The sequence below is a fragment of the Medicago sativa genome, chromosome 8, assembly GCF_051527215.1.
Source record: "Medicago sativa cultivar Bolivia chromosome 8, Bolivia_mono, whole genome shotgun sequence".
NCBI lineage: Eukaryota > Viridiplantae > Streptophyta > Magnoliopsida > Fabales > Fabaceae > Medicago > Medicago sativa.
Genome location: NC_140756.1, coordinates 8540454 through 8659271, shown reverse-complemented (window position 1 = coordinate 8659271; position 118818 = coordinate 8540454). Strand labels below are relative to the sequence as shown.

At 34.1% G+C, this 118818-nt stretch overlaps 1 protein-coding gene, 3 long non-coding RNA genes and 4 pseudogenes across 5 annotated transcripts; 5 read left to right on the top strand and 3 right to left on the bottom strand.

Moving 5' to 3' along the window:
• Nucleotides 1–10409: 10409 nt before the first annotated feature.
• On the bottom strand, nucleotides 10410–18906 carry LOC146896692 (uncharacterized). The gene is made up of 2 exons (XR_015021862.1): nucleotides 12016–18906; nucleotides 10410–11967 (listed from the first exon to the last, which is right to left on the bottom strand). It is a non-coding gene; the product is annotated as an uncharacterized LOC146896692 (long non-coding RNA).
• A 5155-nt stretch (nucleotides 18907–24061) lies between these two features.
• On the bottom strand, nucleotides 24062–75783 carry LOC146896689 (putative polygalacturonase At3g15720; annotated as a pseudogene).
• Nucleotides 53005–55146, top strand: LOC146896691 (uncharacterized). Its single transcript, XR_015022945.1, has 3 exons — nucleotides 53005–53245; nucleotides 54060–54120; nucleotides 54902–55146. It is a non-coding gene; the product is annotated as an uncharacterized LOC146896691 (long non-coding RNA).
• LOC146896690 (protein FAR1-RELATED SEQUENCE 5-like) lies at nucleotides 64495–66958 on the bottom strand (annotated as a pseudogene).
• Nucleotides 75784–81913: 6130 nt separating the features above from the next.
• On the top strand, nucleotides 81914–84273 carry LOC146896688 (uncharacterized; annotated as a pseudogene).
• A 2858-nt stretch (nucleotides 84274–87131) lies between these two features.
• On the top strand, nucleotides 87132–91322 carry LOC146896687 (2-alkenal reductase (NADP(+)-dependent)-like). Its single transcript, XM_085733906.1, has 5 exons — nucleotides 87132–87624; nucleotides 88971–89148; nucleotides 89635–89801; nucleotides 90379–90461; nucleotides 90593–91322. Exons 1-5 carry the CDS (start codon nucleotides 87397–87399, stop codon nucleotides 90969–90971), a joined length of 1035 nt encoding a protein of 344 aa, XP_085590032.1. The 5' UTR covers nucleotides 87132–87396; the 3' UTR covers nucleotides 90972–91322.
• A 2117-nt stretch (nucleotides 91323–93439) lies between these two features.
• On the top strand, nucleotides 93440–96833 carry LOC146896686 (NADPH-dependent oxidoreductase 2-alkenal reductase-like; annotated as a pseudogene). Its single transcript, XR_015022195.1, has 5 exons — nucleotides 93440–93775; nucleotides 94628–94805; nucleotides 95385–95551; nucleotides 96091–96173; nucleotides 96322–96833. The product of XR_015022195.1 is annotated as an NADPH-dependent oxidoreductase 2-alkenal reductase-like (transcript).
• Nucleotides 96834–116507: 19674 nt separating this feature from the next.
• On the top strand, nucleotides 116508–118490 carry LOC146896685 (uncharacterized). Its single transcript, XR_015022293.1, has 4 exons — nucleotides 116508–116828; nucleotides 116927–117002; nucleotides 117268–117384; nucleotides 117470–118490. It is a non-coding gene; the product is annotated as an uncharacterized LOC146896685 (long non-coding RNA).
• Nucleotides 118491–118818: the final 328 nt, after the last annotated feature.

Genomic DNA, 118818 nt, shown 5'->3' with positions numbered 1-118818 from the left:
ATTCCACGAGGTTTGTTATCATTAAAACATTCATCAAAAAGATTTTTGCTTCCCTTTTTGATGATGACAAACCTTTTGAATAAATATTAAGTTTTATGATGGATATAATAATAAATGTAAGAATGTTCATGGATATGCAATTAAACTCCCCCTAAACACATACAAGAGTTTAATTCTTATCAAACTAATTAAACTCCCCCTCAACATATGGAAAAGGTTAATTCATAACATTCTTCATTAATTAAATCCATTTTAGATTTTTCTCTCCCATAATACATATGTCTCCCCATCCTAGGTTTTTCTCCCATCATATATATCTATCCCCCTTTTGTCATCTATCAAAAAGTAGTAGGGGTGATGTGAAGGAAAAGTGACATAATTTTGGAAGGTAAGAATCACAAGACATTGCATGTAATTCACAAGTGCATTCATATATTAAACTCATGGTCTAATTAAAACACAATGCAAGGATCATGATCAATCATTATTTCAATCAGTTGTGTAAACAAGACATGAAAAATGATAACATATGCAACCATTTCAACATATTCAAAATATGAGAAATTTTTCTCAAGATTTAAGAAAATGTGTTTGTCCTTGGTTTCAATGTTTTCGAAAAGATTGATATTTTCAAGTATAGAAAACTCCCCTAAGTTTTAGAGATGAATATCCTATTACATTTCAAATCTTTTGATTTTCTAAGAAAATAATTATTTTCTTTTACTTATTGTCATAGCAGATAAGTTTTTCATTTTGACAAAGTCATGCTCATAATTTAGAAGATGATTATCTAATCTAAATTGAGTCTTTAAAAGAGAAAAGATCAATTGATCTTTTTTAGCAATTTTTGAAATTGAGAGAAAATGAAGTATTTGTGGAAGCGGTGAAATCGAGTTTAGAAAAGATCTTTCTCTCTTTACAATATTCTCATGTTGGAAAATATTGCTGAGTTTTTTCAAAAGCCGAAATGCTTCAAAGTATCATTTGATGCAAGATAGTTTCTTTAAAAGAAAACAATTACAAGCAACAATTTTTGACACAATTTGTGGAAAACACACATGTTTACAATCAAGTATATGCAGCAAATTTATGCACAAACACATATTGATATGCCATTGATGTTTGCAACTCTCTCTTTGTCTTCAATTTTTGCAATTAAAGTAAGATAATTATTCAACAATGCTTAAAACAAATTCTTATGCTCAAAGCAAGTCCAATATAAGTTTAAGAACAAAATATGCAAACCTTAGAGCAATATTTGAAGATTATAACAAGATCATACACAACATCAACATGAAGATCAAGAATATAAAAAATCTTCTAATGCTAATTCAAACATAAGATTCATTTAAAATCATGTTTGAGGAATGATATTTTCATAAACTAAGTCATCAAATTTATTAGTGCAAATAAATGTGTACCTTATGCGATGATATCCCTCACTTTGAGATTCAATGAAGAGAGCATGTTTCTCTTTCTTTGAAATACTTTCTCATCTGAATGGAGAAGTCCAAGCATCAATAAGCATAACCTTCGAAGCGGCTTAATCATCGGTAGCTTTCTCTTCTTCTTAGTCTTTCCATCTTTACGATCTGAGTGTCTTTTAACATATCCGGATGTTTCGGATCTGCGGACATATGATCAGGCGATGGAATGCTTTGTTCATGAAGAATGTTTCTTTGAACATTCTGAACTTGAGTTGAAGGAATTGTTCCATCATTTTCCATCTTAGAATCCTCAAAGACACTTGCATTGAAGTCTGTCTTGAATTCCTCCATATTCGGATCAAAACCAGACTTGATTTCCGGCTAGCTCATCCTCATCGATTCCTTTGTGGTAATGTTTTCACTAAGCATGTGTGTGGCTAGTGCTTTAGCAACATCATGCATATCCGACACGGGATCATTTCCCATATCGGATTCTAGAACAATTTCTTGTTCATCAAACCGGAGTTCACTCATGATGTTTGTAACATCACTTCGGATTTTGAAATTGTTTCGGCGGTAGAAGATTTAAAGGATCCTTCTCCAATAAAAGCTTACGGCTTTGTTAGCTTTACGAGGTATTTTTTCGAAGCTTCTTCAATTTCATTAACATTCGAAGTTGTTATGCGGGAACTTCATCAACTTTACGAGTTCCATCTTTTAGTAGTTGCATCAACTTTTCGAATTAATGTTTCGGTAGTTGCATCGGCTTCTGAACCTTATTGGTTGCAATAGGTATTACTTCAACTTGCCGACTTTCATTCTCGGCAACATCAACTTCCTTTTGAAGTTCTTCAACATTCGAGCTTTATCAACTTTACGAACGGCTACTTTAGCAATGTACGCAACTTCTTGGAAGTTTCTTTAGGGATGTCTTGATCCATTGTTGGAGGATCCTCATTGTTGTCAAATTCTTTATGTCAAAGATTTGGCAATCCTCTCATACACTTCACTTTTTCGAGAGGCATCTTAAAATGCTTGAATATGAGTGTGAAAGTCAATTCATATAGAATATGAGAAGTCTTCTTGTTCTTCAATCATATGTTGGAAAAACATGTAGTTGAGATTGAAAGACAATATGTTGAGAACATGGTATATGATCAACATTAATGACATACTCAAACACTTTCACTTATTGTAGCAAGTGAATGCGGAGATTGTTTAGACAAGTCTTTTGATCAATTCAATCTTGAGCTTGCAAAAATAATTCTCTTATTTGCATCATATGAGTGCAGTTCTTATGACCCGGTAAGGTCCATGATGTTTGATCCAACATTCTCTAACCTTCCAAAGTTATTGAATGTTCTTTGAGTAATAGCTCTTGCTGACCAATTTTCTCAAAGTATAAGATTTCTACCTTGCTTGAAAACGAGAGGGATGAACTTTGAAGCTTTCAATTTTTTGGATTGAGTAGCTTCGGCATCGAGCATTTTCTGAACATTTTGATCTGCAGACACACTGAACATTCGAACTTCAATTTCGGATGTTTCTTGAACATTCTGAATTGCGGTCACTTTGAACATTACGATCATCGGTTTCGGATGTTTCTTGAACAATCTGGATTGTATCTGAGCATCTTGAAGTATGAGTTTAGATCTTCTATGTTGAGATCAAAACCAGATGAAAATTTCATGTGTTCATCTTTTTATACTTGCGCATTTCCATGACTCATTATTTGTGAAGCCAAGATTTCGCATCTTCCCGAGTGTCTTTATCAACTTTGTTAGAAGCTTGCTCGGTATTTTCTTCAACTTTCGATCTTGGTCGAAGGGTTTTCTTAAACATTCGAGGTGTGTCAACCTTCGATGTTCTTCTTCGACGGCATTCACCGGAGTTTCTACGCAATTTCATCTTTCTTACGAAGAGATACATCATCAACCTTCGAGTATCATCTTCGTGATTGAAGCAGCCATATGAGCTTCTTGAGGTATCTCATCATCTTTTATTCGAGATACAACCTCATCTTGCACATTTTCTTCTTTAACAACTTCATCTTCTTTCGAAGATGTTCTTCATTCTCACCGGCGGCAATACGAATCGCTTTTCTTGGAAGATCGGCAACTTGTTGAAACAACTCCGGGGATGAAGGAGAAAGAGCTTCATTATCTTTCATAGGAGATCCATCTCCTTCTTCCTTCGTATGCCTTTGGATAGGTTTCTAACCTTCTTCTTTTCTTCCTAGTTCTGCGAACTTTCGATCGCATCCTCTGAACATTCGATCGGTGTTGTTTTGAACATTCGATCATCTTCTTGAATGTCTTTTCCCCGAGTATCTTGAAAGATCTCATTGTAGAGATCATTTGTAGTGTCTTCAATGTTGAGATCAAAGTCGAATGAGCTCCAACATTATCTTGTTCCAACCGAATTCCTTCATCAACTTCCATATGATGATGCTCACTTCCAAGAGTGCTTGATACCGGGATTTCAACAACTTCCCGTGTATCATTATCAACTTTCGAGCATATTGCTTAGTATTTTCTTCAACTCTTATATCTTCGAGAGGGTGCTTCAACACCTTGACTCAAAGTTGTTTCAACTTTCGATGACCATCGATAGTTTCTCCAACTTTATCAACGGATCTCGTAGCCATCATAGCTTCAAAATGTTGAATGCTTGCCTCAACCAGCTCTCTTGCATGTTCGGCAACATGAGCAAAGACTTCGGGAGCTGGAGTAGGTTTGCCTTTCTCGGCTTTGTGAGAGCTTGATCCAATCTCCTTCTTGGCGGACTTGTCGGCTTCCTGTTTCTCTCTTACTTCTGAACTTTCGATCGAAAGTATCTTCACCGATCCGGTCTTTTGAGGAGTAGGCATGTTGGTGGTTGTGATGTGAAGTTGTCCTAAGGATTCGTTGTGAATCTCATGAAGGTGTATTTGCTTTCTTCACCTTCTAGGGATACTTGTGCAACCTTAAAGATGGGAGTCATATGAATACCATATGGTAACTTAACAACTTTTTGTTTGACGACCAAACAAGAATCAATCATGTATTGAAGGATTATGAAGCGAGAGGTTGAGTTTTGTTTTGATCATGAGATGATACAAAAATTAGTATCGGCATCAAAGGTTCCATATCTAGGGAGTAAAGTGTGCCTAATTATGTTATGGAAGATTTTAGGGACATCTTTAAGATTTGTGGAATCATGATCGGGTTTGGTGTATTCTAGGATATGTTATGGTTCATGTTTAGGTGATGACAAATGATAGCTTCTTAGAGGAGTGCAAGTAAATGAAGTTTTGGTTTTTTGACTTGAACTCATTTTAAATTGTTCCATTGTTCTAGAACAACTCGGCACCATCTTGAGAAGTTTCGGAATCTCCACATATTTCTTGAACATAATTTGTAAATGAATCAAGTTTTTCCTAGAAATTTAGAAGACATTCCCTGCATCACAAATTGGTAAAGCTCTTGGTACCCGTATTACTTTGGGTCCTTGGAGGTTAGTGTTTCTCTTCTTGAGAGATTCTTTCTTATGACCACATTCGAATTAGGATGATCAGATTTGTTGAAACAAGAAAACTATATTTTACCAATCTCAACCTTTTGAGCTCATTCTAATTTAGGATAAAATGTCTTTTTGAAATAAGTATTTTTCTCCAAAAAAAAAAAAAATGCGGAGTTCATAATGTTGAATTCTTTTTCAAAATGAACATTTTTCATTTACCTTCTCACTTTTGTTTGTGATAGGTTATGAATCCTAAACCAGCTTTTTGAAAGGTCTTAACGGACTTTAGAAAGTTGAATATGTCATTTTTCAAAGTTTTACTTTCCTTTTCAAAATAACATATTGTTTCAAAAATTCAGACTTTTCTAAATCTTACAAATTTTTTATCATTGAGAATCTTATGTTTCTCAAATATTTAAAAATGATAGTACTACAATTTTTGAATGGTTTTAAGATATATATCATTCGGGATTAGTAGTTTCACATTTTCTTTCTTTATACAAGAAAAGTTATTATTTTAAAAGTTCATACTTTTAAGATAAAATGCATGAGTCAAATGAGATATTATTAAACACTTTATATAAAAGATAAGGATTAGAATTTCTTACCTTTTCACTTCTTGTGTTTGTCTTTACTCATGTGTTGACTTCAAAATCATCTCTGGTTGCCAACTTTGCATCTTCTTCTTCAGAGGGCATTTAGTTTTGAAGTATCCCACATTGTTGCATATGTGACATGCACTTTGATTTGCAGGCTTTGACATCACTTTCTTGGATCTTTTCCTCAAACACTGTTAAGTGCTCAAACCATAGAGGCGAGGCTCGATGCCAATTGAAGTGGATAAAATAGTCACAAGAAGGGGGGGTTTGAATTGTGACCCTTTAAAAGTGATTCTCAAGTAGTTTACTTGGAATGGTTAAGTTATTGACGGACTTCGAACGTTCGACGTCCGAGTGCGAAAACAGTTAACACGTTAAATGTGTATGTGTGTGTTTGTGTATACCGAAATTAAAAGAGTAAAGGGAAGAGAAAGAACACACAGAAGTTTATAGTGGTTCACCCAATGTGGGCTAGTCCACTCCTCACAATCTTGTGAGAGTTTCCACTATGATGCTTGAGATAACCTCTCAAATCCTGCACCTTACAATCTGTGTTCACCTGAACACTTACAATCCCGTATTCTCTAAGCCTCGGCAGGCTTGCACCTTGTTGCTAAGTTACCCACTTAGACTTTTACAACCTTTGCTCAAGCTAACACTTTAGTACCCCTAAAGCTAGATGAGACTTTTTCTTCTTGCTAAGTTACCCACTTAGACTTTTACACCTTTTGCCCAAACTAACACTTTAGTAAAGCTAGATGAGACTTTACAAGATGTTTGGAGGTTGAATGTTTGAGGAACCAAACAGACAAGAAGAAAAGAGAGGAAGGAAGAAGTTATTTGTGACTAAGATAACGAGAGAGGGAGAAAGAAAATTGATTTACACTATAAAGAAGGTAAGAAGAAAGCCTTCGGTGATGATCAATTGAAGTTTGCAAAAGCTTCAAACAAACTTTGTTGTTTTCTTGTATGCTTTGCAATTTGTGTGGAGTTTGAATGTTTGAGAATCAAACAGAAAAGGGGAAGAGAAAGTTATCTTGGCACGAGATAACGTAAAGTATTGATGTGCACTAAGGAAACAAAAGCCTTAGCCATTGATCAATTTCTATTGCAAGAGCTTTTAAACAATCTTCAAGTTGTTTATTTGAATGCTTTTGCAAGGTGCAAGTTTTCTGAGCCTTAGATCTGTATTTATAGAGTCTTTGGGCTCAAATAGCCGTTGTAGGGTGTCCAATGGTGTTATGCCACGTTTCCTGGGCCCCACAAGCTTTTACTTGAAAATTCGGGTGAACATTCGACCATCGAATGTTGTTGCGTTCCCAAGATGAACATCGAATGTTCTTTGTGTTCTTCATCGGAATGTTGGATATTCATGATGTTCTTCATCCGGGTTCATCATGGATGAATGTTGAATGAATTTCGGGCTTGCCCGGCACGTGATGTGAGATTTGTTTGAGTTTTATCCTCCAAAAAGTAGCTTCTCCATATGCTTCAAAAGTTGCTTTGGAAAAGTAGGATAAAGCTTGATTCAAATCGGCCTTGGATATTGTGCGGGAAAGAGAGGATAGTGGTCTGCGGCTTCGGGCCCATGCTTCTAGGAGATTTGCTTGATTTTGTTCGAGTACAAGTTATCTACTGATGCAAGATCTCCTTTTGCTACCTTTTTCTTCTTTCTACCAACTACACCGTTCATGGCCGGAAGCATGTGCATGAGTGAACATTCGACCATCGAATGTTTCATTTGCTCTTACTTTAGGATGATTTGTAAGACTACTTTTGATGTAATCAATCCTAATAGTAGAGATACGGCTGAAGTGCGATGAATGCATCATCTAGGATAATATTCTCATTGGAATAATCCTAGTACTTTAATGTTCATAGTCTTAGATGAACATTAAAGACCTTTTTGACATAGTTCCTTGTTCATGCCTTTATTGTTGATAGATCCGTGCGGATGTACTTTTCTGGACCTTTTATTCATGTCAAGTGTGCTTGCATGTTCTTCACGTTCTTGATGAATGCAGGTTTGCTTATGAACAACCTTATGAACTCTCATCGAACGTTACGATCAACTCAGCGATCAACATTCGAACAACATTACGAACTAACTTTACGAACTCGAGTTAGTTCATGAATGCAAATGTTCTTTGATTTCTCGTATCTTGGTATGTTTTAACTTTGTTTGTGTCTTGGTTAATCACTCAAGAACGCACAAATACCAAGAACTATCAAAGTCCATTAATCCTTTAATCACCATAGATGTCTTTAATGATTTCTTGACACAAAGTCAAAATCATTGTACGCATAAGATATGTTTATATCACATCTGTTCTTGCATGTTCTTGGTGTGGATATTGATTTATGGGTTTGCTCTAATGAACCTTCGAGCAACCTTCGAACTCCTTCGGTTCAAACATATGAACTTCGAATGTTTCTTCGGGCTCCTTCCTTTTTGACGGTTGTACTTTGTCTTGAACATTCGATGTCCTTCAACACTTTGAACCTTATGAAGGTTGTTTATTTATTTCCTTCAAGAACTTCTTGAAGCATATAAATGAGAGATCATTTGTCTTGACAAACAAGATGATTCTTTCTTTGAAGTCCAAAAGAATATTTCTTTGCATCTAGTTCATCATTGCATGTAACCGATGACTTTAAATATTCTTGTTTACCCATGAAGCAATCCTTTAATATTTCGGATATATTTAGGGTTAATGTTCATGATTGTTATGAACTCCATTCACATGAACATTCTGATCTCTGTTCATATGAACATTCGAACTACGAACTTCATATCTTCGAAGCTTTGGAAGTGTGATACTTTGAGGAGGTTCGAGAATCTTCCTAGCTTGTATGCATATTTCCTTTTATCTTCATGGTGGATCTTCACATAAAACTCAATGTGAGTTTTGTCACATAACTTCAAGCACATTCTTGTGCGGCTTGTGATGTATGTTCTTCCATCATGATTCAAGTTCTTCCATCATGATTCTTGAGCTATGAATCTTCATGGAGATATGATCTTGTTGTTTCAACTCTGATGATATACTCATTCTTTCATTGTTGAGTAGATATGATGCACTTATCAATGTGGGTGGCTTCTAGCTTATCCACTTATGTGATTCCTGTTCTTTTAACAAAAACTCAAGTGCAACCATCGGTAGATCACCATTCATAAAACTTATTATTTATTCCACGAGGTTTGTTATCATTAAAACATTCATCAAAAAGATTTTTGCTTCAACGGAGGGATGTCTACACTCCAAATTCTCCTAGCCCAGTGCAATTTCTCGCCCAATGGGAGATTTGTGGAGGTAAGCTTCTTTAAGGGTGAGGTTACCTGTCTTAGCATTAGTCCACACGAGGTTATCTTCAAGAGGAACCTTAGGGATAGTTATGTGGTTAACAAGGCTCAACGGATGGGGGAAAACATGGTGACCGAAGGAGGGATGCACCATTGAAAATTTACAATAAAATCACTAACACATGCGATCGGGTGAGATTCATTATTAGGAGGCAAATTGAGAGAGTATGATATAGCGGGACCACACCAAGAATCGGTCAAAAGCGAATTTTTTCACCTGAACCTAATATCCATTCGGAATTATCAAGAATACTCGATATTCGGCTTTCACCGAGCTCCGGATAGAAGAGAATATATGATAGTTAACCGGCTTTCTATTTTTAATAGCTCTCTTTCTAAGAATGATGGCCCATGATTGAGAAGAAGTAATCGGCTCCCGACAAGTTTTAGATTAGATGCTTCATTCAAAGAAGTGAGACTTCTAAGACCAAGACCACCCTCAACATAGGGTTTGCGGACTTTCTTCCAAGAAACGGTGACAATTTTCCTTTTAGAAATATCCCCACTTCGTATGAAATTCCTAATCCACTTTTCAATATCTTTCAAAAGAGAAACCGGCCAAGAGTAAATTGAAATGCTATGAGTCAACATAGAGTGAATGATAGATTTAACCGGCTCTACCCTACCGGCAATGGACAGCAGAAGCTTTCCAAGAGGCTAGTTTAAATTTGATTTTGTCGGCTAGAGGTTGAAGATAAGAAGCTTTAGGTCTCCCTTTGAAAATAGGGACTCCTAAGTAGTCAAATGGGAGAGTTCCAATGTTAAAACCAAGCAAATTCACAATCGTATCTAATCTACCTCTAGACATGGAGCCGGAGAAGATAGTAGATTTTGAAGGATTGATGTCTTGACCCGATATAGCAGCATACTCAAGAAAAAGATCTTTAAGGGCGATTATGCAAGAAAGCTTACCTATGCGTAAAATTAGCACATCATCGGCATATAAGATATGAGAGGGAACATGTTGATTTCTAGAGCTAGTCAATAAGTTCACTTTTCCTTGCTCCACTAGCTTAGAAATGGCCCGACTAAGAAGATCTTCCGCAATGCAAAATAGGAGGGGAGAGAGAGGGTCGCCTTGTCTAACCCCTCTTACCGCATTGAAAGTAACCGTGTAGGGCACCATTAATAGAGATGGAGATGTGAGCGAGACTTTAAAATCACTTCAATCCACTTGCAAAATCTGGAGTTAAAACCAAAAGTGTGAAGGACTTTGAGGAGAAAAGACCATTCGATGGAATCAAACGCCTTAGCAATATCAACTTTAAAAGCAAGGTTGCCCCCAAAGGATTTTTTGTGAATTTGGTTCATTGCTTCCGAAGCCGGACGGATGCGGTCTTTAATTTGTCTCCCTTTAATGAAACCTTTCTCGCTCCGAGAGATAATGTTGGGCATAATAGCGGACAACCTGTCGGCTAAGATTTTGGAAATGATTTTATATTTGAAATTTGCGAGAGCAATTGGCCGTCTTGAGATACCGAATCGGCGTTTGGAGATTTAGGGATCAACACAAGAGTATTGGCATTGTAATTGGGTAACATCCAACTTTTATTGAAAAATTCTAACACGGCATTCTCCACATCAGTCTTAACAATGCTCCGGTAAGTTTGAAAGAACAACGCTCCAAAACCATTCGGTCCGGTGCACCATTGCTATTGAGAGCAAAAACAGCGTTGTGAATTTCCTCTTTGGAGGGAAAAGTTTTCAACATGGTATTAGTAGGTTCATCAATAACTTTAGGGATCACATCATCCACCAAGTTGTTTACCCGCAAAACAGAAGAAGCACAAAAATATCTTTAAAATGGTTAGTAATATGGGTGGATATTTGCTCTGGGTCACCGACAAGCCGATCACCAATTCTTAAGGAAGTGATTTGATTTGTTTTGGCTTTGATTTTGGCTATTACGTGAAAGTAACCGGTGTTTCGTCTCCTTCCACATGCCATCCTGACATTTGCTTTTTCTTTCCAAAAATTCTTCCTTAGCTAGAGCTTGATCAAGGGCAAGTTGGGCTTGTTTTTGTTGGTCAAGTAACTCATACGAATGGCCATCGGTATCAATTTGAAGCTTAATCGAGATGAAGGTTATTTTCAGCAAGACTAACCGGTTCATGAACATTTCCAAACACTTCTTTGTTCCATAACTTGAGTTTCACTTTGAGATTCTTGAGCTTTTGGCTGAGCACATACATTGGGCAACCAATAATAGATTGATTCTGTAACACCCCGTTTTCCCGACATAAAAATTTCATAAATAAAATCGAGTTTAACGACTTAAACGGAATGTCACATTCTTTTCTTAAAAATCATAAACTGAATAAATAAATAAATATTTATCCTTCAAAATTATTCAACTTAATCTTTAAAACTTCGCGGCGGAATTAGTTCAACAACATAAAAGTCTTTGGCACGCAGGCCTCATCATAAAAGTCTCATAAATCTTAGTTCAAAAATAATTCTTGAGAACTTCCAAAATAATACGTAAAGGAATAGAAAACAACAACTAAAATCCCATCCCGTTACGTATCGAGCACCTAAGACATACACTTGTGAGGAGTCTACTCACGAACACGGCTAGTCTTTATTACCCGCACATTACCCACGGTCGAGGCAACATATACGCGAAGGGGTGAGATTTCTCAAACAATAATATTAAGCATATAAATCATAAACTACACTTAACAACATAGACGTCATATAATTCAATAATTATATCTAACATCTTAAACTTCATTAACTAGCATCATTAATCTTCCTACATTAGTCATATACTTCATCTTATATCATCTTAATCATAGCATCATATATCATCTTAATCATAGACATAAACATCATCATATAACATTATTTACTAATCATAAACATCATCATACATCATCAAATAATAATCATAAACATCATAGCATTATCAAACATAGCATTATCATAACAACTTCATAATCAAATTCATGAGCGGCTTCATAATCAATCATCAACATCAACCTCATATTCAACTTATAAATCAATCTTAACAACTCGACATCTTAACCTCTTAACAACTTGACATCTTAACCTCTTAACAACTCGACATCTTCACCTCTTAACAACTCAACATCTTAACCTCTTAACAACTCAACATCTTAACCTCTTAACAACTCGACTCTACTATGCAACTTCAACTTCTTAAAATCATCTTAAATCATCTTGATATGCAAATGCATGTGGTACCAATCAGGGCATCAAGCCTCCAACATATATGAGCGTAAATAGGCTCTTGAGCAAAAGCTCCATCGTCGTGTTGAGCAAAAGCTCCATCGTCGTGGTTGAGCAAAAGCTCCATCGTCGTGGTTGAGCAAAAGCTCCATCGTCGTGGTTGAGCAAAAGCTCCGGGGCATGAGCCCTCATCTTTAAATGAATATGCATGGACTCAACATCTTACGTCTTAGAACTTCATGAACATCTATGACATCTTAACACTTCTCAACATCATAACATCTTATAAGACTCCTCAACTTAGACTGGCCTTTGCATATTAAATAAGGTTCAATAACGGCATACATAACACATAAGCAATTCATATCATAACAACATCTTAATACAATAGCATCAATGATAATCAACATCTTAAACATCGCATCAACATAAACATCATAATTAACACATATAAATAACAATATCACATCTTTAAATAACACATCCTTAAATCACACATCCTTAAATAACTTTAATTATTTTATTATTTACACATCGTCAAATAATTCATCTTTGCTCATTATATAATATAATATATCATTATTTCAATTAATCATTAAGAATATATTGACATACACTCACCATCACTCTCGACACTACGCTCATCTCAAACACTAATTCTCATAATCTTACAAAACTCATCCTAAAACATGTTAGATGCAATTTAATGATCTACGAGACTTAATATTAGTGAAAGATAGTCTCACCCTTACCTTGAAAGCTTTTCTTCCTAACAAGTTAACTCTAAGTCCACGCACACTTGTTTTTGTTCCGTTAAGTTTAGCCACGCAAAGAATTAGAGAAGAGTGGAGTGGCTTGTGTAATCGAATGAGTAAGAGACCGACTGATTGTGAGAGAATTGAAATATATATCTAATAATGTCTTGCATGTTGGGAATTGAATTCTTTTATCTAGAGAACAAAATGGCATCTTGAGAGAATGAGATATGCACGTTGATAAGTATGTACGGAGAGAAAAGGATGACAACAATTAAGTATTCATGACTCCACAATTTTAAGGCAACTACCAAATGACATGAGAATATATAGATATATAATCACAAGGGAGAGTGTCACCAACACAACTTGTTTTTATTTAAAGACAACTACTAATATTCTATATGCCATGATAGGTTTCTTAATACTATTTTATTACAACAATCACTTAAAGGATCGGTCCATTGAACAAGGATAGAAGGAGCATACTTTGAGAGAGATTTAACAAATCTTTTGGATGGACCAAGTGGGGAAGACATATGAATTTAAATGGTATAAACAATGTGTAAACTCAATAAAAGAGTAATGTCATGCGCTTGCAATAAGGGGAAAAGATTAAATATATAAATAGCATTAAGGAGAGCCATATGCGCATGATTTCCCATAAAATAACCATATTGGTTTAATTAGGTCTTGGTTGAATTTGATATGAGTGCATGAATAAATTAAATAGGGAAAAAGAATGGTGCATGATAAATGACAAAACACAATGAATGATAGAGATATAGTGGCACGTAAGAGTAGGAAAATGGGAGGAAGGTAGTTTCTAATCATGTAGGACAAGTCATGGTACTATCTAGATAATGTGCTAGAAAATATAATAGTTGAAATTGATAGGCATCCATTGCTTTGATTCTTGGCCTTTCATTTCACACAAGCATGCTCCAAAAAATATTAATAGGAGAGTAATTAATTAAAAGAACAATACTCCACCTAGCTGACACCAAACGTGGTTATAGAAAAAGCAATAAGTCTCACTAACTACTCTTGACCATTAGAAATTATCAACATAAGAAATTATAGCATCATGCACATGTCTAAGTTATGTAAACTACAATTATATTACCGAGACCGAATTCTAATAATCCCAACCAAAAATACGGACACGTACAATTAATCACATATGAACACATATAACACATAACATATATTCAAATAAATTATACAAAAAGACACCAAACTTGATAAAATAATAATTAATAAAATAGGGCGTTACAATTCCAGCAAGATTCAATCACTTCTTTACAAGTATCATTTATGGACCACATTTTAAGAAACTTGAATTGGCTAGGGATTTTAATTTCATCAAACTTGCAGTCCGGGAGGATAGGGAAATGATCTGAGTTGACCTTGATTAAAGAAGAAACAGATAAAGAGGAACATGCATCTAACCAAGCTTGGTTGCACAGAGCCCTATCTAATCTTCTCTCGGTGTGCCTTATACCACCTCTATTATTAGACCAAGTGAAAAGAGCGCCCCTAGTAGGGAGGTGAAGCATATTACTAGCATCGGACCAATTTACAACCTCGTTCATAGGGAGGTGGCGGGGGAGGTCGCACCTCTATGCTCATGAGCACCACAAATTGCATTGAAATCTCCAATACAACACCAAGGAATGGAGTGAAGGTTGTGAAGGTTAGATAGCTGATTCCAAAGAACTCTTCTATGTAAGTAGCTAGTAGAGGCATATATAGCCGACACACCAAAAACGCGGTGATTGTGAGAAAAGGTGAAGGAGACATGTTGATCGGATGATTGAAGAATGGTAGGAGTAATGGAGGTTTTGCATATGCACCAGAGGTTAGGAGTGTTATTGTTTCGTTATTAACCGCAAACAGCTTCAAGTCAAGGTTAAGAAGCCGGAGTTTGAGGAAAGTTTGCGAAGTCAATCCAAGGTTCGGATATAAGGATAATGTCGGGTTTGTAGGTAGTAGTAAGTCTTTTGAGGGCCACTCTAGAGGATTCATTGGCCATTACTCTAATGTTCCAAAAAGGATCTTCATCAAAAAGGTTTAGGAGCACTAGGTTTAGGCCTAGTTACATAATTGCTTTTTATTGAAGTACCTTTTTTTGTTGAGTTTTCTTTCCGTTTGTCACCAATTGAAAGTCGGCTTGTTGAATGTCATCCCGTCGATGGCATCATCAATATTTTGCATTGCTTGTTTGCTATGATCGAAGTAGCACCGGCCTCACATGTAACATCAAGAGCGGCTGTTCGTTTGCAATAAACACAGTTTTCTCTTAATCCGCTAAGTTAGCCCATGAAGTGCGCAGAAAATGCATATCTTTTTGGATTCGATCGGGGGTTGGGGTGAGTTTAGAAGGACTATGGGTAGTTGATTTAGCTTCCTCCTCATCTAGCTGTGTTGCATCAACAAATTCGAATTATGAGAATTTATGTCATCGAATCTGCACATACCTCTTCTTCGAGTTAACGCCGTGTCGAATTGTTTTTTCCAAAATTCTCCTTTTCTTGTTGTGTTTTGTTTCCTTCAATATCAGCCACATTTAAGTTTGCATTGTCTTCTTCAATAGAAACCCCTTTCCTAGTGTTAGAATCATTTTCGGGAACTTTCAAATCAACCTTATCAAGGTCCACAATCTCGGTGGCCTCAACTCGTTTGTTTTTTTCTACAACGGGAGCTTTGTTCTTAGTGATTTTTTCTCTCCTGTTTTCCTCATCGGCAATGTGCGCACGCCTTCTACAATGATTAACATGATGGCCAACCACTTTACGGTAAGAACGAAATCTGTAAATTTTCGTATTCAAAATCCACATACATAGCAAAGCCCTGTCTTTCCACAAGCACCCTTTGCTTTAGTTCGGTTGCTAGGTCCACATCAACTTGAACCCTTGCAAAATGAGCGAAACTCCCGTCCATCCCGTTTTTACCGGTATTTTCATCAATGCAAATGGGGCTACCCACACTACCGGCAATTGCGAACAAAATTTTGGGTCTCCAATATTCTTGAGCCAACCCATGCATTCGTAACCATACAGGCGAAGTGTTCTTTTGTGTACTAGAGCTAAACTCTTTAGTCCAAGCAAACAACTTGAGCGGAACTGGATTAAGGTTCCAAGTCCCAACGTATCCGACGCTTCTTGCGTCTTCAATTGAAGAAAAACGAATTCGTAATAACCCTTACCTAGTGAAGAGACTCCCCATCGTCCTAAGCTTTTCCGGATGCTCTTTAGTTTCTCACGCAAAGCATAGACGATCAAAGGGGTAGCACCCTTGGGCAGATACTCGAGCGTGTAAATTATTTTTACATTCATTCAATCCGTGCCGGTACTCGTCTTCGGGAATTGGAATCACGAAATCATCCCCTTTGAGGCTAGGTTTGGGGAATTGGTTGTTAGGGATGTTGCAAACATTGGCTAAGGCTTCGAGCGAAGGTCTTTTGGATTGGGGGTGTAACGCCCTCCCTTTTATTTAATTATTTTTATTAAGTTAGAATTTATTTATGTGATTTAATTATTTATAAGAGGTGTTAGTATTTTATTATGTGGCATTATTATATTATTTATTAGAATATGAGAATTATTAGTGTAGGTAGAATTGGAGGTTAGAATAGAAATAAGAATAAGTTATTGGGCCTAAATAGATTTAGGAAGAGTGATTAATATTATAAATAAGGAAGCTTATGTTAGAAAGAGTTTTTACGTTAAACCGCTTTTTGGAGAAAGAGGAGAAAGAGGAGAACTCGTAGAGAGAGAGAACCTAGGAACGAAGAACGCCTGCTTTTGATTTCGGAAAAACAATCTAAGGTAAGGGTGAGACTATCTTGCGGTAATAATAAATCAGAATCATTAGATTACAATTAACATGATTTAGGATGAGTTTGTAAGCGGGTTAGATACTTATTCTCATAATCACTTTTCTTTTTGTTCTAGCTTGTGATTAATTGTTAAATTGATGAATTCATGATGGGTGTTCTTGCTATGTTAATGGGTTATAAATTCATACGTTCCTTGTAGTTTATTTTGATGAACCCTTATTGAATATGGAGCTTCGGGTTTTCTTCGAAGAATCCGTAGATCAAAGATTTTGATTTTTTAATGTTATCCCGTTTCGATACATGAGTGTTTTTGTTCTCAACAACTTTAGACCACCGGTGCTTTAGATTCCAATTGGTTACCTCATACATAAGTTGTTGTCTTTTGGTTTTAGAATACCTCTTACGTGAGTGTATTTGGGTTCTCATAAATTTCAATCGTGAATAATTATCCTAGTATTGGTCCTTTTTCTTTATTCGTGTAAATCTATGTTCACTCACCATCCGAGTTATCCCATGTGATTGTTGCTTTCATAATTGCTACATGTCCCGTTGGAAGATAAATTAGATGAGATATCTCTAGTCTTCGGTTTTTGTCTTTGTTATGTATTGGACCTGTGACATCTTCATGAGGACTAATATTCTACTAGATTTTCAATAAATCATTGATGTGTTTGTTTTGTGAATAGATGCACATTGTTTAACAGAGACCTTTGAGAATGAGAAATTGAATTAAATTCCAATCATGTATATCCCATAAATTTTTGGAACCGTAACACTATTGTGAGGGAATAATTATATGCAATTTTTTTATAGAGTACTTGTTTTCATATTTTGAATTCTTTTGCTATATTTGTGTGCATAGTCATAAATTTTGGGCATATGAATCTTATACCTTCTTAATAGTAATTATGAGCTATTATTATTGCTCCCTGCTATGTAAGAACTTCTTTCCACTAGTTAACAAGTGCATATATATAAATTTGAGTTTATATGATATAGGAACCCATTGGACTTGCGTACAATGCTTAGTTTCTAGAGTGCCTAAAATTGTTTTATTTATTGTCTTATCTAAACCTTAGCTAAGATATGCCATGCCTACTTTGAATTATAATATTCTTATATTTGACTTGTTGAACCTTGATTAAGATGACTAAGAATATTAGTGATGTGTAATTGTTGTATATGCACTATATGTGTTATTTATGATGCTTATGTTGATGTGATGTTTAAGATGTTGATGTTTATCGTTTGATGTTGTTGTACCATGATGCCGATATGATATGAATTAATATGTGCCGCATATTTCTTTGTTGATCTTATTTAAGATAATAATGTCGGTCTAAGTCAAAGAGTTGTAAGATGTTCATGAAGTTTTCTAAGACGTAAGACGTTGAGTCCATTTGCATACTCATTAAAGATGGGGGCTTGATGCCCTGGAGCTTTTGCTCAACCACGACGATGGAGCTTTTGCTCAACCACGACGATGGAGCTTTTGCTCAACCACGACGATGAGAGCTTATGCTCAACCACGACGATGAGAGCTTATGCTCAACCACGACGATGAGGGCTTATGCCCTAGATTGTTACCACATGCATTTGCATTTCATGATGATTCGAGATGGTTTAAGACGTTAAGAGTTGCATAGTCGAGTCTAGATGCATTGTCAAGTCAAGTTGTTAAGTTGTGATGTTTTAACGAATTACTTGTGATGCCTTTTAGTATGATGATATGTGACGATGATTGTATTTGCTATATGATGATATATTGCTAAGATGAAATGATGACGTCTATGTATTTGATTATAATTGTTAAATTATAAGATGTTTATATTGTTAAATGTAATTTATGATTAATGAGCTTAATATTATTGTTTGAGAAATCTCACCCCTTCGCTTGAAAATGTTGCTCTTCGTATGGGTAACTTGCGGGTAACCAAGATTAGTTGCTTTGTCGTGAGTGGACTCCTCACAAGTGTGTGTCTTTAGGTGCTCGATACGTAACGGGATGGGAGTTTTGACTTTATTTTCTATTCCTTACGTATTGTTTATGAGATTTTATAATAAAGATGTTGGATTGAACCGGTTATTATGTTTTAGACTTTTATGATGATGAGGTCTTAGTGCCAAAGACTATTTATGATATTGAAATATTTCCGCCGCGAGATTTTAAAGATTAAGTTGTTATATTTTTAAGAATAAATTGTTATTTATTCGGTTTATGAATTTTTAAGAAGTGTAGCATTCCGTTTAAAGTTGTTAAGCTCGATCTATATTTAAGAAATTTTCTTGTTGGGAAAACGGGGTGTTACAGGGGGTTTGGGATTTGAGGCGATCTTGGGTTCGGATGAATCGATGAGACAACCCCATGGAATTAGGATCGGATTTTGTGTTGGTCGGTGGCTTTTTAGTGTTGACGGTGGTCATGGTTGTTGAGAAGGATGAAGACGGTGAACGGTATCGGTGTCGCCGAGCAAATACATTTTTTCCTTCGGTTTGGAGGGTTAACGAGTTTCACAATACTCGGTTTATCTTTGGTATCACGGTAGATATGTAAAAATCACGACGATCTACCGTGATTTTCCAAAAATTATACTTGCAACTTCTTCAAAATAACGGTGATACTTAGTGTGATAACAAACATTCACTCACTATCATTAAAGGGTAAAGATAGTATGCATAGAAAATATTAAACAGTAACAAAATGTGAGACACATTGAAGGGAAGAGATGCACATGGACCCAAAACAATATGACAAAATGAAATGTTGGATTTTCAAATTAAAGTTCATGCAAACCGGAATACGTGAGAATGACCACATCACATCTTATGATTTCCGTGACATCACTCCTCACCATCTAACTCTTGTCTCTTAATTCAAAGCATAGACAATGAAGGACGTACAATGATACAATATAGGAGAAATATTAATTTTGTAGATTCTAAACAATTTCCTTAACCATTTGGTCGGAAGATTGTTTTCTTACAAATCATGTAAGAAAAATATGTAAAATAGACTTTGGTTAATCTTGTTGAAGAATTAAGCATAAGTAGTCAAAAAGACGCAACGGAATGAAGGGGAATTAAACGAACGTACAACAAATTAAAAATGACAGCATGCATGCACAAGAGGCACACAAACACTTGCTTATCTAAACAAAATACTTACTCAATATCAGAGATAAATAAATTATATCATAATTATTTTAAAAACGATAAACACCTTTAAACTATTTAAAGGATCCATATTAGACACACTCTTATTTTAGATTTGAATCAAAAAATTACAATAACTTTCACATACAAATAAGGCCAAAGAGGGAGTACCTGGATGAGAATTTTGGCGCTGCAAGGACCACTAAAATTTATTTTTGACGCCATGAATGTTTTACCTGCTGGTATAACTAGTGTTGACGTCCCTACTGCTTTACATGCACTACTCCATGCACTAAAAAATGGCTACAATTCAACATGCACAAGATAATATATATTTTAGGAATAGAAAGAAAAAAATAGCACAGAAAAGTTTCTCATGAAATATAAATATTAATTTAAAATTATAAAGAAAAAGCTCATAGAAACATGTACTTTTGAGTCATCAGATTTTCCATCGCCACGTGCACCATATTGCATCACGTTATAGATACCATTTGTGGTTCGAACATTCAGCCTCGTACACAAACAAGGTAAAATAAAAGCAAGAATAGAAACAAAAGTAACTGAGCTAAGATCCTCTCAATTTGGTATTCTCTTCATTTCATCCATTTAGAGAGATGTAGACACAAAAAAATTTCGAAAAACTAAAAAGTAATTAATGATGGTGGGACTCACTTAATAGTGAGACCCACTATCTATTTTATGTGTCTATCTCTCTCCAAATTGCATATTCTATTTATTATACAAAATGGAGAGGTTCTTTACCCAAAGTAACGAACCCTTGCATGTTGAATAGAGTGAACTAAAAAAGAAGGAAGATTAAGAGATATGAGATACTATGATGATGAGGATTTGTGAAGGGTGGTGTGGGGCTTAAATAGAAAATTGCATGGAAGATAATTTATTAGGAATATAGAACGGACTAGTGGAAAAAAAGTAAACGGTCAATATATATTATAAATGTCCTAATGATAAAAATATTCATGTATTTAAAATAAATACATTAAATATTTGAAATGTTATATTTTTCTTTCAATGAATGAATAAACCATCGGATACATAGTTTTAAAAATCGGACCGGACCGGCCGGTCGAACCGGTCCGACCGTGAACCGGCGGTATGGCCGGTTCGAGCTACACAATGGATCGGTCATGCATTTGAACCGGTGAGAACCGGTGTGACTCGGTCAAAACCGGTCAAACTCGGTGACTCGACCGGTTTAGTGAACCGGACCGGGTTAATGCTTCGGTCTTTATTTTAAAAAAAAAATGCGAAAAAATGAAAGAAAGTGAGACGAGTGAAGATGTTGTGCGGCGCAATAGTAGATACGAAGAAGGGAAAAAACAAAGGTATGAACTTGTTTGATAACATCGAAGTTTAATGGAAGGAACTTAATCCAAAATATTCAAGAAGTAGTGAGATGAGTTAGAAATTTAATGAGAGAAACTTCAAAAATGAGTATCAAGCAAGTGAGATAGGAGATGGGAGGAAGAGAGGGACGAAGGCACTGCAAGCGGGGAGGCGAGGGTTTTCTCAATTTGTTTTGCCGTTTTTACATTTTAGAAGACCTAATCCTGGTTGTTTTCGGGTCGGCATAATCCATGGGTCAAAAGCCCATTGCTTTTACTAGCCCGCACACATGCATGTATCTTCCTTTTCTTTGTATAATATTCACGTGCCACTAGCATATAATCCCTTACAAAATAACTAATTAACATATAATAATAATAATAATAATAATAATAATAATAATAATAATAATAATAATAATAATAATAATAATAATAATAATAATATTCTCTCAAAAAACTTGTACAAAAAAAATTCTTTCAAAAACATAATAATAATAATAATAATAATAATAATAATAATAATAATAATAATAATAATAATAATAATAATAATAATACACTACCGAGTCATCTGAACGAGTCATCCGATTTAATCCGATTCGGTCATGCGGTTTAACCGGTGACCCGGTGGTTCGACCAATGAACCGGTGACCCAATGACATTACCGAGTCGATGACCGGTCCGGTTTTTAAAACTATGATCAGATATGTAAACTTCATATAATTTGAATAAACTTTTCTTAAGTATGAATTTAAGTATTTAGGCGTTTTTTGGAACAAAGTATTGTTTTGCTAAAAAAGTTAGGTTTTGTTCGATAAAACCAAACTAGCATTACGCTCTAAATCACACTTCTTAATGGCAAATTATATAATAATTCCATTATAAGTAAGAGTAATTAGATCTTCTATAATAACTAATGAAAATGAAAGAGGTGCACATGACCTTTAACCTCTCACCCGTTTCTTTTTTGAATAAGCTATTGTTCTTTCACCTTTCATTGCACATAATTAGAAGACTAATGCTAATTCGTGCATGACCTTTTATTTTTCACCGGTTTCTTTTTACAATAAGTTATTGTTCTTTCACCTTTCATTATACATATTAGCAAGACTAAAGTTTGGTTGAAATATATGTAAAATCAATGAGAAATTAAGCTAGAATTGGAAGTTACATATAATAATGGAAGAATAGGAGTTTATAGTTTTTGCAAGGTAAAAAATGGAGAATTTTATCGAAAATGATATTGAAGCAAAGATACTTTAGAAGTAAATAAATTAGAAAAATGCTAAATTGTGCCATTAGGACACAAAATAATGACCTAAAAATAGAATAAAAAATAAATGTTGCATAGAAAAGACAAGTTTTTAAACTTTTAAGATTTTAAATTTACAATTTTCAATATTAAATTTCTACATTTAGATTTTTATTTTGTAACCTTAGGGCATATATAGTAGGGCTCGATTTAGCAGGTTTTTGGTCTATTGATTTGAAGCTAGCTACCTCATGTTTCCTGTATGTTGAGCGGTTTTGGAAATGTAGGGTCTAATTTTCTTACAGGAAGTAGTTTTTCTCTTTGGTACGGTGTTGACCATGATGTTTATGTATGTCTTAGTGACGTGAATACAAGAATTGATCAATGCATGCACATGCACTTTTCTGCTCCAAGCATTAAGTATTTCAAAATCTTCAACAAGTGAATATGTTGAACATAAATAAAATAATCTTCAAGTCAAAACCTTAGTACACTCAATCAAGGACAGTAACAAATGTATTAGAGCAACTCCAACGCTCTGTTCTTCAAAGGCAAGAACATAATTTGTTTTGTTTTTAGCATTGGAGCAGTTTTACGTGGCAGCCGGGGTGGAGAACTGTTCTACGGCAAGAACAAGTTCCAGCTTTGCTTTTTCTAACACACATAAACAATAGAGCACAACATACAATTTAAAAAGTAAACATAAGGCCCACTTAAAATAAAACAAGAACATTAGGTTGTTTTTTTCCATTGGAGTGAAAATGATGAAAGTTCTTGCATTCTATGTGGCGGTTAATTGGCCCACAAAAATTACCTTGAGAACATCAATATTGTTCTACCGCTGGAGATGCTCTTAGTGTCTATAGATTGCAGCAGGCAGATACCACAAATTTGTAGTTTAAAAAACAATAGTAGCATGAATAACACAATGGTCCCATAACTAATTGTCACTAACTCTTTCATCATCCAACATGTATTAATAGTAGTTCAATATTCTTTTAACTTTGAAACTAAACATTCAGATTCTTTTTTGATATTTTTATGTTAGCTTGTTCACGATGAGAAATATTTGGTTTTAGATCATGAGGTACTATGATGTCTTGATTAATGTCAACAAGATGTTGCAGTTTAAATTAAGAAAATGTTATCCCTTTAACCGTACAAGATGTGCATTTTTGTTCTTAAATTTTAAAATGTATAAGCTGGTTATGAAGATCAAAATTTTATCATACGTGAAAAGATTTTATTCAAAGATTTGGTGAAATATATGGTGCAACAATGCATGTGAAAATGATGTCTTCGTGAGCTTAATTTGGACAATGCATAATATATGCAAGATCCGAGTTTTAAACCCCGGCCACCACCAAAAATGCATGTGAAAATGAAGCGTGTATAACCAAATCATTTCATAATGAGCATCACATGTTTCAGGCATTTATCAATCACCAACTAACAAATAGAGTGTGCATAGAAAATCCCTTCTAGAATAAACTAGCAATTGTTGAGTGATTATTCTTTTAGCCTCTCTAAGATCTTATTAAGGAGTTTCTCAATCGTATTGCAACTTATTAATAATACACTTTTTTAATTGTTTTTTTTCATGCATGGAAGCAAAAAAAAAACAATTACTTTGATAAGCAAGGGACATTTGGAACAGTATTTCTAGCAGTTCCATGGGCATTTGTACAAATAGAAGAAGCCTTATTTCCTGGTTGAGCAGAAACAATGTTGTTTTGATCTAATAAAATGTCGAAACAACCAGAGGAACTACAATTTAACTGAATAGCTAAGCCGCTAGCAGAAGTTCCTGTAAATTCTCGAAATTTCACCGAACTCACCGACACATTTGCACCCTAATAATTTCAACACAATTCAACACATATAAATATTATATATAAAACCAGCCAACACTGTTGAAATGACAAGATTGAAATGACAAGATTGAAATAATGTAGAATGAAATATTTTACCTTCCGACCAATACCATAATCCTGATCTATAATTATTGGGTTGTTAACATTCACAAGGATGATTTGCTCAAATGTAATCTGTTTTGCATAACCTGATCCACCCTGCAAAAAAATTGACGATCGAATTGGAACTAATATGGTTTGCAATATATTTTCAATCATTATAGCCTAAAGTTTCAATCATGCTGATTACCAAAAATAACAATTCAACGTGTTTCTTTATACATCAAGATCAATAAAGATGAATATGAGAAGGGGTTGAAGAATGCAAGAAACACCTCGACGAATGTCTTGCATTGCAGGAAGGGGATAAACCAAAAAGTATTTTTTATATGAGTAGGTTAGTATATTTTATGATTAGCTACCTCAATAATATATATATATATATATATATAGTTATAAAAAATGAATTATTTGTCAAAAACTAGTAAAAATAAGTAAGTCAAAAGACATTATCTTGTTTGATAGATGTATTATGTATTATTTTGACACTTCTAAAAGTTTAAACAACTTCCTAAAAAAAAGTTTAAACAACTACGAACAAAGTTTTATTAACATTAAAATTGTCGAAACAACACTCAAAATATGTTTCATTTTATTTATTTATATTTGGCCCCTTCGCAAAAGAATGTGTGCCTTGTAGAAGAAGCTTTCCATTCTTTTGAAAGATATAGGAAATTGGAAGCTAATCTCTCTAGGACTGGGTTTATTTGAGTTTTGGTTTTCATCGATTGATGACATGCAAAGAGTGTGGTCCATCGGAACGTACAATTTGAAGCTTGGAGCAAACTCATGCCCTAGTCGGGATTAGATTGATGGACTTGACACATAAATATTGGTGTCCAAGAACGCTCTTTGAAATTGCCTCAGGTGTTTGTACACCCTTAACTCTTGATGAAGCTACCAAGAATCGAGTTCGGGGACTACACTTAGATCTTGGTGTATATTGACCTATGAAGTACGAACACTTATCGAATTAGACGTGTTCCGGTGTCGGATACGACGTCGACACAACACCGATACATATAATTACATTAGATTATGTGATTTTCTCAAATTATTAGCGGCGTCGGCGTGTACGTGTCCGTGTTCGTATCCGTGCTTCATAGATATTGATTTATCGAGAAAAGGTGTTTGCTGAGAATTTGGTCGAATGGGATAGATACATATTCTATGTCGAGGTTCTTTGTGAAAAAATATCCAATGCTTTCCCTAAATGCAAAAACATTGGCCATTTGATTCATTAATGTACTAAAATTTATGATGAAGTTAAGGACCAACATATATAACAAACCTATAGATGATAAAGGTAAAACTCCACATCATATCAAAAAATTGAAGGTTAATGATCAGCCTAATCTGAGAGAGATGATAAAGGAAAGAAACCACAACAGTTCAATCCAACTAAGGCTTGTACAAGGAAAACTTACAATAATATTTGTCTATACAATTATAATTAGTAAAGTATATGTGAAAAACCATTACTTCTCACGCATACATGATACATATATTATAGGTAGTATTGAATATGTTTATTAATTTTTTTTTTTGAAGAAAAATATGTTTATGAATAAAGATGACACTTTAAAATCCATATTTTTTTACGTAGTATAAACATATTTAATCTTGTTAGATATACTCACAGGAATTGTCTTGATTCGTGCTCAGGGGCGTAGCCCTTCACATGGGAGGGGTAGCCTTGGCTACCCCAAAAAAAATATTATTCTTGAGTAGGTTGGTATGTATATATATATCCGGCTACCCCAAATAATAAACATTGAGCTACCCCAAACAAAGTTCAGTTGCAAAAAATTAGCATAAATAATAAAGTAAAAAGATTACTACATGATTGATAGATTTATTTGTGATGGTTTCATGCTTCTGGTCTCAAATAACAACTATAGATAAACTTTTTTCAACAATAGAAATTATCAAGACAATAGTCATAGACAAGTTAAATAGACATAATTTCTTGCAAATAACCTATTTATTTACATTTGAAAAGACGTCATTAATCTATTTATTAAACAGTCAATTATAGATGAAATTGGTTTCTTGAAACGCATTTTGGCTAACGTTTCTAAATAGCGATTTTTATGTTAATTGTTTCTAAGACTTTTTAGTCCTTAATTTCTTGTTAGAGATTAAATGCAACACTAAAAACATTTTTTTTTTGTAAATTTTAAAAAATTGTAAAAAAAAATTGAATAATTTTTTGAGGACTAAATCTAGAAAATTATAATTTATGTATGTCTTAAAAAAAATTATAGTTGGCCCCTCGCGTAAATATTTTGCGAGCTTCGCCGCTGTTCGTGCTCCATTTTGAGTTGCATTGAATGTGCAATTCTGCACATGAATATCAGAAACTTTATCCTCAGATCCGTTTTTACCAAGGCTTCCAACACTGATTATTCATAGGATACATATTTCTATGAGAATCGTGAAAAAATAGAAATAGATAATATGAAATTTAACACTACTAACACGCCAAAAGAAATTTGAGGAGGTCAAGAATTCAAACTTTGGCTACTAGTATATCATACTAACAATAAATATTTATCTATAAAAAATTATAATAAGGTTATAAATAGGATTTAAATATTAATATATATGAAATTGAACTTTAGAGACAAAATTTTATAAACTTTATTCCATGGCCAGGTCCACAAGTAATCCTTGTAGCATTGACAAAAGAGGGTACCACCATTGACGGCAATACAATCATCACCTGTTTATTAAAAACAACGTAACTCAAATTAAATCTATGCAATATTTAAATCTTTTAAGCGTAATAATCTTTGGTAAAAAATATTTTTTATCGTTTATTTAGATTGATGTTTAGTTCTACTTTATTTAAAAAAACAAAAAATTATCTCCTATTTCATAACAAATTATGTTTGACTCTCTTTTTTAAAATGACGTATTTTTTTAAGACAAAGTAAAAGTTTAAAATATCTTAAGATAACATAAACATGACGTACCAGATTTTATGTTGGAATCTTGTATCAAAATATTAGTGGATGAAGCAATGTCAAACCCATCAGTATTAGGGCTAGTACCAGGTGAATTAATAGATATATTAGAGAATGTTGCACCATTGCACGAATCAACGGCTACATGGGAACGTGGGCTATTATTGATACTCAGGTTACGAACATTGAGACCCTTGCAGGCATGAAACAACAAGATCTGTAGCATCAAGAAAAATATTAATTTGGTGGTTCAATCACCTTTTTTTGGTGTATGTAGGGGGGTCAATTGTTTAAGATGATACATACCCCAGGTCGATCACATTTGCATTGCCACCAAGTCGAACCATCTCCATCGACTACTCCTCGACCATTACCATCAATTGTGAGTCCGTCTACAGATTGCACGTTAATCCAATAAGACTGAGCTTTCCAATTTACTTTGGAAGGTGCAACTATTTTCCCTTCAAGCTGCAAAAAAGAAAGATGGCAAAATACAAAACAAATACAGTTTATTTAAACATTTTAAAAGCTGCAATTAAAAACACAATTAAAACTTATACATATAATTATAAGTTTTTAAATTTGAAGCTGATAGAAGGTATCCAACCTAATAATATATTATGGATATTGACCATTGAACTAGGTCTTAAAAGTGAATGTTAGATATACTAAATACCTTAATAAGAATATTTTTGTTGGTGCAAGGACCGGTAAAACTTAGTTTCGACACCATAAATGTTTTTCTTGCTGGTATAACGAGTGTTGGCATCACGCACTACTCCATATGCCCTAACAAATGCCTACAATTCAACATATGCATGTAATTAAGAATAATAAGGGGCAGTACACAATTATAGCCATATATCTATAAAAAACCATAATATTCTCATAAAGTGAGTTAAAAATATATATTTTCAATAGAGTTGTCATTGTTTTAAAATAGCACAATGGCTAGAAATTCACCTTTTTAAGGTAAATAAGTGAGGTGTTAGGGGGTTTGAACTCCGGTATTTGCATATATTACGTAATATCTCTACCAACTAAGTCAAGCTCACGGAGACAAGTTATGCAAGAGAAACCATAATATTCTCATAAAGTGCAAGAAGAGAAAAAAATCAAATAATGAAAATGACACAACTTGTTCTCGTAAGCTTAGTTAAGTTGGTGAGGATATTGCATTCAATAGTCATGGTCTATCAAAACCATAAACTTTTCATAAAAATACTGAATGCAATATACCCTCAGATATAGAAAACTTTTTTTGTTCTAGAGAGAAATAAATTGAAATTTAAGTGTTAGTTTTCCAAAAAAAAAAAATCCGGTCAACATATGATTTTTAGCTCTTGCCATTGAAAAAAAATATGGTTGAATGAGAGAATCCAACCTTATATATCGCACGGGTTCCTCGATGAAACTTAATCACTATTATATGACGGTGAAAACTTTGCACCAATATCATGGTCACTAGAAATAAAACCAAGCTACCATAGCTTACGGTTGGGATCGGGAAACAAAGAGATTAGTCACTGCAGATAGCCGAGCTTTTATTCTAGCAATGCGCAAACTATGAAAATTATATAAATAAAAAATTGAAAGAAAATTAATACAAAATTTTATAATTCCTTTTTTTAAGAGGAAAATTTTCTAAATTTATTTTTTAAAACATTGATTACGTTATTAAGATTTTTTGAAAGGATAAATTTATTAAGATTAAAAACGTCTCCTTCAACATGTTACGATTTTTTTGTGTCAATCTTCATATTTCTAAAAAAAAAAGACCATAGTAATTCAGTAGTTCGGCGAGAGATAAATAATTTACAAAATAACATTAATTAAATCTACACTAAACTTTTCAGCAAACTTTTCAATTGAGTCATTAAAAAAGAAAACTTTTCAATTTAGTAGTCGGTCGGACAAACACTTATTTTCCTACTCTTTTTTATTTTTTTGACAAATTCTTACCTCTGCTATAAAGTATAGTATTGATCGTATTGATGAATGAAAAATATTTTTCCATAGTCAAGACTTATATTTTTCAACTGTATTGATGAATGAAAAATATATTTCCATCAAGACTTATATTTTTCAACAAATATTTTAAAAATATATTGTAAAAAAGTTAATGAAAAATATCTTTCTAATTTTTATTGTCGAAATATACGGACTTATGTTTAAAAAAGGCTTTAACTCTTCGTCGGATCAAATTGTCCTTCGTCGGTAATTGATTGCATAACAAACACCAAACAAGCAAGGAAACTTTTAAAGGGGTTACTTTGTGCCAAATAATATTGGGAGCTTCTATGAGGAAGTCGGACAAATGACTTCATCGGTGCGGTCGTGTGAATGGGCCAATCGGATTTCAAGTGATGACACGTCGAAACCCTAATCATGTTCCAAAGGCAATGCGGTCTACAAGAAGGAAACTTTTAAATATTGCAATCTAGTCCCTATATATATTTTAATTATTTAATTAATAAAAGTTATTTAATTTATTTTATTAAAAAAAAGTTATTAAATTTATTATATTGAATAATTAAAATGAATATTTAGTTTTAGAAAATTCCCTCCATCGTTTTTTTGAATCACCATCTTCTTCAACTCTTCTTCCTCGAAATCACCATCTTCTTCATACCACGAAATCCAACGTCTTCATCATCCAGTCCTCTGCAATCATCATCTTCTTCGTCATCCAAAATGATTTAATGTTTTCAAAATCCATCATCTTCTTCGTATGGTTCACCTCCGTGTTTGATTCTTCTGTCGAATCGTTTTCTTCATATGAGGTTCATTTGTTGTTCGTCGTCGTGGATCGGTTTGTCGAAGTTGTTGCGGTTCGAAGTTGCTTGTTACCCAAAAAAAAAAGTTAAGGTGATTCTTATTAGCTATTTTTATCGTTTTTGAATTTTGAATATTCTCAATTAGGGTTTCGATTTTCCCAATTCTGGAAAGTGAACTAGTGGATTAACGTGTTATGTGTTAATTGAAATTTCGATTATGAAGCAACTCTTGTGTATGAATTTTGAATTTTGGCAATTAGGGTTTCAATTTTCCCAATTACGGAATGTGTTTTAAGCCTCAACGATGTATGAAATTGGAATATTAGGGTTTCAATTTTCCCAATGCTGGTCTCGGGTACTTGGTGGATTAACGTTTTAAGTCGTAACCGTGGTTTCTATTTTCTAGCAATCCCGATTGGGATTTTAACCGTTGTATGAAGTTTTGTTCCTAAAGATCATATTGCCTGATACCTAACGGAAAATTACGAAAGAAAGGAATTGTCAAAAGTAAAAGTATGTACTCAAATGGCATAATCTACTTTCATTCATTCACCAAGTAATTAAGAAGTATGCAAGACTAAAAACTATGAGAGAAAAATGCATAAAGAAATTCAATATTCAAAATCAATATCAAATTAACAAAATCTATCAAAAAGTTAACTTCAAGACCAAAACTTGGTTCGTTTTTCTCCTTGACATTGGTTGTCTATGGTCATTGTGCTGAACACTTTTCTTGCAACAATGAACTCGGTGAAGTAACTTTGAGTTCATTTAATTACTACATTTTCTATGTTGATTTTCCCTTGTTGTGGGGTTGTGTGGCGTCCAATGTTTGTCTAACAACTTACTTTTCTCGGCATGATCCGTTGACAAGGTCCAATATGAGTAGCTTTCTTGCTTAGCGCTTTGTGTGGTTATTAGTGCTATAAACAAAGAGTGTGAGTTGAGTACCTCATTGTCAAGTTATACTAATCTTTAACCAGTTACGATATCTTCAAGACTCACATGTTGTTCAAGATAATCTTTGAGCGTGAGTTGAGTACCTCATTGTCAAGTTATATTAATATATGGTCTTTGATTCTTGACTCGCCGATTAAAAAAAACAACTTGTTGATCACCCTTATGTTATGATGTGAAAATTGAATCAAATAGAAGCATTTTTTGTTGGCAAAGATAGGTTTTATTACTACTAACTTTGTGATTGGTTCAAAAATATGGTTATATAATGGATACATTCACGATGCATTGATAATCTAATGTTTGTTATACACTCATACAGCTCATATCAACAATATGAAGATGAGATGGTCAAGTCAAGGAACATAAAAAGGAAGTAAAAGGGTTCGGACATCAAATCGGCATAAACGACATTGGTAGAGGTATGTAAATAGAATGCTAAAGCAATTACCATAGTTATAATTATAGAATTCAACAAAATACTCAAAAGACCATGATTGCATCGCATGTCGTCACCGAAACAATGTCAAATATGGACCTAAAATGACCATAAGTTACAACCAAAACATAAATAAAGTCTTAAAACTCCAATCAATGGACCTAAAAAGACCATAAGTTACAACCAAAACATAAATAAAGTCTTAAAACTCCAATCAAACAAGACAATAACTTTAAGATTGCATATCCATTCAAACTTTCAAACTTTGACCAACGCCTTTCTTTTTGATTCCCGATAAGTCCAATAGTCCGTAGCCTTTGATAACGCCTCTTGTGACAACACATTGTTTTTACTTTGCACCAATTGAAGTGCAAGTTTCATTCTTGAAGCGATCCACAACTCGAAACAATATAACCAATCGGGACCATTCATGATCTAATTCAATGATACAATCATACTTATGTTTTAGTGACCACAACTTAACTTACCGTGATTTTGTCGTAATCAGTTCTATATGCACCTTCGGTAAGCCACTTAGCCACAAACACTACACGGTCATTTCTATAACAAGAGATTATCATCGAACACAACACAATCAAAATAGTTGTTACATATCAATCATAACTAGTTAGAAGTTTGATAATTACGATCCAGTTCGTTGACGTGGAAAACATCTTGGTTCAATCGGACAAAAGCTTGAAATTGGTGTTGTTGAAGAGAGTGTGCTGATTCCATTGAAATATTCGTGAGTAAACATTTCCTCAAGAAATAAACCCTGCAATAAATTAGAATATTTATGAACCGAACCGAAAAAAACATACGGTACGTGATCAATACCAAATCACATACCAACTTAAGCACTTCACGGCGTCTATGACTTTGTCTTTACGGACATGGTAAAGAGTCCAGCAAAAGTACTTTGTTCTCCACGAAATCAACAATCATTAGATACCAATGAACCCCCTATCATTAATGGGAATAAAAATGCGAAAAAAATTGAAAAACAAGTAATAAATAGGTTATCGTTATGATGGGGTGAATCGGTTTTAATGCAAAGCTACGCATAAATTACCTTGGCCACGAAGTTGCGCGAGACATGAAGCTAGATTGATATCTCTTCCTTATTTCGTCGGGGTTATGATGTCGGTCCAAAGCACATTGCTTTGCATTGAATATAATTTGTTAATTGTCTTTAGTTTTTCAAATAATCGAAGCTATGAGGTATTATATCTCATTATAGTCGAAGCTATTACCGAAAACGACGTAGGTAGATACCACACTCTGGTCTCATTGCCAAGTGCGAGGCTTCAACCATTTCGTCTTGCCACAACATTTATAACACCGCAAATGATGACAATCACATTTCACTCGAGATAGTTCATCTTTCATTTGTAGATGTTAAACAATGTTAAACAATAATCCCCTCCGGTCAACGGGACATCTAGGCATCGGTGTTTTTAGAGCCTTCCTATCCCCATATACGCCACATGTTGTTCGATCAAAACCTCGTCCCTACAAAACGAATGCAATGCAACCACATGTGATCGGCCACATTATACTACATGAATCTTTAGATATTATATTAACAATGATATATATGAATTCCTAACCTAGTTGAATCTTCCTTGTCTAACATGAAAATGTATGCGGTTTGTGTAAGCACATATATCATTAATTGCCATATTTGATGGTGGTCCGAAAGCTATTGGCATCCACTACATAATTAAACCGTTTTGAAACATTCATTAAACTCAATTAGGGAGTATGAAAACATTTAGATGTTTATAGCTTATAGATAATATAACTTACTTCGGGAATATCGAAATCACCATATAAGCCGTCGTATCCGACAGAGTCCAAGGTTGGTAGTTCAAGTAAAAGTCTTGATCATCGTCGTCTTGGTTTTAAGAACAATTTCTTCTTAATTTTGTTGTATTGTAAGTCATCAAGTAACCCTTTTCCTTTACTTAGATTGAGAACCGGAGGAGCCGACTTTGTTTGATTGTCCAAAATAAGCTTAGTATTGGACTTTGAGGCTTTTTTCTCTGTATGAGCAAACTTCTTGATGACCTTTCCACGGTCGGCGATTGGTGTCGATGCTTTGTTGAGTCGTACTTGTCCGCCTCCTCCTCACCACTATTGTTAGGGGTAGTTTGGTGACTAATCAATAAAATACCAAAACAGATGTAGAACAATATTAGTAGCTTGTCCGGAACAACTCAAAGGACGACACGTTAACACATATTCCATACAACTATACCGAGGTGTGAGAACATAGATTTTAGGACATGTCTATTTTCCTAGCCTTACAAAGATCTGTCTAGCCTTACCATCTAAACACCTATGTTCCGTAAAACTTGAATGGCATGTAAACACATGTAGTTTTCGCATTTATTCAATTAAACTCTAAGGAAAATGTAAGCACATACAAGGATTTATTCCATCCAACTCCACCGACATGTGAGCACATAGATTTTTTAAAACATGTTCCGAAACATTTGAATGTCATGTAAACATATATATTTGACAGATTTATTCCATTAAACCGTAAGGAAACGTGTTCATGGTCATTTTAAACTATTGAATATAAGTCATTTTAAACAAAAAACTCTAAGGTCATGTGAAACTCGTAAATAACAAAGCCAAAAACCATATTGGATAAGTACCTTGATGAAATCACAATAATATATGATTTGAATTCCTTACTCTTGCTCTTGGTTTCTGTTACCTTCTCTTTCATAACAACCGTAGTTTTTTGGAAATCTGGATTTGTATGCGTAGGATTTGTAGTTTTCTCCCTTCTTGTTGATTTTCTTCGTTATTTCTATCTGGTGTTGTCTTACGTTTTCTTGGAGTTCCTTTTCCAGCCATTTTTTTTTCGTTGTGAAGAGTTTCTAAGGTCGAAATAGAGAAGAAGAGTTGGGAGTAATGCTTTTCTATAATGGTTTATACGTTGGAATGTCTAAGGTCACGGTAATAATAGTTAAGAATTAGTGAATTAAGTTTCTTTTGATGTAAATTCCAATGACTTAAGGCACTATATCGTTATTTGCAACCCAAGTATAGGACATTAAATGCGCTCATATAATAGGAAAACGCATCAGTTTTCAATGCATATAACATTTAGTTTCATTTATCATTCATTTTTTCCTATGTAAATAAACTATTGTAATTTGTGTAAAAAAAATTTAACTAATGTGCTTTTACGATGATATAGTGTAGGAAATTTGTTGTTATCAATACAATGTCCGGTGGTGGATCGGCTTCAAGGACTCATAGGGATAATGGAGAAATACTTACCGCTTATATCATCAATGAGGTTAGAACTTCCTATTATTTTATGTTGAGCAATTGAATATTGTTTAGTGAATTATCTAAACTATATATCTCATTTACAGCCGTATGGAGTGATTAGACCTTCCTTTTTGAGCATTTTATCCACAAACTTGGAAGAGAATTTATATTGATTGATGCAAAATCCAATAGACACAAAGTTAAGTTCAATCAAAACATTGAACATCCACTTCGACCGAGGGATGGATCAACTTAAGGGAGTTTTATGGTTGGAATGAAGATAAAATGATCTTTATGAAGTTCTTGGGGAATGATTGTTTCCAATTCACCGCATTTGAATGTCAACTCATTTGAATGTCAACTCATTGCCATCATGGCACACTTACAAGCAAGGAATTGAGGATCTCAACCATTATGAAATGATCTTAACTCCTTATATGGCTGCAGGTTATCAATTGGTAAGTACCAACAACTCCTTCTAAAATGATACATCTCTATAAAGTTGAAAGCTATTCTAATTGTCATTTTTTTCGGACACCGAACATTGACTTTGGTGATTACATTAGAAGCTCGTGCTACTCTGCTATTAATATGTATGGACCTACGGGCACCGAGTACAAATGTGATGTACTAATAAGGGATGGAAAAAAGAAGGCAACAAAGATTGGCAGTGGGTGGAACAAATTTTGTAAAGACAATGGATTCCATGGTGGGGATAAGCTTAAGTTTAAGTTTGTGGATATAAGTACATCAAATGTAATGAAGGTTTCTAGGATTTAAGTAGTGTGTTGGACTTTGGTTGTATTTTGTGTGTTTTGTGCCAATGTTGGTAAGTTACTTGCACTAGAATTTAACAAAAGCTGTACATTGTTTTGGTAGTCTATTATAAAACTCATATGTTTTGTAGTCTATTATAACACTCCTGTGTTTTGTGCCAATGTTGGTAAGTTACTTGCACTAAAATTTAACGATTATGAGTAACCTACGATTATTCTTCCAAGAACAGTCAAACACATGTATGTGGAGGTATACCTTACATATGCTATAATGGTCATTTACGTAGGTGCTTCTTTTTGATTTATCGCTCAATTAGATAAATCAATTAAATTTAGTTGATTATATTCCTCTTAGAAAATAACATACCAACAGTTCCTAATAAATCAAACTTTATTCAACAACACAAATATTTTTTGAGGTTGAGCATGTGTTTTGAATTTGGATAGACCTTTTTCAAAGCCCTATAGAATAAATATGATAATATCTACATGTTCCTTGCATTATGATTTATGGCTTTTAGTAATAATGCGAAAGTGATACGAAGTAAACTCAATGAACCCGAGATTAGCAAAAAAAGGCAAGGTTAAAGATTGTGCAAGGTTAAAGAAGATGAAAACCCACCGGTCATATATATATATATACATACATACCAGGAAATAAAAAAAAAAGGCAAGGTTAAAGATTGTGCAATTAGTGGTAGGAACACCTACACACTAATTATATGTCTTTGGCATAAAGCCATTAATTACATACCACCAAAATATGAAAGGCAAAAGGTTAATTTCAAAACACAAGGCACGAGCATATCACCACCATCTTCCTACTCAAAGAAGGAACCGGGATCCTCTTCAAAGAGGTAGCTTTATTTCATAACCTTAATCTCATTGTTAAAATGAATATTAACAATGTTGAAGATGATCCGGTCTCCTATCACAAAATTGCTTGCTGCAGTGAATTCCTTCCATCCATATTTAATCTTCACATGCCATGGATAATCTTCATACCACATAAGACGGCTCTCCTTCTCCCCTGCTCGGTCCACGAAGAATCACATCATGACAAACGGTTTCCCTCATATTGTCACCCATCGCTTGAGGCACAATCTATGTGAAACAAACAAACAAACCAACACGATCGAGTAAAACCAATAGATAACTGTTACAAATCAAATAACCTACAAACAATTAAGGAATATTAAACATGGATATGATACTTACAATTTCTAAGGCCTGTGTGGGATCCTCGGTCAATTCCATGATGAATGCAACAGCTTTGCGAAGGCCTAAGGTCCCACCATGCCATGTCGGGAAAGACGGAGGGTAGATCTTATATGGCGGATGATCAACGTGAAACACGCCGTGTCCCCGATAACTTAGGAAGATGTAGTGGTTCCCTTGCAATCCATAAACCTCCCTTAAACGCAACCGGCCATCGTTTAAACATGGGTCGTCATAATCCCGGTTGCACCGGACCACAAAGGTGTTTCCATCCTTGTCAATCAACGTCCGTAACTCACCCAAGTATCTACGGTACTCTCGATAGAACCGTGGTTCAATCTCTCCGTAATCCTATCAACATTTATACATAGTCAATAAAACAAATTCCTCTACCATTCTAAACATTCCTTCAAAGACAAAGTCCTATTCTAAGCATGGTCTTTTAGAAACAAAGTAACTCCTTCATTTCAAGAGTCCAATAGTTTCAAAGCATTCCTTCAAAATTAAGTCAAAGACACGGTGCTATAGTTTCAATACATTCCTTCAAATGAAGTCGAAATGAGTCATATAGTTTCAAAACATTCCTTCAAAGTAATTCAAAGACACGGTCATATAGTTTCAAAACATTTCTTCAAATCAATTCGGATACGAGTCATATAGTTTCAAAGCATTCCTTCAAATCAATTCAAAGACAGAGTCATATAGTTTCAAAGCATTCCTTCAAAATAATTCAAAGACAGATTCCTATAGTTTCAAAACATTCCTTCAAATTAATTCAAAGACACAAGTCCTATACTAAACATTCCTTCAAATCAATTCAAAGACAGAGTCACATAGTTTCTAAACATTCATTCAAAGTAATTCCTTCAAAACAATCAGTTTTACTCTAAACATTCTTATTATGCAAAGTTGCATTTCATAATAAAGCGAGAACACGTATTCGTTTTACTTAATTCTATAAATTAGCAACATACAAACATGATTTTTTAAAACAGATTCTTATACAATCAAGGAATTTACCGCAAACAATGTCTTACACTATATAGATACGAAACTTAATCTATTCTTAGTTTATTAAAACCAGATCCCTTTGTGGTTTAGAATCATATTGCGTGAAAAAGGAGTCATTTTTCCACACAAACTAACTCTACACAGAAAAATCATATTGAAACTAGTCAAAGTCATCATGCATGAAAAAGGAATCATGAGAAACGTTAATGAGAAATGAAAAAGGACTCGGCTAACCCGATTCTTCACATGGACGGTCATGAAGTGTGACAGCCTCTCGTATGACGCAAACATCTTTCTTCGTCGTCTTTACCATCGCCATATCCATAGACATCTTCAGATGAAGCTTGAGGAGAAGTACGGAAAAGGAAAGGTTACTAAAAGAAGAACCTTGAAACTTATCAAAGAAGGTGAAGGGAAAAGATGTGAGTGAACTTATGATGTGGTTTCGTAGACATTAATGAAAAGGTGTAAACCGATCGTAATATGTTGACGTTTGGAGGGTTAGATGAAATGAGCTGAGTGTTGTGGGAGGTGATATGACTTCTCTGTAGGCACTTTGAAAACCTTGAAATGTGATATGTTCGATGTGTCATCATTAGTACCCAAAATATGTATTATTTTAACAATTGTTTATGGATTGCTACCCAAAATATGTATTATTTTAAGGAAAATAATGTGGTAAAAAACATTATTGTTACTTAAATTATGTCTTTTTTTAAATAAAAAACTTAACACATTGAATAAAATTATATAACCCTAAGACTTGAAGTTGTCAAAGTCATTTATAACCCTAGTCCTTAACTACACAAGTGATATACGTCATTTATGCACATGCAATTTTTTTTCCAAGTTTATGTAATTCACAATGCATAGGTTAATCACCAACAAATGCACAATTTTTATCAACATAAATTGGCTCATTAACTTTTTATTTGTTATTATTAAACTTTACGAATTCTTTAAGTCGGTAAACAGTTATTTTAACTTTTTCGTTGGTATTTATAACTATACGAATTCTTTAAGTAAAAAAATTTATTTAACTTTTTACTTTTTATTTTTAACTTTAATTAGCTTTTACGCAAATGTAACAAAAAAAAAACTAGTTTATTCTCAGTTAATAAGAGAGAAGAAAAAACCATTTTCCAAAAATAAGAATAATAAATAGTCAACTTATGTAAACAAGTACATTATTCACATGCAATTTTTTTCTCCAAGTTTATTTAATTCCCAATTGTAATATTTAGATGACAAAAATAGTTTTGGTGTTCGTGCAAAAATAGTTTTTCAATTTTTACTTGGTGGTTCTTGCAAAAATAGTTTTTATAACTTTTTCTTTGTTATTTATAACTTTACGAATTCTTTAAGTTAATATAAGTTTATTTAACTCATGTAAACATATTTGTATAAAGTTTATTTAACTTATGTAAACAAGTACATTATTCATATGCAACTTGGAATTGGCAACAATATAAATGACTTATTGAAGTAAAAAAAAAATAGTTTGATTGCAAATTCCAAGTTGCAAAAGTCATCATTTGGTTGCCAATTCCAACTAACTCTACACGAGATATTACATTAACTTTTTATTTGTTATCATTAAACTTTACGAATTCTTCAAGTAAAAACAATAGTTTTTTTAACTTTTTATTTGGTAACTTTACAAATTTTTTAAGTCAATAAAAATTTATTTAACTTTTTAGTTGTTATTTTGTCAATAAAAGTTTATTTATGAAAATATTGACAATTATATAAAAGTTGTATTTAACTTTTTTCGTTGCTAAGTTTTATCTAAGTAAAAAATAATACTAGGATGAACCGAGAAAATGAACTAAGAAGATGAACCAATAAATTTTAAATCAAGATGAACTTAGAAGATGAACTAATACATTTTAAATCTAAGATAATTCATAAGAAAGATAATCAAGGATAAAATTACAACTAAGAGGATCAAGATGAAGATTTAATTGCGATAGATCTGCATACACCTTTGATAACATCTCATTCTATCCTCAACATTATGCATAATATCTCTTAAAACGTTGAAGTTGACTTTCATATATATAATAGCCACCATCATATGATTCAAGATAGCAGTTCGAAGATCTCCTTCATTCTTCTCCTTTTATTCATCACAAAGCTTCTCCACAGTAACCCAATGTCTTTGAACCTCATCAAATGAATTCAAAACCCTACGTACCTGCGGCGTACGGTGCATTTTCTTCACGCATGAGAATGTTATTTTCAATGTATTGTAGTTTGAAATCGTAATACGGTTCGAAGCATCCTTCGGTAAATCAAAAATGGCAGTGGTCAATCTACTAATGTGAGTTTCCATGAAATAAGGATCAATAGTGAGGGATTTCCAAAACTTGGAAACACACCTAAAAGGTAGAGGATTTTCTCGCCTCTACCTTCAAAAGGATGTCTAACATTATTTACGGTGGTAGAAACTACATGTTGGCTTGTGATGGAAAAGATGTGATGGAAGGGATAGAGAGAACTATTGATACTTATAGCATATGGCTTGTAATGGAAAAGATACTTATGATGGAAGGGATAGAGAGAGAGAGAGAACTATTGGTACGTGGGAAACGATATGACTTCTTTGTAGGCACATTGAATGACTAAAATGTGACTTTTTTCAATGTGTATTCATAACTTAGTGGTTTTTTATTTTTTATTTAAGAATCAATACTTAGTGGTTGTTAATCAATTTTCCAATGTAATTACATTCAGTCATATTATTAATTAAAAAATAATAATAAACGCTAAACCATTATTTGGTAAAAAAATTATTTTAAGGAAAATTATTTTAAGCAATTTATCTCGTTCTAAATAATAATATTGAATTATATATTAAAAACTTTAAGTTGGCGACAATCCTTGTTAAATAATAATAAGACTTGAAAATTATATGTTAACCCTAACCCTAATAAGACTTGAAAATTATATCTAAACTTGAATTATATGTTAAATAATAATAAGACTTGAAAATTATTTTAAGCAATTTATATCCTTCTAACCCTAAGACTTGAAGTGGCGATCATCTCCTTCAACATTGTAAACCCTAACCCTAAGACTTGAAGTTGGCTATTATCTCCTTGAACATTGTTAACCCTAACCCTAAGACCGAAGCCGGCGATCATCTCCTTCGACGTTGTCAACCCTAACCCTAAGACTTGAAATTGGCGATTATCTCCTTTGAACATTGTTGACCGTAAGACCTGAAGATGGCAATCATCTCCTTGAACATTGTCAACCCTAACCCTACGACTTGAAGTGGCGATAATCTCCTTTGAACATTGTTGACCGTAAGACCTGAAGATGGCGATCATCTCCTTGAACATTGTCAACCCTAACCCTACGACTTGAAGCCGGCGATCATCTCCTTCAACGTTGTCAACCCTAACCCTTCAAAAGTCATTTTAAGTTACTAATCTTGTCTTTAAGTTGATGATGTGTTATTTTATACGATGTTGATGAAGTAATTTTAACCAAAACTTTTTCGTTAATAAAAAATATAAATTCCATTTTATTTCTCCATTTCATTCTTCGTTAAAATTCATTTTTTAATGTCTATTTTAATTTATGGACTTTATTAATAATTTTGTTATTGTGTATTCAATTTTTTTAAGGGATCATTACTTAGTGGTTGTTAATCAAATTTCCAATGTAATTACGATCAGTCATATTGTTAATTTGAAAACACATATGTTTTATTTTTTTAACGAAATTGAACAATTGTTTCGGCATTGTTAATTAAATTATATTTTAAGGAAAATTATGTGGTAAAAAACATTATTTTAAGGAACATTTATAACCCTAGTCCTTAACTACACAAGTGATATAAGTTATTTTTTTGCTCTACTCCTTAACTAAAAATTTGCAAAGGTCGTTTTTAACTATAGACCTTAAGTTAGTAGGTTGTAATCATTACAAACCTCGGTCATTAACTAACATGGTTGCGAAAGTCATTATTACCCCTAGTACAAGTTTATAAGTTGTAGTCATTTATCAACAAATTCTATAAAAGTTTATTTAACTTTTTACTTGTTATTTCTAATTTTATTTAGCTTTTCTAGAAATGTAACAAAAAAAAACTAGTTTATTCTGCAGTTAATAAGAGAGAAGAAAAAACCATTTTTCAAAAATAAGAATAATAAATAGTCAACTTATGTAAACAAATACATTATTCACGTGCATTTTTTTTCCAAGTTTATTTAATTCCCAATTTTAATATGTTAATAGTTTGTTTGCCAATTCCAAGTTGCAAAAAGTTAATTGTTTGGTTGCCAACTCCAAGTTGCAAAAGTCATCATTTGGATGCCATTTCCAACTAGCTTATTCTCCAGTGAATTATGATAAGACTCTCTATCCTATGCAACAATTCCTAGGTTAAGCACCAACAAATGCACAATTTTTATCAACATAAATGGGCTCATTAACTTTTTATTTGCTATTATTAAACTTTACGAATTCTTTTAAGTAAAAAAAATTGCTTTTGAACTTTTTCTTTGGTATTTACTATAACTTTACGAATTTTTTAAGTCAATAAAAATTTATTTAACTTTTTAGTTGTTATTTTGTCAATAAAAGTTTATTTATGAAGATATTGACAATTATATAAAAGTTGTATTTAACTTTTTTCTTTGCTAAGTTTTATCTAAGTAAAAAATAATAGGATGAACCATATAATGAACTAAGAAGATGAACCAATAAATTTTAAATCAAGATGAACTTAGAAGATGAACTAATACATTATAAATGAAAGACAATTCATAAGAAAGATAATCAAGGATAAAATTACAACTAAGAGGATCAAGATGAAGATTTAATTGCGATAGATCTGCATACACCTTTGATAACATCTCATTCTATCCTCAACATTATGCATAATATCTCTTAAAACGTTGAAGTTGACTTTCATATATATAATAGCCACCATCATATGATTCAAGATAGCGGTTCGAAGATCTCCTTCATTCTTCTCCTTTTATTCATCACAAAGCTTCTCCACAGTAACCCAATGTCTTTGAACCTCATCAAATGAATTCAAAACCCTACGTACCTCTGCAGCGTACGGTGCATTTTCTTCACGCATGAGAATGTTATTTTCAATGTATTGTAGTTTGAAATCGAATACGGTTCGAAGCATCCTTCGGTAAATCAAAAATGGCAGTGGTCAATCTACTAATGTGAGTTTCCATGAAATAAGGATCAATAGTGAGGGATTTCCAAAACTTGGAAACACACCTAAAAGGTAGAGGATTTTCTGCCTCTACCTTCAAAAGGATGTCTAACATTATTTCGGTGGTAGAAACTACATGTTGGCTTGTGATGGAAAAGATGTGATGGAAGGGATAGAGAGAACTATTGATACTTATAGCATATGGCTTGTAATGGAAAAGATACTTATGATGGAAGGGATAGAGAGAGAGAGAGAACTATTGGTACGTGGGAAACGATATGACTTCTTTGTAGGCACATTGAATGACTAAAATGTGACTTTTTTCAATGTGTATTCATAACTTAGTGGTTTTTTATTTTTTATTTAAGAATCAATACTTAGTGGTTGTTAATCAATTTTCCAATGTAATTACATTCAGTCATATTATTAATTAAAAAATAATAATAAACGCTAAACCATTATTTGGTAAAAAAATTATTTTAAGGAAAATTATTTTAAGCAATTTATCTCGTTCTAAATAATAATATTGAATTATATATTAAAAACTTTAAGTTGGCGACAATCCTTGTTAAATAATAATAAGACTTGAAAATTATATGTTAACCCTAACCCTAATAAGACTTGAAAATTATATCTAAACTTGAATTATATGTTAAATAATAATAAGACTTGAAAATTATTTTAAGCAATTTATATCCTTCTAACCCTAAGACTTGAAGTGGCGATCATCTCCTTCAACATTGTAAACCCTAACCCTAAGACTTGAAGTTGGCTATTATCTCCTTGAACATTGTTAACCCTAACCCTAAGACCGAAGCCGGCGATCATCTCCTTCGACGTTGTCAACCCTAACCCTAAGACTTGAAATTGGCGATTATCTCCTTTGAACATTGTTGACCGTAAGACCTGAAGATGGCAATCATCTCCTTGAACATTGTCAACCCTAACCCTACGACTTGAAGCTGGCGATAATCTCCTTTGAACATTGTTGACCGTAAGACGAAGATGGCGATCATCTCCTTGAACATTGTCAACCCTAACCCTACGACTTGAAGCCGGCGATCATCTCCTTCAACGTTGTCAACCCTAACCCTTCAAAAGTCATTTTAAGTTACTAATCTTGTCTTTAAGTTGATGATGTGTTATTTTATACGATGTTGATGAAGTAATTTTAACCAAAACTTTTTCGTTAATAAAAAATATAAATTCCATTTTATTTCTCCATTTCATTCTTCGTTAAAATTCATTTTTTAATGTCTATTTTAATTTATGGACTTTATTAATAATTTTGTTATTGTGTATTCAATTTTTTTAAGGGATCATTACTTAGTGGTTGTTAATCAAATTTCCAATGTAATTACGATCAGTCATATTGTTAATTTGAAAACACATATGTTTTATTTTTTTAACGAAATTGAACAATTGTTTCGGCATTGTTAATTAAATTATATTTTAAGAAAAATTATGTGGTAAAAAACATTATTTTAAGGAACATTTATAACCCTAGTCCTTAACTACACAAGTGATATAAGTTATTTTTTTGCTCTACTCCTTAACTAAAAATTTGCAAAGGTCGTTTTTAACTATAGACCTTAAGTTAGTAGGTTGTAATCATTACTAACCTCGGTCATTAACTAACATGGTTGCGAAAGTCATTATTACCCCTAGTACAAGTTTATAAGTTGTAGTCATTTATCAACAAATTCTATAAAAGTTTATTTAACTTTTTACTTGTTATTTCTAATTTTATTTAGCTTTTCTAGAAATGTAACAAAAAAAAACTAGTTTATTCTCATAGTTAATAAGAGAGAAGAAAAAACCATTTTTCAAAAATAAGAATAATAAATAGTCAACTTATGTAAACAAATACATTATTCACGTGCATTTTTTTTCCAAGTTTATTTAATTCCCAATTTTAATATGTTAATAATTTGTTTGCCAATTCCAAGTTGCAAAAAGTTAATTGTTTGGTTGCCAACTCCAAGTTGCAAAAGTCATCATTTGGATGCCATTTCCAACTAGCTTATTCTCCAGTGAATTATGATAAGACTCTCTATCCTATGCAACAATTCCTAGGTTAAGCACCAACAAATGCACAATTTTTATCAACATAAATGGGCTCATTAACTTTTTATTTGCTATTATTAAACTTTACGAATTCTTTTAAGTAAAAAAAATTGCTTTTGAACTTTTTCTTTGGTATTTACTATAACTTTACGAATTTTTAAGTCAATAAAAATTTATTTAACTTTTTAGTTGTTATTTTGTCAATAAAAGTTTATTTATGAAGATATTGACAATTATATAAAAGTTGTATTTAACTTTTTTCTTTGCTAAGTTTTATCTAAGTAAAAAATAATAGGATGAACCATATAATGAACTAAGAAGATGAACCAATAAATTTTAAATCAAGATGAACTTAGAAGATGAACTAATACATTATAAATGAAAGACAATTCATAAGAAAGATAATCAAGGATAAAATTACAACTAAGAGGATCAAGATGAAGATGCCATTCAATTGTTAGAAATTCGACAACGAGATTTGATAACATCTCATTGTATCCTCAACATCTTGCATACTCTCTCTCATAATATTAAAATTCTCTTTCAAATATACAACCACCACCAACATATGATTCAACATAGCAATTCGAATATCTCCTTCATTGTTTTCCACTTCTTCTTCACAAAGCTTCGCACATTTTTCCAAAGTCTGTCTACCCCATCAAATGCATTCATAACCGTAAGTATCTCCTCATTGTCGTGTCGATTTTCTTGAGGCCTAACAACGTTATCTCTAATGTATTGCAATTTAAAATCACAAAACTGATCAAGAGCATTGTTCGGAACGGTAAAAATGGCAATTGGTTGACCTACGAATGTGAGTATTCATGAAATGAGGATGAACAATGAGCGCATTCCAAAACTTGCGTACACATCTAAGATGTAGAGGATTTTTTGCCTTCACCCTCAAAAGGAAATCTAACATTATTTACTGGTGGTAGAACCTCCATGTTGGAGTTTCGGTTCATTCTAAAATGGAATTTGAAGTCTGAATTTTCCTTTTAAAGGAAAAGATGTGATGGAAGGGATAGAGGAGAGAACTATTGATATACTTATAACAGTGGGTTTTAAAGGAAAAGATGTGATGGAATAGATATAAACATTCATGGAAACTTGCAATCGGTTCATATTACTTGTGGGAAACGATATGACTTCTAAAATGTGACTTTTCCAATGTGCCATCATTAATCGGTGGTTATTTTTTTTTACTATTTATTTTTTATTTGAAGTCATCATTACTTAGTGGTTGTTAATCAATTTTCCAATGTAATTAGATTCAATCATATTGTTAATTAAAAAATAATTAAAAAACGCATAAGACTTATTTTTTAATGAAATTAAACAATTGTTAATGACATTGCTACTTAAAGTGATGTTAATGTTTTAACTTTTTACTTGTTATTTTTAACTTGTTAATGCTGAGTTAATAAGAAAGAATAAAAAACCATTATTCAAAAAAAAAAAAAAGAATAATAAATAGTCAACTTACGTAAACAAGTACATTATTCACATGCAATTTTTTTTTCCAAATTTATTTAATTCCCAATTTTAATATTTAGATGACAAAAATGGTTTTACCCTCAAAAAAAAAATGACAAAAATAGTTTTGATGAATATGAAGATGTCTATGCATTGAGATAAATTTGCAAACACTTTTGATGACATCTCAATCTATCCTCAACATTTTGCATAATATCTCTAATAGTGTTGAAGTTGTCTTTCATATATATAACAGCCACCAAAATATGATTCAACATAGCAATTCGAAAATCACCTTCATTCTTTTCCTTTTCTTCGTCACAAAGCTTCTCCACAGTATCCCAATGTCTTTGAACCTCATCAAATGCATTCAAAACCCTACGTATCTCTGCGGCTTTTGGTGCATTTTCGTCACGCCTAAGAACGTTATTTGAAATGTATTGCACTTTGAAAGCGACAAAGCTGTTCGAAGCATCCATCGGTAAATCAAAAATGGCATTGGTCGATCGCCTAATGTGAGTCTCCATGAAATGTTGGTCAACAATGAGGGATTTCCAAAACTTTCTAACACACCTAAAATGTAGAGGATTTTACGCCTCTACCTTCAAAAGGATATCAATCATTACTTCGTCGGTATAAAAGCCATGTTTGGCTTGTAATGGAATATATGTGATGAAAGGTGTAAGATCCGGGTAATTTATCTCAATTTTATTATGGAAACGTACTTTTCTCGGTCGGTTTCGAGGACGAAACTATTTTAGGTGGGTAGAATGTAAGATCCCGATATTTTATCATATTTTTATTCTAAATTATTTTATCTTAATTTGACATTAAAATAATTTACCTTGCGATTTATTGAGTGATAATATTATTTTGTATTTTTCTTTCAAATTATATAGCCAAAAATACATTATACCAATTATTAAATAGTGTACCCTATAACAATTTATGCCTATTGTTGTGATAAAGAAAAATGATTCGGTCTTGATTGAATTAGAGTATCATAGAATGTCTAGGCTGGCCTTTCATTCTTTTTGTTTCTTTTTCAATGCGTGTACTTGTAGCAAGCCTCTCATTATATCATGTAACTATATTAAACTAATTACATATATTAATTGGTCCAAAATTGCTGAAAATAATCGGGGACGTGTATTTAAAAAGAAAACTATGCAACCTCCTTCCTAGTTATATGGTCAGTTTCCCTTCCCACTCCTTAACCATAGTGCCACTCGTTTAGGGAGTTAGTGGAAAGGTTACTTCACTATTAGTAACAATCAGTTACCTCTTCTATTGTATTTAGTCACCACTTTACTGATTCTACACTTTATAGAGAAAAGGAAGAACCATATCAGAGAAGGATGAAGCTCTAATAGAGAGATTAGAGCAAACCTTAAGAGAATTATCATAATCAAGTAAGAATCTTTCTTTTTATAGTTATATATATGTAAACGATGCTAGTAGAACAAGACTAATTACTCTCCCCTACAGAATAAAAATAAAATCGTGACATGACTATTGGAACTCTTGACTCTTAAAAAGAAAAGAAATCAGTGTTATTTTCCTAAGCTTTATTCCAATTTTCATTTAGCACTATTTATGCCTGAACCATTCTCTAAATTTTTTTATTGAATTCTATTTGAACGGGCCATTTTTATGAGTGCAACCATGAATAAAATTAGTCCATTGTTCTAGTTATCTTTGGTGAGTTAAAATGGTTATTGGAATGACTAATCGATCAAAATTTTATAGTCAGAACAAGTATGGTTTGGTTTTTCTTAAATAATAAGACATCTGGTATATAAATAGAGTCTGCTACTTTGTGTCTGCTTTGACTAGATGAATATGACCTTTGAGTAAATTTTGAGTCAAACATAAAGAACAATTTTTGGATTAAAATTGAAACGATATGTTATTCCTAGAGCTAGTATTTTACTTTAGATAGTTATTGTCAATGCTTTTAAGTTTAAGCTATACTGAATTGAATTTAAAGTGTCACTAGTATTCTGATTTAATCATTTTATGCAACTGCTTTATAAATTTCATTGATGATATATAATGACTATTTTTCCAACAATTATATTTACTAATTAAAAGGGTCTTATTTTATAAACGAATTAAATGACTAGGATTCTGCTGTAAATTTAACTTTAACCAACCCCGAGCCTTGAGTAGGAATTAGTAGTAATAGGAATGGAAAACTAAGTTAGTAAATATTTATTTGTGAAGGTTTAGATTTCGTGGAGTAAAGATCAATGGTTGAAATCTTAATAGCTGCTATATTGCTAAGGTAAGGGAAAGGGCGCTCCATATTTATTATTTTATTTTATATATGTATTTACTTGTTGTTAAAATGATGATGTCTTGAACATGTTTATGTATTTTACCATGTGTACATACTATGTGTACTTGATTTTGTATTGCTTGATTGTGAGTATAACTTGCTTGTGTCATGCCTGAATTGTGTTCTTGCATATTTTATAAGTCGGAGTTACTATTGGTGTAATTGGTGTCTCTAGCAAGTGGTTAAGACATTGATTAATTTAGTCGAATACTCATTGTGAGTGATCTATTTTGGGGAGTTCATAATCGGGTGTCGCATACAAACATTCATAGTCACGTGGTGCCCATAATTGGTTGGGACCCGAAGTCTTGAGTGCCCATAATTGGTTGGGGCTTATTGGTTCCTTTTGAGTGCTCATAATTGGTTGAGGCTCGTTGTCTTCTTTTGGTGCCCATAATTGGTTGGGACCCGTGGGGTATGTGGTGTCCATAATTGGTTGGAGCCACGGTGGAGTGTTCATAATTGGTTGAAGCCCACAAATATCTACGAAGAACTTTTGTTGCCCTACAAGGGAGGTGATATCCGGATCATTTGTGTCGCATATAGGTCAACCTTTAGGGTGTCGTGCATTTGTCGAGTCCATTGGTGTTTTGGTGTTGATATTTTGTGTACCTTATATTAATATTTGCCTTGATTGCATGCCTTGAAATACATGTTAAATATCTATGTATAACTTGTATGTTTGTTGATGTTTGGGAGTTGACCCTTTTCCGTATTTGAAAATCAGATAATGTTAACGACTTACGAGTTGGAGGCTTCGAGAGATGTGAACCTTTGGTGCGCCTTAGCGAGAGTTATCGCAAGTGTCCAAAGTTATGACCGGCTAGGGTGTGTCTTTGGGTAGTGAAAGGCCGAAAACCTTGTTATTAGGAATTTTATTTGCGATGTAAGACAACTCGATTTACTATTTTAAAAAGTTAAGAAAAACTTATTTATTCGTGTATTTTGAAGCCTTTGAGTTTTGAGACATTCCTATTATTTATTAAAAAAAATAATTACTCATCTTTTTCACTAAGAAATACGAAAGTTAATGTCTAAAAAAATTAGGGTCGTTATGTAAGATCCCGGTATTTTATCATATTTTTATTCTAAATTATTTTATCTTAATTTGACATTAAAATAATTTACCTTGCGATTTATTGAGTGATAATATTATTTTGTATTTTTCTTTCAAATTATATAGCCAAAAATACATTATACCAATTATTAAATAGTGTACCCTATAACAATTTATGCCTATTGTTGTGATAAAGAAAAATGATTCGGTCTTGATTGAATTAGAGTATCATAGAATGTCTAGGCTGGCCTTTCATTCTTTTTGTTTCTTTTTCAATGCGTGTACTTGTAGCAAGCCTCTCATTATATCATGTAACTATATTAAACTAATTACATATATTAATTGGTCCAAAATTGCTGAAAATAATCGGGGACGTGTATTTAAAAAGAAAACTATGCAACCTCCTTCCTAGTTATATGGTCAGTTTCCCTTCCCACTCCTTAACCATAGTGCCACTCGTTTAGGGAGTTAGTGGAAAGGTTACTTCACTATTAGTAACAATCAGTTACCTCTTCTATTGTATTTAGTCACCACTTTACTGATTCTACACTTTATAGAGAAAAGGAAGAACCATATCAGAGAAGGATGAAGCTCTAATAGAGAGATTAGAGCAAACCTTAAGAGAATTATCATAATCAAGTAAGAATCTTTCTTTTTATAGTTATATATATGTAAACGATGCTAGTAGAACAAGACTAATTACTCTCCCCTACAGAATAAAAATAAAATCGTGACATGACTATTGGAACTCTTGACTCTTAAAAAGAAAAGAAATCAGTGTTATTTTCCTAAGCTTTATTCCAATTTTCATTTAGCACTATTTATGCCTGAACCATTCTCTAAATTTTTTTATTGAATTCTATTTGAACGGGCCATTTTTATGAGTGCAACCATGAATAAAATTAGTCCATTGTTCTAGTTATCTTTGGTGAGTTAAAATGGTTATTGGAATGACTAATCGATCAAAATTTTATAGTCAGAACAAGTATGGTTTGGTTTTTCTTAAATAATAAGACATCTGGTATATAAATAGAGTCTGCTACTTTGTGTCTGCTTTGACTAGATGAATATGACCTTTGAGTAAATTTTGAGTCAAACATAAAGAACAATTTTTGGATTAAAATTGAAACGATATGTTATTCCTAGAGCTAGTATTTTACTTTAGATAGTTGATTGTCAATGCTTTTAAGTTTAAGCTATACTGAATTGAATTTAAAGTGTCACTAGTATTCTGATTTAATCATTTTATGCAACTGCTTTATAAATTTCATTGATGATATATAATGACTATTTTTCCAACAATTATATTTACTAATTAAAAGGGTCTTATTTTATAAACGAATTAAATGACTAGGATTCTGCTGTAAATTTAACTTTAACCAACCCCGAGCCTTGAGTAGGAATTAGTAGTAATAGGAATGGAAAACTAAGTTAGTAAATATTTATTTGTGAAGGTTTAGATTTCGTGGAGTAAAGATCAATGGTTGAAATCTTAATAGCTGCTATATTGCTAAGGTAAGGGAAAGGGCGCTCCATATTTATTATTTTATTTTATATATGTATTTACTTGTTGTTAAAATGATGATGTCTTGAACATGTTTATGTATTTTACCATGTGTACATACTATGTGTACTTGATTTTGTATTGCTTGATTGTGAGTATAACTGCTTGTGTCATGCCTGAATTGTGTTCTTGCATATTTTATAAGTCGGAGTTACTATTGGTGTAATTGGTGTCTCTAGCAGGTGGTTAAGACATTGATTAATTTAGTCGAATACTCATTGTGAGTGATCTATTTTGGGGAGTTCATAATCGGGTGTCGCATACAAACATTCATAGTCACGTGGTGCCCATAATTGGTTGGGACCCGAAGTCTTGAGTGCCCATAATTGGTTGGGGCTTATTGGTTCCTTTTGAGTGCTCATAATTGGTTGAGGCTCGTTGTCTTCTTTTGGTGCCCATAATTGGTTGGGACCCGTGGGGTATGTGGTGTCCATAATTGGTTGGAGCCACGGTGGAGTGTTCATAATTGGTTGAAGCCCACAAATATCTACGAAGAACTTTTGTTGCCCTACAAGGGAGGTGATATCCGGATCATTTGTGTCGCATATAGGTCAACCTTTAGGGTGTCGTGCATTTGTCGAGTCCATTGGTGTTTTGGTGTTGATATTTTGTGTACCTTATATTAATATTTGCACCGATTGCATGCCTTGAAATACATGTTAAATATCTATGTATAACTTGTATGTTTGTTGATGTTTGGGAGTTGACCCTTTTCCGTATTTGAAAATCGGATAATGTTAACGACTTACGAGTTGGAGGCTTCGAGAGATGTGAACCTTTGGTGCGCCTTAGCGAGAGTTATCGCAAGTGTCCAAAGTTATGACCAGCTAGGGTGTGTCTTTGGGTAGTGAAAGGCCGAAAACCTTGTTATTAGGAATTTTATTTGCGATGTAAGACAACTCGATTTACTATTTTAAAAAGTTAAGAAAAACTTATTTATTCGTGTATTTTGAAGCCTTTGAGTTTTGAGACATTCCTATTATTTATTAAAAAAATAATTACTCATCTTTTTCACTAAGAAATACGAAAGTTAATGTCTAAAAAAATTAGGGTCGTTATGTAAGATCCCGGTATTTTATCATATTTTTATTCTAAATTATTTTATCTTAATTTGACATTAAAATAATTTACCTTGCGATTTATTGAGTGATAATATTATTTTGTATTTTTCTTTCAAATTATATAGCCAAAAATACATTATACCAATTATTAAATAGTGTACCCTATAACAATTTATGCCTATTGTTGTGATAAAGAAAAATGATTCGGTCTTGATTGAATTAGAGTATCATAGAATGTCTAGGCTGGCCTTTCATTCTTTTTGTTTCTTTTTCAATGCGTGTACTTGTAGCAAGCCTCTCATTATATCATGTAACTATATTAAACTAATTACATATATTAATTGGTCCAAAATTGCTGAAAATAATCGGGGACGTGTATTTAAAAAGAAAACTATGCAACCTCCTTCCTAGTTATATGGTCAGTTTCCCTTCCCACTCCTTAACCATAGTGCCACTCGTTTAGGGAGTTAGTGGAAAGGTTACTTCACTATTAGTAACAATCAGTTACCTCTTCTATTGTATTTAGTCACCACTTTACTGATTCTACACTTTATAGAGAAAAGGAAGAACCATATCAGAGAAGGATGAAGCTCTAATAGAGAGATTAGAGCAAACCTTAAGAGAATTATCATAATCAAGTAAGAATCTTTCTTTTTATAGTTATATATATGTAAACGATGCTAGTAGAACAAGACTAATTACTCTCCCCTACAGAATAAAAATAAAATCGTGACATGACTATTGGAACTCTTGACTCTTAAAAAGAAAAGAAATCAGTGTTATTTTCCTAAGCTTTATTCCAATTTTCATTTAGCACTATTTATGCCTGAACCATTCTCTAAATTTTTTTATTGAATTCTATTTGAACGGGCCATTTTTATGAGTGCAACCATGAATAAAATTAGTCCATTGTTCTAGTTATCTTTGGTGAGTTAAAATGGTTATTGGAATGACTAATCGATCAAAATTTTATAGTCAGAACAAGTATGGTTTGGTTTTTCTTAAATAATAAGACATCTGGTATATAAATAGAGTCTGCTACTTTGTGTCTGCTTTGACTAGATGAATATGACCTTTGAGTAAATTTTGAGTCAAACATAAAGAACAATTTTTGGATTAAAATTGAAACGATATGTTATTCCTAGAGCTAGTATTTTACTTTAGATAGTTATTGTCAATGCTTTTAAGTTTAAGCTATACTGAATTGAATTTAAAGTGTCACTAGTATTCTGATTTAATCATTTTATGCAACTGCTTTATAAATTTCATTGATGATATATAATGACTATTTTTCCAACAATTATATTTACTAATTAAAAGGGTCTTATTTTATAAACGAATTAAATGACTAGGATTCTGCTGTAAATTTAACTTTAACCAACCCCGAGCCTTGAGTAGGAATTAGTAGTAATAGGAATGGAAAACTAAGTTAGTAAATATTTATTTGTGAAGGTTTAGATTTCGTGGAGTAAAGATCAATGGTTGAAATCTTAATAGCTGCTATATTGCTAAGGTAAGGGAAAGGGCGCTCCATATTTATTATTTTATTTTATATATGTATTTACTTGTTGTTAAAATGATGATGTCTTGAACATGTTTATGTATTTTACCATGTGTACATACTATGTGTACTTGATTTTGTATTGCTTGATTGTGAGTATAACTGCTTGTGTCATGCCTGAATTGTGTTCTTGCATATTTTATAAGTCGGAGTTACTATTGGTGTAATTGGTGTCTCTAGCAGGTGGTTAAGACATTGATTAATTTAGTCGAATACTCATTGTGAGTGATCTATTTTGGGGAGTTCATAATCGGGTGTCGCATACAAACATTCATAGTCACGTGGTGCCCATAATTGGTTGGGACCCGAAGTCTTGAGTGCCCATAATTGGTTGGGGCTTATTGGTTCCTTTTGAGTGCTCATAATTGGTTGAGGCTCGTTGTCTTCTTTTGGTGCCCATAATTGGTTGGGACCCGTGGGGTATGTGGTGTCCATAATTGGTTGGAGCCACGGTGGAGTGTTCATAATTGGTTGAAGCCCACAAATATCTACGAAGAACTTTTGTTGCCCTACAAGGGAGGTGATATCCGGATCATTTGTGTCGCATATAGGTCAACCTTTAGGGTGTCGTGCATTTGTCGAGTCCATTGGTGTTTTGGTGTTGATATTTTGTGTACCTTATATTAATATTTGCCTTGATTGCATGCCTTGAAATACATGTTAAATATCTATGTATAACTTGTATGTTTGTTGATGTTTGGGAGTTGACCCTTTTCCGTATTTGAAAATCGAGATAATGTTAACGACTTACGGTTGGAGGCTTCGAGAGATGTGAACCTTTGGTGCGCCTTAGCGAGAGTTATCGCAAGTGTCCAAAGTTATGACCAGCTAGGGTGTGTCTTTGGGTAGTGAAAGGCCGAAAACCTTGTTATTAGGAATTTTATTTGCGATGTAAGACAACTCGATTTACTATTTTAAAAAGTTAAGAAAAACTTATTTATTCGTGTATTTTGAAGCCTTTGAGTTTTGAGACATTCCTATTATTTATTAAAAAAAATAATTACTCATCTTTTTCACTAAGAAATACGAAAGTTAATGTCTAAAAAAATTAGGGTCGTTATGTAAGATCCCGGTATTTTATCATATTTTTATTCTAAATTATTTTATCTTAATTTGACATTAAAATAATTTACCTTGCGATTTATTGAGTGATAATATTATTTTGTATTTTTCTTTCAAATTATATAGCCAAAAATACATTATACCAATTATTAAATAGTGTACCCTATAACAATTTATGCCTATTGTTGTGATAAAGAAAAATGATTCGGTCTTGATTGAATTAGAGTATCATAGAATGTCTAGGCTGGCCTTTCATTCTTTTTGTTTCTTTTTCAATGCGTGTACTTGTAGCAAGCCTCTCATTATATCATGTAACTATATTAAACTAATTACATATATTAATTGGTCCAAAATTGCTGAAAATAATCGGGGACGTGTATTTAAAAAGAAAACTATGCAACCTCCTTCCTAGTTATATGGTCAGTTTCCCTTCCCACTCCTTAACCATAGTGCCACTCGTTTAGGGAGTTAGTGGAAAGGTTACTTCACTATTAGTAACAATCAGTTACCTCTTCTATTGTATTTAGTCACCACTTTACTGATTCTACACTTTATAGAGAAAAGGAAGAACCATATCAGAGAAGGATGAAGCTCTAATAGAGAGATTAGAGCAAACCTTAAGAGAATTATCATAATCAAGTAAGAATCTTTCTTTTTATAGTTATATATATGTAAACGATGCTAGTAGAACAAGACTAATTACTCTCCCCTACAGAATAAAAATAAAATCGTGACATGACTATTGGAACTCTTGACTCTTAAAAAGAAAAGAAATCAGTGTTATTTTCCTAAGCTTTATTCCAATTTTCATTTAGCACTATTTATGCCTGAACCATTCTCTAAATTTTTTTATTGAATTCTATTTGAACGGGCCATTTTTATGAGTGCAACCATGAATAAAATTAGTCCATTGTTCTAGTTATCTTTGGTGAGTTAAAATGGTTATTGGAATGACTAATCGATCAAAATTTTATAGTCAGAACAAGTATGGTTTGGTTTTTCTTAAATAATAAGACATCTGGTATATAAATAGAGTCTGCTACTTTGTGTCTGCTTTGACTAGATGAATATGACCTTTGAGTAAATTTTGAGTCAAACATAAAGAACAATTTTTGGATTAAAATTGAAACGATATGTTATTCCTAGAGCTAGTATTTTACTTTAAATAGTTGATTGTCAATGCTTTTAAGTTTAAGCTATACTGAATTGAATTTAAAGTGTCACTAGTATTCTGATTTAATCATTTTATGCAACTGCTTTATAAATTTCATTGATGATATATTATGACTATTTTTCCAACAATTATATTTACTAATTAAAAAGGTCTTATTTTATAAACGAATTAAATGACTAGGATTCTGCTTTAAATTTAACTTTAACCAACCCCGAGCCTTGAGTAGGAATTAGTAGTAATAGGAATGGAAAACTAAGTTGGTAAATATTTATTTGTGAAGGTTTAGATTTCGTGGAGTAAAGATCAATGGTTGAAATCTTAATAGCTGCTATATTGCTAAGGTAAGGGAAAGGGCGCTCCATATTTATTATTTTATTTTATATATGTATTTACTTGTTGTTAAAATGATGATGTCTTGAACATGTTTATGTATTTTACCATGTGTACATACTATGTGTACTTGATTTTGTATTGCTTGATTGTGAGTATAACTGCTTGTGTCATGCCTGAATTGTGTTCTTGCATATTTTATAAGTCGAGTTACTATTGGTGTAATTGGTGTCTCTAGCGGGTGGTTAAGACATTGATTAATTTAGTCGAATACTCATTGTGAGTGATCTATTTTGGGGAGTTCATAATCAGGTGTCACATACAAACATTCATAGTCGCGTGGTGCCCATAATTGGTTGGGACCCGAAGTTTGAGTGCCCATAATTGGTTGGGGCTTATTGGTTCCTTTTGAGTGCTCATAATTGGTTGAGGCTCGTTGTCTTCTTTTGGTGCCCATAATTGGTTGGGACCCGTGGGGTATGTGTTGTCCATAATTGGTTGGAGCCACGGTGGAGTGTTCATAATTGGTTGAAGCCCACAAATATCTACGAAGAACTTTTGTTGCCCTACAAGGGAGGTGATATCCGGATCATTTGTGTCGCATATAGGTCAACCTTTAGGGTGTCGTGCATTTGTCGAGTCCATTGGTGTTTTGGTGTTGATATTTTGTGTACCTTATATTAATATTTGCACTAATTGCATGCCTTGAAATACATGTTAAATATCTATGTATAACTTGTATGTTTGTTGATGTTTGGGAGTTGACCCTTTTCCGTATTTGAAAATCGGATAATGTTAACGACTTACGGTTGGAGGCTTCGAGAGATGTGAACCTTTGGTGCGCCTTAGCGAGAGTTATCGCAAGTGTCCAAAGTTATGACCAACTAGGGTGTGTCTTTGGGTAGTGAAAGGCCGAAAGCCTTGTTATTAGGAATTTTATTCTACCGATGTAAGACAACTCGATTTACTATTTTAAAAAGTTAAGAAAAACTTATTTATTCGTGTATTTTGAAGCCTTTGAGTTTTGAGACATTCCTATTATTTATTAAAAAAAATAATTACTCATCTTTTTCACTAAGAAATCCGAAAGTTAATGTCTAAAAAAATTAGGGTCGTTACAAAAGGGATAGAAAGAGAACCACCGATACTTATAACATATGGCAATCGATTCGGATTATTAGTGGGAAGCGATATGACTTCTCTGTAGGTACATTGAATTACTAAATAAGTGGTAGTCATTACCAATATATTGAATTTAAGAGTAAAAACTTGAAGTTGGTGATATTGGCTAAAAATTTGAAATATAAATTAAATAATAATATTTAATTATATATTAAATTATAATATTTTAAGGAAATATTATTGTTACTTAAATTAGTTAAAGAACTTATGGAAGATGCACATAACCTAAGGAAATATTATCTTTACGAATTATTTAAGTCGATAAAAATAGTTTGGTTGCCAATTCCAAGTTGCCAAAAGTTAATTATTTGGTTGCCAATTCCAAGTTGTAAACGTCATTATTTGGTTGCAAATTCCAACTAGCTTACTATGCAGTTATTTAGAATTTATCCTATGCAAATATGCATAGGTTAAGCAACAATAAATGCACAATTTTTATCAGCATCAATTGTCTCACTCACTAGTTTATTTAACTTTTTTCTTTATTATAAATTTTATTTAAAATTTTTTACGAGAATATCGACAATTATATAAAAGTTTTATTTAACTTTTTTTCTTTGCTAAGATTTATTTAAGTAAAAAATAGCAATATGTTTGGTTGTCAATTCCAAGTTGCACAAGTCATTATTTGGTTTCCAATTTCACTTCTACCGATCCATGTTAACCCTAATGCATTTAATACATTTAATCAATCATTTGTTTTGTTATTCTTCTTATCTTTCCCGAGAAAATCAGATTTTAAGAGCATGAACCGGAAAATGAATTAAGAGGATGAACCAGAAAATGAACTAAGAATATGAACGAATAAATTTTAAATAGTCATTTATCAACAAATTATATAAAAGTTTATGTAACTTTATAGAAGAAAAAATCATTTTTCAAAAATAAGAATAATAAATAGTCAACTTATGTAAACAAGTACATTATTCACGTGCAATTTTTTTCCAAGTTTATTTAATTCCCAATTTTTTTAAATCAATATGAACTAAGTAAAAAATAATAGGATGAACCAAGTTTATTTAATTCCCAATTTTTTTCTTAATTTCCAATTTTTTTTAAAATCAAGATGAACTAAAATTCTAAGTAAAAAATAATAGGATGAACCGAGAAAATGAACTAAGAAGATGAACCAATAAATTTTAAATCAAGATGAACTTAAAAGATGAACTAATACATTTTAAGTCAAATACAATTCATAAGAAATATAATCAGGGATAAAATTACAACTAATAGGATGAAGATGAAGATGACATTGAGAACTGAGCACATTAAGATAATACATTTCAAATCAAAGACAACTCATAAGAAAGATAGCCAAAGATAAAATTAAAACTTAGAGGACGAAGATGACCCTAAACCAATGACTTGCTATGAATTCTACAACAACTTTGAAAACATCTTATTCTATCCTCAAGATCTTGCATTCTCTCTCTCATAATGTTGAAGTTCTCTTTCATATAGATAACAACCATTAACATATGATTGCGTAAAGCAATTTGAATATCTCCTCGATTCTTTTCCTTTTCTTCGTCACAAAGCATCTGCACGGTATTCCAAATTCTTCCAACCTCATCAAATGCCTTAACAACCATAGTTATCTCTTCATCATCTGGTCGATTTTCTTGAAGCCTAAAAAGGTTATTTGTAATGTACTCCAATTCAAAATCGGCAAACTCATTGAGAGCAATTTTCATAATCTCAAAAATGGCGAGAGGTTGACCTACCAATATGTGTATTCATGAAATCGGGATGAACAATGAGCGAATTCCAAAACCTGCAGACACACCTAAGATGTAGAGGATTTTACGCCCTCACCCTCGAAGGATATCTATCATTATATCCGGTGGTAGAACCGCCATGTATGAGTCTCGATTCATTCTAAAATGGGATTTGAAGTACTGAAGTTGGTTTAATGGAAAAGATATGATGGAAGGGATAGAGGATAGAACTATTGATATACTTATAACAGATGGGTTTTAATGGAAAAGATGTGATGAATAGATATAAACATTCATGGGAACTTGCAATCGGTTCGGATTACTTGTGGGAAGCGATATCACATCTAAAATGTGACTTTTCCAATGTGTCATCATTACTCGGTGGTTATTTTTCTTATTTTTTTATTTGAAGTCATCATTACTTAGTGGTTGTTACTCAATTTTCCAAAGTAATTACATTCAATCATGTTGTTAATTAAAAAATAATAATAAACGCATAACCATTATTTTTTAATGAAATTGAACAATTGTTTATGGCATATTGCTAATTAAAGTGTGTATTATTTTAAGGAAAATTATTTTAAACAATTTATCTCGTTCTAAATAATAATATTGAAGTCGGCGATCATCTCCTTGAATGTTGTTAACCCTAACCATAAGAGTTGAAGTCGGCGATCATCTCCTCGTACTTTGTTAACCCTAACCATAATATTGAAGTCGGCGATCATCTCCTCGAACTTTGTTAACCCTAAACCTAAGAGTTGAAGTCGGCGATCATCTCGTCGAACTTTGTTAACCCTAAACATAAGACTTGAAGTCAGCGATCATCTCCTCGAACTTTGTTAACCCTAACCATAAGAGTTGAAGTCGGCGATCATCTCCTCGAACTCGAACTTTGTTAACCCTAACCATAAGAATTGAAGTCGGCGATCATCTCCTCGAACTTTGTTAACCCTAACCGTAAGAGTTGAAGTCGGCGATCATCTCCTCGAACTTTATTTACCCTAACCATAAGAGTTGAACTCGGCGATCATCTCCTCGAACTTTGTTAACCCTAACCATAAGAGTTGAAGTCGGCGATCATCTCCTAGAACATTGTGAAACCTAAAACTAAGAGTTGAAGTCGGCGATCATTTCCTCGAACTTTGTTAACCCTAACCATAAGAGTTGAAGTCGGCGATCATCGCCTCGAACTTTGTTAACCCTAAAACAAAGACTTGAAGTCGGCGATCATCTCCTCGAACTTTGTTAACCCTAAACCTAAGACTTGAAGTTGGCGATTATCTCCCCGAACATTGTGAAACCTAACCCTAAGACTCTAAGTCATTTTTGCTATACTTGTTAACTAAAAAATGGCAATGCCGGCAAAGGTCATTTTTAACCCTTGTCCTTACGTAAATACTAAGTGGTAGTCATTATTAACCCTATTCCTTAACTAATAACCCTTCGAAAGTCATTTTCAAGCCTATGCTTTAACTTCAACAATTGGCAAAAGTTGCAAAAGTCATTTATAACCCTAGTCTTTAACCTTAGTAATGGCAAAAGTCATTATTGACCCCATTTCTATACCAAACCCCTATATAAGTAGAACCCACACATTTATGCGTCTTAGTATAAACAACTTCTTCATCGATTTATTCATGAAAAGGCTTGGAAATATGAACATATCTAACCCTAATAGAACATGTTCAACAGCTTCTTCTTCAAATGTTACAAGAAGGGGACGAAAATGCTTTTGTGGTTATCATACGGTTTATTGACTTGTAAAAGGGGACCAAATGCGGGTAGACGATTCTGGAGATGTCCACTTTGGATGGTAACTAGTTCTCCATTTTATTCTTCGTTAAAATTCATTTTTTCATGTCTATTTCTATTTACGGACTTTATTAATAATTTTGTTTTTTGTGTATTAAAACCCGGACACAACGGCCATGTCGCAAGTTTATTTGGCTTGATGAAGATGGAGAAGAAAACATTAACGAGGGTGAAGATCTCCGGACTCGAAGTGATGTTAATGTTGTTGATCTAGTGAAAGAACTTATGGAAGATGCACATAACCTAAGAGAGAAAAATAAGAAGAATAAGATGAAGCTTAATCGATGAAAAAGAGGGGAAATATCTTTGATGGCGTTACTAATCATGTCTTTAAGTTTAAATATTGTATTTTTTATGATGTTGATGAAGTAGTCTTGAGTTTAGAATTACTTTTTCTTTAAGTTTAAAAAATTATATAAAAGTTTATTTACCTTTTTCTTTGTTATTTTTAACTTTACGAATTCCGGGTTGCAAAAAGTTAATTATTAGATTGGTTTTTCCGTGTTGCAAAAGTCATTAGTTGGTTGCGAATTCCAACTAGCTTATTCTGCGGTTATTCTCAGCCTTAAGTTTCCAATGCATAGGTTAAGCACCATAGATGCACAATTTATTAAAAAAGAAAAGAAATAGAATGATTAACAAGAAAGAAGAAAAATCCATTTTTAAAAAGTAGTAAATGACAACTATTAAACTAAAAAGATATGACAATATGAAACTAAGAAGATGATCTAATACAAAATGACGGTTAAGAGGATGAAGATGACATCTAAAATAGTTACCTTGAATTGAGAAAAATTCTCAAACGATTCGATGACATCTCATTTTATATTCCACACTTTGCATAATATCTCTCATATTGTTGAAATTCTCTTTCAAATATCTAACGGGACCCAAAAGATGATTGAACTTTGCAATTTGTTTCATAAACCGGTGTTTCTCTTCTTCTTCTTCTTCATAATCTAAAAGCTTCCACGCATCATTCCAGATTCTTTCAAACTCATCAAATGCATTCAAAACCGTTCGTATCTCTTCCTCGTCCGGTCCATCTTCTTGACGTACAACCACATTATTTCTAACATATTGAATCTCGAAAGCATGGTATTGATTAAGACCCTCTTTCGGTAGAGCAAATATTTCGGTGTTCGTTCTAATAAGGTGATTCTTAATGAAATGAGGATCATCAATGAGCGATTTCCACAACTTGCAAACACACCTTAGTTCTATAGGATTGTCGACTCCACCCTCGAAGGATTTCGATCATGACTTCGTAGGTAATTTGAAGTACGACATTATAAAAGAAGAACCTTTTTAAAATTTTTAAAGAAGGTGAATGGAAAATATATGATGGATTAGATGAAGTGGTTTATATAGACATTCATGGAAATTGCAATCGGTTCGTATACCTTTGGGAAGCGCTACGGCTGCTCCCTAAGCACATTGAATTTCTAAAATGTGACTTTTTCAATGTGTCATCATTACTCGGTGGTTGTTAATCAATTATTCGGTGTAATTACATTCAGTCATATTTTGTAATTTAAAACCAATAAAAAACGCATATAGAGGGAGTGAATAATGAGAAGAAAAATAGGACAACTTATGTAAACAACTACATTAAGCACCGCACAAGTAACAAGACCATATTAGAGAGTCGAGTGTGAAGACAAATTTAGTACAACTTAACACCGGCAAAATAAAGTGTACAATCCTCAATAGGATTCAAAGAGCTTAACAACAAACTAATTGTCCATAAGTTTCACTAATACCGGCTAGTTCAAATAAAAAGTCACATTCAACGACGTAAGGACATCATATGTTGCATCAACGTCGTACAAGAAGCAACTTCCATCACATTCACAATAGGTTCGAGTCCGCTTCCCGACCCGGCTTGAATATCTTCCTACACAAATACAAGTCAAAAGCATTTCTCATTGGGTGGGACACATTACGTTTAGACTCAACATTGGCGAGTTCAAAATTGAAGTTATACTCTGTCATCTTCGTTAGACGGATCATTTCACGACACGGTATCATCTTCTTCATCATTGTCCATTGCCGCGACTTTGGCCTCCTAAATCAAAAATTATCCATGTTAACCTTAAAAAACAACATATATGAGGTCAAGAATATGGGATTACTTTGATTGAACTTACATTCGGTGCCATTAGTCTCCTTGATGCCCTAACAGTGCCTCACCACGCGTTCTTCTTTTCCTTTTCTTTCCTACTTTAGCTTGTTCGGGAATCATCACACAATCCTCACTTGTCAATGTTCTTATCCCGCCAAAAATTGAGAAGTTAATCAAAAGGTGCAGATTACTTGTGCGGTAAGTAGGTCATTTACATTCCTATATTTAAACACATTGTTGGTACTTACGTTCATATTCACGGATCTTTGTGAATCCTTGACAACCTCGCTTTGACTACCTCCCTTTAATCCTCCCGCCACATCTTTTTGGCTAGCACTGCGAGACATAGGCGCAAAACATGTCTTTTTCTTTGGGTGTCCTCCCTTTGATCCTCCTCCCACGTCTTTTTGGCTAGCATGCCGAGACATGGGCGCGAAATATGTTGATCGCTTGCGGCACGGGTCTTTTTCTTTGGGTGTCCTCCCTTTGATCCTCCTCCCACGTCTTTTTGGCTAGCATGCTTTGAGACATGGGTGCGAAATATGTTGGTTGCTTGCGGCACGGGTCTTTTTCTTTGGGTGTCCTCCCTTTGATTCTTCTCCCACGTCTTTACGGCTAGCATGCTTTGAGACATTGGCACGTAAAGATGCTCGGTGCTTGCGGAACATGTCTTCCTCTTTGATTTGCCTCCCTTTGATCCTTCTCCCACGTCTTTACGGCTAGCATGCCGAGACATGGGCACGTAAAGATGTTCATTGCTTGCGAGAACAATTCTTTTTCTTTGATTTCACTCCCTTTGATCCTTCTCCCACGTCTTTCGGCTATCAGTGAGACATGGGCACGAAAGATGCTCGGTGCTTGCGGAACATGTCTTCCTCTTTGATTTTCCTCCCTTTGATCCTTCTCCCACGTCTCTTTGGCTATCGGGCTGAGACATGGGCACAAAAAGACGTTCGGTGTCCGCAGAACATTTTCTCGGCATCATGTTGCTTGCCGCCACGGTTTGAACATTTTCTTACAAACTTTGGTGCCATTTTATTCTTCTTTGGAGCACCTTTGCACTTCACCGGCAATGGATCACGTATGTGGTCCATTGTTGAGTTTCCGGTATCAATTGGAACTTCGGGGCTCACGTACTTTTCCCGAAGCTTTTGTATGTCATCCAACACATCAGCATACAAGATACCCTTTTTGGACACTTCCCTGCAAAAATTTGTAGACACATTACATAATGCACCATATCGAGCAATCTCCATCAACTTAGAATCTACTTCCCCACAATAGTCCACATTCAAGAAACCAATCTTCGCCCTTTTCGTCCAACGCAACAAAATCCAACATTTTGGAATGTGTTCAACACGTTCTTCCTTCAACACAAAAAAATATGGGAGCATGGAACCCCTCGAGATTCAAATTTCCTGCACGAACCCCGAATTGCCGAGATCGACTCATCGTATAGAATTTCATAAACACCCTCCTCAAGATATTTTATCAACTTCATTTTTCTCAAGTCACCATTCACTTCTTTTTCCTTCACACTCGGTGCAACACCTTTCATAATCTCTTCTTTCACTTCTTGAAAGATCTCTCGCCGTATAGATTTCGGCGGCCTCGCGTTCACGACAACGCGGATGAGTTGTCGGCACGGGGGATGAAAACCTGGATTTAAAATTAGCTACAAGTTCGTTATTTCGTAGCCTCTCATTGCCTCGTCAAAATTGTGCGAAATTCAAAGATGCTTCCTTTCTTCCTAACATAACTCTTTATGATTTTATTAACGGACTCACATTGAGACGTAGTTCTTATACCACCAAATAAATCGTCACGCGGGTATGCGGTTGCCCACAATTCTTTGTTCTCATATGTTTTGGTAACCCATGGATTGTTCTCAAGGCCATTTTCCCTCACCAAGTCCCCCCAAAACTCTTCAAATTCATCCTCCGTAAAATTAGAGTACATTGCTTTTTTTAAAACCTTCCAAAAAAGCTGAATTCTTGACATTGTCCATAGCATTCTTGTTCGGATGCCAAGCACATAGACGATGACGCGTACTTTGTAAAACCACCTTTATCGCCTCCCTCATAGAACCATCACCATCTGTTACAACTGCTTTTGGAAGTTTTTTCCCATACAATCTAGAAAACCGGTCAACACCCACATATAAGTTTCTATTGTTTCATCCATCACCAATGCGGCACCAAATATAAGCTGTTTGTGAGTGCTTGTTGCGGCAAGACAAAATCACCAACGGATAGTGGTATTTGTTCTTGTTGTACGTTGTGTCAAATGCAACCACATCGCCAAAGCGAAATAATCCGATGCCTTGTGCCATACGCCAAAAATAGACATTTCAAACGTCCGTCATCGGTGGCGTAATATTCACAAAAGGAATGTGGATCGGTTGAGGACTTAACATTCGGATAGTTTAGGGCATTTGAAACATCACCATCCTTAATAACAACACACATTTTTTTGTCAAAGTAATTGTACGAGATCTTTTTTAGTGAACCCAACACCGGGATATCCACCCTTCGAGCCACCATGTATCCCATTATATGACAAGTTCTTATTCCGTGTGACCGAAGACCATCAATCCGTGCTTTATCTACCTCGGATATTTTCCGATAAACGGGGTGTAAATGCACAACATTGGTTGGAGTAGGTTCATGGTTGTGACCCTCTTCAAAAATAGACACAACATATCTACCCTTTTTGGGTCCGTAGTGAACACGGAGCCTAGCCGGACACTTTGTACGAGTGATACGTCGGTGATCTCTTTGCCTATCTAACATTGATAAATGCTTCTTCTCTACGAACCCCTGCTTGTTGCATACATACCGCCTCATTACAATCTCACCGTTAGCATTGCGCCTAATATCACTCTTCCTAACAGCAAAACCATTACACTTACCGTACTTATAATAAAAATCGTAAGCTTCATCAACACTCGCAAATTCCATTTTCCTTATTCCTTCAGCGAGTTAATGAATTTATCCTTACCATTTCCTCACCAACAACTACATCATCATCTTCAGCTAAATTGTTATCACCTTCACTACCATGACCTTCACTTTCATCACCTTCACTAGCATGACCTTCACTTTCATCACCTTCACTAGCATGACCTTCACTTTCATCACCTTCACTTTCATCACCTTCACTTTCATCACGTCCACCTTCATCACGTTCACTTTCACCACCTTCACTTTCACCACGTTCACCTTCATCACCTTGACTTTCATCGCATTCACTTCCATCATCTTCACCTTTATCACCAGCACTATAATCACCAGAACAACCACCATCATCACTTTCATTGTCTCCGGTTTCATCATATCGCTCATCACCTCGTATTCCCTTGAGTATTCTTCGTATAATTACCATGACTCACATCATCATCATCATCTACATTCTGTTCAACATTCTCGGTAGATTTACCACCACTCCCAACAATGATCGGATATGTTTCGTCACTCAAATCCACATCCGTAGAACCGTAATCATGTTCGGTGTACCAAAATCGATAAAGACATTGTTGTTGTTTTCCATCTGGAATACAAAACTTAAACCAAAATGAGATAAACCCTAATCACTTATCAAACCAAATGAAGATATAAACCATAATCAATGAACACTAAACAACCAACAAAACTACTCAATCCTAAGTTCTATTCACTATTGAACCGGCGAATCTATTAATCACTAATTTCCCTAACCCTAATCGGCAAGTCAAAAACTATTTCCGTAATCAAAACCAGCGAATCTACCCTAATCCCTAATTTCCGTATTTGATTTCGCATGACATAACCAATCCCGATAATAGCGAGAAAAAATAGGTGCGAGTTGAGCTTACCTAACTTCACGATTGAGCTTGAAATACGAATCCAAGGGCAACGATCGGGAAATAGGGTGGAGGCTGGAGATTGGAGACGACGATGGAAGGGTAACGATCGGGAGAAGGGTGGAGATTGGAGGCAAAATCCTTCTACTCTGGTGGGAGAGGAGAAAGAAAAGGGGTGAAATGGGTAGGTTTCGGCAAGAACACAAGAACGAGAGGGGAAGAACGTTCAAATTCTTTTTTTAATTTTAAAGTTAATTTTTTAACTTTTTGATTAAAATTGATTTAAAAACAAAAGGAAAATAGTGCAATTAAAATTAGTTTAAGGGCTAAAGTACAATTAAGGAACACGGTATATACCATGCATCCGCCCGTACCATATAACACGCCTAAAAGTCAATTTGACTGACTTTTGATCACGTGGCGCGTTCTTATTAGTTGTAGGGTTCTTGCACCGAAGAAGTCATTTGCACGACTTCACCATAGAATTTTCCAATAATATTATATATGTCAAATCGACCATGTTGCTCCATATTTGACAATAGGCGATACATCTTGCTTATTGTGTAACCTTTGCTAGCTCGAGATTCCAATCCCATTTTTCTTTCATACCATCATGCGGTAAAAAAAAAATGTTAGACAACAGCTCACATCACTCCCCCCACATGCTCCTCCTCCCAAGCTAGCTAGTAACCACCTTTGCCAATTCCAAGCATCTTCTCCAACACCTCATCCTAAAGAACACATCTTAGCCACGACACGAGACGATTCTTTGTCAAATAAAAAAGACATCTATATCTAACAAAAAAAAGGCTACTTTGTCAACCACTGATCGTTCCAAAAAAAAAAAGGGGTGTTTGCCCCACCACCCGCACCATATTATCGTCGAACCAACTACCTAACCCCACACCTCTTCCAATTCCGATCAACTCTTTCCACCAGGTTGACCACATCCTCCCTACTTAACATGACCTCCTTCATGTCCATATCTAGACACTAATCCTTGAAACGTCCACAATTTCCTTTGATCCACATGCATCTTCCTACACCATAGACCCTTTTGATATAAATAAATAAACAATACTGAACATACATGACTAACCATTAGCTTTTGTTGCTCCATGGAAAACTCCAACTAGGCTCAATGAAACATAGTCTAAAGCTGCAGCAGATGTTGAGAAGCTTGACTTAGGTTCAATAGAAAACTTCCTTGTTCAAATGACTAACTCATGATAACATGGCATGCACTCATATCTTTCTATTTTTGTGTATCGAATATAAGCGAGTTTATGTTCTTCTAAGTGTGTTTTTTAATTTCCCTTATGAATTTGTTAGACTCCCTAAGTGGAGGTGGAGTGATGTGCCGTGCATGAAGGTGGGAGTTTGGGTACGTCACCTTCATATGATGTGTAGATTCCATGAGGGTGAAGAACATGGGTCCGTAGGGAGCAAACAAGATCTCCCCTCTGATGCTAGGAAATACCCTTGGATCACTGAGGAATATGGAAGTCATTGAATAAATATATGATTAGATACAAAATTAGGTATAGTTAGTCACCATTAGACTATATGTAATCTATTGAAATGGTACACCCTTTAACTCTTGATATTCTTTTTTATAATTGCACTTCTTTATTTTAATTGTTTTGGAAGAAGAGAGGAGTACTCCGTGAATATAATGATATATTTGAGAGTTGAAATTTTAGGCTTTCTTGGTTGCAATATGTTGTGGATGTAATCGAGATATCTTAAGAAAATGTGGTTCAGTAATTGCTAGTTTTCAACACAAAAGAATAGTACTATAAGATACACATTGTGCATATTTACAATGTTGTGATTGCTACATGGAGTGTTGAAAGATCAAGATTCATAAGTCACCCTCTATAGTCTATACACTATCATTAGTTCACACTTTTAATCTTTCATTTGCTTTTTTAAAAAGAAAAAAGAAAAAAAGAACTATATAAGGATAGAAAAAGAGATAGATTGTAAAAGAAAGTGCAAGTATAATATGATTATACTAATAAAAGATACAATTTAGATTTCAGTGACTAGTGATTTGGAGGCTTCCATTCACGGAGTCCCTTTGCTTGATTGGTGGTAAGAAAATTAACATTTTTCCTATTTTCCATTTGAAATGAAATTTTTTAGCAGTGAACAACTTCTTCTTGGTAACAAGTATGCTTCTGTCTTCATAATGGACTCAGTGGCAAGATCAACGAATTAAATGTAAAGTTGATTGTGCTTTCTTCCCTTCTAAAGGTAAATTTGGCACTTGAATATGTTTTCGCGATAGCCATGGACACTTTATTCAAGCTCACTCATTGATATTTCCATCTAATTGCGACATTAGTTGAATGAGAAGTCACTGCTTTACAGCCCGCCTTTCAAATTGCTCTATACCGTGGCTTAAGTCAAGTTATCTTTGAAAGTGATTGTTAAATAGTTGTGAATGCAGTAAAAATAATTGTTTATATGAGAATGACCTAGGTACGGGATTTATTGTCCTCTAGTGCTAGTTTCGTTCTAGAGTTTATTGGGAGACAAGCTAATAGAGACCTTCATAACCTTGTTAGAACATCTATATTATATGCTAGTCATAGTACTTTCTATTATCCTCCAAATTGTCTCTCCGGCCTCCGGTGGCGGATCTTGAATTTTTTTATTCGGGGGTGTCAAATTTTTGAAGAATATATTATATATTAAACGAGTTTCAAAAAATATGCAACGTTGTTAAGCTGTTGTGGTGGGAATGGTGGGTGATCTGTAAGTACCTCTATAAGCGCTCTTGGGAAGATATTCCTCTGAGCCACGAGGCCTGCCACGACCACCGGTGGTTACCGGAGCCGAACCCACCTAAACTTTTTGTAACCAAAAAAATCGCTTGTTTGATACTCGGGGATGCTTTGGTTCGAATCCCGGGGTGCGGGGTTCGAACATACGCTAAGAATTATAAAAAGGAGGGTGCCGAGGTTCGAACGCGGGACCTTTAATACAACGAGAGACCGCATGACCACTTTGCGGCGACAACGTATCGGTTGAAATAACATCTATAATATGAAATTTATATAAAAGCTGGGGGTGCGGTGGCACACAGGGGTCTCCAAAGAGATCCGCCCCTGCCGGCCTCCATTATTGAAAAGAAGTAAGTTATTTTCTTCTCAAAAAAAAAACAAATGACGTAAAAGGCGCACAAAAGCATTTTAATGCGACATGCTAAATCGGTTGTTTATCGACCAATTTAAAACATGTTTTTAAATTCATTTTGCAATGGCATGAAAAGTGTCCCGCATACTAAGTCCGAATATTATGAATATAAGTTGAATAAAAGTGTTATATATTCAATCATTTTTATTGGGGAATTAGTCACTTTAATCCCCGAATGGAAAATGAGTAGTCACTTTAGTCCCCGAATGCGAGAGAAATTGCAAAACAGTCCCCGAATGTAGACTCGATACTGTTGGTCAATTTCGGGGACTAAAGTGACTAACGGAATCTACATTCGGGGACTAAATTGACTAACATAGTCTGCATTCAAGGACTAAATTGACTTCGTGACTATTTTGCAATTTATACGCATTCGGGGACTAAAGTGACGACTTCTTTCCCATTCGGGGACTAAAGTGACTGATCTCCCCATTCTTATTGCTTTAAATATTAATAACATTGTACTTACAATATGATATGATGTTGTGTACCATTCAAATTTCTACGTACATTGGGAATTTTGGTTCAAATACAAAGTTAAAATGTGAGTTACTTGGTCTTACTATGATGATTCAAGCTGACAATTGCATGAACGCTAGGAATTCAAAATCATTATTGGATTGGAATGAAATAGTCTAAGAAAATTAGAAGTTTCCATATTGCATTGCTACTTATAAATTTTACAACACTTATTGAAAATAAATAAATTATATAACTGTGATATAGATTATATTCTATGGAGATCGATAACAGATTATTTTTATTTGCAAGAGACCTTTGGAACAACGGAATCATCAATTTTTCCATGGAAATTTTTGCAAAAAGCAGAAACCTTATTACTCTTTTGAGAAGAGACAATGTTAATTTGATCTAATACAATGTTGAAACAACCCATGCAATCCAAATCAATAGCAATATTCCTCAAAAAAAAAAATCAATAGCAATATCACCAGCACAAGTTCCGTTAAATCCATGATATGTCACGTCACTCACTTGCACAGCTGAATTCTAATGATATCCACAAAAATCAAAACATAACTTACTATGATATATTATTATATAAAATAGAAAAATATGTATAGTTGAAATGACAAGATATATATTATAAATGTAGAGTTAATGTGTACCGTTGCAACTTGAGAACCATAGTGTTGGTCTATAATTATTGGATTGTAAACATTTTTAAGTTGGATTTGCTCAAAAATAATCTTCCTTGCATAACCCGATCCACCCTGCAAATAGAAAAACCTGACAAGTTATGGTTGATTTGAATGTTGTGAAACAGTGCTATCTTTTTTTACAAGTATGCATGTGTTAAAAAATTGGTGGTCAAACTCTCTTCATGAAAGTAGTTTTTAAGAAAAATCTCTAAACATTAATGTACTTCCGTCTTAAATATAAGAAAAAAATTATAAAAAAATTGATATATTTAGTTGGCGATATTTTTTATGTGTACAGTGAAAGTACCCCTTCTATTTTGCTTTCATATATGATATATTCTTTATTAGAAAAATAGTAATATATAATTTACTAATGTCTACTTACATTTGCTAAAGAAAAAGTGAAGTAGTAACTAGTAAGCTGCAGAATTATAGTTAGCAAATGTGATCATATATCGTAATTTTCCACCACAAACTATAGTAGTAATTACTTACAGGAAATGTTTTGATTCTTGCTCCGTTAGTAGTTTCAATGAAGCTGCAGTTCCGTACATGAACTTCTTCAACTATTTCATGAGAATTATGTTTACCAAGGCTGCCAATGCTGATTAATTCACACATTTTTCATGAGTTTCTCAAATATAATTAAATCATAACAATATCATAGTGCTTATCTAAAAATAAGATAAATATCATATCAATATAACATAAGATAAATAAATTTCGTATCCTTTGCTTTCTTATTTGCACATGAGCTATAAAATGGAATAGAATAAACTATAATTCAATTATTATATTACATAACCTTATTCCATGGCCGGGTCCACAAAAAACACGGGTAACATTGATGTAAGAAGAACCACCATTGAGGGCAATACAATCATCACCTATTTATAAGAAATAAAATTCATTTTAAAATTGGACATGTATGTTGATCATTGCTATAAAATGCATTTTTGATTTGATACATTTTTGATATTTATACTACCTTCTTTTATAAACAAAGATATATTATAGAGATTATGATGGATACTTGAACCCAATACAAATATTTGAATCAAAGATGTCTTTCAATGCACATTGCATGTTTAGAACACCAATCAATAAAACTATAACATAACTTACTTGCCCTATGAGATTCAAACCAACTCTCCAATATAATGATTTAACAACCCAAACGATAAGAAACCTCGCCCTTGAAATTATTTTTATTTTTTGAAATTCAAAGACTCCGTCTTGCTTTTTGTTCTCCTTCAAGTTGATACCATCTTACAAAAAATAAAAGGCACAAATTTGAGATGTGGCAATAAAAAAAGTGGTGTAGACTAGTTTCATCGAAATTAAAGCAAATGACACATGACAATTTTCTAGCTGGATCCAATATCCCTTAAAGAAATGATATTTGTACAACCATCTTATGATGTAAGTACTGGTCCAAATGAAATACTTATGAAGTTTTTTACATTGATTTATGTTTTTCTTTCTTTATTAAAACAGTTTTACAATTTATGTCTCACGTATTAATTTTAAAACTATTTATGTCACATCATTTGGTGAGGTGAGTATATATGACAAGTCATATATATTTTAACTTAGTAAATTTTGTACTGTAACAATACATTATTTATTTTTATAAAAAAAACATTTATGTGAGTTGGGTTAAAATTCACCAGAGTTAAGGTAAGCATCAAGGCTTTACAAAAACTAATAGAGATACTTCACATTATCTATCAAAGAGGTTTTCACACTAACAATGGAAGTTAAACTCAAAACGTTATGGATGACTCAACATCCTTAGTAGCATAGTCAACTTTGGCTGATAATACATTTTTAGATGCATCTATCAAATATTAAATTGATAGTGTTTATATATAACTCATATTTAAATAATAAGAAAAAAAATTGACTTTGATTACCTGTTTGAATGGTTGAATCTTCTATCAAGATATTCTTCGAAGCAGAAATGTCAAATCCATCAGTGTTGGGGCTATGAGCAGGAGAATCAATTACTAAATTGGAGAATTTTGCACCGTAGCAACCATTTATGGCTATATGACCTCCGGGGCTATTGGTGATCATTAGTTTACTAACACTAAGATCATTGCAAGAATGGAAAGACAAGATCTGTACCATATCAACATGAACTTAATATATAATCGCTTAATAGCCATTATTTGGGACTCAGTTATTTGAATTGAAGAAAAAAATTAGGCGTTTTTTAAATTTTATATAAGGTTTCTTCATTATATGTGTGTGAAGAGTTGATTCAATTAGCAAGAAGTTAACTCATACTTCCTCCGTTTCAAAATACATGTCCAATTTTTGCAATGTGCACTATTCACTTGACTTACTTTGATCATACTTTTTTACTAATGTATAAATACAAATATTAGCATGTAAGATGTTGTTTGATTTGTCTCGACAAATATTTTCAAAATATTAAATTTTTATAATTTTTTACTTTAGATAATTAAAGATATTAACGGTCAAAATTATGCATTGGCATATGTGAAGTGATTGATTTGGATATGTTATTTTGAAAAAGAGAAAGTATAGGGTTTGGATTCAACTCATGCTATCAATGTAAGGACATCTTTGGTCCAAGGGCACATTTATGGGTATGTATGAGGTAGTTTTGACTACCTCAAAAATTATTATTTTTATATGTATGAGTAAAGTATAGTTATGTTTAACTACCTAAATGATTGCCATTTGTTTTATAGATTTATTTTCTCTTATTTTGGCAATTCAGTTCAATCATCTCGTAAAATATTGGTTAACTTTGGAAGATTTATAAATACTCATGTTGCGCTCTATAAACCTTAAAGTTTTATCTAACTCTAATAAATCCTAAAATCCAACTCACCTAAAATTTCTTTAAAAGAAAAAAGATAATTAGCATAAAGTGTAGAATATCATACTATAGGTCGAAGGCAACTTATGCATTGCCACCATGTAGAACCATAGCCGTCAATTCCTCCTCCATTGCCATCAAGTGTGAGACCGTTTACATATTGGATCCTAATCCATTCCAACCCAGATTTCCATGATTTCTTAGAAGGTGCAACTATTTTCCCTTGAAGCTACAAGTGTAAAATAAATTAATAATAAACAAATATGTCCGTTACATAATTGATGCTATAATGCATGAATTTACAAATAGAGATGGTTGGAAACTTGGAATACCCTGCACTCTGTTTTCTCAATTTTTTTTTTTATGGTTTATGCTAACTAGTGTCTCAATATCACTTAAGTAAATACCTAGATATATCGTATTGGGAAGTGATGAATAGTGGTATATTCAACTTTTCAAATAAAAAAATCTAAAAAAAAAATAAAGTTTTTTTTTCCTTTCTGGAATTTCAAATTTCAAATAAAGTTCAAAGGTCAAAGTTTTTAACTTCGAAAAAAAAAACAAATTTTAGGAAATTGAAATTATCGAAAGTGGGTGCCATTTCTTTTGACCAATTTACTCTTTTTTACTAATTGACCTATTACAACAACAAAAAAATCACATGTAACGTGTCCTTAAACTTTTCAAAATGAAATCATGAAAACAATGTTTTGCTTTAAAAATGCACGTATATCCCCCCACCCCACAAAACAATGGACATTAGGAATAGCTATACCTTAATGTGAATGCTTGTGGCCTTGCAAGCACCGCTGAATAATAAGTTCGTGACCAAGAATTTTTTTTTGGGGTGGTATAACTAGTGTTGCTGCCCCTTTAGCTGCACATGTACTTTTCCATGCACTTAAAAATGCCTACAATAAATTCAAAAAAGATTAAAGTTTTTCATGAAGTATAGATAATAAAAATTAAATTAAGGACAAGAGAGGAACACATAGATATATACATGTGAATCATCAGATTTGCCATCACCACGAGCACCATATTCCATGACATTAAGCGTATTCTTTTTTGTTCCAACTAGGTTCCACCTTTGACATATACAAGGTGAAAAAAAACCAAGAATCAAAACATAAGCGATTAGGACTTGCATGTTTGACACAAGAGTGAAAACGAATACCCTTATGAGTTAGGATTGAGAATTGTTGTGGTGATTTGTGAGCAGTGGTGTAGGGGTTAAATAGAAAATAATTACATTGAATATATTTGCAATTAAGTAATAGGAAAAAATGTATACATGCAAAGTCTTTGAAATATTGTCCTTTTATGTAACGGGGCCGTTGAAATATTAAATTTCCAATGGAAAGAGTATAATGTATTTGCAATTATTACTTTCTTTTTAGTGCGTGAATCAGTTACCATATGCACGGAACTGTAGTGGTTAATTTTTTTAAGCTGGATATATGACCGCACTTGGTGGTTGAATTTAAATCAATGGCATCTGATTAAAGCGAAAAGATCTTTTATCATCTTATCACGGTGTTCTTCGATATGTTTGCAATGACTAGTTTAAATCGTAGTATGCCGACTTCTATTCAATCACTTTCCTTTCAAAACTACGATAAAAATTAAATATGCAAATGTTGGAATATTTTATTATTTAATAATATTCCAATATCATTATGTGGGCAAATATCGTAATAATAATTATATTAGTTATTTATCAATTTAGAGCCTTAATTGATTAGTGATCAAATTAAGTAATAAGGCTAATTAGATTTCTATTTGGATAATTAATTATTTAATTAGTTGATATGGACTCAACATGAGTGGATGTCCGGATGGCCCATTAACGGAATAATGGGAAACCCTAATGGCCATCCAATATAAAAGAGGTTATGGTCCCCAATACACCGTACACGGCGAACTCTCTCTTCTCCCCATCGAAGAGAACTTGAGGCATAAAGGTACCGGTTGAGGAAGAACCAAATCAGCCGCCGCTAACCGTGTTGATGTTGATGTTTGTTTCGAGATCACCTCCTCTCTTTATCGTTGTTGTCAAGAGGACTGCCATCAAACTTTATCCAGGTATTCCTAATACCTAATTCTTAATATCCTTGATAAATCAAACATGTCGTAGATCCGATCATAATCATGTTCAATGCTTTGTTTGCTTCCGTTGTTTGATTCATAATTGTTGAACATGTTTTATGAAATCTGTTTTGTTTAGACCTAAGTTTCCAACGGCAAATGCAATCACATATACTTATATCTTGAGATATATAGAATTGCATAAACGACAAAGTTTTCTTTAGTAGACCATTGATTAAAATAGACTCGTATCATAATTCTTTTCTTAATCATTGTATCGAGTTTGTTAAAGTCGTCTATTTTAGAGTGATTTTGAAGGTTTAGACAAATTCTTAAAATTCAATTTGTATTATTATAATACTCTAGGATTAAAAATATATGGCTTAAATATGTTTTTCGTCCTGCAAATAGGGGTCGCTTAAAATTTCGTCCCCTGCAATCGCTAATCCTTTTTTTTTGCCCCTGCAAAGTTTAATCGATTAAAATTTCGTCCCTTGACCCGGTTAATTACTGCCACGTCACCGATTTGCCGACGTGGCTCTTTTAATTGGCAAACCCACGCGTAAAATGACAATTTTACCCCTGTCTTCATCTTCTTCCTTCTCATTCCCTCTTCTTCTTCTTTGGGAAGCCACCAATTCTTCTCTAAACACATAAATCACACCCATAAATTTAGCCTCAAATCTAACGGTTAAAATACTTTTTCATCGATTCCAAATCTCAATTAAAAAGCGGTTTCAAATGACAATTGAAAGTTGAGACAAAATCAATGCCAAACATCACCGAGAGACAAACGAATGGCAAAACACAATTGGGATAAAACGATAAAGCTGTAACTCGGACAAAATCGGTACCAAACCGCAACCGAGACCCAGAACATTCGCTTCAAATTGCAATTTCTTGACATTCGGTTCAATTTCTTTCATTGCATCAAAATCAAAATCAAACCCAAAACATTGCATCAATTCTTTCATTGTTTGATCCACGGATGCATCACTTCTAGTGTTTGACGGCGGCGATAACGAGGTTAACGGCGATTGCAAGCACCTTGAATATTTTGTGTCGGCTAATCCAACCATAACTACAAGCCGATGGATGCTCTCGGATTATCCTGCTTGATTCATTCATACTGCGGAAATTGCAACAAAGCCTCACCAAAACCATACCACGAGAAAGAAGGAACCAAACAACCACATAGCAATGATTTCATCGCAGATCCGGCGAAAATTTCTAATAACGATCTCTCATCGCGGTTGAATCGGAAGCCTCGCCACCGTCGATGCCAATCTCGGTTGTGAAGGAAATTTGGAATTGGTGAATGAGAATTTGAAGCTATGTTGGTGATGCGAAAGAGAATGTGTTGTTGCTTTTTTGTTTTGGATTCGTCGGCGTTGATTGTGTCTTCGTCGGAATCGGATTAGGGTTGTGGTGAGGTCGTCGGCGGGTGGTGGTGACGGTTGCGATGAAGGAGTAGGAACTGGGTGATGAAGAGGGAAGCATATGTTGAAGAAGAGAACGATGAAGAAGAATATGATGAAGACAGGGGTATTTTTGTCCTTTCCCAAGCCATTTTGCTAATTTGATGACGTGGAAGTAATTAAGTGGGTCAAGGGACGAAATTTTAATCGATTAAACTTTGCGGGGGCAAAAAAAGGATTAGCGATTGCGGGGACGAAATTTTAAGCGACCCCTATTTGCGAGGACGAATAACATATTTAAGCCAAAATATATTAATCTTAAACGGGTCATAAACATTATTGACTACCATTTTTTAAAAAAATATTGACTTCCATTTATTATATATAGTTTATGGAAGTCAATAATTGAATGTAGACATTTAAAAAAAAAAATTGACTATCCAAATGATATGTATATAATAAGGTTGACTTCCATAAACTAGGTTGACTTCAAGAAGGAAAAAAGCAATAGAATTCAAAGAGGAAAAAAGCAATATAATTAAGGCTTAATTGCACTTTTGCCCCCTATATTTTGCCAATTGTGCGATTTTGCACCCTATTGTTTCAAACGAGCGATTTTGCACCCTATATTTTGCCAATTGTGCGATTTTGCACCCCCGTTGTTTCAAACGATCGATTTTGCACCTCATAGTTTTTCCCCTTTATGATTTTGCACCCCAAAAAATCATAAAAATATTCAGCTTTTTTCCAAAAAATCGAAAAAAATTAGAAAAAAATCGAGAAAATATAATCGGATTTTTTAAAAAATTCTGGAATTTAATTTTCAAAATACAAAAAAAAGTAAATTTTCAAAATTTTAAAAAAATCTGACATTTTTTAAATTTGTATCCAGATTTTTAAAAATTAAATTTTTTTCAGTAATTTTTAAAAAAAAATCGACCTTTTTTTAAAATTTGTATCCAGATTTTTAAAAATTAAAATTTTTTCCAGAATTTTTAAAAAAAATCAGACCTTTTTTTAAAATTTTGAAAATTAAATTCCAGAATTTTTAAAAAAATCTGATTATATTTTTTGATTTTTTTCTAATTTTTTTGATTTTTTAAATTTTTTGAAAATAAACTCGAATATTTTTATGATTTTTTGGTGTGCAAAATCAGAATGGGGGAAAACTATGGGGTGCAAAATCGCTCGTTTGAAACAATGGGGTGCAAAATCGCACAATTGGCAAAATATAAGGTGCAAAATCGCTCGTTTGAAACAATGGGGTGCAAAATCGCACAATTGGCAAAATATAGGGGGCAAAAGTGCAATTAATAGAGAATATGCTTTAACTCTTTTTCTTGACTTCATCTCTAACTAACTATTTTTTTTTATAAGCAATATTTACCTAATTAACTAATGGCTAATATTACACATGAAAAAATTAATGACTAATATAATTTTTTCATATAAACTCCAATTAAGAGATAAAAGAATACAAGATTATAAAATTTTAAATGGAGTATATTATTTTATCTTTTAAAGATACTAGAACTATTGTACCCAAAAAAATTACAAGAACTATTTCAAATTTAATTGTTAATATAGTTAAGGACAGTATCAAAAAAGATGTAAAGATGATTCCAAATTAGAATCACAAATATTATCATTGAGGGACTATATTGCACCTTCTAGATATAATGTTCTCATCAATGGAAAGTTTATGGTTAATAAGTCTCCACGTGATCAAAGACTTTGAAGGAGTAATGTAAAGCAGCAACTTCATTGATGTCGGGGATTGATACAAGGTCGAGACCTCTTTCAGCAGTAGGAGAACAAACTTTATATCAAACAACGGTAAAACTTTCTGTTATTAATATTGTTTAACCAAATGAAATTCCTCATTCACTTATCAATGGTATTAAGGTACTAGAGTATTCACCTAAAATTTATACGTATAATCTACAAATTAATTACATTGCCAAATTTTCTTGATATATATGAAAATCTTTTAAGCTTTTATAAAAATGGACGGAGGAGTGTTGTTGAATACTAACTTCACTTCTTTTTACTTGTCGATCATATCTACCGAGAAGGTTATATTACACTAAATGTGGACGGCTCTTCTTTTGGCAATCTTGGTAATGCGGGTTTTGGAGGTCTTTTGAGAAACGATAGCGGTATACGAATTCATGGTTTTTTCGGATCTTGCGGTAGACCTTCTAATTTATTGGCTGAGCTTTCAGCTATATGGAGAAGTCTTCAAATGGTTTGGGATCTTGATTATAGGTCTATCATCTTGGAATCTCGATTCCCGAGACAGCTTTGAATTTTATTGTAGATACTACACGGAATGATTTTCATCCACATGCAACTTTACTCTATTTATTTAGAAAGTTCGTCTTTCTTCATTGGGTGGTTTCCTCTCCTCATACCTTAAGAGAAGACAATAAATGTGCTGATTGGTTGGTCAAGTTTGGTGCTACCAACGTTGAGTCCTTGAAAATATGGACAACTCCTCCTCCTCAATTAGATATCATTTTACTTGGGGATATCTACGAGGCGTTAAGACGATGAATTACTTGGTCATTTTTTTGTCTTTTTCTTACTTTTTCCCCCTTAATAAAAAAAAATCAATGCATCATTCATTACTTTTAAAAAAAATAAGGCTCAATTACATTTTTGATCTTCTTAATTTTACTCATTTACGAAATCCGGGGTCGTCTCTAGGGAGGTGCAAACAGCTCTATAGAGCCGGGCCTCCCCAATTATGAGCCCAAATTTTTTTTTATTTATTAATATACAATACACTAAAAATATTAATATATAGGCGTAGCATTGTCATTTTAACAAGAAAATTGTTGTTGACACATTAGAGAAGGCTGGGACACACATGTAAAATACGTTTTTGCCCCCTCGGCGATTAAGCGTCGAGGAATTAAAATCCGGCTGCGGTTAACGCCGAGGAATTCCTCGGTAGTTAACTCGCCGAAGTTTTTCGAACATAAACGAGATCGAAACGAAGCGATTCTGAGTTGCATTCTTTTGCTTCAAACACATCCAAATTCACTCCAAAGCACATTTTCATGAATTGAAAGCCAATCATCACCACATTATCACAAGTAAGTACTCTTAATCATTGCAATGTTAATGTTAGTTTGTTTAGGTTTATTTTTTTAAAAAATTAGAGTAGTTTGCATGTGGTTAGGGTTGATTTTAAAATTGACAATTTAATGATTGCATGTGTAGTTTTTGAATTGATAAACGAATGTAGTTGTTGCCTATGCTGTTTAAATGACAATGTGGCTTTGAATGGTGGCAAATGAACACAATTTGAATATGTTTTATACTTTGCACACATAGTGTTTGATAAAATGCGTCAATGACAATTTTATTAATTATTTAGTTAGTTTATGTTATGAGAATTATATTGAATGATGTTTAGGTTATGATGGAAATGTTGCACACAAATTATATTGAAATGATGATTATATTGGATGGTTTTAGGTTTAGTTATGTTTATGTTTATGGAAATGTGAATGATGTTGAAATGATGATAATAATGATTATATTGAAATGATGGTTATATTGAATGGTTTTAGGTTTAGTTAGGTTTATATGAATGATATTAGGTTATGGAAATGAATGATATTAAGTGTATATTGATTTTTTAGTGTATGAATGATTTTAGGTTATGGATGATGGACATAATGATGATTGTAATGATGATTTTAGTTTAGGTTATGAATGATGGACATAAAGATGATTGTATGACTGATTTTATGATGTGTAGATATGGCCGATCAGGAGCCCATTGATCCATCTAAGATGATTGGTGGTAGGCGTGCGATGACTCAAAGCCACCGGAGGGAGAGGCAAAGGGGGCACATCCCAAAAAGGGGAAGAGGTCGGAGGGCGGATGGTTCGGGGACTTCTCGGGCATCCGAGGCTTCTCGGGCGCATCCTGAACGGTCGCGAGGTGGTTGACCCGACCCGGGAGGTGGAGTACCTGAACTATCGGGATCACCATGATGTGACCGATGGTGGGTACGACGAGCGGTATATGCCGGAGCAGCCGCATATGCCGGGGAGCCGGACGAGGATGACATTGCTATGGCGGCTGCCCGGAGGTGTTGCCTACGGACGCTCCCTTTCTGGAGGACCGCGGGACATATCTTTGCTTCACTCTTATGCCAATCATGTGACATTGCCGCTTTGGTATAATAAGGATGACGTAAATATTGTTTTTTTAAATGTTCTTTCTTTATGTTTAATTATGTGTGTGTTTGTTTAATTATTTTCTTTATTTTTTCTTTCTTGATTTAATATGTTTTCTTAATATGTTTAATTTATATGTTTTCTTAATATGTTTTCTCCATTTTATATGTTTAATATGTTTAATATGTTTAATTATGTGTGTGTTTGTATAATTTTTATTAATATGTTTTATTTATATGTTTTATTAATATGTTTTTTTTATATGTTTTCTTAATATGTTTTTTTTAATTATTATATCAACTTTTATTAATATGTGATTTTCTTTATATGTTTTCTTTATTTTTATTTTAGCATTTATTAAGTTTTATATTTATTAGTTAATTGTTTACATTGTTTAAACTATGTTTAATTTTCTTTTTTTTTCGGTGCCGCAAGAAGCGTGTTGTAAAGCCAATTAATTATGGCCCTAAGATTTTAAGTCTCGGACGTCCAAACCCCAATCGTAGATGGTTTTGGGATCCGCTTAGGGCGAGTGGCTTACATGACTTGGTCTACTTGGGCTACGCCACCGTGCCCCACGCTTTGCCGATGACTCTATGCGAGAGGTGGCATCCCGAGACCAGCGGTTTTCACATGCCCATGGGGGAGATGACCGTGACTTTGGACGATGTTGCATGTCTTATGCATGTCCCGATTGAAGAGCGGATGTTGGGCCACCGAAAGAAGATGCCGAGACATGAGGGAGAGGCATTGCGATGACTCACTTGGGTGCATCGAAGAAGGAGGCGAGAGAAAATCGCAATACGAGTATGGTGGGTACATTAGTTATCCAAAGCCGAGGGATTTCTATACGACGCACCTTGGTAGAGCTAACTTGTTGGCGGATACGGAGGATCCGAGAGGAGCTGGAGGAGCCGGGGAGGGTTAGGACTTATTGTGTGAAGTGCTACCTTCTATACTTGGTTGGATGCTTGTTGTTTGGGGATAGAAGCAACAAACGCATCCGGTTGATCTATTTGACGACTATGGAGGATGACTACGCGAGGATGCGTACTTATTCGTGGGGAGGGATGGGACTTGCATACCTTTATGATGAGTTAGCACATGCACCTTTGCCGGAGACGGACGGCTTGGGGGAAGCGTGACACTTTGCTCCTTGTAAGAAAAATTAAATTTAAATTTTATTTTGTTTGTTAACTATTATTATTTTGTTATATTTTGTTATATTTATTTTGTTATATTTTGTTATATTTATTTTGTTTCTTAACTATTATTATTTTGTTAAATTGAAATTTTATTTTTTTAGTTAACTTTAATTTATTTATAAATGTGATTTGTATGGTTTTTGCGAGGCATGGTTTTTGTTGCACTTCCCTAAGTTTTACACCGTTGATCCAAACCCGGACTACATTGAAAATTTACCGGTTGCGGCGAGGTGGACTCTTCGAAGGGTCATGGATAGGGGGCCACGTATCGGATGGCACTTGATCGGATTACGTTTGATGACGTATGCCGGAGGCCGTACGAGGGGCACGGGGAGTTCCGGCCTTACGAGGAGGTATTCGGTATTCGGCCGGATCATGTGCGGCGATCGTAGGGTGTACCGTCACCTGCCGGAGAGGGTATTGAGGCGGTACGGATACGTCCGGTCCGTACCTAGACCTCCGACGGATGTTCCGGCGGCGACACCGCCGAGATTGTGCGAGCCTTCGTGGACTTCGGCACTCACACGCTTAAGGAGGCCGATTGGGGTGAGCGAGCGGGCGGGAGAGCAACCATGGCGTATGGCGAGGGCTATGTACGATGGTACACGGTTGTGTCTCATCCTCGGATTTTGCCACTTCTCCGGGAGATGTTCGAGGCCTCCAAACGAGGAGCGGATCGTTGCGGAAGCGAGTGGGAGCGATACGAGGCGAGAAGCTCCCCGACACCTATGACATGGTTAGCGGCGGCCGTTGCCCATGCCGATCGGTTTTGGGTCGGGAGGTGACGAGCATGACCCCTCGGGAGTTGTATGCGGCCTTGCGGGATGTTAGGCAGCGAGATCGCGCCGATCATTACCGGGAGGAGAGCCCGGAGACCGAGGAGGAGGCACCGGCGGCACCGGCATGACCGGGACCGGCGGTAGGACATCATGTATTTTCGGGATTTATTTTTAGGATTTATTTTTAGGACTTGGTGTATTTTCATGACATTTGGCCGTTTTGTTAATACTTCCGGTACATTTGTTCTTACGTTGTTTCGATGACATTTTTTTATGAAAATTGCTCGTTTCCGTATTATATTTTCAATTTCAATTATGTTTGTAATTTTATTTGACTAGCTTTATGGTTTGGCATCGAAACAATGTGTAAAAACACATGTAACGGGTTACGCCTTCAACGGGTTATGGAAATTCGGACTTGAGGACGACTCGGCAGCTTAACTCGCCGAGGAAATGATGAAACCGGCGGTAGTAAACCGCCCAGTGTTTTCCTCGGTACTAGATCGTCGAGGTATTCCTCGGCACTTAACTGCCGAGTTTTTTTTGTTTTATTTTGTTTAGAATAGAATTGTGTTAGAAAATTATTAGCAATTCTTTAAAAATTATTTTATGTTATTTAAAATATTGCGATAGAGTGAATTCGAATAAATATTGCGATAGCGTGAATTCGAATAAATATTACAATAAATATTGCGATACGAGGTTTCGTTATATTACATAAATGGGGTATTCCAACTACAACAAGCTGTCTTACCTCTGAAATGGGGTAAATTCAAACTTGCCAAACGGCGAGGACTCAAGCATTTCGCTCGGCATTCATGCTTTCCTTTGAAAAGAATAAATTTTTGTCGGGCTTGATTTAGATGAAGGTATTCAAGTGCCACCGAAATGAGGTCCATTCCTTGACACCTAATATACCTTCATCTAAACCAGCCTAACAAGAATTTAATCTTTTCAAAGGAAAAACATAAATGCCGAGCGAAATGCTTGAGTCCTCGCCATTTGGCAAGATTGAATTACCCCATTTCATAGGTAAGACAAATGTTGTAGTTGGAATGCACCTTACCCTAACTAATGACGATCTTACGGCGGAATCAAGTTGTTGATGATATCTTCGGTTGATCTCGGCAACGTCACCCGCATATCGATCCACTTTGGAACTTGGTGTGCTCCCAAAACATGCTCGTCACGTTTTCATCGTTCTTTAACTCCACCCAAGTGAATGATACGCTCCCCTCGTCGAGCTTTGGACGTTTATACGGAATATTTTGCACCCTCCTTGTGTCTGCAGGGTTGACTCCTTGGTAGAATTCATTCGGTTGATCCTTGAGACCTCTTAACGCTACATCAAGGCACCGAACCTTCAACCTATGAGTTTCTCCGCCGTTGAATGTTGCATGAACGTCGATCCATCCGGTCATTGTTTCAAATCTACACACATAGAAATTTAAAAGAATCAATGAAAAACTCATTCAAACATTGCAAATTATACGGACTCTAAAAATCATAAAAATAACCCTAAAATGTAATTGTCTAAAAAAAAAAAATTAACGTAAAATATAGCAAAATTATTCAAATTATATTTACTCTTAAAATAAATCATATAGTCTTACTAAAATAAAATTAAAAATATAAAACACCAAATTAAAAAATAACCCTAAAATTTTTAAATTATAACATAATCATCATGCAAACATTTTAACAAAATTAATCAACTAACATCTAATCTAAAAATGATTTATAACATGTAAATCTAATTAAAAACTAAAATAAAAAATTAATTTAAAACACCAAATTAAAATATAACCAATAAACTTTAAACTATAACATAAACATCATACAAACATCATACAAACATTTTACTCTAAAAATAAATTATACTATGTAAATCTACTCAAAAGCTAAAATAAAATAAATATACTCAAAAACTAAAAAATAAAAACATTTATAACAACTAAAATTTAAGTTAATAGCATTATAATTACTTACTTGTGATTTTGTTGAATAAATTTGGTTGGATTTGGTTGGGTTTTTTAGAGAGATTTGTGAGAGAGATTTGAGAAATTTTTTTTGAAGATTTGATGAATAATGGAGATGAGAGAGCTTCGCCGGACTTGTAGCGAAACACCTCGGCGGTTAACTACCGAGGAATTCCTCGGCGGTAACTTGCAGCCGGATTTTAATTCCTCGGCGAGTTAGCTGCCGAGGGCAAAAACGTATTTTACATGTGTGTCCCAGCCTTCTCTAATGTGTCAACAACAATTTTCTTTTAACAATGCAAAACGCGTAGCCTAGTGGTAAAACTCGGTAGTGTTATGTTTGGTGGCTGAGGTAAAACTCTTAGGGATGGCGGATGTCTTATTTTTCAATTGTATTTTTTTCTTTAGCATGATAGAGTCTCTTTTGGGCCTAATTTTAATAGATTTGATGTCATCAATAATATTTCTTCTCCTTCTAATTGCATTTTTACAAATAAAAGTACAATATTACTTTTTTTCTCTTGGTTTTTTAGAACACTTGTAATTTTTGGCATATACTTGTATAAAATCGCAAAGTTCTAACAACAAACATTTTTTGAAGGAAACAACAAACATTATAATTATTCTCTAAATAAATAAAATAAAAATAATATTATAGTTTTTTTTCTTTTAAAAAAATTGTATTTTTAGGGGCCTATTTTTACTAAAAGAACCAAGCCTCCAATCATGAACGGCCATGCAGAAATTGGTTCTCCCATTTCAATATCATCCAGATTTGGTCCCTTCTTTTGGCTTAAGTTAGTTTATTAAAAGAAAATGCTTAAGTTAACGACAAATACAACAGGGAGAATTTGTCAAAAAAATACAATAGGGAGAAGATTACAAAGGCTTAGTAGCACAGCATAAATGAAAGTCCACTGCTAACAGTAACACTATCCCGTGTTTGCCGGCCAGATTTCATTGGTTAGACGCTGGTTCGTGAGGAGTTTTTTAAGGGATCAATTTTTCTTTGATTGTATGTTATATAAATTGAATTCAAATTCAACAATTTAGTCAACAAAAAAAATCAACAATCAAAAACCAACACAGTATCTAAAATGGCGCAAGTAAAGAACAAACAAGTGATTCTGAAACACTATGTGTCTGGTTTTCCTAAAGAATCAGACATGAACATTGTTGAAAGTACCGTAACTCTCAAGCTTCCGCAAGGTTCAAATGATATTGTTCTGCTCAAAAATCTCTACTTGTCTTGTGATCCTTACATGAGAAATCTTATGAACAGCCCAGAAAACTGTTTCTATCGTCGTAACTATAGTCCTCAGTCTGTAAGTCAATTTATTTTTCTGGGTCAAACCCTTTTCATCATATGTCAAATTGAGCCTTAAAGTAGTTCTTTTGAATGTGTTAATTAGTCTCTGTATTGCATGGATCAACTTGTTAGTTGGTTTGGGATCTTGATTTTTGTATGATCCATTTCTTAGCAATTTTTTTTGTGTGTGACTAATTTGTGTCAATGAACTAGATGATATTTGGGATGGAATTGTGTTTATATCGATTATTGTGCTTTTTAAATAATTTCAAAGGAAAAAAAAATTGTGTTGTTGAAATGGGAAAGAGTCTCTGGTGTTTTATGTGATACAAAAAAATTTACGGCGGTAAGACAAAGGATGTTGTATGGAATAGAGTTGGGTGGTGAAGAACCAACATGACAAAAAATAAGTGTAGCGAGATGATGATGCTGCGTTGGATGTGTGGTAAGACTAAATGAGATAGGATTAGAAATGACAAATTAGAAAGAGAATTGGGGTAGCACCTAAGGTAGAAAAGATGGTGGAAAATAGGTTTAGGTGGTTTGATCATGTTGAGAGAAGACTTGTGGATTTTATAGTAAGGAGAGTAGGTCGGATTGAGGATAGTCGGATCAATAGAGGAAGAGGAAGAACTAGAAAAAATATATCACACACTATTAAGACAAATTAATGAGTTCGATCGAAATGTGGTATGTGATAGAACATTATGGCATAATTTTATCCTTCTAGTTGACCCTACTTAGTGGGATAAGGTTTGGTTGTTGTTGTTGTTTTGGTCTTTAACTTTGTGATTCTTGGGGGAGGGCCCCTGGTATTCCAATGTTCGGGCAAGAGGTAAGTAAAATTTGATCAAGGATTGTTCTAGCCAGAACTGGAATTCGGGTTCTCACGAATGATCCATCTTTAACTAGAGCTCACAAAAAATATTACATAGGAAATTCTGTTTGTTTCCTGAGTTCTCTTGCTGAGAATTTTATTACACAATGCAGATCATAAAGATACTAAGCATGAAGATAGCAATAGCTTGGAAGGTACATCAAATATATATACACTGTTATTGTACTAGCTTAATCTATATTGTACTACATAAAACTAAGCTATTGTACTATACTATCTTGTAACTTGTACTGCAAGCTATTGCTATATTCATGCTTAGTATCCTTATGATCTGCATTGTGTAATAACTTTCAAGGAACTGCTGGATATTGGAAAGTGGTTATGTGATTTGGGCTTAAAATCCCTTGATGTGTAGCTTGTGTGATTAAAATTTCAGTTTTATTTTGAGATTGAAATTAATCAAAGAATAGTTGCAACATTGAAATTATGTTGTGTAGCTACCGATGACTGTTGCATAATTGCAGCCAATGGCTGGCTGTGGTGTGTCTAAAATTGTGGAATCTGTACACAAAGATTATAAGGAAGGTGATTTAGTGTGGGGGTTTACTAATTGGGAAGAGTACAGCTTGATCCCTGCAGCTCAAATACTTTTCAAAATTGAGCACACAGATGTTCCTCTTTCGTACTATACTGGAATTCTTGGTATGTATTCAACAATTTCAATTTCTTACGTTGATTTTGTGGTCAAGAATGCACTTGATGTGAGTATGATATCTAGGCCTTAAGTTATGTAGTTTTCATGTGATAAATGACTCCTTTCTTTGTTTAGTGTCTGCTGGCTGTTTGGTCCTACATTCTTTTTCGTTTTCTTTCTTTTGTTCAATGGAGGTTATATTGTTGGAATCGATTATTTGCTCATCACATTTTTTTGTTTAACCCGCTTTGGATTGGAAAAGAACCAATACTGAATGAGCTATGTACTTATTAGAAACTGAAAGTTCATTGCTTTTATATAATCTTCTCATCTTATAGTTATGATATCTTCTATTTTATGTTTTATTTTTTTAGTGTACATTATGCTTCTTAAAGACTAAGCTTATTAGTTAATATTACTAATGTTAGTTTCATAGTTTTCTGCCATTCTGTTGTGCTTTTGTTGATATATTTTGTGTTTTTGGTTGAGCACAGGTATGCCAGGAATGACCGCTTATGCTGGTTTCTTTGAAATAGGCTCTCCCAAAAAAGGAGAGAATGTTTTTGTTTCAGCTGCATCTGGTGCTGTTGGTCAACTTGTTGGACAATTCGCTAAATTGCATGGTTGCTATGTTGTTGGAAGTGCTGGAAGTAAACAGAAGGTATTTATCTGATTATGTTGTTATATGTGCCTATGCCTCCTGCATAAATGATGAATATTCTGCTTTTTAAGTTCTACTGTTTTGAATTTCTCTAGCACCCACACACTTTTGATCAAAGGCATGGCTGGTATCCGAAACCGACATAACACATGTAATTACATTTAATTAATTCATTTTCTCAAACTATTACCGGTGGTGGTGTCAGCATGTTAGTGTCGGGTCCTGTGTGAGAACTTCATAGTTTTGAATTGCCCTAATTACAATAACAACAATCAAGGTTTTTGCTCAATATTTATATTACGAAAGTACTGTTGTATAGCAAAATTACTAGAATTTGTCTCAATATATTACAAAATTTCAATTCTACAAGTGTTACATAGTTAGCCTAATTAAAGAGAATTCTAGCACCCAGCAGGAACCAACAATAGTACTTCTCTTAATTTTTGGGTTCGGAATGCTTTGTCGTAGCTTGAAAAAGAGTATGATTAATAAGGTCCAAGAATCCATTTAGTTTCTTTTTATTGACCGAACAAAAATACTGTCTTCCTTTACTTTAACGTACGTCTTTTGCAACCAGGTGGATCTTTTAAAGAATAAATTTGGATACGATGAAGCCATTAACTACAAAGAAGAACATGACCTCAATGCAGCATTAAAAAGGTCAGTATATAACAGTGATGCAGTCGAATTTTTTTAGTTCAATATGTTTGTTGACATAAAAAGTATAGTTACCGTGTTTATTGTAACACGAGACACACTAGTAACCGGTGGATATCAATTTATGAAATCAGGCTCTTTCCAGAAGGCATTGACATTTACTTTGAGAATGTGGGGGGAAAGACACTTGATGCTGTACTCTTGAATATGAAACTCCATGGGCGCATACCTGTGTGTGGAATGATCTCACAGTATAATCTTACTCAACCTGAAGCTGTAACAAATTTGGCACATATCATATATAAGCGGATTCATATGCAAGGTTTCACTGTAGCTAATTACTATCATCTATATCCCAAATTCTTAGAGTTTGTCCTGCCTCATATCAGAGAAGGGAAGGTTGTGTATGTGGAAGACATAGCTGAGGGTCTTGAGAAAGGTCCTGCAGCCTTGGTTGGCATCTTTAGTGGTCACAATGTTGGTAAACAAGTGCTTGTTGTTGCTCGTGATTAGGAGTGAAAATTGAGTCTATTTATCAATCATCTAAAATCAATCCAATTATAAATCCATATAATTCATCCACTACACAGTAAAATTGTCAATGAATTGGATACAATCCAAATTCAGGTTGGTACTAGTGTCTTTGTTGTGATTGTGAACCAACCTGTTTAGACTTTCATTTTTATCTTTAATTAATGTTTTAATGTGTCATATCACATGGTATATATGTATATAGAGTGTGTGTAACAAGTTATTTAAAAACTAAATTGTTTGTGTAATTACATATATGAATTACGAACCATTCCCATATCAACTTGATAGTACCATTACTCTCAAGCTTCCACATTATTGAGTATATATGTCAAATTTGATCCTTCATTTTTATTTTTATTTTATTTTGTGTAAAGTAGTCTCTGCATGGTTTAACTTGTTAGTAAATAAGACATAACTGAGGGTGTTGAGAATGGTCCTGGAGCATTGATTGGCCTTTATAGTGGTCGCAATGTTGGTAAACAAGAGGTTGTTGTTGCTCGTGAATAGAAAGCATTTGCTTATCCTATGTATTGTTATGTTGTCAATTTTTTCAAATATTTTCTAGAAAGTTTAGCTGTCTTTGTACCACCTTTGCAGTCATTTTTTTCCTATCTATGAACATATGATGAGACTTTGTTCCTGATAATCCAGGGAGCTGTGTAATCTTCTAGCTTGGATTAGTCTAGGTAAAAAATTTGCTACTTTTCTGCGTTTACATGTTTGGCATCCTCTCGACACAACAAATGTGATTACATTCAATCAGTTTTTTTCTCGACGCGTCCTTTGTTTGTGTCGGTGCTTCATAGGTTCTAAATTGCCCTAATTACAATAACAAGAATCAAGGTCTTAGTTAACTAAATATCTTACAAAATTTCAGTTATGGAAGAAGTGTATACGTAGTTGGCCTAGTTTCAAGGATTTATAACTAGCCATAACTGCTTCATCGGATTTTGTTTCCGGCAGCGCTAGAGTATATTTTAATAAATGGATTAGATGGATATTCATCCATTAAAGCTATATAATGGATTTGTACCAAAAAAAAAAGCTATATAATGGATTGGATGTTTTTTATGTTTAGTCGATGAATTGAATTAGATTATTTTAAACAACTTTTTAGTCGATTATTAATGGATCAATGAATTGTTTTAATCTCTTAGTTCAAATCCATTCAATTTATCAATTTTTTCACCCCTACTTGCAACTAAATGATGATGCTTACATTTGATTTTTGTGTTGAATAACAATCCCTTTTGTATGGCCTTTTGCAACAATCTTTCTCAATTTTGACGTGGATTTTAATTGCATGTTTCAATGACATTTTAAATAAAGTTATGGTTATAAGTCCAAAACAAACAACAGTTGAATTCAAACCAATTAAATCGGCTCAATTTTTTCTTCTATGTTCACATCAAAACTGAATCAAATCAGTCAAACTCTACCTTTATTGGTTTGAGTATCGGTTTAATGTCATTTAAAACTGATCATCTATGATCCAAACCACTTCATTTTACTTTATTATGATTTCTTTTATATAGCATTATATTAGTAGTTTTTATCTTAAGAAAATATGTTACGAATATAGTTTCTTTTTAGTGTAAATCAGGTATCCTCTATGCGTAATTTACGGAGACTAATTCCTCGAGGATTTGATACCCAAATGGGTGAAAACTCTCCCTAACACTAATATTGTTTCTAATTATTATGTTTTTTTTTTCATTGTATCATATGTATTTATTTTAAGAGTATAAAAATCTACATTATTAGAAAAGTTGTTGTATTTTTAATCTAAGTTTCTTAAAATTTTAAAAATATAGACACAATTGAACCAAATCAAACCGATGAATTATCAATCATTTTGTAATTCATCGGTTTTGTTTTATTTTGTTCGTAATTTATGGAAAAAGATATGTTAACTTGTGCCCTCAAGGCACAAGTTAATGATTCAAAATAGAAATATTATATTGTAATTAATGCATTTGACTTTAACTTTTTTACTTTTCAATAATTGAATGCACAAAATTTAAGAAAATGTTTCCATTTTTGGGTTGCTTAACATGTGCCCTAAGGGCACAAGTTAACATGACCCTAAAAATTATTAGTTTGAATTCATTTTCTCCTCTAAGAAACGGACAAAACCGATTTGTTAAAACTTTTTATTATCTACACTTAAGAGATCAAGATCTTCTTGATTTCTTAAACTTTTTTTAAGAAATAGTAAGGAAGTGTAGCTTTGTCCCTTAAATGTGAAGAGTTTTTGTTTTTTGACAAACAAGTGTGAACTGCTGTTTTTTTTTTCTTCCCGATAATAACTAAACGTGAATGTGTCCAATTTATTAGGCCGGATACGGAGTTTTCAATTTAATTAATGTCATACCTTACGTATTTATTGGACTATAGTCCACTCACATTCCCATATTATGAAACACACATATTATATTTCAGAATTTTCTCTTATAATCAAAACATCACAATCACACATTAATCACATTTCACACCTACGTTATAAAACAATCTGAAGAATCATATTCAACAATCAAAAACATTTTGTGACAAAAATGGCTCAAGTTAAGAACAAACAAGTGCTTCTGAAACATTACGTGTCTGGTTTTCCTAAAGAATCAGACCTCAATATTATTGACAGTACCGTAAGTCTTAAGCTTCCAGAAGGTTCCAACGATGTTGTTTTGGTTAAAAATCTTTACTTGTCCTGTGATCCTTACATGAGGACTCTTATGAGTGACCCAAAAGCTTCTATCAACCCACGTGCCTATGTTCCTCAATCTGTAAGTTTATGGCTGAAACCCTTTTCAGTATTTGTTAAATTATGCCTTGAAGTATAGTTTTTTATGTCTATTCATTTCATGGGTCAATTTGTTATTAGTAGGTTTTCAATTTTGATTTTGGTGTGATCCATTTCTTAGCAAATTATTATTTTTGGTGACTAATTTGTTGTTTTAACCCTCTGGTCCTGGTGGCCTTCCTGGTAATTCGCAATTCTGCAGCCGGGAGATTAATAAAGTCGGAATAAGAATTGTTCTAGTCGGATTACGAACTTGGATTCTTTGGAAAATTGAAACCATTTTGGTGACTAATTTTTGTCCAACTCTCCATGTTTTAAAGAAAAAAGATTAGGATAAAATTGTATGTTTGTTTTGATTATTGTATTTTTTTGGGAAATGTTAACTTGTGCCCTTAAGGCACAAGTTAAAAAGTTAAAGATAGAAACATTTTCTTGGAACTTGTGTATTCATTTTTGGAAAAGTTAAACAATTTATATTTTCAATACAAAATTGATTTATCATTTCCTTTTTAGTTCCTTAACTTGTGCCCTTAGGGCACAAGTTAACATGACCCAATTTTTTTTATATTTATTATTTTATTTGGAAACAAATTGCATAGAAAATTATGTTTCTTTAGTGGGATTTTATTTTTGTTGAGAATTTGAAGGAACTGCTGGATATAGGGAAGTGATTATGTGACTTGTGCTTAAAATTGCTTAAACTTTGTAGTCTATGAGATTAGAATTTCAGTTTCATTTTTAAGTCGCGGATCAAGATTGAAATTGTAATTGATCAAAGAATAATTGCAATATTGAAGTTGTATTGTGCAGTTACTGATGGTTTATGTAATTGCAGCCGATAACTGGTTATGGTGTGTCTAAAGTTCTGGAATCTGGACACAAAGATTATAAAGAAGGTGATATTGTGTGGGGGATAACTAATTGGGAAGAGTACAGCTTGATCCCTGCAGCTCAAATACATTTCAAAATTGAGCACACTGATGTTCCTCTTTCATACTATACTGGCATTCTTGGTATGTATTCAACAATTTCAATTTTTTATGTTCATTTCTAGTGCACAATAATACACTTGATGTCGGTATGATATGAACGCGTCAAATTAGGATGTTTTCATGTGATGAACGAGTTTTTACTCTGTTTAGTATTGTAACAGACGGGTTAGCCATCATTGAAGGAATAGACATATTGTGTGAGAGAGCTGGTTGTCTGGCTGTTTGATCCTAAATTTATATTTTCCCATTTTCTTCTCTTGTTCAATGAAGGTTTTATGGCCGAAATTGATCCTTTATTCATTAATATTTGGTTTACTAGCTTTGGTTTGAAGGAGATTCAATATTAAACTAGCCTTATAGTTATTTGTAACTGATGATAGCTTAATGTGTTTTTATATTCTACAGCTACTTGTGTGTATAATCTAATCAACGTTTGTAGTTTTTATGTGCAATTTTATGTTTATTTTCTGAGTATACATTATACGTTTTCAGAATGAATCTTAGTATATAGCATGCATGTAAGCTTATGGATGTTAGTTATGTAGTTTTATACCATTCTGTTGTGCCTTTTTGACTTATTGTGTTTTTGTTTGAAAACAGGTATGCCAGGAATGACTGCTGATTCTGGTTTCTTCGAAGTAGGCTCTCCCAAGAAAGGAGAGAATGTTTTTGTTTCAGCTGCCTCTGGAGCAGTTGGTCAACTTGTTGGCCAATTCGCTAAATTGCATGGTTGCTATGTCGTTGGAAGTGCTGGAAGTAAGGAGAAGGTATTTATCTAATTATTGTTGTTATATGTACTTGCATAAATGATGAGTATTCTGCTGTTGAAAGTTCTGCTGTTTTGAATTCTATAGCACCCACACTTTTAATCGAAGTCCTGTCTGAAATCTGACACCGAAACGACACGTTTTTTTTTTTTTTTTGTTTTTGAACAGCCCGAAACGACACAAGTGATTACATTCAAATATTTTGTTTTCTCAACTGATTACCGGTGTTGACGTGTCGGTGTCCCTGTGTACACAAGTACCGTAATATTACAAAAATAACTTGAATTAGCGTAATTATTAAAAAATTCAATTCTAGAAGAAGTGTTTCAAAGTTAGCCTAATTGAAGAGAGTTGTAGCAGGAATCAACAATAGTAGTTGCGCAGTTGCACTTCTCTTAATTTTTGGGATATGGATGTTTTGTTGTAACTTGAAAAGAGTATAATTAATGAGCCTCCAGAAATTCATTTTTGTGTCGTGCTATTGACAAGCAAAAATACTCTGCCTTCCTTTTACTTAAATGTATATCTTCTGCAACCAGGTGGATCTGTTGAAGAATAAATTTGGATACGATGAAGCCATTAACTACAAAGAAGAGCAAGACCTGGATGCAGCATTGAAAAGGTCAGTTTATAACAGATTTGCAGGAGAAATTTTTAGTTCAATATGTTTATTGACATGAAAAAGTATAGTTAATCCAAAAACGTATAGTTACCGTGTTTGTAACGTGAGAAACACTACTAATAGGTGGATATCAATTTGTGTAAATCAGGCACTTTCCAGAAGGCATTGACGTTTACTTTGAGAACGTTGGAGGCAAGACACTTGATGCTGTACTCTTGAATATGAAATTACATGGTCGCATACCTGTGTGTGGAATGATCTCGCAGTATAATCTTACTCAACCTGAAGGTGTAACAAATTTGGCACATATCATATATAAGCGGATTCGTTGTAGTTGATTACTATCATCTATATGCCAAATTCTTGGAGTTTGTCCTGCCTCATATCAGAGAAGGTAAGGTTGTGTATGTGGAAGACATAGCTGAGGGTCTTGAGAAAGGCCCGGAAGCCTTGGTTGGCATATTTAGTGGTAAAAATGTTGGCAAACAAGTGCTTGTTGTTGCTCATGAATGAATGCTGATGCTTTCATACTTGATTTTTGTGTTGAATAACAAGCCCTCTTTGTATGGCCTTTTGTATTAATCTTTCTTCACTATAATGTTGATTGTAATTGCTTACTTAGTGACATCTAATGATAAATAAAATCTCTATTATATGCTTCTTTGTTGTTTCTTCTAATAGTATATTGATAACCTAATTAAGTTTTATTTGAATTTAAGTAGGACCATTAAGTCATTAACTATAGTTTAATGTTTTAATATTAATTTCCGTCAAAATTTATGTTGCACTGAACTTTAGATTGAAAGTGTCTCCGTTGTTTGAATTGTGTCGACAACATGACAATGATACATATGGGTACATTAAATCACTTATATTTTTTCAAACTATTACGTAATAGGCTATATATGTGTTAGAGTCGTGTTTGTGTGTGTTAGTGTATCATAGTTTAAAATAGCACGCTTTCAAAGTGATACACCCTGAATATATGTTAACACATGTCTTTAAAAATAGATGTAAATCCATGGGTAAATTTTGAAGTATTAATAAATCATAAGAAAATTAATTTCAGATAACTAAGATAACATGATGGATTTTAGAACTGTGAAGACTTATCTGGTTGCACTATCATTCTAGTGACTAGTCTTAATTTTTCATGATCATGATGGGGAAGTTTACTGGATGACAAAATCAAATTTGTACCCTACTGTATAATAATGGTATCCAAATGAAGGAAGAGTAAGGACAGTAGAACAATGGAAACCATGACCTACCATGAAAAAATAATGGATCTTGTTAGCGAATATCTCATAGACATTGTTTAAGGATGCTGAATTTAGATATTATTTCGTAAAAAGTTTATCACTTCAAATTTCAATATATTGATATTTTAATAAAATCTTATTATTTAAAGTTTTTAAACAATACCCAAAGACAATTGTTAGTATTTCCCAAAAATAAGTTGTGAACTATGCTTTTCACTCATAAGTTGACCATACGACCGTAGATCTCTCATACGTTTCCTCTTTTCCAAACCATCCTTGATTGGCCACATTTGGATTGATTGGCCACATTTGGATAGGTCACATTTGGAATATCCCTTGAATTTTTATACTCTCTCCGTGTCCTAAAGTAGGAGTATTTTACGAAAATTGTGCTTATTAAGAAAAGTTGTTAGTGATAAATTTGTTTGAAAAGTGTGAAACTATTTCTAAATTGTCATTTATGTATAAATGAATTTAATATTGATTTTTACTAATATTCTAAGACAATCGATATAATGCATTTAGAAATTTGTAGATGATCTTATATTTAAAAATGTGTAATGATTATTTTGGTCTCTGAATGTGTAACGAGTAGGCAAAATAGTCCATCAATGTATGGAAATTTCAAAATAGATCATGATTGTGCACTTCACTTGGTCAAAATACGTCATGACATTACAATAATTCGTTAATTTTGTCATATAAGTCCTTATAAGTACTTACTTATTGTCATATCAGCTTCTATATGAAATGAGTTATTGTGAGTATTGAGGGATTATTTTAGCATCGGAGACTATTTTGACTAACAAAATGCACAATCAATGACTATTTTGAAATTTTGATACATTGATGAACTATTGTGACTACACGTTACAAATTCAAGGACCAAAATGACTATTACCCTATTTAAAAACAAACGTTTTTTTTAAATAGTCTTATAATTAGAGACGAGTGAATTATATTTTTATAAATGGAATGGATGGATATTCATTCATTAAAGCTATATAATGGATTGGACGAATTCTATGTTTAATATGGATGAATTGATATAGCCATAACCCTGAATGAAATATAAGTTAGACAACTTATAAAACAAATTATCTATGGAATAAGCTGACGGGTGTCATAGAGTATTGATTAAAATACTTATAGTAGTAAGTTTATATTAAAAAATTGTGTGATTATAATATTGATAAAAGTAACCGTTTGTATTTATCATTTATGATCTTTATAGAGTGTTTTTGGGACACTTGTTATTATTTGAATTAATACACATCCTGACATTAATACATATACAATTCTACAAATGTAAACCTTCATTAAAATATACAATTTTGCGTAAAAACAAAATACAACTTTAATTATTTTTGTAATATATACAATCGTATATTGTTTTTAGAGGAACTCTACAAATCTTTTTAGTATCCAACTTCAATTCTTTTAGTCTCGAGCTTCGATCTTTGAATCAATCTACATAACTGAAAAAATATAACAAATCAATAAAATTTAGTCAAAATCAAAGAATAGTTGGTCGAAGAACAACTCACATATATCACCTCTTGCTAAAGAAGAAGAAAAAATGTTATAAAAGAGAGGCAAAGAGAGTCTAAAAATAGATGGAGATAGAAAGAAAACATACCACCTATAATAAGTCTCAAATCAATAAAAATAAGCAATAATTAACAAAATAAGTTGGAATGTATCTCTTACAATAAGGAAGATTGTCTTTGTTTATATCTTTCACAAACCACATGTGAACAATTCGTGGTTGAGTGTCATGTGGTTACAAAGAACTACGAAGAACAAAGGTTAAAAAAATTAAACATAATAGAAAGAAGGCTTAATACATCCCCAAGTCCCTTAACTTATTTTTCTTCTCACTTCAGTCCCTTAACTATTAAACGTTTCAATTTGGTCCTTTATCTTCGTTTTCTTCATCGATTTGGTCCAATTTTATTAATTTTAAATCCATAAAAAAGAAGACCGTTGGATCAAGCAAGTTCATCATATCTTACCGTGTACCACCAACACCTAAGTATACTGAAATTTAATTTTTAAAAATAATATAAATCCATTTATATTAATTTAAAAATAAAAAATCTAAAAAATTGTAAAATTAATTTTCAAAAATAAAAAATATATAAAAAATTTGAAAAAATTGGAAAATTAATTTTCAAAAATAAAAAAAAATTATAAAAAATCTAAAAAATTGGAAAATTAATTTTCAAAAATAAAAAAATTCAAAAAAGGTCAGATTTTTTTCGAAAAAAAGTTTTTTAAATTTTTTTCTACAAAAAAAATTGGAAAATATTTTAACTTTTAAAAATCTCGATGCCAATTTAGAAAAATTCAGATTATTTTTTTCAAAAATTTTATTTCATAATCACGATTATTTTAAAAATCCAGATTATTTTTTTCAAAATTTTATTATTTTCATAAAAATTCAGATTATTTTTAAAATCATTTTTTTTAAGAAATTATGAAGATTTTATGATTTTGGCGGATTATTTGAAAATATACTTCGAAAAAGTACAGATTTTTCTTTCCAAATTAATTTTCCAGATTTTTTATAATAAAAAATCCATAAAAAACTCTGAATTTTTTAAAAACTTTTTTCGAAAAAAATCTGACCTTTTTTGTAAAATTTTGAATTTTTGCTTTTTTTGTATTTTGAATATTAAATTCCTGAATTTAGTAAAATCTTTTTAATTTCAAAAAAAATCTGAATTATAATTAACAAAAATCCATTTTGGCTAAATCCGTAAAAAAAACATTTCCAGATTAATTTTCCAATTTTTTGTACTTTTAGAATTTTTTTTATTTTTGAAAATTAATTTTCCAATTTTTTGATTTTTTAGAATTTTTTTATTTTTGAAAATTAATTTTCCAATTTTTTCAAATTTTTTATAATTTTTTTTATTTTTGAAAATTAATTTTCCAATTTTTTATTTTTTATTTCTAAATTAATATAAATGGATTTATATTATTTTTAAAAATTAAATTTCGTATACTTAGGTGTTGGTGGTACACGGTAAGATATGATGAACTTGCTTGATCCAACGGTCTTCTTTTTTAGGGATTTAAAATTAATAAAATTGGACCAAATCGATAAAGAAAACGAAGATAAAGGACCAAATTGAAACGTTTAATAGTTAAGGGACTGAAGTGGGAAGAAAAAATAAGTTAAGGGACTTGGGGATGTATTAAGCCATAGAAAGAAGGGTGATTGAAGTTCGATAAAAAATTATGCTAACCCATATGAAAAATTTATACACATATTTCAAAGGGTAATTTGGTTAATCAATCTTTGTCATTAATTTTGTTAATTTTTTAACATTAAGATTTTAAAGTTATTTTTTTAATGCAATAAAACAACTTTAATGCCAAATTTCTATTACTATTTTTTTATACCATTTATATTTCTTGTTTACATTATTAGTTTGGAAGGAATTTTCTTTAGCCATAAAGTAAGTTCAAGTGTAACCAAAAAAAAAAAAAAGTAAGTTCAACGTGGCAATAAAAAAATAAAAAGTTTCCACATAAAATGTCGGTTATAAAAATAATTCTCGGTACGCAAAAAAATAAGACATATTTTTAAGGTTGATTTTGTTTAAGGCTGTTTATTTTAGAAAGTCTTAATATGATTTTAATTAAGCAAGTTTCTTCACACCATTCAATCACAATAAACTCCAAACTTTATTGTGATTATTGTGATTTTAATTAAAATATTTTTGAATTCGAAATGTTTGATTATTTGACCATAAATTTTTTGGCTCCGTACATTTCCTAACATAAGTTTTACTTTTTTTTGGCTGCCCTTTTTAATCAATTTTATTTTATTGATTTACTATTTTTTCCGTTGACTTCCATATACATCTCTTTCATATAGTTTCTTGTTATCATTAAGGAAAATCAAATCATATTGTGTTTAATTGTTTTAATGTCATTTTAAATAAAATATATTTGACATGATTACAACCAAATTAATTGTTTCACATCATTTTGTCAAAAAATAATTTGTCTAACATCATTTGTTGGAACAAAATGTGTTTAACAATGAACCTTAAAGGGTTTTGATGATAACAAGGTATTAAAAATTGTAAATTGGACTAGCTAATATTTGTTCAAGTGTACGGGACCATAATTATAAAGTTACATCATCATTGGTTCTGAATGAGCAAATAAAGAGCTATGGAAACAACAAAAATTTGAAGCTTGGACGCTCCCGAAGGCAACTTGCTACCGAAGAGAAAAAGCGCTCCCGAAGTCAAGCCTGCTCCTGAAGAAATAGCGCTCCTGAAGTAAGCTGCTCCCGAAGAATAGTGCTTCGAAGACAAGAGGTCCGAAGCCACATCATCGAAGCCGCGTCATCGAAGGCTGCAGAAGTCATATCATCGAAGCCGCATCATCGAAGCCGCCTCATCGAAGCCATTTCACCGTAAGCCGAATATCAACTGGATTTGCAAAGAATCAAGAATTGAAGAATTATCAATGCAAAAGCCGTCTATTGGATTCGAAAACACAAACAAAGGATTAGTGGAGTTTGCAACGGTCATTTCAAAGGTGTTTGAAGGCGTGTGTTTGCAATTTGGACGAAAGCGTTGACATTGTACTTTGTACGAATTGTACAACCACGTTCTCCACTACTCTGTTTTGTGTCCGCGCTACGGGACAAGAAAACAACTCCGAATACGGTTTCGCTCGCATAGATGTTCCTTTGGATAAGGAATGGATTTCAAATTTGTTCTTCATAGGACAACGGCCAAATCGTGCAAAAGATTATTGGTGAAAGATCAAGCTTCAACAACGACTCTTTGGTGTCTTTGGCAATTTCACAACGTCTCTCTCACACCTCTATATAAAGGAGTGAAGACCTAGAGAATTGGTAATGCAAGAACGCTGAACGAAAGACTCACAAGATTTTCACAAGTACCAAACCTCTGCTGAAATTGTTCTGCATTCACTTAGAATTTCGTGTCTCAAAGTCATATCTTAGAAATTCTTAAGTCCATTGAGTCCGTATCGATTTGTATTGTGAGCACCTCGATTGTATATCAAGTGTTCAACCTTAAACAATTTTCTCGTGTAATTTTGTTTAGTTAGGAAGTCTCTTGCGGTTGTGCTTGAGCGGGAAGTCTCTTGATTGTGTTCTTGAGCAAAGGAAGTCTCTTGCTTGTGTGCTTGAGCATTGGAAGTCTCTTGCTTGTGTGCTTGAGCATTTGTAATCGGATATTACTCATAGTGAAATCTCCTTGGAAGTGCAAGGGGGACCGGACTACTTCCGGATTGTGGAAGGAACCGGTATAATTGCTTTGTGTCGTTCTTCTTCTCTCTCTCTCTCGTTTTATTCCGCCGCATTTAGATTCGATTATCACTTCGAAGCCGTCTCGCTTAGCTTCGATCGGTGTGTTCAGCTTTTAGGAGAAACGAAGAATTTTTCTAAAACACAATTCAACCCCCTTCTTGTGTTTTTCTCACCTTCAATTGGTATCTAGAGCCTTGGTCTGTTGTGTAACACTTAACCGTGCAACGATCAAAGATCCGAGAAAAACATGTCTACTCCTACTCCTACCGGTCCCGGTGATACTAGCTATAAACATGTCTCACATGATTATAGTGATAGTAAGAAAACCGGTATTGGAAAAGTTCCAAAGTTCAATGGAGATGCTTGAAGAGTTCTCTTGGTGGAAGACCAACTTTTACGGTTACATCATGAGCCTAGATGAAGAATTATGGGATATTCGGAAGATGGTGTTGGTGATTTAGTCCTTGATGAAGAAGGAGCTGCTGTGGATAGAAAGAAACATACTCAAGAACCGAGGAAACTTTACAAGAAGCATCATATTATCGGAGGAGCTCTTGTCACCGCCATACCCAAAGCGTAATACATGAAGATGAGTGACAAATCCACTGCTAAAGCTATGTTTGCTTCTCTCTGTTCAAATTATGAAGGGAGCAAGAAGGTCAAAGAAGCAAAGGCTCTCCGCTTGTACATCGGTATGAGTTATTCAAAATGAAGGATGATGAAACTATTGAGGAGATGTACTCAAGGTTTCAAACCTTAGTTTCGGTCTACAGATTCTAAAGAAGAGCTATGTTGCTTCGATCATGTAAGCAAGATACTCGAAGCTTACACGAGATGGAGACCAAAAGTGACCGCCATTGAGGAAGCTAAAGATTTAAACACTTTAAGTGTCGAAGATCTTGTTAGTTCTCTCAAAGTTCATGAGTTAAGTCTTAATGAACATGAGTCTACTAAGAAGAGTAAATCAATAGCTCTTCCATCCAAAGGCAAGTCATCAAAAGCTCTCAAAGTGGTTGAATGCGAAGAGGAAGAACGATCAAGTTCGGACTCGAACCGAATCTTTGCGAAATGGCCATGCTCTCAAACGGACTTCAATATCCGGCCAAGAAGAACAGAAAGTTTCTCTCCGAAGGGGTAACTCCGAAGCTCAAGGAAAGAAGATCGAAGGGATGCTTCAATCGTAAGAAGCCAGGTCACTTCATTGCCGAATGCCCCGATCTTCAAAGAGAAAAGTCAAAGGACAAGTCAAAGAGGTCTACATTCAAACCAAGCAAATTCAAGAAGCATTAAGCGAGTTTAATGGCAACTGGGATGATTTGGGTAGTGAATCTGGATCCGATAAAGAGGAAGCCGATGAAGATGCAAAGGTAGCTGTTGGGTTGGTAGCAACGGCAACTTCGGAAGCCGGGTCGATTCGGACTCGAGAAGATGAAAACGAGGTATATTCCAAAATTCCCGAGAGATGAACTTGTTGAGTCACTTAAAGAACTTCTTACACATTTTGAAGTAAGAACCAATGAGTTGAAGGATTTAAAAGAAAAATATGCCGATTTGGTACAACGGCAAAAATCAACTTTATTGGATGCGAAGGCTTCGAACAAGGACTTAGGGGCTTTGACTTCATGTGTAAAACATATGAAGATCAGCTCAGTTCTTATGTCGAAGCTACAAGAAAAGTGTAATGAAAAACCTTTAAGTAACCATGAAATTGCTCTTGAAGATTTTATTATATCTGGCATTGACGAAGCGAGTGGCTTCTATGATTTATAGCATTTACAAGAACAATGGCGAGAGGAATTGGTTTTCCGAAGTGAAACTGGAGAAAACCAATCTAAAGTCTTGTTGTGAATGCATCAAGGAAGGTCTGAAAACATTCTTTGTACCGAAGGGGCTGAGTTGGAAAGCTGTTGTTCAATCGTAACCTGAAGCTTCTAGTTCTAAGGCTAAGATTACTTCAAAGCCAAAGAACTCTAAGTCAAAGGCTATGATCAAATCTCGATTCCAAAACTTCAAAGGTTAGGATCCTGAAAAGATCGTAACCTATTCCTCGCAGTCTCGGTGAAACCAAAATGCAGGGTTACGAAGTCTAAGTTTCGAAGAAGACGATTCGCTTCGAAGTACCAAAACCTAAGGTGATGGTTAATCGAAGCAACCCAACTCACAAGACAAGGTACAAGAAGTGAAGAGTAAAGCCTTAAGTACTAACCTTCCAGACCCATAGAACAATGGGTACCTAAATCTAAAAATGTCAATGATGCAGTATGTCTAAGAGCGATTGCCAAAGCAAAGATCATGGTACCTAGACAGCGGTTGCTCAAGACACATGACAGAGACAAGTCCATGTTCCTCGGCCTAACAATGAAAGAGGGAGGAAATGTGAAATTTGGAGGCAACCGGTCGGGCAAGATCATAGGTACGGGAACTATTGGTAACTCCTCTACCTCAATTAATAATGTATGGTTGGTAGATGGTCTTGAACATAACCTTTTGAGCATTAGTCAATTTTGTGATAATGGTTATGATGTGCTTTTTGAAAAACCCAACTGTACAAGAATCAACAAGGAAGACAAATCCATTGTGTTCAAAGGAAAGAGAGTTGACAATGTCTATAAAATCAATTTTTCCGAACCGGCCGATCGAAGGTGATGTGCCTACTATCGGTGAATGATAAGAAATGGATGTGGCACGAAGGTTGGGACATGCTAACTGGAGGTTAATCTCTAAGCTTAGTAAGTTACAACTTGTGAAAGGGCTACCGTACATTGACTATTATTCGGATGCACTCGTGGTGCATGTCGAGAGGGAAAATTGTGAAATCATCTTTTAAAACAAAAGATATTGTTTCAACCTCAAGACCTTTAGAATTACTCCATATTGATTTATTTGGACCAAGAAGTACCGCATCCTTATATGGAAGTAGATATGGATTAGTCATTGTTGATGATTACGAGCGGATGGACTTGGGTGAAATTCATAAAGAGTAAAGATGTTGCGTGTGATGTATTCGTAGTTCGCACTCAAATTCAATCTGAAAAAGAATCAAAAATTTTGAAAGTCGAAGTGATCATGGTGGAGAATTTGAAAATGAGCCATTTGAAGCTTTTTGTGAAAAACATGGAATTTTCCATGAATTCTCTTCTCCTAGAACACCACAACAAAATGGGGTTGTAGAGAGAAAGAATAGAACTTTACAAGAAATGGCCAGAACCATGATTCATGAAAACAATTTACCAAAACATTTTTGGGCGAAGCGATGAATACATCATGCTATGTTCAAAACGGGATCTATATTAGACCTATTTTGGAGAAAACAAGATATGAACTCTTTAAAGGAAGAAAACCCAATATCTCTTACTTTCATCAATTTGGATGTACATGTTACATTCTGAACAACAAGCTCTACCTAAAGAAATTTGATGCCAAGGCCCAAAGAGGAATCTTCTTAGGTTACTCGAAAGGTCAAAGGCATACGAGTGTATAATTCGAAACACTTTGTGTTGAAGAATCTATGCACGTTAAATTTGATGACAAGGAGCTTGAAGATAAAACTTCAAAGCAAGGTGAAAGTTTTGCGAGATACAGTTCCCGAGGCTACTCCGAACTCGATCGTATAGGCGAGTCCGAAGATAGTCCGGAAAGCCGAACCCACATCGAAGCACAAGATGAAGCCGCTTCGATGAAGCACAAGATGACTCACATCAAGAAGATCCTCCCGTAAACACATTCAAACACAAGTCTTCACATCCCGAAGAGCTAATCATTGGAAACAAAGATAGTCCAAGAAGAACAAGATCACATTTCGGACAAGAAGAGTCAATGATTGGACTAATCTCAATGATTGAACCTACAACAAGTTGATGAAACACTTTCGAGATGATGGATGGATCCTAGCTATGCAAGAAGAGTTGAATCAATTTCAAAGAAATGATGTGTGGGATCCGGTACCCAAACCTCAAGACAAGAACATTATTGGAACAAAATGGGTATTCGAAACAAGCTGAATGAGCAAGGTGAAGTAACAAGAAACAAAGCCGGGCTTGTTGCACAAGGGTATAGTCAACAAGAAGGCATTGATTACACCGAAACGTTTGCTCCAGCTTGCAAGATTGGAAGCAATCAAAGTTACTTCTTTCCTATGCGGTTAATCATGGCATAATATTATATCGATGGATGTCAAGAGTGCATTTCTCAATGGTGTCATAGAAGAAGAAGTGTATGTTAAGCAACCTCCTGGATTTGAGGATATTAAATATCCCGACCATGTTTTTAAATTGAAGAAATCACTATATGGCTTGAAACAAGCTCCCAGAGCTTGGTATGATAGACTAAGTAATTTCTTAATCAAAAATGATTTTAAGAGAGGACAGTTGACACTACACTCTTCGAAGGACCCTTGGGAAAGATATTCTTGTTGTGCAAATATATGTTGATGATATAATATTTGGTTCTACTAATGCATCTCTTTGCAAGGAATTTTCGAGTTAATGCGGGATGAATTTGAAATGAGCATGATGGGAGAGCTGAAGTTCTTCCTTGGCATTCAAATCAATCAATGCAAAGATGGAGTCTATGTTCATCAATCAAAGTACACAAAGGAGCTTCGAAGAAGTTCAAACTTGAAGATTGTAAAGTGATGAACACTCCAATGCATCCTACGTGCAACCCGAGCAAAGAAGATGAAGGAACTAAAGTAGATCGAAGGTTTGTATAGAGGTATGATTGGTTCTTTGTTATACCTCACCGCATCTAGGCCGGATATTTTATTCAAGTGTATGCTTGTGTGCAAGATTCCAATCGTATCCTAGAGAATCTCATATGACCGCCGTCAAGAGAATCTTCGGGTATTTGAAAGGAACAACCAATCTTGGACTCCTTTATAGGAAATCCTTAGATTATAAGCTAATTGGATTCGTGATGCCGATTATGCCGGTGATAGGATTGAAAGAAAGTCAACCGGTGGCAATTGTCAATTTCTGGGTGATAATCTTATATCCCGGGCTAGCAAAAGACAAACAACTATTGCTATGTCTACAACGAAGCGAATACATTTCAGCTGCAAGTTGTTGTACACAACTACTTTGGATGAAACATCGGTTGGAAGATTATCGGATAACCGCTAACGGTATTCCCATTTATTGTGATAATACTGCGCTATTTGTTTGTCTAAAAATCCAATTTTGCATTCAAGAGCTAAGCACATTGAAATCAAACACCATTTTATCGTAGATTATGTTCAAAAAGGAATTTTAGATATACAATTCATTGATACCGAAAATCAATGGGCCGATATATTTACTAAGCCTTTAACTCGTTGAAAGATTTGATTTTATAAAGAAAAATTTGAACATGCACTTCGTATCCGATTAAATGCTTGCTTGCTCATGAATAGGATTTTAGGTTCGAAGTTAGTTCGAAGCGTAGTCCATCGAAGCTCTTTATTGAGGTTCGAGGAAAACTCGCTTCGATGATGACGTCGGCATCCGAAGTCCGGAAGGCTGGATTTGTTGCTTCGAATAGTTGAATTAGTGGAAACGTTGGAAGTTACCTTTTAAAAAGTAACTTCGACCCACTAACTTGGTAGTTACTCTGTGAACTTCTTACGTGGCCCGTATGTGTTGGTGTATAACTAAAAGGGCAATGATGATTTAATAGCTTTGAAAGTACTTTTCACGCGCCCCCAATTTTGTCATTAATGTTATGTTTGTTTGTCTCTTTTGAATTGCAATCGTTTTACTTTTAACACTTTGACAATTCACACACTACTCACTCACAACAAACACATTTGCTCTCAAACCTCTTGCGAAGTAAGCGCATTCTCTCAACCTTAGAACCCTAAAATCTTCATCTTCTTCAAATCTTCGTAAATCATCAAATGGCATCATCAAGCTCAAAAGTTTCGAATCTACATCAAACAAACAAAGCGTATCGAATCTGGGTCCATCTACAAAGAGAAGACTATGGATATTCCATGGGAATCCTTAATAGTTCAAGTAGAGTCACCGGTGGATTTTGCTTCACTCAAGAAGTATGAAGTAAACATGGAAGGTTTGATAGAAACTCGAGATGATGTCCGAGTATTTCAAGATGCTAAATGGGCCAACATATGTGAACTTGGTCAAGGACTTTTGGTTAAAAGCCTGAAGTGTACAATGAAAAGCCCGCAAAAGTCGTAAGCAAACAAGCGGGGTCAAAGAAAGGGAAAATGGTCATGGATATGAATCCTACATCATTTGATAGCTTAGAAATAAGGTCTGAAGTGATGGGCATTCCTATAACCATCACCGAGGACGCTATAGCTAAAGCTTGTAGGATGCATGCGAGAGGGAAGATTCCAAGAAATAGTCGGGAAGGAAGATGTCCCGCTAAAAGGTTACTACAACTCTCTTCGGGTGGGAAGAAAGATGCCAAGCCTTCAGAGATGGAGATTCACAACAGAATGTTGGTGAAATTCGGTAATGATTGCTTCTTTCAAAGAGCGGGAGGGTCGACCAACCCAACAACCAACGAAGCTAGCAATTTATTTCATGACCAATCTTGAAAAGATAAACTTCCCCGCATATGTAATGGATCATCTCTCGCCGGGCCATAAACGAAAGCACTACAAGAGGAAGAAAACAAGTACCCTATGGAAGATTGCTTTCGAAATCTTTCATCAAGGAAGGGTGCCGGAGTTCTTAAAAAGGACAAGGAGTGCTTCGATAAATGTTTCGAAGTCTCTACCGCTGAAAGGACTATCGCAGCAGGAGCTTATGCTCTATGAAGTTCATCAAAGAAGCCCCTAAAGATGAAAAGTGGTTAGAGATGACAACCGCCGAAACCGAGATAATCGGGGACTTTCCTCCCATCTTTAAGGAAAGTGACTCGATTTCCTAGTTCAATCGCAGGGCCGAGTACGTCTTGGAGGAAGATGCAAGGTCTCGGGAGGAAGCCTGCTCTTGCTAAAGGGAAAGGCAAGAAGGCCAAGGCGATTCTTTGTGTCGAAGCCTGCGTTTCGAGGCACCTGAAGGGAAAAGGGCCGAGAACTAGTTCGAATCGAAGCTGCTCCTACTAAAGGAAAGAAGGCCGTAACTAGTACCGAGTCGAAGCCGCTAAACCTCGTTTTTATCAAGGAAAAAGGAAAGATGCGAAGGTTGGTGCCGCTTCTATTCCACGAAGAGGAGAAAAGGTAAGGCGGACTTGGTAATCACTCAAGAGCAGTTTGGATGAAGCTCTTGAAGAAATAGAGAAAGAGGAGGCTGATCCCAAGCTGAAGAAGAAGAAGGCTCCCCTTCAACTTGTGAGTCCTATGGTTGAGATGACTCGAATAAGGAAAAGGATGGCGGATGAACGTGCCGCCGATCTTATATCGAAAGAAAGGATCAAAAAGCTCAATACATTCATCAAAGAGATGAAAAGCTCAAGGCTTTGGGATTGGAGGACCGTGATAGGTTCTACAAAGATAAACCGGCTGAAGTAAGAGCCATTGCCGGTAAACCTACCGAAGACAATGAGGAAGACGATATGATGCTCGTCTTTGAAAATGCTCCGGACTTCGAAGCGGTTTCTCAATCTGCCGATCCACAAGATCACTTCGAAGTTGACCTGCAGATCGGGTAATCCAGATTCCGGTCACCTCTATCCCCACTTCACCCTCTTCACCATCAGCACTCGAACAAATAGAAGACACTTCGTCTTAGACAATCTTGCTCTCCACTACTCGAGGTGAATTACCCATAGACAAAACTTCGTAAAAGGCCTGCGAAACAACTCCGAAGCGCTTCGAAAATGTTGTTTCGTAAAACCCCCATCAACAAACACCTGAACCACATAAACCCACAACACCCCCTCAATCACCAATAGCCATCATTGACCCCCAACTCAACAATCAAACAACAACTTCACTACAACAACCACCAACCGAAACCGAATTTCAACCTTTACTCCGAACACTCTCCCGAACCAACTCCCATGGATGTTGACATCTCTCAAGTCAATGTTCAAGACTCAACCTCCACCACACACATTGATTCGACCAGCCTTCGTCTTCAAACACACAAACACACCTTACCTTTCCAATTCCTAACCCCATTCAAGATTTAGAAATCGGTGATTCGATCTTGAAACCCTTGATCATCCACCCACAAACATCCCGGAATCTGGATATATTAATTACGAGCTTCTCACAATCTTGAGTCGGATGCATAATCTGGTGGATCAAAGAAGGACAATTGATCTCACAGTGCATATGAAGACTCCTGGGCATCTCTTCAAAACCGGCAGTGGGGTTATTGAAGAAATCAAGGCTAAATGCATCGTAGTCAAGTAAGCTTCGGTCAAGGCTAATGGAGCAAGTGAATCGAGTCTTAGAGTAAGAAGTTCTACACCGCTCTGGCAAACCAGCCTTTCTTCTTTGAAACGGATTACTTGACCGAGAGAAGCAAGGCCGTGTAAGCTTCGAAGAAACAGATGGCACAAGAAGAAGAAGAAGCTAGAGAAAGGGAACAAGCTCTTCTTCGTAGGAAACAACAACTTGAAGAACTGTTGAAGAAGAAGATTGAAGAAATGGAAGAGATGAAGAAACAACAACAAACCAACCCTTAGTTGCACACCCTTGTGTTTTTCTTTGTTTGTTGTACGTTTTAAAATTTCTTAGTCCTTGCTTCGAAACCATCTTGTCTTATTTCTCTTGCTTCGAATGCTTACCGATTCGACCGTTTAGCCGCTTCGACAATTGATATACATGTTCATATATTTTGCTTCGACTTATTTAGTTCACTTTCTTTTATACTCTCTCCCGTTTGAGTTTTTCTCATATCTTTTTGTCTTTTATGCTTAAATTTATTTTAATTTTTTTTGATAATGACAAAAGGGGGAGTATATGTGACAAGTATTTAAAGGCTCTGAGCCCCATTAATGGCATTTGAAATTTTTGAAAACCTTCTATCATTTTTTTTACCTTATTGGTATAAGCTATGAACGAACGAAGGAGTATCAAAATTCAAGTAAAATTAATTGAACCATTCTTCTTATCTATAAGTTAATTCTTTCAATGATTCAATTTCGTTTTTAAGCTCGATAATATCATTGCGCGAAAAATGAATTTAATTAACCCGGATAGAACTTAGGGGGAGCTTACAAACCTCACCTTAAAGACTATCGAGACTCGGGGGAGTTTGAGCTTACAAACCTCGGATTCGAGCTTACAAACCTCGTAACCCCAAAGTCAACTTGTTAATTAGATTAACAACAATTGATCAATTTTAAATACTTTTGTTTGTCATCATCAAAAAGGGGGAGATTGTTGGAACAAAATGTGTTTAACAATGAACCTTAAAGGGTTTTGATGATAACAAGGTATTAAAAATTGTAAATTGGACTAGCTAATATTTGTTCAAGTGTACGGGACCATAATTATAAAGTTACATCATCATTGGTTCTGAATGAGCAAATAAAGAGCTATGGAAACAACAAAAATTTGAAGCTTGGACGCTCCGAAGGCAACTTGCTACCGAAGAGAAAAAGCGCTCCCGAAGTCAAGTCGCTCCCGAAGAAATAGCGCTCCCGAAGTAAGCTGCTCTGAAGAATAGTGCTTCGAAGACAAGAGGTCCGAAGCCACATCATCGAAGGCTGCGTCATCGAAGCTGCGAAGTCATATCATCGAAGCCGCATCATCGAAGCCGCCTCATCGAAGCCATTTCACCGTAAGCCGAATATCAACCGGATTTGCAAAGAATCAAGAATTGAAGAATTATCAATGCAAAAGCCGTCTATTGGATTCGAAAACACAAACAAAGGATTAGTGGAGTTTGCAACGGTCATTTCAAAGGTGTTTGAAGGCGTGTGTTTGCAATTTGGACGAAAGCGTTGACATTGTACTTTGTACGAATTGTACAACCACGTTCTCCACTACTGTTTTGTGTCCGCGCTACGGACAAGAAAACAACTCCGAATACGGTTTCGCCTCTGCATAGATGTTCCTTTGGATAAGGAATGGATTTCAAATTTGTTCTTCATAGGACAACAGCCAAATCGTGCAAAAGATTATTGGTGAAAGATCAAGCTTCAACAACGACTCTTTGGTGTCTTGGCAATTTCACAACGTCTCTCTCACACCTCTATATAAAGGAGTGAAGACCTAGAGAATTGGTAATGCAAGAACGCCGAACGAAAGACTCACAAGATTTTCACAAGTACCAAACCTCTGCTGAAATTGTTACGCATTCACTTAGAATTTCGTGTCTCAAAGTCATATCTTAGAAATTCTTAAGTCCATTGAGTACGTATCTGATTTGTATTGTGAGCACCTCGATTGTATATCAAGTGTTCAACCTTAAACAATTTTCTCGTGTAATTTTGTTTAGTTAGGAAGTCTCTTGCGGTTGTGCTTGAGCGGGAAGTCTCTTGATTGTGTTCTTGAGCAAAGGAAGTCTCTTGCTTGTGTGCTTGAGCATTGGAAGTCTCTTGCTTGTGTGCTTGAGCATTTGTAATCAGATATTACTCATAGTGAAATCTCCTTGGAAGTGCAAGGGGGACCGGACTACTTCCGGATTGTGGAAGGAACCGGTATAATTGCTTTGTGTCGTTCTTCTTCTCTCTCTCTCTCGATTTATTCCGCTGCATTTAGATTCGATTATCACTTCGTAAGCCGTCTCGCTTAGCTTCGATCGGTGTGTTCGCTTTTAGGAGAAACGAAGAATTTTTCTAAAACACAATTCAACCCCCTTCTTGTGTTTTTCTCACCTTCATCATTAATATCATTATTACGAAAATAAAAAGTAAGAAATGTCTAACACTATTTGGTGTAACATCCTGCATCGCTTTTTAGGATTGCCGACTAACCCCGTAAATCAACACAAGTCTTTAAGTTGTCATGGGCTTGCGAGTTGGCCGACCCGCCAAATCTCTTCTTTAAGTTGTCATGGGCTTGCGAGTTGGCCGACCCGCCGGACCGGCCCGTTTGGCCCGCTATTTTTGGCGGGCTGAGTCGAAGTTTTGAACTCGCTTTCTATAGTTGGCTCGGCTCGTCTCGTCTCGTTAAAATACGGGGCGGGCACGGGGCGGGGCGGGCCGGCCCGCTTAACTCGTTGGAAACGGGACGGGCACGGGGCGTGACGGGGCGACCCGCTTAACTCGTGTTTCAATTTGTTATTTTGAGTCTTATTTTATGTTTTTGGATTTATTTTGGTTGTTAGATATATTTTGAGACTTATTTTATAATTTATTTGTTGGATTTATTTTATGATTTGTTTTATGTTGCGCATTTGCCTTGTTTTGCTATTGAAGAAAGAAAGCTTTTAGTTATGATGTTGAATTCGACAATGATAATTATCTTGCTTTTCACAAATTTACTTGCAACCTATTCTTTTATATTTTTTATGATAAAAGCAACATAATTTTTTTTTAACAATTAGGTTGTAAAAAAATTAAAAATAAAAGTTATTGTTTGGCGGGCCGGCCCGCCAACTCGCAAGCCCGCCACTAAACGGGGCGGGGTGAGATTTTGGACTCGGTCACAAAATTTGACTCGGCTCGTCTCGTCTCGTTTTTAGCGGGCTTAGACGGGGCGGGCCTAAATGGGGCGGGCCGGCCCGCTTTGCCATCCCTAAGCATAACAAGAAGTAGAAAGAGGTTCCGGCGGCGGTAAGAGACAAGATGTAATTATTCGATCGAAACGGAAAAAAGATAAAGATTTAATAATAATAAGTTGAGGGATTGGATGATGTCAAGTTCTTTCAATTGAATGTGTTAAGCATGACTATAATGTGTCATGATTTTGGAATGAGAATTTTTTTTGAAGTTTTGTTATATGGAAAATCTCCGCTAGTGCGAAAAGTTAAGAATGAAGTAAAGTGTTAAGAAGTTACATAATTTCATTTGATGAATTTTCTTACAAAATTGTTTGAAAACCAATAGCATGGTTTTGTCGACAAGAATGGAAAGTAAGCTTTAAGTCGTCAAGTATATTTAGTATATAAACAATGTGAATGTGGGAATCATTCAAGGAACACCTTGCGAGAATAAGTGTATAGTACATGTTTAAGGAAAGATGTAATACCCGGAGATAGCCGGCTAGTGGTATAAGTCGGTGCTCGAAACGGCAAGAAGTGTGAAGTTAACATCTCGTGCACAATGTGTAAACTTCGAAGTATGACTTGGAAAATTGGATAAACATGTAGTAATGAGAAATTTTATAGTATGATTGGATCAGTACCGCTAATTGAAATAAGTTTATAAATCGAGTAGCGCGGCGGGAAAATTAACCAAGAAAGAAGTGGCGAGAATATGCAACGGTTTAAGACTTTGAAGTAAGCTATGCATGGGAAATTTAAGAGACGAACTAAGAGTTTTAAATTACAAAATTCAGAGATATTAAAAGTTGTGAAGTTCCAAAATTTCAACTCCATATTTTTGGAGGTAAAGAAAAAAAATGACGTTACACAAGTTAGAAAAATCATTTGTGACATACGGTATGGAACTCGTACAAATTCAAATAATGAATATGAAATTACGGGAAGATTGGGATAGTATGTTCCCTATAATGTCGTAGAGAATAATATGGTTCGAGGATGAAATGTATATTTTGGAAGAGTAAGTTCATGAGAAAATTTGATTACGTATCTTATTTATTTTGATCGGATCAAAGTGAAATTTGATTAATTTCGTAATGTTGAAAACTTAGTGCGGATGAAGTATAGTCGAATGACTACGGTTATATGTCATGTATTTAGTTATCGGTTGTACTACCTCGTGTATTGTGTACTCGTCGGTTAGTGCACTATCACTCGAATAAGAATTACATTTAATATACTCGTCGAGTTAGTAGATTTTGTATTTAGATATGATTTATGGATTGTACTCGTCGGTTAGTACTTCCATCGTATGTTGACATAGTACCATGTTTGGATTCGTTCCATAAGAGACATAACGTATATCACAAGTAACACCTCCTAATTATGTGTTGAATAATGGATAAAGTTGAATCGGTTCTTACATTCATTGAGGTAAATTTAATGTCGATGATGTTCCAAATAGGAACGATTTTATACGAGTATAGTATGATTATAATTATAAGACCTCGTTATGTAGGGCATAGTCCGTAAATAAAAGGTTATTAAAATCGGTCGTAGTATGGGGGGCCACTCAAAGGTTGGATTCGTTCAAGACAAGATAAAAGTCGACGATGTCGATAGAAGTGTTACTCTAGTAAACGTATGAGATTTTCAAGAATTCGGTAAAGGTAAACAAGTAGGAGTAACCTAAGACAATTTATAAAGAGTATGTGGAACAAGGAATTTACTCGAAAGATATCGGATGCATCAGTTAGCTTTACAATCCACTATGTTCGGAATGTGCATAAAGTATTCCACAACTCACGATTAAGAAGGTTATTATTGAATCTTTTCGACATATAAGATTGGAAAACTTGTCCCGAAATCAATTCTAACCTATTAATTCAAGTCGATGTATCGATGGCTAAGTAGTCGAAGACTTTATGTATCAAGGGAAACCAATAATTGAGTCGGATAGAAAGAATCGGTTAGTAACAGATGTATGTTAGAGTCTAAAGTCGAAAGTATGGAGGAATTATTTGTGCTTAATAGCGAGGTAAACTTTAAATTTCGAGGACGAAATTTTCTTAAGGGGTAGAGTGTAATATCCCGCTTAACAACACCGTCATTTGTCATTTAACCGTGTCGGCTATTTTTTCAAATTATCCGAGATTTTATTGAACCAAGGGCAAAATGGGCATTTACTATCCAAGAGATATTTTTAAAGAGGAAAATCCACACACTTCCATTCACTATTTCTCAAAAACATTTTCATCATTACCTTCCCTTCTCTCCCAAGAACACCATCGGCCTCTTCTTCCCTCAACCCTCTTCATCACAAACTTTCATTTCTTCATGGAATCATCAAAATTAAGCAACCAATAGGTTCTTTGTGGTGCTAATACAAGTGTTTAGCAAACAAAAATTCATCCTTTCCTCTCCTTAAAGCAAACCGCCCCTCTCATCTTTTTTTCCAATCTTTCATTTTTTTCACTCCAATCCATTGGAAATCACTTGTAAGCTTGATTATAGGAGATACCCATGAAGGAATGAACATAAGGTAAGCATCAAGTCCACTCCCTTCTCCATTCCTTGTGGTGTTGTAACCACCCATCACTACCTTCTATGTTGTTGAAATTGTTTAATTTTATGCTATAGGGACGCTAATTATGTTGAGGGTGATCATGGCTAGTGACTTGGTTGATACATAAGGGGCTAAGGAAGCACACTTAAGGTGAGTTGTTAGTAAGTTTGAAATTTTGGAGAATGGATTGGAATCATAGTTTGGAAAATTAAGAAAACGATTATGGAAAAGTGATTTAGTAACTTTGATGAATTGTGATGAATTTAGAATGGTAAATGTTGATATAAGTGATTACACTTGAATTCATGATTTTGAGACGAAATTCGTATGCTTTTCCCTGACTTGTACATACTGTTGTGTAACCCATAATCGAGTAATAATTGGATTTTTGGATTCCTCATTCAATTCCCTACAGTTTGGACACAAATTTCATATGATTCGGAGTAGAAACGAATTCGGAAAATGCAATTGAAGTTGGTAAAATCCTGCTGGAATTTGGTTACGGGTTCTGGGACAGAGCTCCACTAAAATGGTAATAACTTTCTCTCTGTAACTCTGAATCAGGTGGTTCTTGTTGCTATGGTTAGCTAACGAAATTGCCGTCGTTTTGGCACCAGTTTCACGAATTTTGGTCAAGTATTGAGGTCTGTAGACAACTTTGAAGTAAGGGACCAGATGCAGATTTTGTGCAGAATTTGGGTTCTTTTGCGATAGCTTGCCGAAGCGAGCATGAAGCCTCGCCTAGTATGGAGGTTCCGAAGTAGATATTGAAGTGGACTTTGTGTAAACCCAAACTCAGCATAATGTTCGATTTAGAGGTGAGTTCCTTTAGTTAGTAAACCCACCTTTGGGTAGTGAATTATTCCATTAAAATGCTAATATGTGATTATGAATTATTAGAATATGTTGGCATAATCGTATCAATGCTAGATTCCCATTATTTTGTTCTAAAATTTCTTATGTTATTGTGCAGTACTACTTTAGTCCTAAAGTTGGAGGATAGAATTTGAATGAAAGTTTGATATACATATAATTTGGAAAATTGAATTGTCACATGTTTAGTTACTAGTTTACTCTAAATTCTCTTTTATGTTATGAATATGTTTATGATAGTGTTGATGTTGGAGGAAATTGTTTAAACAAGGCCAATGATGAATTTACTTATGTAAATGATTGAGAAAAATATTGGAATTTAACACTTGCCTTGGTTACTAGAAATGATTACATTTTCTTAAATAATTTTACAAGAAAGTTTATCACGCATAAATATAGTCATTGTTCGGCTAGAATTAGAAACACTCATTTTTATTCAATTATGTAACCAGGAATATTTTAAGATACTCCAACATGAATAGTAACATAAATATGTTCAAATTGACATTAATGCATATTTTCTTACTATGTGACGGAATATTTAACAATCCTCCAACTTAGGTGTCATTACATAATTATTGCACATTGACATAAGAGATGTATTTAGAACGAGCATGTCATGTAAGCAATTCATGGGTATATTTCCAATCAATGGAAGTAAAGAATCATAGTTATGGAAGTTCGACTTAATTAGTCGAATTTAGTTTATCGGGATATGGGAAAATTTTATAACCTTTTAGGAATGGCATATGACAACGATATGCCTAGAACTCGAATAGGTTAGTATTAGAATTAATTTCGGAATAAAGACGAATTTTACTACGTCTTTATTATTAGACTCGAATGTTATTATCATTATAAGGAAATCGGTTAAGATAAGTTATTCCTCTTTAGCTCCCCGTCGGTAGTGGAGTTGAGGATTAACTCGGTTATCGAAATCGAGTTCAAGTTATAATATTAAAACATGTTTAAGTTGTGGCTTTCGCTATCCCGCCGCTTGGATACGAAAGGTTCCCGTCGATTGGAACGGGCACTATCCGTGAGGATGACCCCACAATAATCGAGGAGTCCGGTATCCCCGTCGGTTGGGTTC

Bases quoted from the DNA above. Each gene is read 5' to 3' on its own strand.
- LOC146896687 (XM_085733906.1), top strand. From the start codon at position 87,397: ATGGCGCAAGTAAAGAACAAACAAGTGATTCTGAAACACTATGTGTCT. The intron at 87,625-88,970 runs GTAAGTCAATTT...GCATAATTGCAG, and splicing joins GTAACTATAGTCCTCAGTCT to CCAATGGCTGGCTGTGGTGT. The intron at 89,802-90,378 runs GTATTTATCTGA...TTTTGCAACCAG, and splicing joins GTGCTGGAAGTAAACAGAAG to GTGGATCTTTTAAAGAATAA.